The sequence below is a fragment of the Botryllus schlosseri genome, chromosome 4 (genome assembly GCF_051294905.1).
Source record: "Botryllus schlosseri isolate E-star chromosome 4, Bs_hap1, whole genome shotgun sequence".
Lineage (NCBI taxonomy): Eukaryota > Metazoa > Chordata > Ascidiacea > Stolidobranchia > Styelidae > Botryllus > Botryllus schlosseri.
The window spans coordinates 22,404,225-22,541,059 of NC_137239.1; the positions used below are offsets into that span (position 1 = coordinate 22,404,225).

Genomic DNA, 136,835 nt, shown 5'->3' on the forward strand with positions numbered 1-136,835 from the left:
CTAGTCATGTTGCTAAACACTAATAGCTAAACACGGCATACGTGGTGGATGCATTCGAGTAAAATCTCTATGCTCACCACGACGGCATCCCGGTCCATGGCGACACTCCACGGGATTGCGCTGTGTGGAACTCATATCCGTGCCACTGTAAACCGCAAAATGGTGCCTGCTGCTCGATAATCTCGTGGAACTGTCCCACTCCGCCGTCGCTTCGGTCGAATAAGGCGGCTTGTCCGCATGATTTCACCAAGTCCTCAAATTCCATCGCGCTCGAGTCTAGCTTCTCAATCAAATCCTTCCAATTCATCACACCCGGAGAGAGAGACGCGTTCACAAATAGATATCCCTAGCAACTTGCAGAATGTCGGCGTGACATGCCGTTTCAACTTTACTTCTGTTGCAAAACAGATCGTACATACGCCTGGTGTAATCGCTGAAAGCCCAAGTCGGGCATTTGCATTCATCATCAAATTCCTTGCATCGCCATCTCTGCATGCGTTCCAACATGACAACTAGATAACGTGCTGCGTTGATCCAAACGTTTGCGTAACTCTTGTAAAGGCGTCGACAGCACATTTCTTTGTATTCAATACTCGGCATTGGAAAGTCAGTGCAAACTTTTCTGTCGTTAACAGTCGTTGGTATATGTGGATCTGTTGTCTGTTCTTTGGTCGACCCATTTGTCAAATTCTTTGAGTTCAAACTCTGCTTGGTTGGGATGGATTGCAGTTGTGATTTTGGCATGGTTACCTGCTAACGTCACTATTAACTGATTTATGTCTTGCGTTGGCTTTGGTCGGGACACATTTCTAGTGTTAATATTCGATTTACAAACATTGATGTGTGAAAGTAAAATCAGAGTGAGCAAAATGATCTGGTGAAGCCTTGACATCGACCTTCCGTGTTTTCTTATGTCTTCTTCCTCCGCGTCCCTGTGTCGGATCATGCTGTATATATTATAGCGTTGCGGTATTAAATATTAATTTATAGCTCTGCAACGCAACAGAAAAGTAATAAAATTGAAGACACATTTACAGCAAGGAGCGTAAAAGCCATCATGGTATTTTCTAAAGGGGAAGTGCTGGGCCACGACTGGAAACGAGGTTAAGAACTACGGCTACATTTGGTCATTCATTATGCCATTCAAAGCATCAAGAATGCCGATATTTGCAGGAATATGATAACATTCTGCATTGGTTATTGAGCCTATAATTTAAAGATTCGTTTTCTTAAGATTATGAAAGACGTATTGTAATTTCTTACAAAAAAGACGGTAGAACTTCAGTAATTCACCACGAATATATTCAATACACTTATTCAATACCAAGGCTTTCCAATCTGTTTCAGTAATCTCCCTTCCAATTGGCGATTACCAACTTTCGTGTGATTCAATAAAATCTTGTGTTATGTAGCATCATAAAAGAGAGTTGCATAAAGTCGAAAATCTTGTAGCGATGATTCATTGCACTTAAAACTGTCAAGACACATAGTGTATGTATGTTGGAAGATGCGTATTATGTAAAAAAAAAAAAGCGTGCAGATAATTAATTATATGTATCATACCATAATCCTAAGTCCTGATGAATACTGACACGATAGTGTCGCTACATGTTAGAGCCGACCATCCATTCGAGCTGTAAACGAATTTGCAGCTTGAGAATAGGATAGGAACGACTGCTTTAAAGTTGCGTGGGTCAAACTCGCTTCCGATCATATATCGTCTCTGGTATAAGACTTGCAATGACTTTAAAGCGAATCTGACAGCAAAAAACTTTGTGGTTCCTGTGAGATGAAACTTGAATCGTCACTACTGCATGAGAAAAAGAGAAGTAGAAAAAGAGAGAGGTGGGTGAGACTTTTACTTTTTTATTCAGCCGAAATACACTACCGGCAAACAGCAACGATAATAATACAGAAAAACACACAACCCACTACCCGGTATTGGATATAGGAATGATTGTTGTGGAATTATGAGATAACTATAATCAATTCACACCCGCATCAAACAACTACATCAGTGGTTCTTAACCTTTTTTCCTCCAGCGCCCCCTTTCAAAAGTTTTCCTGTGCCAGCGCCCACCACCGCATATTGTAAGGAATGTAATAAAGACAATGAGCAAGAGGGAGGGCCGTAACAGCACTTCGTCAACCCCCCTAAAAACAATTGCCTTGCGCACCCATAGCATGATAAACCAAACTTCTGAGGGCTTCGACCCAAAGAACCCCGTAGCGTGATTTCGATGGTCAGCAAAGTTTGTGTGGCCTGGTCGCATGCATGAATAGGTGGTAATTACATATATAAGTCGCTATAAACTTTTTATCTTCTCGGCCCACGTAGTCGATTTACCAGTAGCGCTGAGTGAGCTGTCGTATGGGGAGATAAAGGCACGTAATTAATAATTATACATATTCGGGCGTGCCCGTAGGTACAATTAATTCGTTACCAGGGCCGTAACAGCGCTTCGTCAGTCCCCCCCCCCAAAAAATGTTGGTCTTAGCCCCCCCCCCCCCCATCGGGTGATAAACCAAACTTCCAAGGGGCGTCGCCCCCAGACCCCCCTTCGGCTATCCGCTATTTGCTGTTACTAGTCATCTACATCGGGTGTCCATTTACGTAGCCAGCTATTCTCGCCCAGACGCGCGAAGCGCGAAAAATTTCAATAATTATTGATTGAATTGGTCAATATCATCGGGAATTGCATGTATATTGATATCAATTTTTATCCTCTCTCTGCTCACGTAAACAAATTTACTGATAGAGCTGCGTGATGTGTGATTGAAAAGGTAGGACCCCTCAATAATAATTATACATCTTCAGTCGTATACCCGTTGGCAGGAACGAAACGGCACTTCGTCAGGCCGCCCGAAAAAACTTAGGTCTTGGGCTCCCATAGGGTGATAAACCGACCGCCCCCCATCACGTTGTTCGTTTTGCCACGAAATCAGTTGTACTGTTTAGCGAGCCAGTGCGAAGCGCGAAAACTTTCGATAATTCATAATAAAATCGGTCAGTAAGATCGGGAATTGCATATATATTGCTATCAATTTCTTGTCCTCTCTGCTCACGTTACCAGATTTACCGGTAGAGCTGAGTGAGGTGCAATGTTCCGTCTAAGCTGCTCACGTGCGCAGTGCTGACACGGTCTCTGCGAACAGAAAATCTACGTCGCGCACAACAAATCCGAAGTTATGACCTTTTTTTAGTCCTTACGCACTGTTGTCCAAGGGTCTGCGCAGTGAGGTTATTGAGCATGCGCAGACTCATCGAAACGAACAATGTGAGGTGTCTTCGAAACTGTAGGGCCCGTCACCAATAATTAAACATATTCGGGCGGGCGAACCCGTTGGTGTGACTTCGTTGCATGATGTTATTTCGTGACCTCCTGTCTGCATATCAAAAAATATAGAATCACCCAACAGGAATATCTAGTTTTAGATATCCCTGTCGCCCAATCGTACTAAACTAAACGACGCACACGATTTCAAATTGGTATTTCTTCACTGGCATATGATTTTTCCCTGCCAGATGGAATTCGTCTTCTGGGGTTCAGATTGCCAAGACAGGAACATTCGGTGCCAGTCATTTAGGCGCCCATGGACAATTAAACCGATATGTCTTTTGTAGGCTATATATAACGATGTTTTCGGTGTTACTTTTCTCTAAATACTCATTAAGGATATGTCCTACCACCACATCATCTACTGCGAAGCCATTTTTCTCCAGCGCCCCCCTTACCGCCCCCCTGAGCCCAGCGCCCCCCATATCGCCCCCTGAGCGTTTCCGCCCCCTTCAAAATCGCCAGCGCCCCTTAGGGGGCGCTGGAGGCAAGGTTAAGAACCACTGAACTACATTGTCTCTGTAGGCCTACATCAGGGGTGGTCAGCCTTTTCACTATTCACGGCCGCATTTCGATTACTTAGATCGCCTATATGCGGTGGTATTCCAGTGAATAGTCGTAATGGGCGCGTAACTGGGCGCAATTTCGTATTGAAAAAAAAAGATTAATTAAATTTGACCAAAATTTCGGAGTCAATTCGTAAATTTTATTTGCATGTTGACGGCCGCCAACACATACTCATTAAATTACGTGTGAACGGCCGCATAATTTTCTTTCTACGACCGCAGCTTGGTCACCCCGCATGCTCTGCATAATCTATATCCTATGCAGGGCGGTAACTGCCCCACCCAAAACCCCTTAATTAGGGCGGCGCGAGCTCGAATGGAGCCCAAAATTATTTCGCAAATCAACATAAAAGATCGAGTATCTTGTGTGAGATTACGTACAACTGCAAAATTTTGTTCACCCTTAGCGTGATTTAGAGCAGGGGTGTCGAACATACGGCCCGCGGGCCGCACCCGACCCGTCAGGCGATTTTATCAGGCCCACGAAGCAATTCTGGGTAGATTGAAACAGTTATTGGTATTGCTCGTGCGAATTCGGGCGGTTCCAGTGTCCTGATCATATTTTATTTTCTATTTTCGGAATCAGTACGGTGGTAGCTTTCGATCAAGACCAGTTTGAAGAACTTATGCGTCCTGCTCGATAGCTTTCGGATTGTCAGAGATGCTACAGTAGCTGCCGCAAAACAATCCAGAATACATCCTTAGCAAAGCAGAACGAAGACGAAAAATCGGTCGTTGCCATTCCGTGTTTAAATTCGATAGTTATACAGTGGCAACGGTTTTGAAGTATATGTCGAAATCGCAGAGTTACAACACAAACCATTGTTACTTCAGACTAAGGTTACCATATTTTGGAAATCTAAAAAGTGGACACTTTTTCAGAATTTTAAGACTTGCAAAACCGGAGGAGAATTCTCAAAAAATTTTGTATTCGACCCACTCTATGGTCGGTTGACTAAAAAATAAATAAAAAAAAAGGTCATCTTTCACGCTTGGTGCCCAAAATACATTTTTCCCCTCAGATTGTCGGGTGGTTGACTAAAAAAAGGTCAACTTTCCGCTCAGCTCCCGAAATACTCGCCAAAGCGTCACTTCGGTGCTGATTTATGGATCTCGGTCGGATCTTGCTGTATATATGACCAAAATTCTCAAAAAAGAGTACAAAATCTGAAAAAAAAGAGGACAAATCCCCTTTAAAAAGGACGTATGGTAACCATATTTCAGACAGGTCTAGAATTATGGGCAAAATTTCAAACAGCAACTTGACTTACGTTTTGGCCACCATTCTCATTAGACTGTGCCCTAGAACAGTGGTTCTCAATCGCCGGTCCGCGGACTGGTGCCGGTCCGCGACGACATTTCTGCCGGTCCGCCAGAGATATTACAATTATATACTCTAATTTCAAGATGCAAAGTTGAAGGCTTGTCCATTGATAAAAATATATACAACATCAAATTTTATACTGATTCATTACTTCGTGAGGTAACATGAGAGCTGGAACATGTTCGATTTGACTTAAAGTTCACGACGTGTCATTCAGTGTTGGGATGACTCGAGTCATGACTTGACTCGAGTCAGACTCGAGTCACCTTTTTCGCATGACTTGACTTGACTCGAGTCACTTTGCAAAAATGACTCGACTTGACTTGACTCGATGTATCAGAAATGTGGATTGACTCGTGACTCGGAGCAAAATTCACGAGTCAATTTCAAGTCATCAACTAATCGGTGTCGTTAAAAATCACTGTATCTTGCATATGTTCGGATTGTTCGCAAAACGCTGGTGTAACCCGTGAGAGCGACCAATGATCGTGCGTTTCACTGAACCTCGATTGTTCTCTCACAAATAAATTGACCGCAAACGAAGTGATTGAAGCTTACAGCTTACGTTGCTGTAATTCTAGTAGTAAAGTAATAAAATGGTAAAATTTATATTTCCATTTTCTGTTCTTACCTTAACGAAACTTATTGTTTTATAGAAATTGACTTCGAATATAGTTTAGTCCTCAGCCATTGGCGCAGGCTCGAATTGTATCATATCTATTTCTAAATGGGTAATGTATTGAATGTTATCAATTCGTTTCTCCATTCTCTATTCCGGCTGGTAACTATAAACTATGGCTATGCAATTACGTAGTTTAACAGTTCTACGTATATGTGAGTGGTGCAGCGCCTTCTTGTGTGTATATTTTACTCTATATCCGGTCATCCGTTTGGAATCAATAAACACTTAAACTGTATTTCAGACAGCTAGCAAATTGCAATGACGTAATCATGCTTCATACATACTTCGAAAAGGCAACTTGACTTGAAACGTGACTTGACTCGTGCCTTGACTTGACTTGACTCGACTTGACTCGAGTCACCTCCAAAAATCGAATGACTTGACTTGACTCGAGTCACCTTTGAAAATCGATTGACTTGACTTGACTCGAGTCAAAATGTGCAATGACTCGAAATGACTCGTGACTCGAAGGTAGTGACTTGATCCCAACACTGGTGTCATTTGTCGACATGCTAGCGACAAGTACAGAACAGATACGAGCGGACTTATCGCTAATCTGCGCACTTTGCGCGATCATTCGTTTTCGATTCATTCATTTTTTGCAAGACCGTAACTGGGGCACCCCAAACCACCAAATTGGAGAGGGGCCGAGCTTGAAAGGCGCCCAAAATTATTTTGCAACAGAACATAAATCATAGCGTATTTTTTAAAAACTTTTCCAACATTTTTCAATTTTTTTCACGCTTTGTGCGATTCAGTGTCACTAAATGTCTTGGTTATTCGGGGCCCTTCTCTGAGAAATACGCATGATTTATAGAAATAGGCTATTCTGCGTCAGCTATTACCGCGCCACAACGTATACCAACACAAAATGAATTTTAGGCCAATATGAGAATCCGAAAGGTGTGCCAATAATTCGGCAGCGCGAAACCGATTCAGTGAATGATGAATGATCGAAAATTTCCGCTATTCCGCGATTAAACTGCATAAACTCTCTGCTTAGACTGAGTAGAATAAATGTGCTCACTAGTACATGTGAAAACATCCTCACAACAGTAGGGTCTGGGGACGAAGCCCCCGGAAGTTTGACTTTTCGCCATGTGGGGTCCAAAATCAACGTTTTTGGGGATGGGCTGACGAAGTGCTTTTTTTCAGTTTAGATTTGCGAATGGCCCGTATATCGGCTGTAAGGTGTTTTCTTGCGGCACGCATTGTATTCGTAGTTGCCAGAGCAGCCTGCGCCTGGTGACAGGGGGTAATGAGCAAGGTAGCACCCCAAGGTGCCTGGTTCGATTCCGCAATGCTTCTTCTCTCGATCTTGCCAAAGAGAAGAATATTATTTGAGTTGGCGTGGTCGGTTAAACCCACGGCCTTCGGCGCGAAAGACTGTGGGCTAAACGACGGTCGGTGGTATCACGTTTATCTGGACAAGCCAATTTAACCTCGACTCATCACACTCACTATAGTCACTACCATAAACTCATATGAAGATATAATCAATTACGACCAAAACCCATTAAATATCACTCTCTGGCACAATATAATTGCAAAAAATGGTTGTTTACTTCACATTTTGGCTTCATTTCAATTTTGAAAGTTCACCGGTCCGCCAGACATTTTTTTGTAATTTTACCGGTCCGCGAGGTGAAAAAGGTTGAGAACCACTGCCCTAGAACATACCGCCATAGTCACCCCATACCCGGTCAGCGTCAATTCCAAATCGATCTGAGACCGAAATATCATTGAACAGGTGACTGGCGGTTACATCTTGAACATTGCTTTCATGACTAAATTCATTCCAGCATAATTTAATAAACTCATAGGCTGTGCTACCGGTACAGCTGACTTCGTTTACAGCAGTGGTTCCCATCTTTTTGAGGTGTCTGGGCCGAATTTCAAAGTACGTATGGATCCTGATGATAATACTGAAGAACTTATCCAATTATTACATTCTGTTGATAAAGTCACAGATCAATTCAGCTAGCATATAGTCGGCCTACATTGCTTCTACTGCTGTATGATCTGCCTCTGGGCTACCACCGATCGGCAAAATGGAGTCAAAATAAACTTCGTACGAGCAGCGAGCAGTCAGTCAGACACGATCTATCTCTATTACCAATGGTATTGTGATGGTGTGGTTTACCTGACTGTCTGTCGCGTTCTATCGCACACCGCGCTAATTAGTTTTACATGGATAAGAACTTGTAGAAGACCACCGTATGTAGATGAGCGTCGAGGGTATCTGGTGCAGAGACTTTGTTTTGCGTCCGACCATAGAAGCACCCAGATATCAAAAGAGAGTGTGAGACCAAAAGGTATCGCTACTATAACTGTCAAAGGGGGCAGTGTAGACCATGATTGCTAGTTGCTACACCCCTGACCTTTATGCTTTGGCTTAACCGTGGTTACTGATTTTCCTTAGTGCGGTCCGCCAACAGATCACGATTCAAAAAATGTCCCTCGCCTGAAAAAGTCTATCCGCATCTTCTTTAGTAGTTACGAATCTCAAACTCTTTGATGCCGACCACGTATACTAATTCATGTATTCATCACAATGGAAGCATCGAATCGTTTTTGACTTATGGTTTTTCTCTGCCATCTCTCTTTGCTTGGCTGTGACACTTCGTATTCTCGTCATTATTGATTGCAACAGATTTGTAGTGGTGCATTCGTCACTCCCACCAGCGGTCAGATGTAGCCTACTACAAGAGGAATTTTAGTGATATTCCAAAGTTAGACCATGATGATTGTCATGAAATCAGAAAATAAGTAACTTGTATTTATAGACCAGTGGTTCCCAACCTTTTTCGAACCATCGCCCCCTTTTCAAGCTTAACACCGATCATCGCCCCCCAGATTTTGTGTACCGAAAAATGGGAATTCAAACTGTAATCACCGGCGGGTTGACTAAAAAAAAAAAGGTCTTCTTTCTCCGCTCATAGCTCAAAATAACGCATTGTTAGGTGGATGACTAAAAAAAAAAGGTCAGCCGTTTTGGCGCGTCATCGCCCCCCTATCGCCCCCTTGGCTAATTTCGCCCCCTGTCGCCCCCTTTGTCCATTTTCGCCCCCCTATCGCCCGCTTCATCATTTTCGCCCCCCTGGATCGCCAAATCGCCCCCTTGGGGGCGATATCGCCCACGTTGGGAACCACTGTTATAGACGTAGTAGCGATGACATGAAACTTGAGAACTGACTCCCCAGACAAGCGAATATTTCGAAAGAATCGGTGTCTATCATTCATTGTACGATATTTGCATCATGTCTTATATATAGTTTGCTGTACACATAAGAAAATAGCGTCAAATGATATTCACATATATCAAGCATAATTCAAGAAAACGGTACAAGAAATAGTGTTGTATTCTACCGCGGACTCGGCAATAAACTTTGAATGTATAGGGAGACGTTGCCACAAGTACCCAAAGATCTCAGCGAACCTCACGATTATAGTCGTTCCGTTGCTCGTTATATGTTGTTATTTTCGCAACATTGTGTGGAGGCATCAACGGTGGTCGTCATTGGTCATTTACACTGGACTGGACATTTACGTTGATACCGGGGCTTTTTTACCCAGTCATGGTGTCATTCGTAATAGTGACGCAAACATAACCTAAAACCCTTTCATAATTTACAAAATCAATATAGTTTAAAGTATATAGATTATCCGAGAAAATACCCGTTGTACAGAAGTGGAAGTTGTCCAAAAATATATCGACCTGCGTATTCAGAAAAAGTAGTAATGGTGAGTGACTATACCTCTAATAATATGCTTAAATTTTGTTGCAACCAAGTTTTAGGAAAAGGAAGATGAATTAACAGTGCAACGATACTCGAGACATAGATCAACGTTTTGCTTCCGCGATTTGAAGATATCTTCTTAATACAACGCTACAAGCCCGAAGACTTGTATTCTCCGCCATTACCATGGAGGAGACTCTGCCCTGGATCAGTGTCGTTGGCGTTAATATCTTCCCGTGGCAAATTGTCAAAATTCGCTGGCGGCTGATCTCGGATGTTCGCGTCTGGCTCGTCATCCGGACAGGTGGAATGCATTCGCTTGCGTCTCGTCCCGTTGGCGCTGGACTGAGACGAGCGTTGTCCGGACGGTGGAGATACGTGCGAAGTGGATTCGAGCTTTGAAATCACAGTGCCCCGATTCCTTCGAATTTGTCTGGGTTCTTCGCTCTGAAGGTTCACTAAGTTACGACGATGGCTTAAGTAACTGTATACGAAAAACGTGAAGTGGGTGTGAATACAGTCTTCATTTAACACCGATTCAACCAGTTAAATAGCAGGTTCGTGGTACAGAACTTGAAGATTGCTTTCTTCGTAACATTGACAGCAATAGTGCATGTATTCAAACTGGAAGACTAGTGCTCGAAGATGTACTATTACGATAGATGTTGTGCAGAAATCAATATCAGCAGATTGTAGAACGAGCTAAATACATCCTTACTTATTTTGCTATATTCCTGGGGTAAGGTGGGTTATGTGCTTATGCGCACCACCCTGGCAATTAGAGGTGATCAGAAAGAAAGTATTTCTAATTAATCGGAGCACTCAAGTAGATTTTTCCTACTCGTACTACTTACTCAAGCGGTTATCTTTATACTTCCACTTCTATTTTACAGTTTTCCAAGCAGAACTACTTACTTTCAACAATCTACCTTTTCAATGTCGTAACGTAGATAGGCCTGATAGTTTTGAGAATAAGCATCAATGTTTTATTGCAATTGTCGTAGCAGCCGAGGGAAATGACCCCTGGATCACAGTAACTGAATGTATTTTCGAAAATTAAACTCAATGGAGGCGTTATTAATTATTTTGTTAGTCGCAAATATGCATATCTCATGATCATCATCATTGGTTTAATAGCGATTTTTATCAGTTCAATTCACCACAAAAATGCGATACAATGAAAAGATAAGAAAGTGTCGAAGCGACTTGGAGTAGTCTATGGAATCAGACACCCACCTTGGCCTATGCGATGTAAAGAGGAGGCATGGACACTGAATATAAAGTAAAAGAAGATGGTATGGAAAAAGCAAGCGACAAAAAATGATGTGACATGTCATGGAAGGCGAGATCGATAGGTCAGGTCGTGGTCTGGTAATCTTGAGGATGGACTAGTAATTATTTAGTAGTAATTGCTTGTATTTCGACTTGAATGCGGACATGCTCGTCGACTGCCGGGTGGCCGGTGCGATACTGTACGACACGTTAGGTCCGGCATATTTGATAGAACGATGATCTTTTCGGCCGATCATATGATATTTAGACGACGTGGAGGCGCGTGTGTTGTACTTCTGCGCTTTTGATTCCGAGGTTGCGAATGTAGCCATGAGACCCTGACCATTTTCCACGTCCAGTTAGCGACATTAACACTTTACTATTCGACTACTACTCCACAATGTACCTGTTGGGTCATGATATTTCTAACAAGTCTTTGACTATGGAATGGCAACGACCGATTTCCCAGCTTCGTTCCGCTTCGCTGAGGCGGGATTCAGAATTGTTTTGCGGCAGCGACTGTAGGATTTCTGTCAATTCAAAAGATGTCTTCCGGAGCGCATAATTTACTGAATCTGGTTTGGATCGAAAGCTATTGTCGTAATGATTCCGAAAATATAAATTACAATATGATCAGGCTCTGAACTACCCGAAATTCCCCTCCAAGTCTGAAATATCGGCATTGTCCAAACAATTGGAGAGCCGGAACGGGTCATTGTTATGGTCATTGTTTTCTGGTCACCGATTGTTCTGAACAGTGCCGATTTCAGATGTTGAGGTTGATTTTTCGTCAAAGTCAGGCGTCTGACCCTATTTCAATTTATATGTATATATATATATATATATGGAATTAGGGCGACACTAGCTTTTGATCAAGACCAGATTCAGTAAATTCTGCGCTCTGGAAGATAACTTTTGGACTGCCAGAAATCCTACAGTCGCTGCCGCAAAACAATTCTCCACTCCAGCCTCGGCGAAGCGGAACGAAGCTGCAAAATCGGTCGTTGCCATTCCATGTTTTCATTCGACACTTTGACCCGTCATATTTTCATCTTGCCATACCTATGCTTGAAAGTAATCTGTATTGAAAATATAATTACATTTCCCAATGATGTAAGAAGTAATAATACCTGAGGGTCATCGCTTCGCGAAATTCTTGAGTTCGACCGGGGAATCATTCCAAAGATTTTCACGCAACAGTGGACTTTTGAACACAGTGCCTACAATCAAAACATCTGGTTCCGTTCACCTTTCGTAGGTCGCGTGACCTTGGATTTTTAACATACCTTAATTCTTGCTCTGTGCGTTGGACTCGCCGAATAAATAATCGGGTTAACCACGCTGTTGCAAAAACTGAGTGCCGCGAATAGTAAATGCAGCATATACTGCATCTCCAGCAGTTTCCCTGTGGCCTTTGGAATCACGCTTGATGGTAAGGAAATAGTCCGTTAGGATGGTCTGCTATGACGACGTGAAATCGAATCGGTACTATACTATAGGCCAGTGCTTCTTAACCTTGTCGCCAGGGCACGAGAAGCGTTTCAGATTTTGAAGGAGTGCAAACGCTCAGGGGGTGATGTGGGTGGCGCTGGGCTCCGTGGGCGGTATGGGGGCAGGGTTGTAATGACTCGAGTCATGACTCGACTCGAGTCCGACTCGAGTCACGATTTTCTGATGACTCGACTTGACTCGAGTCATTTATTCAAAATACGGAAATGACTCGACTCGACTCGAGTCATTCTGTGTATTGACTCGACTTGGACTCGAGTCATTGCGCATGACTCGAACCAAGTCATTGACTCGAGACTCAGACGGCCAAGACCGACATTTCATTGTAATTCCGAAGCCAACACACTATTGGGATTTCGTCTGTTGGTACCGGTACTTGAAAATGCGACCATAAACTGCTAAAAGTGAGGGAAATTGGTATATTCTAAATGCGAACCATTCGATATCACCAAACAGAGTTATAAAAAGTGGGTTTACCAATACTTCTACTGGAAACTGAGCAGTCAACACAATGACTTGGACTCGATCTCGAGTCATAATTCCATGACTCGGACTCGGCACTCTGCTCGCTGACTTGGACTCGGACTTGACTCGGTGGTGAATTGAAATGACTCGACTTGACTCGAGTCAAAACTATAAAAGTGAGATTGACTTGTGACTCGGAGCCTTGTGACTTGGTTACAACCCTGTATGGGGGTGCTAGAGAAAAATGCCGTCGCAGTAGGGGGTGCAGTAGGGTCATAGCAAAACAACAGTTCTATATATCCCTGAGTTCTCATTGTAAATATACATTCGGCAAAATCTGTCAAATCTCGAAATTTTTCTTCGCGCTAGGCGCGGAATTTATGCCGGCCATGCTTGCAACATATTTCCATGCATGCAGTGTTTTATAACAATTCACGTAAAATGAATTGTGCGCGTACTTTTAGATCGCCATCACGCTACCTCGAGTTATTTTCCACAACATGTTTCCAACTAGGTATTTTGTACGGCAGCGACCAGCGTGTCGAAATCGAAGAAAGAGACACTGTACCGCTTTTAAGAGTGACAGTGAGAGTGAGAGGCCTTTGTACATTGAAGATGCTTTGAATCTTTTTGGTTAAAATGATTAACTAAATATATTTGTATTTGAGAGCTAAAAAATTAAATCTTCAGAATATTTCTTCATCGTATTATAAAGGATGATATTGTTTAGTGTTGTGCCCCGCAACTTTAAATGAACGTTATATAATACGGACTGCTTTGTTTGGAATACATTCATGTAAAAGTAAATCGACCAGATGATATGAGGTCGTACCGGATGATTGTTATGACAACCTTGATTCGATCCGAATATAGCACATACAATTATCACTGGTTAACAAAATGAAGAAAAAAAATTAGGCAGTACATCTGAGAGCCGTTTCTGGGGTTTTTGAGGTTGCTGATTACGAATATAAAATTAGTTTTGTCAAAATGGCTCTTTGTCAGCTCAAAGCTCAAAATTACTGTATTTACCCTTAAATATTTCTCTTGGTAGGAAGAAAATCGTAGTTTTTTCTGATTTTATACTGCGCATAAATAGTAGAAGCGGAGTTTTTCGAGTTTTTCGTTGATAATTCTCGGATAATCCCTGATCCGGGGATTATCAACGAAAAACTCATATAACTCCGCTTCTACTGGTCGGAATTGACTCAAATTTGTTTTGCATCGTCTTTGAAGACAGCTCAACAATTTCATGAGGTTGACAAAAAAATTTGAGAATTTTTATTTTTTTATTTTTAATAATAATTTAAAAATTTCAATTCAAGATTGCACGGCCTTTACTGGTTGGAATCGAGTCAAATTTGGTGTGCATCGTTTTCTTGGACAACCTGACGATTTAGTCACTAGACGAGTGAGATTTGGAAAAAAAAGTTTTTTTTGAACAACCCTAATGTGCAGTGTGCACACTATTCCATCGCTGGCCTGCACAATCGCATCTTCATTGGCTTGGTGCTCACGATATTATCGTTGACCTACACAATCGCATCTGCAATAGGCCTACGAACGATATAATCGCTGGCCTAACCATCTCGGACCCAGCATGCGTTGGCTCCTATCTCTCGATGGCTTGTTGACGATATGCCGTTATGTGTATTCTAATTAGTGATTCTGAGAGTGACACCGCGAAACTGAATGACATCGAATGTTCGCAAAAATGTGCGTGCGTGCAAGCGTAATTGATTTCCGCTGATAATTAATTCGAAAAAAATCGAAACCCCCTGATTTTATTTCAATCCCCCTACATTTTCGGCTGGCTGCGTGCCTGATCACGAGAATTAGAGCGAGGTATCATGTCGGCATCAATTCCAGTATCAGCTAGTCGTCCTTCTAGTACTCCAAACCTAAACATAAGGATGGTCAAAAGGATGTGAAGCCGTTGAAGTTCCCGACATACGACCTGCCAACCTTTTGACTCTCTACGAAGCGCTGCTACTATTCAGCCCACTTCTGTGGAAGCTGAAAAAGCATTCAATGAACGTGGACTCTTTGTTACATAATTCCGGTCCCAGCTACAGGATGCCACAATTGATGCATCTGTGCTTTATAAAGAGGGCATTGCAGAAGCAGTGAACATTAAATGTGCGTGGTTTTTCTCGTATTCGCTCATTCTGCGCGTGTAGGTAGGTACTCTACAATAACACTGTGTAATGATTTTGCGATCCGTTTTACATGCAGACCTAATGAAATCGATTGTCTCACTTAGCAGTTATTATCCGGTTAACCGGTAAGATAAATTCCAAAATATCCGGATATATCCGTTATCCGGATAGTGAAAATTATTGATATCCGAACTAACCCTAGTTCTGCTGTTGTATTTTGATTAAAAGAGTCTTATGTGTGTAAAAATAAGAAGTAGATTGAATTTCTAAACTTTATAGTACCCCTGAGCCGATAGTCATTACCGCGAAAATGGGATATTTTGGTCAAAATAGCCTCATGGGTTATCTCCACAACAGGAGCCAATTTGAAAAAAAACTATGGCCATATTCAGAATCAGTGCCCTTCAGAACCCCCGAACCACTCTTACTTTGTCTCCCTAAAAATATCTGTTGACCAGTGTTATCATAGCGTTAATTAGTTGAGTGGTCCGCGGGCGCGATTCAAGCTATTTCCAATAGTGAAATCCCAAGCCGAAAAGACCGACCGGACTTCGAAATCTTACCCCCTTTCTTCCACTACCGTCTCTAAATTAGTGGGGCGTCAGACCTAGGCAATTATTGAACGGGGCGCAGCGAGAAAAAGATTAAGAACCACTGCATACAGGCGATCAATCTGCGGGCTCAAAATGAACCTTGCCCGTTTTATCAAGATTACAGTGGATATTCAGACACAGGTCTTAAGCAGAGAGCAGAAGCTTTAGGAACAGTCGGAAAATCCCTGGCAAATTTATGTTACGAACGGGTAATGTCAGGCTTGATTAAATATAGTCGTTATTACGCATACATAGCTCTATCAATGATATTCGGTCGATTTAAATAAAATGCTTACGTGGTACCCGCGAATATAGGTCAGCATGTACGGCTATTGCAACTGACTTGATGCTCTATCATTGATTATAATATATAGGCATCGGCACCCATGCAATGCTATGCCGATGACATGACAATGAAAACAGTCTATATAACCCTGTCAGTAGCCCTGGGTGTTTTGTGCCACGGTGTGAGCTTTATGTAGAACAGATTAGTATCAGTTTACGTAGGACCGCAACAGCCGCACCACAAACCCCCAATGGGAGGGGTCCAAGCTGCGAAGGGGGCCCAAAACTTCACAAATAAACTTAAAGTAGAATATGTTCGTGTGTTTATGTCACGGATGTTGTACATGGTATGTACAGAGGTATTGACGAAATGATACACGTAGAAGGCAGGGTGGTTTAGGGCGACAAAGCGCCCAGACATTTCGTTTAATACCCTATGGGGGCCCCAGATCAGCGTTTTGGAGGGGGCTAAAAAAGTACTTTTCCTGTGCTGAGTATATACGATATTGCTCTTTAGAACACTTATCTGCAAATGAAAGGTTTGTACTCACTCAAAATGGACAAGATTCGAGATAAAATTCGACGTTTGATTCGGTAACCAGCACACAGTGAAGGCGAGAATAATTGTTGTCACAGTTTTCGTAATGCGGCGGACCTAAACATAAATATAAGGATGAACAGCGGCCCTGATTGAAGATGTGTTCAATATAACACTTAATAGGATGCATCAATGAATAGCACAGTGCATTCTATTAATCCACGCAGTTCAATGTGTTCGGCTATAGCATGGATTCTCTAGTTTTTGTTGGCCGTGGCCCATTGAGGCCGAACTCTTGTCCTAAAGTATACAACAGGGGTTCTCAACCCGCGGCCTGCAGACGCTTATTCTGCGGCCCGTGAGATCTTTCAATATGATCGCAATTACTACCGGCACAGTATTGTTACATATTAATTTAGCTACTTAAGCTCTCTTATCACACCGTCTCTGTTCCGTTTCATTGATTCTCATTCTTCAATGTGTTCTGGTTTCTTGATACATGATCGAGTTTAGATTCTTATTGTTTTGAATAGGTCTTCGGACAGTTCCATCTGGAGCTATACATATCACCTGATCTTAGAAAAAAGCGTTACTAGCTAGGTCTCAGGCCTAGCAATCCATATTTTGAGGCATTGTTGAGCATCAGCCATGGAAGGAAAGATTAAGGGTTGATTCGTTTGCTCAGAAATTACCCCGAACATGAGACTTCTTCTCATATCACTGAGAGCTCAAAGTGACAATGGCCTCTGTAACGAAAAAGTTACCGCAATTTTGTACTTGCTCTCTCACGCATTGAAACAGAGAGTTCAGTTCTCTGGTGCAAGGGTTTGAAGGTGCACATTATGGCTCTTCAAAAATTACTTTTTTTCTCAAATCGTACTGGCTACTTGATAAAATTGTTAGGTTACCTAATTTAAGCCTACACACAAAATTTGGTTCAATTCCAGCCAGTAACCGCTTTGCTACAGAAGAAGAAAATTTCCATTTATTATATAAAAATAAATAATAAAAAATTTGAAAATTTTCTGTTCACCCCATGAAAGTGTTAGGCTGTCTATAGAAACGATCCTCACCAAATTTGGTTCAATTCCAACCAGTGGAAGCGGAGTCATTGCCGTCGAAAAATTTGGATTTGAATAAAATAGTATATACGGTGAGCACAATTATAATAAATAAACAAAGAATCGGTCACCGTAAATACTATTTTATTCAAATCCAAATTTTTCGACGGCAATAACTCCGCTTCCACTGGCTGGAATTGAACCAAATTTGGTGAGCAGCGTTTCTATAGACAGCCTAACACTTTCATGGGGTGAACAGAAAATTTTCAAATTTGTTATTATTTATTTTTATATGATAAATAGAAACTTTCTTCTCCTGTAGCAAAGCGGTTACTGGCTGGAATTGAACCAAATTTTGTGTGTAGGCTTAAATTAGGTAACCTACCAATTTTATCAAGAAGACAAAAAAGTCATTTTTGAAGAGCCCTAGTGCACATACCGACTTCAGAACGAATGCAATGCACGCTTCATGAAAGGATTTTGCTTGTTCCGTCGGAAGATAACATAATCTCACTAGAAACAGCAACTGGAAGCTTACGAACGCTGTCCATTGATGCTGTAGAATGCATACAAATGTACCAAATGCCTATTGCCCATGTACGACTGGTAAATAGGCTATATTAGCCTAAATATAATAGTAGTCCACAAATATACCGTAATAATGTTTTGCGGCCCGCAGCGGTTTTTTGCTGTTAAGATGCGGCCCGTTATGCAAGGAAAGTGGAGAACCTCTGGTATACAATATACACTGTAAAGTAAATAGAATAAGTTGAATAGATGAGTTGCCTGTTTTCATCGTGACGCGAGTGCAGATCGTATCAGCGGCATTTTCTGTTACGTAATACGACCTTTAAACCGATACCTGGGTTAAGTAGGTTTTACATGCAGTGATAATCGCATCTTAGTGTTTTATTTCAGTATAGACGCTAACTTTTCTCGTACTCGAGGACCCACAATTACTACTCTGACCTCCTCTAATATTTTATAAATTGCGCTTACGTGGATCGATACATGCCTGTGGTTATATAAAACTGGACTCCCGGTTACCTGACCATCTCTAGCTTCGCTGCTTGTCGAGGAAGCCCTGACAAGTCTACCGCCTTCTTTACTTTTTTCACGCCCTCGCACATACGATACGAGTACGAGGTAGCATCGGCAGATTATTATCAGCGGGATTACGAAGCCGATCACGTTGCGCTCCACCATATGAACTACCCACCACACATCAGTTTGATTTTCCGGGTATTTCCAACTGAGAATACAATTCCCCGCATTACACAGGCTAAAGAACATGATAATATATTTGAAAATCGTCAAAAATATCTTCACTTTCTTAGATTTATCATGGTAAATATACAGTTTGAGAAGTTCCACTTGACGAGGCTACATGAATGTTGAGCCGATAGACCAGATTTCAATACTTCTTGGATCAGCAATGCGTGCAATATATAATACTAATTTTTAATGATCTGAAATTATCATGCAATCGTGTAACGACCAGAGATGGTCAGTATCGAAGTACTTCTACTTTTTGAAGTACTCGAAGTAGATTTTTCCCACTCACACTACTTTTCAAGTGGTTATGATTTTAGACTTCTTCTACTTCTACTAAACAGTATTCAGTTTTGTAGGCAAAATAAGCCTAGAATACCTACTCACTTACTGACTTGGGAACCACTTCTCCTACTTCTACTCGAGTAGAAATTCCGGAGTTACTTGTACTTCTACTTGAGAAGCGGCGGTGACTACTTTGACCACCTCTGGTAACGACTCATACATGAAGATGATCCTGGACATGACACTGAAAATAGCCTTCTGCATACCTGCAATATGTCTTATTCCTGGAAACGTGTTCCCCCCGAAACACGGCCGATGGCACTGCGAGTAAAATGCTAAAACCCCATACGATTGCACACAAACACCAGCATCTTGCCGCTGTTCGTAAACTTTTGGTCTGCACTTGTATACCTGGGAAAATAGGAATAAATAAATGGACTAAATCTTCGAGGAGGGTTGGTTCGATTATGTTCACAATAAGAGCAATTCTGTTCACAATAAGAGCAGTCTCATGTTCACAATAAGAGCAGTCACGTTCACAATAGGAGCAGTCTCATGTTCACAATAAGAGCAGTCTCATGTTCACAATAAGAGCAGTCTCATGTTCACAATAAGAGCAGTCATGTTCACAATAGGAGCAGTCTCATGTTCACAATAAGAGCAGTCGTTGTATTCACAATAACATCAGTCGCAGCACCACCATATCCCCCGGACACGATGTCCGAGTGGCAACATAGTCCGAACACAACCCAGACATGATGTCCGAACACCCCCAGACACGATGTCCGAACGCCCCCCCCCCCCCAGACACACCCCAGACATAATGTCCGAACGCCCCCCACCTCCAGACACGATGTCCGAGTGTCAACGCAGTCCGAACACACTCCTGACATGATGTCCGAACACCTCCAGACACGATGTCCGAGTGTCAACGCAGTTCGAACACACTCCTGACATGATGTCCGAACACCCCCAGACACGATGTCCGAGTGTCAACGCAGTCCGAACACACTCCTGACATGATGTCCGAACACCCCCAGACACGATGTCCGAGTGTCAACGCAGTCCGAACACACCCCAGACATGATGCCCGAACACCCCCAGACACGATGTCCGAGTGTCAACGCAGTCCGAACACACTCCTGACATGATGTCCGAACATCCCCAGACACGATGTCCGAGTGTCAACGCAGTCGCAGTTCGCGAAACGATGGTGTCACCCGTGAGAGCGACCAATCATTCAATGATCGCGTGCGTTTTACTGAGCCTCCATTGTTCTCTCACAAATAAATCGACCGCAAACGAAGTGATCGAAGCTTGCAGCTTACGCTGTAGTAAACTAGTATTGCGAAGTAATTTAGTAGCAAAATGTCTATTTCTGTTCTCTATTCTTACCTTAACCAAACCTCTTATCTTATTGAAATTGAATTCGAAAATCGAGTGCCTTGACTTGACTCGAGTCACCTTCGAAAATAGATTGACTTGACTTAACTCGATGAGTCTAAATGTGCAATAACTCGAAATGACTCGTGACTCGAAGGTAGTGACTTGATCCCAACACTACGTTGCACTACGAAAATTTTGAATTATTTCTACCATGATGCGTGATGTAACCTCCGGAATTCCTCATCCTGCCAGATTTCGTTAAAATATAGTTCTTTCATGTAAAAATTTGTCAGTTTTTGGTCATCATGTCTGGGTGTGTTCGGAGTTTCGGACAGCGTTGACTCTCGGACATCGTGTCTTATTCGGACACACCATGGCTGGTATGTATTGTGAATATTATTGTGAACATGACTGTTCTTATTGTGAACATGAGACTGTTCTTATTGTGAACATGAGACTGTTCTTATTGTGAACCTGAGACTGCTCCTATTGTGAACATGACTGCTCTTATTGTGAACACGAGACTGTTCTTATTGTGAACATGACTGCTCTTATTGTGAACACGAGACTGTTCTTATTGTGAACATGACTGCTCTTATTGTGAACATGAGACTGTTCTTATTGTGAACAGAGAGAGAGAGAGAGAGATATGATATTCTTTCTCGCCTGCACCATCGAGATGCTTTGGCGACGGAGTTGCGATACGGCCCCATGAGGTCATCTAGTCTGCGCCCCCGTTTTTTTTTCTCCTCCATGCTATCCGTGATTGCTGAGCGCCTAGCAGGATAGCTGCGGATACCATTTTTCGAGTCTTTGGTATGACCCGGCCGGGGATCGAACCCACGACCTACCGCTCGAGAAGCCGGACGCATAACCATTACACTATCTCGCTCTTATTGTGAACCTGAGACTGCTCCTATTGTGAACATGACTGCTCTTATTGTGAACACGAGACTGTTCTTATTGTGAACATGACTGCTCTTATTGTGAACATGAGACTGTTCTTATTGTGAACATGACTGCTCTTATTGTGAACACGAGACTGTTCTTATTGTGAACATGACTGCTCTTATTGTGAACATGAGACTGTTCTTATTGTGAACATGACTGCTCTTATTGTGAACATGAGACTGCTCTTATTGTGAACATGGCTGTTCTTATTGTATTATCATGTCTGGGGTATCTTCGGACTGCATTGACACTCTGAACATCATGTCTGGGGGTGTTTGGATATCATGTCTGAGGTGTGTCCGCACTGCGTTGCCAATCGGAAATCGTGTTCGGACATCATGCCCCGGCCTGTGTTCAAATATCAAGTCTAGGGTGTGTTCATAAAATCATGTTTGGGGTGTCTCCGGACTGCGTTGACACTCGGACATCATGTCTGGGGCGTGGCGAGTTCGGACGTCGTGTCTGGAGGATGTCTGGGGGGTATTCGGACATCATGTCTGGGGTGTGTCTGGGGAAGGGGCGTTCGGACATCGTGTCTGGGGTGTGTTCGGGCTGCGTGTACACTCGGACATCGTGTCTGGGGGGGTTCGGACATCGTGTCTGGGGTGTGTTCGGACTGCGTTGACAGTCGGACATCATGTCTGGGGCGTGGTGACTTCGGACATCGTGAATGGAGGATGTCTGGGGGGTGTTCGGACATTATGTCTGGGGTGTGTCTGGGGGGGGCGTTCGGACATCGTGTCTGGGGTGTGTTCGGACTGCGTTGACACTCGGACATCATGTCCGGGGCGTGGTGAGTTCGGACATCGTGTATGGAGGATGTCTGGGGGGTGTTCGGACTTATGTCTGGGGGGGGGGCGTTCGGACATCGTGTCTGGGGTGTGTTCGGACTGCGTTGACACTCGGACATCTTGTCTGGGGCGTGGTGAGTTCGGACATCGTGTATGGAGGATGTCTGGGGGGTGTTCGGACATTATGTCGGGGGTGTGTCTGGGGGGGGGGGCGTTCGGACATCGTGTATGGGGGTGTTCGGACATCATGTCTGGGTTGTGTTCGGACTATGTTGCCACTCGGACATCGTGTCCGGGGGATATGGTGGTGCTGCGACTGATGTTATTGTGAATACAACGACTGCTCTTATTGTGAACATGAGACTGCTCTTATTGTGAACATGACTGCTCTTATTGTGAACATGAGACTGCTCTTATTGTGAACAGAATTGCTCTTGTTGTGAACATAATCGAACCAACCCTGTAGAAATCTTCCGTGACTATACAGAAAGGGCTGCTTTGAAATGTACATCTTTCTCGTCTGTTGTGAGATCAAAACGCCAATCCCGCGGCCGACACGGCTTCTAGGAAGTCATAGAGTTCTAGAGTTCTAATTGTCAAGTGAGCAGCGAGAATAAATGAAGAGTGAAGAGTAGTCCATTAAAGTGGTCCATGAAACCATACCCATAAAAGACATTGAACTCTATCAAAATGCATTATCCTAGGCCACTAATCCTAATCAGGCAATATGCGACACTGTCGTTGTATAGTGTAATTATTACAATAGTAAATACGTCATTGAAAGTGAAATAATAATTTGTATATACCTTTCACTACAACGTTGTATCTGTCGATTGCCATAACCGTAATTAAGAAGACGCTGGCGTACATGTTGACATTCGTGAGCATTGACGCCGCTTTGCATCTGAAAAGCGACGTAGCATGAATGATTGAATGAGAAACGAATCTGTCGCGGAAAAACGATTACCATTCATCATTCTATATATTTAAATATATGAGTAAAGTAGAAAAGTGTCCTTGGCATAACGAGTTGATTGAGATGCAACATCAGTTAGTAAGCGTGGGATTTGGGAAAGTCACTTTACCGGAACGTCATTATATCCACTGATGTCGATATATTTGAATGCGATGTTTTTCTGTGGAGATTTCAGCCGGCCAAATGAGCTGCGTGTAGAGACAAGCATTATATAACATTTTTGAGCCACTTTTTATCAAGTCGGCCCGTTTTTACGATAAAACCAGACCGAGATCCTCATATACCATTCATCCAACATACCCAAGTGATTTTTTTCGGATTGCGAGACAGAACGAAGGGAACAACTAACATTTTTTCGCCTAGGATTTACTTACACGATATTCCCAAATATCCAATGCCCTTGAATATGAGTCACAGCCCATACTGGCAAGGTCGCTATCAAGGATAGATCTGCAATTGCAAGGTTTCCGACGAATATGTCCACCTGGGTTAAAAGAGGCGATTAGGACTGACTGCTCAATTTACTATATTGTCATCGTTCATCACGGTAAATGTCTGCAGATCAGTCCAACAATTCATATAATAGTGTCTATTGAGTTGTTACTACAAAATAGATAGACCTAGCCACGTCAAAAATAATCGAAGTAGGAGTAGAAAATAAAGGTTAAAAATTAATCAACTAAATAGTTTGAAAACATTAATTGAGGCGAGTCGTCGCAGACATTCTGTTAGTCGAAAAACAGGTCAGTGTTCAAAATAGCAAGATAGATCTTCATGGCAAACTCAGAATAACTTATAGTACTACAAATACAATTTGCTAATTTTTATATAGTCTGTTACGGTCAATTGGAGGCCATATCAATCAGTTTTTCAGATAATTTCGGTTATACAGTTTCTCAAAACTATTCTAAACTGTTTCTACTAGATAGTGTCTATTATGTTAAAGCTAAGTGGTCTCAAATCAATAACTGGTCCATTTGTTAAACATGTCAATCGCACTGTAATAAATTCCTAGGACCAAAATTTGCATTCCACACAGGAGACAGATTGACGAAAGCTTGACGCCAGGCATAATCTTCAATGCTTGGTTAAACCGCACGCCAAATATCAATATTTATACTTACAATTATAGACAGCTTCTGGACGTATAATCCCGATAATGAGCGACAAGTCGCTTTATGGATACTTGTTACCGAAGTGGGAATATGGCAAAATATCATTTACATATGTCAATTAGATTTGCGGATAGTGCCATATATAATTGTCACTGCGGTGAAAAGCCGCTGCAAAACACACACCCGAATTAATCTGAATGACCCGTTGTCGATATATCCCTCGGCCATTAAAAAGGCATGAGAGATTATTCCATGTCCTATGATTAGCTCCTATTAGTGGCCTTGAGCGCATTGTACACACGAATTGTGGATTCTATCAGGCGTACATATTAGTGGCGTTTGCCGAGATCAATATTTCAAATGTAACGATATTCCAACACATTGGCATAGCCAGGAGGCTAAATGGACCATGCCCCTGCCCCCCCCCCCCCCCCCCTTGCATCTGCTGCACAATATAAAAGGGAATGATGAAATTGCCCATTGAATGGTTGCCGTATCTCGAAGATTTTCCTGGGGGAGTTCCATTAAACTCATACATATTTGCGAATATGCGACGCCTCGACCAAGGCTAGTTTTTGAGACTACTTGCTTAAACACGTTGCTAACATTTCAACTTGAAGTATTTCCATTATCTCGGAATTTTCTCTTTTAATTTGCGGAAGGGCAGGAATTCACGACATTACGTATAATTCAATGGCAATGCTGATCACGTCGATCACATCTGGCTATACTCTACACAAAATAAGAACAGGAAAGTTGAGAAGACAGGTTCTAGACATATAATTGGACAGTGTCTTACTGCCGTTGCAAACCGTAAGTTCTACGAAATGCAAATTAATCAGCTAGTTCTCCACAGGACATATCGTCTCACACATATTTCTTATATACTATATACTATATTTCATTCTTTGATAGGGATTGCTATCGCGCTGAAAAATGTCAATCGAACGATTCTCTACTCACTGCGACCGTTTTCGGACTTTTAGACAGAGTAGACACGTAGAACACCACGGAGTTCGCCACTATTCCGACAGCAAACAGTATGAAGTACCATATAGGGATGATGACTCCATTCACAAATCCGTATGCTGCGACAAACTGACTGGAAAGTCACGAAATAAAGGAGATGAGACGGTGTGATGTAAACTGGACGTCATGAGTGTTAATAATGGCGTAAAGTCAATGGGGGATATAAAGGGAGTTTGCAAATATATCATGAAACAATTTTGGCTGAAGGTACCTTGATGCAGAAATTTGGTCTATTTGGTCACTGGTCAACCAATCGCACGTCTAAAATATTTATGAAAATGGATTTTCAATGGACATGTGTGTCACGTTCAATTAAATGAATCGCATATACACCGAAACGAAAATAAACTCTTGAGGGACACACGATTTGAAACATTGAATAATTGACACGTGATTGAAGAGATATGGGGTTGCAACCTGTTCATGTCAAATCCACGATCTGTACTCTGCCTAGTTGAAAATAGTTCACAAATTGCGAGGGAAAGCTTGGAGTGACATCATTCAAAATTTTATATTCTTAAAGAAGCAGTCAAAATCTGTGAAGATATATGGGCATCTAGTATTTTCAGACATAATCGATGTAACACTGTGGAGTATAGACGAATTTGAAACCGTCAGTCACGCAACCGGATAGTAGTCATAAGCCCTCATCTATCTAAATCGCGACAATTTCTCATTATCGGTCAAGCGGACTTTATCAAAGCTGCAATGGCCATGTTATGACATTAGTCAGCGGAGAATGTCATATCTAATACCCAATCTCATTGCTGAATACATTACATGCACGCCTAAACTTTAACATGCGAAAATGCCGCGCTCGCTCTAGAACAGCGGTTCTCAACCGGGGGTCCGCGGACCCCTAGGGGTCCGCGAAGCAATTTCAGGGGGTCCGCGAGACCTTTAAATTTTCAAAAAGGTTGATAACCTAATTTTTATTATATTTTTTAATTTGAGAAAGCAAGAGGCAGTTTCGCACTACAGCTGATAAAACCTCATGACTCATATCATCATAATAATCGTCTGGCATGGACTATCGTAGTGTGGAAATTCATTTTCATTGCCAGTTTTCCAATAACCTGCTGATACAAACATATTGCTGTTTATAGACGTTTTATTGGGGTTTGTGGAAAAAATTAAGATATGGGAATAGTAACATCAATCAGGGTGACTTCGTAATGTCTGCGAAACCTTCCCGATTTGAAGTTGACAGTCTCATCAAATTAGTGAACGAACAGTCGTTTGAAATAAAAATTTCCGAAGTATTTCCATAATTTGTCCCAATGCAGGGAACAGCTTCTTGGGGGTACAGAACTTTATTATACAATTGAATAGTTTATTCATATTGAAATGAACCCGAATATTTTCGGCTGACACTCGTCATAAATCGGACAATGATATACCTGCTCTTAAAGCTCGGCTATCAGATTTTGCGCATTCTTATTGCGGATGCCCTATCGACAAGGCTGATTTTTTGATGAACAAGGAGTGTTTCGTTGCTATCAAGGCATTACGCTCCAACCCTGAAATTCATATCACCAGTTATATTGATATGCAGCCTTGTCTTGTTAATGTTCCATTGTTCATGGTCGAAAATGTTTGCTCGTAAATATATATGTAAACCAGAACAGAACAAGTCGTTTCATGACAGTCTTTCTCAAGTTGGAAAACTTGGATGCGTTCTTTGGAGCATAAAATTTGTCTATTCTTTTAGATTAGGATTTCACTTTGACGGTAGAAACCTCTGCGGGCCGATCAAAATTCCGTCGCGGGCCGAATCCAGCCAGCGGTTCGTATGTTGCCCGTCCCTGCGGTAGATGCTGGATGTGATATGTTCATAAAATATGTGTTTCTTCATTTTGGTGCCATAAATGTTGCGATCACACCAAAAGTATCGTCGAAAGCGTTATGTGTTAATATTGCATTAGCCTCCACCTATCTTTGCTGAAATGGTTTTCTGCACTCCTCGTTCGGATTTTCAAGACACGACCCCGTACTTCAATAAATACAGTAGGAAAATTAGCTTTGAAATAATAAAAGTCCACCAATTTCTACATAAATAGTATGATATTATCTTCAATAAAAATCATTATTTTGCTGTTTATCACAAGCCTACAGTTCATATTTGCACAAGACAGATGAAGGTTGCACCATATTAGAGCTAAAATTGAAATAAAACTTGAGGGGGTCCGCGAAGCCAAAAAGGTTGAGAACCACTGCTCTAGAACAAAAAACTCAGCCAATGTAATCTATACCTATCGGTGTGATGCACAGAACGGTTCGGTGGTGAAGTTGTAAAGGCCAAAGATTCCATCACGGCCTCGTTATAGTTGAGTCACCGCCACTGGTATATCTGGGACAGTACGTCCTTTGCTTAGCGGCGGGGATCCAGACTTGATTCAGGCAATGAGTATAGCAGGTTAATGTTTGTTAGTAATATTTTCTGTAATGTGTATGTAAAACTTATTTCAATCATATCGGCCTAACACATGTGATATGCACACATATACTGCGTTTGTCATGTTCATATCCACAAAACAGATATATGGTGCAACTGCATAAACGATATTCCACAAAATTTTTTATGTAATTTGCCGGGTAAGCATAAAGTGAAGCTCCGTTGGCAATCCACGCAATATAAAATTACCGTACTGGATATGTTGAGAAATCACCAAACAGTTCGGGCATCGTGATGTCATAGCGGTGATGAGCATCGGACGGACTCGAACCTGACATTGCACAATTTTGGGCAGTCGGATCGGATTCGAATTCTATTGCAGATTTTGTTTCGGATATTTTAGAATAGTTCTAACCAAACGTGACTTTTGGTTTCAATTCAAAAGAAAAAATAGTGCGTTCGACAACCAAACACGGACAGTAGCCTATAAACACGTTTTGATAGGACCTTACTGGTAGCATTATAAAGTTGTTCAGTCAAAGGTCGAAGCAAATATAAATCTGCTAACGTTAACCTTGGCCTTTATAAATACCATTCTGTTCGTATGTATAATTGGGATTCTTTGGAAAGGTTATTCGATCCGGATTTTTCGGATTCTCGACTGCATTATTCGCATTCGCGAAGATATTTGCTTGAGATTGTTCGGATTCGTACGAATAGTTCCTCATATAGAGTCGAGCTGTGGGACGATTCGGATTGTCAGAAATTAATATCCGCTCATCGCTGTGTCATACTCGGACGTGAGCACGTAAGCTTGGAAATTTATCACTGAATATTTGAAACCCAATAGTTGGCTGATAGGTCGTTGATCCATAAAAGGTGTATGATTTTCACAAGTTCGAAAATGTGTAGGTAATGCACTCCTCATACTTCTCCCGCTGGATCTGTGCCGTCTATGATTACAACATGACATAAGATAACGCGTCACACCACACGGCACAACAGTATATGAACTACATATTTCACTGCATAATTCCCGAATACGTTCACTCAAGGCGGAAACTGCAATGCATACAGCGGCGAAACCTGGCGGTCACTGTTACGTCACAATCGTACTCGATTGTAATATTGCTTGGAAAGGTAACCCTATCTCCGCGGGTCTTATTGATAGGTAGAGATGAGCAATAATGAACCCCTCTGGCGTTGAAGGCCAATCCTGGCCAAGCGATGGCCTTGATTTAGTGGAGAGACTGAAGATCATGCAATCGGAGTATACAAGAGTGAGTGCCCTTTCAAACGTTACCCAAAGTGTTTGCTGTGATAATATTAAGCTGCATTAAGGTATTCTCTTTATGGTATCAGTGACTTTGAGCATTGCCCCTATATGCATGTGGGGCGAGCAACAGCGATAACTGTATGTATATGCTACCAGGCGTAATAGGTTAGACCCGTCACGGTTAGACTACTGTGTTGTATCTGAGTCATGACTACAAGTTACAACGACATTCTAAGCTCATAATATAGTATTTCGCAATTCAATTCAAATACCGGAAACGACGTTCTTGGATTGAAACACGTTATTTCGATTTTTCCCACCTGGGTGAATTGAAATCCACGCAAGCGAATGACTGTAGTGTTATTGTTAAGCCATCAATGTGACTATATCCCAGTTTTTCTCAGCCTTTGTGGCGCTTTTACCCCTTGAGCTTTCAGGAAAAATAGGCTTGCCTGTTCAACAACATTTATAGCACACGACGAATAACTCAGTTAATTTACTGGTGGCTTTTGTAGCTGTGACTGCAACCAAAAAGAAAATGTCGCTAGTTCTACACCTCATTAAAGATAGTTTCGTATTTTTTCGGCCTTTACCATTTCCATTCTCTTATGGCAACGCCGTGCAAATGTGCATGATGGGTTGATCACGTACGTGCGTGGATTTGTGGCCTAATACAAATTTTGGATGCTATTATATAAATTCAATACTTCTGGGATGGGGAAAAAGTATCGAAACCATAATGTACCTAGCCATAACACAGCTACTTGTTAAAGCATTCTTCACAAATACGCATACACGGCGCACAATTTGACACTGCGTCTTCGATTTTGTTGAAGTCGCCAAGAGTGAGTTTTTTTGGAATGCCTTGGATCAAGTTTGCAGACCCAGGGGGTTTGGGGTGTGTTATTTGACTCGTTTTATGGACATGGGGTTGTCGCTACGCTATGTGGCTTTTTGAGGGGGAGATTATTCTCGCATTGCCTGATTTTGTTGCTGTGTACCAAGTAAAATGTAATTTTTGCGGTCTCCCCAGACCGTCCGTGAAATGGCAAAGTATCAAGTTTGACAGCTCTGCAGGAACTAGGTGATACAACGGAACCTCTTAAGTATCTCATACCTTGATAATCCAACAAAAATTATAAATGCAACTTTTTAACACAACATTTGCTGAAATTAAGTGCAACTTTCCCGCGATTTTGGTGCAACAAAAACTTGCCCTAGTTATCACACGTTTTGCAAAATTGGAGGTTTCACGGACCCCTGAAATTTCTACGTGGACCGCGGTCGGGACCCACTGCATTGAGACGTCGTAACTGTATGGTCGACGTGTAAAGTTCAAATATACAAGTTCCACGCGACCACAAAGCTCTACATCACATTAAAGATAATTTGATATATATCGACTGCAACTATTCCATATTGAACTTTGTGACAATGGTGTCGGTTGGTCGCGACTCCACAGATATGTCCGCTTCACAAACGTGCGTGGCTTTGTGCTACATGCATGTATGCTGCGATACGTCCAATCGAGCTTTCAAGGACTTCCACAGTGGAAATAGTATCGAGACTATGATTCTCGTTGATAAAGTAGAGGGCCCGAATGATTGTGACAAGCGTTCTCTAAATATGGACACAAACTAGTCTACCCGCATTTTAAGTACTTGACTTCGACAACTGACAATTCCCGGTCTCGTGGGGCTAAATAGAAAAATGTCAAGAGAGCGATGGATTGTAAACCGTTCACTCAAATGTGATATGTGTCATTAATCATAGATTTATGCTTGTACCCCCGTCAAGGCTCATACGCGTGTTGGGGATCTAACTGTTATGAAACCCGGTCGAGATACATTATCGATCCCACCGAATATCTGTCTTAGTAGTGAAACTTTGTTATATTTACCACCGATCAACTATAATATTACTCAATTTATAATTGCAGTTCAACAGAATGTCACATGCAGTGGTTCCCTGTCTTGGGCGGCTGCTTTCGAAATTGTGTCTCCGATACTAACGTAAAATTTCCAATGACACTATAAATAGTACGTTGTAGTATTTAAAAATATATTGAGATCTCGTGATACCAGTGGTGGCCGTACGATTGGGGGGGCGAGACTTCCAGGGGGCTATAAGTATGTAATCGTAGACCCCCTTTCGCATCTATTATTACTAAATTAATGCTAGTGCGCCATATGGAAGGGAATTATGTGATGTGTATATGACAATATAACACGGCTTTAAAGCAGGCTTGAATGTTGAATTGCTCTAGCTCCTGGGCCTTTATCATACATTGTAAAATTATAAAAGAAGTGACCCCGTTTAGCATAGCTCATTGTCTTCATGTGCAAGATGTATGGTATGTAGCGTGAAATAATAGTTTAGCGATCCAACTGCTGCAGGCTAAATAGACAACACTAATCTGGAAAGCTATCGGCTGACATTAGTAATATGCCAGCACACTACATCAAGGTTTCAGCCAGGCGCTGGATTAGGCTATATATATTATTGCGTGGTTGCAAAGGATAGACTACATTAAATCCAAGCAGACTACCTCTACCGCATGTAGAGACTTGATGATCATCGGGATGGAATTTTTCTAGCGAATGCAAATATTCGATGATTGATCCATCTGCACGGAATCATCTTCTTGATTGGTACACGGATTTCCACGTTTATTCGCCATAATCCTTGAAAAAAGCGCTTAAACCAAAGAGGGGGCCTTCGACTAGGGGGGCCCTGGGTCCACCCCAAAAGGCACCACTGCGTGATACAAAGGCTCTTACTCGCGATTCTGACGACACTTTTAGTCATAAAAGTTATCCCCAAACAGCTTTCTACTTTTCAAAATCAACATAGTGAAAAGTCTACTAATAATGTTCAAGTATATGTGGAAATATAGCAGTATAATAACGGTCAAAGCCTGATAGCGTACTCCGTAAAAATTGAAGTACATCGTTACTGATCACCTAAAGAGTGACCAGCTCTCACTAAACGATGCAACACCGAGGACTCAATGTCGGCAATTCTATACGCTACTGAATCGGTGCAGCCGCTTAGCATCCAATTAAAACTATTACGCTGCAAAGGATTTGTGGAACATGATACCCCATACACGCCAAACTATATATCCTTGATACTGTTACCACTTAAATAATTTATTGAAATACCCTTCTCCAGCAAAGCACAAGTCTTGAAAAAAAAAACTGGATCAAGTGTTCTATACGTGTCTGGCCTTCTCAGGAAATCGTATAGTATAGTGTTGTTTCCGAAAGGCGAAGTTGGTAGCTAATGCATTAAACATCTCGGCCCCGGGCACCTACGCGTGAATGAAATCGCATTTCTATATTGTGTGTACTTTTAATGCATTGTATTGGAACCGCGTCCGATCAAGCCTTAACTGTAGCTAATGCACCTTGGTAGAGTATAAGCCAGGAGTGGGCAAACTACGACCTGTAACATCGTTTTGTGCGTTTTGAGCGTCAAGAGACGTTGAAAAAATATTGATAAACTGGGTGAAAAAATAAATTACTGTGGGTACTTCATTAAACATTTTCGTAATATGTTTCAATATGATAATGATATGTTATATTCTTACCATGATATTTTTATTTCATTGATGGTGCGATGGCCCGATCTATAGAGGCCCATGCATTTTGAAAGGTTTTATTTGCTAAACATCAGGAAAGTCGACTTTCATCCCTGATTTTGACAATGAGGATGACAAGCTTCTTAATTCTCGTTAATGAAATTTCAATATCATAAAGGGGCCGTGTCTGAAAAAGTTAGACAACCACTTCCATATAATCAAATAAAAATATTGAATTTTGGCTTACTATCCCAATTTTACATAGTACGGCCCGCGAATGTATTCAAATGTTGAATGCGGCAAGCGAGCTCAAAAGTTTGCCTACCCCTGGTATAGGCAGAGGTGGTCAGTATCGAAGTACTTGCAGTAGGCTATTTACTCAAATAAACCTGTCTGAGGAATTTCGGGGGTGATTGCACCGAGTATCAACTAGAATTTAATTTTCACAAAAGTTAAGTAAAGCGCAGAAGTTTCGTCGCGCTTCGCGTAAAGTAGATCTGCAGTAACGTTTTCACTTAATTATAAATGAATATAATATAGGTCGCGGGTTGCGGGGTTCGGTTGAATACCGCATTGTCGCCCGTATGACATGTTTCATTACAATGAATATGACATATAAAAACGTATCTATCTATCGTGTCGTAATCTAGCAGCACATGGCGTGTCCTAATCTGAAAAAGTCGTTGTCTCTGACTTTTGTGAGCGTTAAATCCGTTTTAGCAGACCACCGCTGAAGCTTTCTTGACAAAAGACATGAATATATTTTCCCCTTTTTTAGGAATAGTATTTGTATTTGTTTTTTAATTCGCAGCATCATTACTTTTAGTTCTTCTAATTTATTTCAGTTCTTTTGTTTGAAAAACATACATGTCGAAGTTGAAGGTGTCCGGTCAATACCGAGAAAACCATTACCGAGAATGGACATCACCGAGAATGCAATGTAGGCTATGCAATGCAGGCCTGTTATGCTTGTGTACAGGTCGTGTACATGTGCTATTATGCAATCGTGCAATGTGCATCACGACTTTGCCACATTCGGTGTCGATTCTCAGTTATAAATTTCTCGACAACGCCGTCTCAGTAAATTAGATTCTTGGCATTTGGCCATTCTCGGTAATGTCCATTCTCGGTGGTGTCCATTCTCGGTAATGGTTTTCTCGGTATAGGTATCGAAACGTACCCGTCACCGTATTATAAGGCCTGTAGTTTCGGCGAAGAGAAATACGGAGAATTTGTATTGGATACGGTGTTAAAACTTTGCGCGATTAGAAATATGCCGGATTGTAAAAATGCCAGATAATGTAATTTTATTTCCGGAAAATAGAATCAATACCGAAGAACCGAAGTTTAAAGCCAAGTGTAGTATTGATGCTATTTTCCGGAAATAAAATTACATTATCTGGCATTTTTACAATCCGGCATAGTTCTAATCGCGCAAAGTTTCAACAGCGTATTCGATACAAGTTCTCCGTATTTCTCTTCGCCGAAACTACAGGCCTTATAATACGGTGACGGGTACGATGTCATGACATTTTCTGTTCGGGTAAACAAAAGATCAGAATCGCTTTTCCATAGCAAAACTGTCATTTGCAACCCATTATGCAGTCGAATGTTTATTGCTGTCGAAAATGTTTGCCTCCTGGGATGTTTCAATATGAATAAAGCTCTCTTCACCTTCCGTATGGCTCAACTCACAGCGTTTGAGAGTCCATGCGAATGTATTATTACTGTGTTCACAATTACTTAGTGGAGTAGATTTAAAGCCAACCAATTCTACTTATACTTGGGGTAGTTTTAGTTTTATTTTAAAAGTACTACTTCTACTTGAGTAGTTTTCTTGACTACATTGACCATCTGTGGATATATACCGCCCGAATTACGAATAGAAAATGTGGATCACTGTTCCGCTGCTGAAAATCCTGTCCGGGGAAGGACGAATGAACAAAGAATTTCAGTATCTCTTCCCATACTCAAATTTAATTATTAATGCAAACGAGTTTGCAGCAAACTATATACTTGGATGGGAAATTTAGATTTGAATACCGGCGAAAACGTTTAAGTGATAAACGTACGCAAAGCCACGTCCAAATCTACTTTTGAAGCTACCTTGTTTGTTTTGGGGTATTCATGGTGTTACTCGACTACTATGGTCATTTACACCAGGCCGATAATTCTTTTGTATTTTCCGTAACTGCCGACTTATAGCACGGCCCACCTCTAGACTTTTGTAAGACACCGCTGACGCGGATGAGGTGGCGAGGAGGTTGAAGCTACCTATTTGAATACTTTTAAGGCCAGGCGTGGCCAACCTTTTTAGCCAAAAGACCACATGACATTTACGAACCTTTGCGCGGGCCACTTGGATGTTGATGATTTTTTTTTTTAGTCTTACGATAGGAGCGAACCGGATTACGTAACGGTGAAAACGATACTTATTATATTAATACGCATTAAAATCACCAACAATTATGACATGAGTAGCAACGCCCACTATTTTACAGTTTTACCGGTCAGTAACCAAAACCTTATATAAACTCCTCTTCGGTATCTCTTAAACTCCATATTTTAAGCATTACTACAGCGGATATACTTGAACTAGCTCCATATCTTCTTTCCGAAATCACTCTGTTGTAGGCAATCCTTGCTTAGATTTTACAGCACCTTATTTCCATCACTTGTATGTACAATTCTTACACATATATTTGCTATAGTGACCGCCCCTGCTGCAGCCACCATCAATACTCTCGGCATATGATAAACCTATCCACCTATACTCCCCTGTGTTATCCGCTATACGAGATGCGAATTCGTACGTCACGAGGAAAAAATAAACGCACAATTTAATAAGGTCTCCATCACGAATAACGATGACTGACTTATAGCCTGTCAACCCCGCCACAGTGCGCAATGCGCGATATCTTCAGAGATATCCAATCTGACATCACAACAAGTCTATATAACACGCGTGCCATACCTGATTAGTGAAGATGTGCAAAATCGATTACAGAAATACCAGGATTGGCCGCCTCAGTTTCAACAGTCCATACGACCTACATCAAACAATAGGATTGGAAATGACACTCTGGCTGAGATGGACTTGACAACCATATACGACGATACGTACAAGGAACACCCAGAACATGTCAGAACAAAGTAAGATTGTAGACATGTCGTGATTCCGATGCTTATAAATAGCAGGGGGGTTGGTAGTTGACCTTGGAAATGAGCTTGTTTATGATGATACATGATATGCACGCTTACGACATTGCGTGTCCGCGCATAAGTGGAAAGCTTCAGCACGCTTGCAAGTTCCAAAACTTACATGGTCTTAGCCGGAGTTTAACTAGACCAGAATGGGCCAGCAAAAAGCATCCGCAAAATATTAACCAACGAATGCTCATCAATATTGATGCAGATCCAATGGTAATCTGACACTATTAGGCCTATACATCGATTGACCAAATCAGTTAATTCTTCTTTTGTCGTATAATACAAGGTATCTTTCTGGCGCTAATGGTAATTCGTCGTCCCTTATTCTACATAATTTATAATTTATGCCCATTTTATTGAATATTCGTTGGCGCGCTGGTCGTGGCGACAGCGACATTCACGAGCTCTATGCAAACGCTGTATAACACGAATAATAAAATTGTAACGAAGATTCGGTGGACACAGAAGCATTGCGTTGCTGCAAAACTCGCATCAATCTCCTGCGTTTTCGACAGACTCACATTTTGATACGACATTGATTGCCGCGATAAGTTAATAGAGACGGTTGCTTCTTTAAAAAGCTTCGTTCGGGGTTAGCAGTCTTGATTTGGGCGATAGAGCTAAAAGAACCGACCTGCGACAGTTGAAGCCAACCAATCACCATGAATCTAAAGACAAATCAGCGAATAGACAACATTAAAACAACTATGTGCACCATCTAATGTTGATAGTTTCTTAGGAAAATGTAGTGTCTATTCTTGCTAATTACAGAGTCCATAGCTATTCATCACGATCACTTGTCTTCCGTACAGGTGTTGGTATAATTCAGCGTCTAAACAAGACTTAATCGTTTCTCAACCTCCATCATTGCCATCTGCGTGATATACCAACGAAATTCGACCCATTCGCTTAACGCTGTAATCTAATATGGGATAGCTCACGCTACACGAGAGGCATTAATGAACTCATGGCATTGCTCTTTTTTTCGTCATAATGCAATTTGGCTTCCAATTTCGCGGCGATATCACATGTAAAAGGGTACACGAGTAGCTCTTAACGGATGTATCATGGCGTATAGATCTATTTAGGCAAAGCCACATTTTTAAAAGGTCGCCACTATATACACTAAATATACTCGGCTACATACAACAAACAGCTTTCATACACTATCCCACTGGTAATTATTCTTGAGGCGACAAAATATTGAATCAGATGTCGCAAGAGATTGGATCGATAAACAAGCAGAACCAATACTATAATAGTGGTCGGGCAGACAAATTATAGAAAATTACGTGACCCATGCGTGTAATGTAGTTTCCTTGTATATATGATCTGATATAGACACCAGATTTTTGATATCTATATGTGTAATCAAGATGACGTATCTTACAAGTATCGTCTGAACGGAATGCCGTGTTGAGATGTCATTAAAATTGACGTTTGCGGCATTGATATTGATGGGTAACGCGTTTACTGGGAGGATTTCGTGTCTTTGATTCTGCGGATTTGAATAAAGGTAATTACGATACCGTAATTTATAATGGTTTCTGTTGAATGTTGAATGTTCACTGATTACATATGTGCGAGTGTCGCATATGCAATATTGATGATCCAACCTCAAATCCTTCTTATACCTTATGACATAATTGCCCCACAATCCATTATGAATATTATGCCGGCAACCGCAAATTGATGGTCAAACATGTAATCTACAGGGCATAATTGATTGATACAAATGTATGTTGAACTGCCCTGTCATTTAGTGCAGTGGTTCTTAACCGCCGGTCAGCGTCAAATCTTCTGCCGGTTCGCCAAATACATTACATTATTACGCCACAATTACAAAATGTAAGAAGTTGGACACTTTTGCATTAATTAGGGAAATGAAACATCAAATTTGACATTTGAAATTTGGAACGCATTTTTCTGCATCGCATCGCATAGTATAAGTATACAGTTCGTGGTCTACCTTGGACTTAGCATACATCACATGCTCCAATGTACGAAACTATTTAGAAGTAACTTACAACTCGTTTAAGGCCAGTTACCTGTAAAAGCGAGAAAGACTTTTTATATAGAAATCACTAAATCGACGGTACTACATTTAGCGACATTTGACTTCATAATAGAGGCTATAGCTGACAGCAAAGTTGCATTTCTTTGAAAAGAAACCGAGCAATTAAAATCGAGTTTGAGGACGTTGCCTTGCAGAAACTTCGATAGAACCACGAGCAACAATTCCAGTATTTGCTGTTGACTTTCATAAATTCGTCGTAATTATATTTTGGCTTATAGTTTTGATTTTTGAAGGTTCATCAGTTCACAAAATTTGTTTTGAAATTTTACCAGACCACATGAAAGTCAGAACAATCTATTAAAACTTGTTTTTAATACAACAAAATACTCTAGTTATGGTGATCTGATCATCCATCATGCTCAGTAATGATCACCGTGTGCAAACTGCGCAAAAGCTGGATCGGTACGAAATTTCTATAGATGGAATCGTTGGTCAGGTCAATGTGTTTTAGATGCATCAGGCCGCGTCAGCGACATATCAGCACATACCGCGACTACATTGAGTACATATCAACTTACAAGGATAACTTTCGCAACGTCTTAACGAAGAGAAGGAAAGCTTTTCAACCGCCTGCCGATAATAGACAGCTTTTAGGATCTGTGAGTAGATTTTCATATAATCTTGAAATTGCATCGATTACGCCGTGCTGGAAACGTTGAACCAGTTAATATGAATCTGATGAAGGTAAAACATGGTTGTTGTTGTTGTATGTGGGTTTGCTACAGCTTAACTAATTATGACGTCACAACATTATGAATGATGTGTAAAGTTCAAATGCACCGTTTGTACGTTACACGCACTCACGCAGTGGCCTACACGAAACGCTGCGCACTCATGCCATGATGTGTGTTACAGGATGACGAAGAAGAACAAGGCACCATCAACCAGCAGGCGTACCGACTGTACACGATGGACGAATTTCTCGCGGCCAAGAGAGACCCGATCGTAGCGCAACAGGAGAAGGGTGCGGTGATCCCGGATGTGGAACAGAGAATGAGCTTGTGCGCAACGGCCGAGGGCGCGTCGAGGTAGGTCATTACCACAGGTGCTCAGAGTGGTCTTTGCCGATCCTCAAATTGAAGTAGAAGTATCGCCGTAAATAGCTACTTGGTTACAAGTAGAAGTATTGATTTCTAAGTTAGTACAAAAGTAGCTATTCTAGGCCTAGTTTTTCCTAAACTCTGAAAACTGTGGACGTTGGAGTAATCTACAAACATAAACACCCGAGAAGGGGTGTGAGTGGGCAACACCTGCTTTAGTATTCTACCTACTGAGGTCGACAGTACCACAGACTCAAACTCCGACTCTCCGAGTCCTAATATATTCTTCAAAGAACCCCGACTCCAACACTCCTGTAAATCTTCTCGGAAAATGTATAACAGAATTACACTTTTTAGAGAATCAAAACAATCAACCTATTCTTTTGAATTTAAAAAGAGTTAGTTTCTGTTGTCTGTGGTATTCATGGTGTGTGTCGGCTACAATGGTCATGTACACTAAGACGGTTTTCTTTATTTTGATGCCGTAGATGCCGACTTGTGGCACGGCCCACTTCTAGACTTTTTTACCTGCGAGTTGTAGGTAGATCTAGGCTCCTCTCGTCAGCTCATCCGTGTAAGCGGTGTATTGTAAAAGCCTAGAAGTGGGCCGTGCTACAAGTCGGCATCTACGGAATAAAAATGAAGAAACTTGACCTGGTGTAAATGACCAATGACCATAGTAGTCGACGAACACCATGGATACCACAACGACAACGACAACTTGTAGCACGGCTCACTACTAGGCTTTTTCAAAACACCATTTACTCGGATGAGGTGGCGGGGACGAGCCTAGAAATTCCATAACTTATGCAACTGCAACTTTACCATTTCGTAGAATTTGAAAGCATTTGGTTCGATTTTTAAAGTAGTTGGAGTCTGACTCAGAGCATTTTAATAACCATCGTCCGAGTCCAGTCAGTATCTCTTTGTTTTCTCAATTTCGACTGTCACTACAAAGGGTTATCCAAATTTCTATGCTATGACTCCAACTCCAGACTCCATAACTCTGGGTCCACGTGCCACCAATTTTGCTCCGTGTGATTGCAGGGAAGATCAACGTAACAAGATGCTGTTTCTCACGACTAACAAGGCCGATTACGATTACAAGCGACCGTCCACGGTCCCGCTAACAGCGGCTATCATTAAAAGTCGCGGTCAACGCAGAATATCCAGCATCGGACCGTTCTCATTTCGGTCGACTTTTCAGGTGAAACCGACAACCCAGCATAATCAGAGGTGGTCATTTGGTCAATGTAGACAGCGTTGGTACTCTGTTAGAAGTAACGCAGTATATATTTCTACTCAATTACAAGTATAGCAATAACAATTTCCGAAACATGTCTTGAGGATGACTCGACTCGGACTTCAGTCAACGTTTTATATGACTTAAATTGACAAGGCATTTCCGAAATGTGGATTGCCTCAGGTCACGGAGTAAAATGTACGAGTCAATTTCAAGTCATCAAGTAATCTGTGTAGATTAAATAGCTATATCCTGTATGTTCGGATTGTTCGAGATACGATGGTGTGACCTGCGATAGCAAAATAGACGTTTAAGTAGCCTAGTCCAAAAATTAAACCACATGAGTAAGATACTACAATTAGGCAAATACTTTCTACTTTACAATATTCAACTTGTCAAAAGGAAGTAGTTTTGCCTGAAAAGTAGAAGTGGAAGTCACCTAAAGCAAAACCTCTTCGGTAGATAGTGAAAGCAGGCGAAACTTCACTTTGGTGCTACGTAAGAGTTGAAGTACTTCGTTGCTGACACCTCCGGAAATGATTGCTTATTTGCGAGCAGCGATACTGAATCGCTCCTACCAATGTACAACAGGACGACTTCATCCACCACCCGTTTCAACTCCGACCAAAGCCGTTCAAACCTGTAGAGAAGTATGTGGCGCCTGATTCGCCGTTTCAGCCTCGCACTTTATACGCAGATGACTTTAAAATGTTGCCAGTCCAGGTACGCTACGGCAATCCCAACATAGACCAGCGCATACTGAAATGTGTGTTTTAGTTCCAAGGGCGTCGCAAGCCAGAACAGGTTGAAAACCAGTGGAGTACGCAGAGCGAGTGCGATCACTTGTTGACGACTCAGTACGATTCCCAGTTCGTGGAACCGCCGAAAGGTGGCGCCAGAAGACTACCATTGAGGCCGAAATCGAAGAGGGTAACCAACAGTCGTCATGCATGAATAGTGTTTCCTTGGGGGGCTGGTGATAGTTCTTGAATTAGGGTGATAAAGCCTTGAGGAATCGCATCAACACCAGAGGTGGTCACCTATTGACTGTTAAAAGTATATGTAATCCCTCGGCCAAATGTTCAAAGTCACTAGAGCATATACTCAATTTCCGATTTTCAAGAAGACTTAAGTATAAGTATAAAATGAATGGCCAGAAAAGTACTAAGCCAAGTAGTTTGGGGAAGAGGGATCAGGCGCCACTGACGCTTGCGGATCAATCGTCAGCAAGAACTTTCAAATCGCAAGAGGAAAAAAATAAAATGACTGTTGCTTGACATAAGTCTTCGCTGTAATGTGCAGTGTAGATTGTACAATGTACAATGTACATGCACATATATCTATTCGGAAATTCGTTTCGATGAACCTACTCACAGTCGAACAAACTCTATCGGACATGTTTTATTTCAGGGAAACAAAGGAAAATTTTATCACGATACCTCCTACAACAACAGCTACTTAACCTACGATCTGAAGAAAATAAAACCGAGATCAAACTACAAGCAAGCGCCTAAATATGTACCGCCTGAGATCAAATTTCAAGTAAGGAATTAGCGACATATACGTATGAAGGATCGGGGTAATTACTGGTTAAGCCATTTTCTAAACTCTATAATAATCAGCTGAATGTTCTGATGAATTAGAGGTAACTCTCTACCCTTTCTCTCTGATGAGGTCTTAGTTTCACAACCTCGATTTCATTCCAGGACGAATCCACGTCCCGGGCTCACTATAGAGGCGAACATGGACCTCCCAGCAAATTGTGCCAGCCCGCCGTGACACCGCGAATCAAATGAATTTGTAACATCAGCAATATACCATCTGTAAAGGAATGTCGTGATCGTACAGCTCGCTTGGGCCCCGCAATCACGATTAAAACGTGGGGTGTATAGCTACTAGCTAGGCTACTACACGATTTGTCTTCCTTTTTCAAGAAATCGAAATTGTCTTCCGATGACGCCCGAATATCCTCCTTGTTGGCAATTCGTCCTCCTTTATAGCTTTGACAGGCAAGAGATTGTACACTTTGTACAGGCACAACTAAAAACGCCATAAATGACGCGTATTATGGATTTTCGCGAGTAGTGACGGCAAGGCTGACTAAAACAGGTCAAACGATCAACAATAACCTAAATTGTGTTCGGCGGGTCTTACGGGAGTCGAGTTGGAAAAATCACTTTCCTTGTCAACGCCACAGTATTTTCCGTGAAAATCCTTAAAATGACAGTTTTCTCTTCAGATATTATAAGCTTTGTGATTTGTAAAAGATGTCCTCTTTTCCAGATCTCAAAATATGGCAACCCTGCGTCCTAGGTCTACCAAATTCTCGGACATTTTGACATCACGTCATCGGTACAAACCCCCCCCCCGCCTTCCCACATTTTCGAATGCCACTTCCAAATATTCGAGATTTATTCCAATATAGTGTACCCTTTCGGTGCATATTTTAGGCTTGCTGTGGAATGTACCAACTCGATACTACCAAGCGTACTAAGCTTGTATGGCCCATATTGAGCAGAAGATACGTCACGCAACGCAGTTCGTTATATCAGGGATTTCAAACATACGACCCGCGGGCAACATCCAGCCCGCCAGAGGATTTTATCGGTCCACGAAGCATTTATTAGTACATTGAAGAATTCCTGCGTTATCCAGCACATTCACAACAAATGTTGGGATTTTTGCAGGAAATACTTCCCTTAAATATGGCATGTAGACGGCAACTGTCCATAGGCCACATTATAACCACACGACCATGCACTGCGCTGTGGTCTCACTCTACTTACCACTTGGAACAACTCGATGAAATTGTCAACCAAATTCGGGAAGGCAGAAAGCGCACACTGAGTTCAGAGTTCTATGGCAAAATGAGCCAACAGTAGCTATTCACAGAAGCCAAAACGAGAATGCGGAACCGTTATATGCGGTTTACATGGTAGTATATTAGCTACGTTACATAATATATAATTCAAATATGCATGGTCGCACTGCTGTGTCACTTCCAACCCAACAGGTTCCCGGACTTGAAAGAAACCATACCCGCGATTTAATGATATTAAACCAAATTCCACCAACTTTCGCTTTTACAATTAAATATCTTGTATTTTTTACAGCGCATAGCTAACGCCATATTACGACTAAAGAAAATGGGAGCTTAGAAATATGCCAATTAGTTAGCGCCACTGTCAATCGTGGTAGTTTGCCAATTCCAATGTTCGCGAATGAAAGTGTTGCGACTTGCTAGAATAAAACCCTATGATCCGAGCATTATCTATATATGCCTGATAATAAACTATTCAAGTGAAAACCGAAGGCAGGAGGTAACATTTTGGAATCAGTTTACTGGTCCGGCCCGCGAGCCATTTGCAGGCTTGAATCCGGCCCGCAACCCAATTTGAGTTTGACACCCCTGCGCTACATCATAGCCTACTATAATTTAATTCTTGCATAAATTTATCGAGGCCCGACTCTATCGATTAAGCGTATTCTGACGCAAGGATGCACGAAGGACAGCGCTGCTCGCATATTGTCGCGGTAACGGCATTATCTGAAGTCTGTGACACTACAAAGGCGAAACGAAATTGAATGGGCTATTGAAATAATACAAGTTTGCTACACAAAGCGGGATCAAGAGGCCACACGACGCTCCTTGAAATGCTTTTGTTCCCCGATTCACAAACGTGTAGTATTGCTTGCAAGGACGAGTATTTTAAGGTCAGCATCGGGTCGCCGTGGGGTTGTCAGAACATGGAAAGGGTGGAGAAGGCTAAAAACGTTTCATTATAATTTAGTACCCAAGTAATATAGAATCAAATATCAATGACTGTGAGTATGTGTACGTAAAGACATGTTAATTCAGTAAACGTAACGGAGAAGGAATGTTTACTTACGGAGATAGTTTAAGTTCTGTCGAGGTGATCGTAGATCGTAGCGTTTTATTGAGTAGCGCAACGGTTATGTACAGTAAAACAAACTAAACGTAGCTTACAATCGCTTCAAGATACATAGGTCAATAAGGCATACAACTAGCTCTGCTGTGTTGGTGTGGATCATACGATTGCAAAATGGATTCATCTCCTTACCGAGAAGGGGCGGCGGCCAGTGAAGAGGGATTTCAAAGGTATGACTACGATATCATCCAGCATCTAACTGAAGTTATCACTACGCGATCTACAGTTCGATAAGGGATTTAGGATGTTGACCATCCCATCATAATTCACCTCTGCGCAGGTTTCTCGACAGCATTCAGGCTCGCACAGTCATGTACGGCAGCAATGAGTTTTCCCGGGACAAACTAGACGATCTGACAGTGGGTAAAGCGCTAGATGAATTCGAGAGGTATTGGAAATACATACCTGATGCCTCCGAAAGGTATGGTATCGCTTAATCAAACTTGCTAGCCTATATTTTATAACAATGGAACTCTTGGTATGATGAGCTTACTAATGTTTTATGTATCCCATTTTAAGGCTGGATTGGACCCTGAAAATACGCGTGAATCCATTTTGGAAGGACGACCGCCATGGCCGGAATCATTATATGCTCAACAATGCTCCTAAATTATACTATCCTTACTGACGTAACCGCTGCGAAAGAATGCTGCACTTATGAATAAGCCTACAGCGATAATTGTTTTATAATGTCTTGACTTTCTTGGTTTCATCGTGTTCACAATACATGTGCTTTATCCGTATTCTTTATCGCTCATCTGCAAGATGACAGAAGATGAACCATCAACTTCCTTAGACAAGGAGATATTGGCCTATCGATAGGCGTACGGAGTCAGGGTAGATTGGATAATTATTGTGTTATCACAGAGGTTTCCAACCTTTTTCGTCTCGTGAACTCCTTTTGCCTATATTTGAGCTAATATCAACCCTAGGAAAATCTTGCCCGGTGACTAAAGAGTGTTTCAACGCACAACGATTTGTTGACGGAGCAATATAATAATGCCCAACCTATGTCGAATGTGGGCTACTTCCATATCAATTATTTAACACTTGTAATTTAGAAAATACCTAAATCAAAAGAAAGTAGGTCATCACTTTCCGTTGTGGCAACATTGCGCTAAATATGGCATTTTTACTGGTCGGCTAGTTGCAAACAAAAAGTAAATGACCAAGTTCGGTTGCGATGGCCTTGAGTTAAATTAATGACTTTGTATGTTTTTCACGTTAGCTCAGATGTTGGCTTAAAAAGGTAAACATTTTCGCCAGTGGCCTTGTGCTAACCTCGGCATGACTTTTCCCTGCTTAGTAACAGTTTGGTCGAGAGGTTGTCGCGGGACCAACGTCTCGCCAGCATCACTTTATCAGGTGCGGAATTTATACGCAAAGAAAAGAGTTTAAAGATACATCTAGCTATAAAAATCCGCCAAAAGAAAGAAACAGTTGTGAAGAGATAGTTTCATACTTAACAGTTCTACTATAAAAATCTAAAAACCTTGTGAATCCAGTGTATATTCTGATACAACCTCAAAGCCAGATTCTCCCCTGAAATTTTCAAAATTCCCACTAAAGGAGATATTCCTCCGATTGGGAACCACTGTGTTATCAGCGCATTTCTGAGAAATGTTGACATTTTTAGTACGATATACTTCCATCACATAGTCACTAAAGACAGAAAACGTCTAATATGTGTATCCCATTATAACCATCCGACAGCAGTATTGCAGCAGTTTCACTCTAGTCACCCGTCGGAACAAGTCAGTGACATTGACACTAAATTCAGAGAAAGCAAAAAACTGCACACTGACTTCAGAGTTTGTATGAGGAACTAATAATAATTATTATTATTATAATAAACCAAATTCCGACGTCCGCCTTTACAGGTAAATCTCTTGTATTCCTCACAGGGCATACGCAGAGCTGAAGTCACATTACGACTAAAACAGGAGCATCGAAATATGCCAACTTTTATCGTGGTCAGAACCACTGTTTTGGCGGCTTATAATTGTATTCAACTCGTGAATCGTCGTATTTCCCAATTTCGTCGTTTGCGAATAAAGTTGTTGCTAGAATTGAACCCCTGGCCCGTAAAATAAAGTATTATACCATTACGTATATAATATATATAGGCTTGAAAATAAAGTGAAGGACAAGAATATATGTATTGTATATGGAGGTCATATTTTGGAATCATTTGACTGGTCCGGCACGCGGGCGATAGGAAGGTTTGAATCCGGCCCGCGACTCAAGTTGAGTTTGACACCCCTGGGCCCTGACTAGTGTGATTAATAATAAATTCTCAATTCGTTTTTCATGATGCCATGATCCTTCCATATTCCACAACGAAATATGAATTGGAGGACCTGTCAGAATATCTGCCGTTTCTATTTTGTCGCTTTTTTCTCTGCACCCCTCACAAATCACACTAAACTGTTCCATATAGATTTTTTCAAACATTCAATTCAAAAATATGAGAAGGAACATATTTGCGCCGACATATTGCAACATAACTAATAATCCGTATACATAGAAATGCACTATGAAAATGACGCGATGATTTGGAATCGTTACATATACACGCCTACGCAGCGCCATTTTCAGAGATGGTTAGTGTTCATCCCACTTGCCCTTCCATCTCACACTCGTTTCCATCATCATCAACAAGGACGTACGTGCAATCATCTGTCAATACTGCTTCACACCCCTCTGCAAACGGACGTGAGGGCCTGCGAAAAAAGATGCTTTTGATAACAGAACGCCGACACTTACTCCTCGTAGAGGAATGACCCGAAGCAATGGGTGGCGTGAGTGCATGACTTATTTGTTATTTCGTTGTGACAGGATTAGACAACTTGCGTGCGTTCATCCGTTTATCAGTCAACCACTCCCGAGACTGCTGACATTGTAAGACATTTATTAGTTTGACATCGGCACACCTGCATATCATATATTTCGTGCATGAATTTGCAATTTTAACAGCACCATGTTAGAACGCTTCTCACACAGCCAGTAGCCTACTCGGCAAGCAATAGGCCTGTATATGCCTCTTTCAGTTTTGTTAGGCTTCCAGGGGTTGCAATCTTATATTCATCATTCGTCGAACTTGCTCCTTGCTATGAGCGTGCTTACTGCCAAGAGGTGCTCTACCCCGGCAAATCTCAGACTTGCTTTTAGCTATGGAAACCTTTTTCTAGTAGTATTGTTCAATTTTCGGTCCCTCTCAGATTGCCAGTCTCGCCACGATCATATAACAATATGAACGGCGGTGCTTGGGTAATGTCCTGTGCGAGTGATAAGTTAGTCGCAAGGACAGGGTGAATGTTGCATGGCCGTTGCAACACCTAGTTTGGAATTACTCTTGGTTGCTACACGCACAATTGCGCATGGAACTCTTTCCGCCTAGTCAATCGACAATCGTGTATAGTGTTGAATCTATTAATTCATCAATCAACTGATACTTTGTGCCTTATTATACCGCTTTCATTGGGATACCAATGATTATATATCAGCTGGGGTCGGCAACCCCCGACACGCTTGCCTATCGTGGCACGCGAGATGATTTTTCATGGCACGCCTAATGCTTTTACGGACACGAGATATTATAACCACGTTTTTGCAAAAAGGGCAATAGAGGTTTTTCAGATGAACAAAGCTAGAAGGTTACCCCAAAGGTATTTCGTAAATCATCATGAAACAGAGTCTTTTGAGGCAGATTTTATTTATCTATGAAAATTTTCCGCGCGTGGTGCGATTTATTGGAACCTAGTTTCTTGATTATAATGTGTGAAACTCCCCAGAATATATAAGTATATGGAAAATATGTTTTAAATATGCATCATGTGCAGAAATGAGTCCATCTGTATTGGCAATTATGAAAGAACGACAACCTAATATCATATGAAACCGTTCGGGTGCTTTAGTGCAGCCTGCGGGAGCGCGACTATAGTAAGATATATGAACCAGCATTTAGGCCCTGGGCATTTTCACGCTAGGAGACACGACCTAGGCATAACGTTTGGGAAACATGCAACCATGCGCCTGCGACCATGTGACTCTGTGCGGTGTGTGCGCTGCTAAAATGATTGGCGGCGATTTATTAAAATACCGCCGCATGTTGGCATAAACGTTCGACATCGATATGTCCACTGTTCAGGCGTCGAATAGTAAATGCGCGCCAGCTTGAGCCCCACGTATCAAATGAGACCCGTCGATGAAAAAAATGAGTCCCGTGTCGAAATGCGAATTTGGAATGGTGTTTGTCTTACGAAAGGAGATATTATTTATCGTTTCGTCTGTTGCGCGTCAGCCATTCCATTGTATTTGGATCGACGACCTTTACCGCGACCCTTGGAGCTTTGCAGACAAATCTGATGAATACTACTTATATTATATAATAGGTCTGTACTTGAACTTACGGGTAGTGGCATAAACTACGGACCGAATGCTACTTCAAATTTTTGACCTCAGCCATATAACGCGTCTTTAATTTTTACTACGTCACAATCAGAGTTGGATCAATCGTAATTTGTAATTGAGCGGAATGTAATTGTTTACATTTTTTCGTGTATTTGTAATTGTAATTAAAGCATTTCGTTTTGGTGTAATTGTAATTTGATAAAAATTTTGCCTAATTACAATTTCAATTACATCACATTGTTATTGAAACTTGACAAGCACAGGATAAAATAATGGAGCCTATTTACATTGGTGTGCTATGCGTGCCTCGTAAACTAGATATTTCAGCCATGCTAAACTGTTTCCAATACTTCAGTAGCAACAGAAAACTGTGTAAATTACAATATAGTCCAATCGTAATATTTCAATAATTGATGAACTGCAAATAAACTCTTCAGAAACCTGTGCTGAGCCATTTCCTACACCACGATCAGCGTTTTTTTTGTTTTAATCTTTGACCAGTACTGAGGCTTGCTGTAACAATTGCAAAAAAAGAAATTCAAGTTTTCAAACCAAGCTTTGATCAAACTTGATCACGCATTTGAAGAGATGTTCTTCCAATCATACCCCCCAATCTTAGTCAAATTTACTGGGGCGGGAAATTTTTCGCACCCTAATATTCATCAAGTGCAATCGAACAGTTTTAGAACAAGTGAAAATGTAAATGCGAACCAAAATTTTGCAATTTGCAGTTATCAGTGGCTTCTTTCCTTTTGCATTTATTTTAATTTTACACGCCTCATCGGTATCACCCTATTCACTGACGCCTCAGCAATTACATTTCATTTGCCTTACTCAGCTGTGTGACTTCGCTTGGTTACATTTCATTCAGGGATATCTAGAACTAGTTCTATCTAGTTCTAGATATCCCTGATTTCATTGCCTGTCTTGTATCCTATTCGTTGTTAGTATTTGTTTGTCGCTGAAACTTTTGGTTGTTAGCAGTCGCTTGAAAAAGTTTCCTGTGTTTGTATTTTTCAGCACTCATGATTGGGAGTAGTTCGAAAATTTTCGAGTTTTTTTTTCAATTAAAGGAAATTCTACGTATCATGAATGAAATATGAATAGCTTGTGATTGTTGCTAATTACGTCGCTACGGTTCTCAAAGAGCACCTCTCTACCGAATCAATTCCATGTCCAACACTGATTGTAATTGTAATTTAATTACATATTTAACAGTAATTGTATTTTGATATTTTAGCATGTAGAAGTTGTAATTTAATTCAAACATGAAAGGGATTAATTGTAATTGACCTGAATTAATGTAATTGATCCAACTCCGGTCACAATTGAAAATTTCGCCCATCACCAAAAAATAGCCATCCTGGATAATCCGAGAACTGCAGAGTAGGCCTATCGTAGTGACCTCTAGCTCTGGGCGGAGTTACGAAAATGATACATCGGTCCGGCCTATACCTCATCTGTAAAACAAGCACTTACGTGGTACAAGATGCCGCCCCGATTTCGAGGCAAGTGCAGGTCAAGCACGTTGGCATTACGAAAATGTCTCCAGGTTTGTGCGTCACGGTTCCATCGTAACAAGTGCTTTGATAATGCACCGAGGACTCGGCATTATATATCACACAACCCAACACAACAACCAACGCTACAACGTACTGCATCTCGAACTTCAATCGCGCTTTGGAACACAGTGAGAAACATCACGGTATTTTATCGGTGTCGGCAATGTGGAAACCGGTGACCCTGTACCTTTTTCGTGTTTTCCTGCGATCGACCAGCACCAGGTCTGTGAGAGAAATTGACTCAATAGGAAGCAATTACGTGAATTGAGACCTGTGCATTGCTTGGGCGAGGAGGCAATTCAACTATCACATTCCATGTCATTTGAAGTTTTATTGAGGCAAAAGAAATCAAACAACGGTACGAAATTGAATGAAGAATCTCATATATCAAGTGCGTTCGTGAATAAAATTCATGAAAGAAGCAAGACGCGACAGGTCGCGTGTAAACTAGCTTATTCAACAGAGTACAGACAAGATAAATAACTAAATCTCCTTTGTACACTGTAAGGAAATGAGTACGTTATACACTCAAAAAGAGGGTACACGGCAACTGCGGCTACTACACCTATGGGATATATCCAGAGATGGTCAGTAACGAAGTACATATTACCTTTTTCGAAATATATTTCGCCCACTTCCATCACGCACTTAGCAAAGTGGTTCTGTTTTGGGACTACTTCCACTTTTACTTCAACAGTTTCGCAGGGTAAAACTACATAGATTTTACACTTTCGGTCTGGAAAAGTGCATAGCAAGGATACGTTTTCGTGGATTGTGTCAATGAAATTATAGGGTTGTTACGACTCGAGTCACGATTTTGTGATGACTCGTCTTGACTTGAGTCATTTTCTCAAAATACGGAAATGACTCGACTCGACTCGAGTAAATCTGTGTATTGACTCGACTTGGACTCGAGTCATTGCGCATGACTCGAACCAAGTCATATGACTCGAGACTCAGACGGCCAAGACCAACATTTCATTGTAATTTTGAAGAACAGTAAAGTAACCACCCTGTTGGGATTTCGTCTATTGGTACTGGTACTTGAAAATGCGACCAGAACCTGTTAGAAGTGAGGAAACTTAGTAACAAGACTTTAACTGGAAACTGAGCAGTCAACACAATGACTTGGACCCGGACTCGAGTCATAATACCATGACTCGGACTCGAACCTCTGCTCGGTGACTTGGACTCGCACTTGACTCGGTTGTGAATTGAAAATGACTCGACTTGACTCGAGTCAAAACTATAAAAGTGAGATTGACTTGTGACTCGGTGATCGGAGCTTTGTGACTTGGTTACAACCCTGAAGAACTTGCCATAAGAACCGCGCGTGAAATAACCCCTCCGCCGTGGTAACTGCATATTTTCAAAACATTGTACCGATTTCTAGTGTCATGAGTAGGGATGGTGTGAACGTTAGGTTCACGTTGGCGTTCTGTGCTAGAACATCACAAGTTTAGAGGTTTACGTTCACAAACGAACAATGGTATAGGTTCTGCACTGTGAACCTTTTTCAATTTCAAGTTATTAACATCTTTGGTTGCAATTCTTTGCATTTCGACTTCAGACTAGGGATGGTGTGAACCTCTTGAGAGGTTTAGGTTCGTGTGAACGCGAGCCTTTTTGAAAGGTTCTGTGTGAACGCGAACCTCATTACGTCACTCACGTGACGTCATATTGCTAATTCCAACCGTGCATTTCAGAAGTGATAGCCTTTATAATGTACACGATACCTATGAGCGACGACTCGGGCCTACATAGTAGCCTACATATTGAGGTTTTAAACGTCGCCAAATGTATCAATTGGGGAAATCAATTGATATCAAAATTCCATAAAATAGGGTTACCATATATTGGAATCGGGAAAGGAGGACACTTTTTCAAACTTAGAATACAGGAGGGAAATCTTGAAAAAATGGTAAATTTTTCTCACTTCGTGGTCGGTTGACTAAATAAAAAAAAGGTCAACTTTCCGGCTCAGCTCCCGAAATAGCCGCTGGAGCGTGGAGGACAAAATCTCAAAATGGAGGACACGGTTCAAAATCAATGACCACTCAACTTGTATTTCAGACAGCTAGCAAAATGCAATGACTTAATCATGCCCCATACTTCGAAAAGGCAACTTGACTTGACTCGTGACTTGACTTGATTTGACTCGACTTGACTCGAGTCACCTCAAAAAATCGAGTGACTTGACTTGACTCGAGTCACCTTTGAAAATCGATTGACTTGACTGACTCGAGTCAAAATGTGCAATGACTCGAAATGACTCGTGACTCGAAGGTAGGCTAGTGACTTGATCCCAACACTGGTATATAGGCTGCAGCTAAATAACTTGTGCTGTTCAAAATGGAGTGTTTTCTATGCCTTGTTTCTGAAGTAAGGGAAAGCTAAAATAGCAAATAGACATAGCGGAGTATCTGGTCCAGAATAAGTAGGTAATGCATTGGCTGAAGAGACATTTCCAATATGTATGTTACTGATACTTCTGTTCACATTTGGCAGTTACTGAAGTTAAATAAAGCCAATTCAAAGAAACGAATGTCATTTTGGGACTCAGCAGCCCCTACTCAGAAACCAATAAAATATGTTTGGCACTCAAAAAAAAAATTTGGTTGGCCAGTGTAGTCATCATCATAATTAATTAAAAATATTATTACATTCTTATTTGTAATTATCTGGAGGTCATTTTGAGACAGGAGCGATACAGCAGTGCGGCCTCAGATATGTGAATTTTATTCTCCATGTAACCTGCATTTAACGTAGTGATTCGCAAGCTTTTTCAGTTTGTGGCACACCAGAAAAAACACTCGCTAAAACACTTTACAAGAGAAAATTATTTTCGCGTTAGTGCGATGCAAATGTTTGCTTATCGGAATCGAACATACACTGCTGAGACGAGGTTGCAATATTAAAATGCATATCCGTATTGCGTCATTCCAACCAATATCTCTCGTTCACAGCTTTTAATTTTTGCCAAAACCGAAAAGACATGTTCAAATCTAGTCATACACATGCAAGTAGCAATATAATTTAGATTGCTTTTACACCGTTTCATGGAATAGCATTTGAAAGTAGACAGCAAAAACTGTGATCATCCTATACCCCAGGGGTCGGGAACCTTTTTTGTCCGAAGAGCCATATTGGCCCTATTTTTTGGCATTTCAACTCCTAAAGAGCCATACATGTCAATGAACAGTTACGTCACAATAGGAAATTCCTGACGTCATCGTAGCACTAATTCGAGCTCTTTAAATGGGATTCGTCGTGTGGGCCACATTTTCTCTGTAAAAACTCGTACTAATAATGCTGGTGGCCTTAGTTGAGCATGCGAAACTTGAGTTACGGGAACGTAGGTTCGTCGCGATGGTCCTTTTAAATGCGAGAATCCATGATCACTTGCGCAGATGGAGCCAAACATAGTCACTACAGCAGTATATAGGCCTCAGACATGGGGTGATTACTTCGTGAATGTAATCGATTGCGATTACGATTACTTCCTAATGACGCGATTACGATTACGATTACGATTACAGCAAAATCAGGAAGTAGTCGATTACGATTACGATTACATTGGAAAAGTAATCACGATTACTCACGATTACATTTATTTTACATCTTAGAAGCTATGCTGGAAGACAATTTATGGATTGCGCTAAAAAGGCCTAATGAGATAACAAACTCCCTTTAAAAAAAGATGCGTCATATGCTTGTTACGTCATAATGTACCTATTGCCCATTTTTATAGAGGTCAATTTATCGTGCCCAACGATTTGCATTCTTACCAGGGCCATACCTGCCGCACCCCAAATTCCCCAATAGGGTGGAGAGCGAGCTCGAAGGGGACTCAAAAGGTATTTCGTAAACCAAAATAGTTACAGAGTATTTTCGAGAGATCTAATTAACTTTAGAATCCTCTCTAGATCAGTGATTCCCAACCACGGCTCCCAGCTAGCCTACTTGCAGCTCCCGTTGACGTTGGAAAATCCAACAAAACTAACAAAAAATAAATCTATAACAAACAAAAAATTGATATTAAAAATTACACTTGCTTGGCTTGGAAACTGGAGTTTATAATTAAGGGTGGAGACCAATTCCTTTGCTGTCGAGTAACGATTCTCTACTCAGCAACGATTTCGTTACTCAACTCACGTCAGAAAGCATGCTCACACTCAAATGCGTTTGGATGGGCACTAAGATTTAAGTTTGCTTATCATCGGACTTAATTAAGAGCAAGTGGTGTTACAACTCGTTTTACAACGCTATCTGACCATCAAACCAATGGATCTTTGACTTGATTGTTAAGTTCAACGGCCGCATTGACGGAATGAATGCTTTTTTGCCCATGATGAAATTGTTTTCAAGTCCTATTGTAGTTAATGTGGCCACTGACCCTAGTAATTTACAACTTGAGTTGCTAGACATGCAGTCATGATATAAGACATGACAATTTGTTTGTGCGTCTCACGAAAGTTTTTCTTTTAGTCTGCTACGTTTGAGCCACTACAATATCTTTTGATTGTATAACAAATCGGAGGTCACGAATTAACAACATACACTAAAGTAATTATAACAAGATAATATGAATTATGAATTACGTGCCCCCAGCTCTACTGGTAGGTAATTGTGTGGCGAGATAGCGCAGTGGTATAATCCATGACCGCAACACCAATGGTTCCTACCAAAGTGTTGGAGGTTTATCTAGGCTCCTCCTGGCCGCCTCATCCGCGTAAGCGGTGTCTTACAAAAAGCCTAGAAGTGGGCCGTGCTACAAATTGGCAGATACGGAATCAAAAATATAGAAAATCGGCCTGGTGTAAATGACCGTTGTAGTCGACAAACACCATGGATACCTCAAACAAACAAACAATCTCTACAGGTAGATTTGACCATCGGGGGCTGAGAGAGGATTAAAAACTAAGAGTAATATAATGCAATTACTAATATTATTGACGAAATTCAGTCCTCAACTTGAGATTGCCACCCTATGGGGCCAAAGACCAACGTTTGGACTGGGGGATGAATTGCTGTTTTGGTCCTGATTCCAGCTACATCCCACGCTAACATAATGTATAAGCACATGGCCATGGCGGTAGATCCCAATGTTGAGTAAATAATTGTGAAATAACGATTGACGCCCGTTTCAAGTAGTGTCATATGAGAACAAGAAGAAGCGAACATAAAATTCTGCCTTCAACTTACTGCTGCAAGCTGCAGTTAGGGGAAACGGCAAAAACGGCTCGGTTATGATATATATATATGTATCATCAGCTGTTGATTTTACTGCTTCGCTGTGGAAACCCCAATGTTTTATTTGACGAGTACAAAATATCAAATCTTTGTCCGGTGTCCGTACGTATACTAGATAGGCCTACTACTCGCCAAGCAGCAACGGTCAAACTGCGTTTAACTTAGCATAACCAATCATCAACACATAAAGTACTATTTTAAACTAGGCAGAGCGGAGACAAATTATACTGCTGCAAGGTAGCGGCGTGTGGAACGTGTTGATAACCTGATATAAAGCACGGCAGGTGTTCTTACAATCACACTAGTGTACGACGTAAGTACTTCGAACATCTATTTTCTGTGGATACTTCTTACGCAATGACGCGCAAAGCTAACTGCGTCTTCTTACGTAATAATGAGCAGTGGCGTTTGAAAACCAGACCCTTGTGCTATCACGAATCTTGTATAATATCTCTTCCTTGTTCACAAATGTTCACTTGTTCAGTTTGTGTCATATCCTTGTACAAATAAAAAGTAATCGTTCTTTCACAGATAAATCGATTAGATATGGGAAGTAGTCGATTACGATTACGATTACTTCGGATTTTTTTCGAATGTAATCGATTGCGATTACGATTACTTGACAATGCTGTAATCGTCGTAATCGATTACGATTACTAATCGCGATTACCCCATGTCTGATAGGCCTACCCACTCTAAGCTGTGATACATCAGTGACGTCGGGTCAGGGGAGGCAAGTGAGGCAGTGCCTCACCTGTCGTCAGGATGAGTGAACGAAAATTATGGAACCTTCAACTACTTGGTATTTTCTATTGATGTTCATAGATGACTAGATTTTGAACATTTGCATATTTATTGCTATGAACCGCGAAACGAGAGGTGAGGCACAGACGGGCTAAAAGTCTCACCATTGATATGCAATTCATCGTAAATAGCTTAGAATTTATTATAACTGATATTATTCCAATGTAACTGTCGCACTGATTCCGAAAATCTAAATACTGATCGACGTCACAATTCTCAAAGTATTTGGCGCTAACATATAAAGTTGCGCTACACGCCTATATTTTAAGCCGGTTGTATTACAGAGCTACTTACAAATCAAAAACGGGGATAAATAAGGCGTTATTAGTAATTGTGAATGTCACGTCCATGGCAGTTCATTTTGCATCGAAGATCAGGAATACGACGTGTATTTGAAAAGTGCGTTGTCATATTGCCGTCGTTATGTCTGCTATTCTCTTTGATCAATCAACGTACCGCGCAATCCAAGGTTTCGAGTCGGGTACATCGAATTTGAAAAGAGGGGGCCGGAGCCTCTAAACCTGAAGACGGCATTGCATATACCTTTCAAAGACATGCTTATAGTGCCACAGGAATAATTAATCCGGTCGTGATGAAAATTTACAAACAAGTCTCTGAAATATTGATCAATTCATCAGTACAAAAATAAATGTTTGGCAAAGAGCCATATCTTATACCCAAAAGAGCAGAGGTGGTCAGTAACGAAGTACTTCTACTTTTTCGAAGTACTCAAGTAGATGTCCTCTACTTCTGGTACTTACTCAAGTAGATCTCATTTTCGCTACTTCTACTTCTACTTAGTAATATTTTGTGATCTACTTACTTACTTTTCGCTATTTTCAGTTTGTCAAGTAGAAGTAGTTTAATCCTCCGATCAGGAAGAATTTCGGGGCTGTTTTCACGGATTATGAGCATGTAATTTTCATAAAAGTTGAGTAAAGCCCAGAATTTTCGTCGCGCCTCGTGCTCAGTGGATGCGGAGCAACCCGTATGATTTCACGAAAGTATCGGTGAATATAATTTGGGTGGCGGGTTGGCGTGATACCATTCACACCGCATTGTCGCCGTTCGCCCATATGAAATGTTTCTCCACAGTATATATGGCTCATCATAACGTTTGAAACTGATGTTTCACAATCGAGCAGTTACTTATCATATCGTAATCTAGCAGTCCATGGCGTGTCCTAATCTGTAAAAGTGAGCTCTGACTTTTTGTTAGTTTTAGAGCTGTTTTAGCATACCAACTTTGAAACTTTCTGTCTTTAGACATGAAATGCATATTCCACTTTTGGAAGTAGTATTTATTTTTCACTTTCAATTCCCAGTATCATATACTTTGCGTTCTAATTAATATCAGTTCTTTTGTCTCGATAACATACATGTTGTGTTGAAGTATAAAAGCAAGTGTATTAATGCCTTTAATTTCCGGAAATAAAGCTACAAAACATTGCATTTTTACTTTTTTATTTTTCCGCCATATTTTTTATTAACTTTTACTAATCGCGCAAAGTGTTCACGCCTTACCCTATACAAATTCTCCGTATTGTTCTTCGACTAAACTACGGGCCTTCTAATATGAGGGAGTGCGCCAAACCATGATATTTTTTTTAAAACGTGCTGTTAGATTAAACAGAGGATTGGTATCGCACTTCCATATCAATACTATCATTTTCATCCCATGATGCGGACGAATGCTCATGCTGTCGAATATTGAATGCCTCCTGGTATGCACCAATATGAATCAAGCTAGGCACTTTTCGCATAGCTCAATTTGCACCTTTTGACAATCCGTGCGAACGTATTACGATCGTTTTCACAACTACTTACTTACTTGAGTAGATTTAAAGTCAGTCAATTCTACTTCTACTTCAAGTAGTTTTAGGTTGCTTATGGAAGAAGTACTTCTACTCGTACTTGAGTAGATTTTTTCGTTGCGACTTCTACTTCTACTTGAGTAGTTTTCTTGACTACTTTGACCACCTCTGCAAAAGAGCCATAGGTTCCCGACCACTGCTATACCCTATGGCAGTGCCAAAATGTGTTTACACGTCGTGTGTGCTTATATTTATAAGCTATTAAACCAGTTGGACGATATTAAGTCGTGTATGCATAGCTACATGCCTTATTTTAATATCCATACAGTTAATTCAAAAATTCCAAAAAGATTCGCGGCACACATGAGAATCTGTGGAGGAAAACTAGTGTGCCATAGCACACCGTTTCGGAATCACTGATATAACGGTTTTGCATTGGCGTTTTTGCTTCTGTGATCAACTACTTTTTGGTCTATTTTTCCATAAAACTCCAAAGTGTGACTAAAGTGAAACTGCAACACTGCTGTCGGATGGTTATAATGTGATCTATACACGTTCGACTTGCTCTCTTGAGGAACTATATAATGGAAGTATAGCTTACTAAAAATCCCAACATTAGTTAGAAATGTGCTGGATAACACAAGCATTTTGTACTCAGAATTTCTTCGCGGGCCACATGAAATCGTCTGGCGGGCCAGTTGTTTGACAACCGTGCTGTACGGCAATGGCGAATAGCGTTTTAGCGTCTTGTGACAATGCTGCAGAACAACAACACACAACTATTCAACAGGATGTCGAAAACCGTGTTTACGGTTGACATGCCATGAAGGGTAAAAGCGATCAAACCTGGACCAGGTTGAACAGATAGGACACTTGAAGGGACGCCCTGGAAAGTCACGGCAACGTTTAAACTTCCACACACACTCTTCGCAAAATAAGTGCCCACATTGTCTCAACATACAATCTACTGGGTTTTGGAAACATATCGTACAAGTGATGTCGCTCTTTGCTTTCTCCAGCTCAGACGAACGCGTGTGCAGCTAAGAAAAAAAACACATCATCAAATCAAAGTCGTCAGCAAAGTCAGTTGTCAGCAAAGTCAGTAGCCAGAAAATTCTTATTTATATTTATGGATTAGATATGCACTGCACAATGCACATCTCTGGGACGCAAACATTCCTCAATAAAGATGTGATGCGAGCCGTTGCCGTTTCACATAAGAAACAGAATCGGTGCATTCCAATGAGAACGATATCAGATAATCCGACTTACTGATTCAATTTTTGTGAGGATCGGCTTTTAACAGCGGTGATTACGACAAAGCACCAGCACTTAGCAGAAAGAGAAAGGTACAGAGTACAGACAGATTCTTACTTTCAACCGACCGAGATACATACTAAACAGACAGTAGCAATGGTGATACAGAAGAAAAACGCATACGGTACATAGTTTTCAGTATTTGATAGTAGTGCTCGATAAGACTTTAGACGTCAACTAGTCTGGTGACACCCGCATCAAACAACTGTCTCGCTTATCTCCACATGATGTGATTGTATAAAATGTTAATCAGAAAATATGAAATAATACTAGCACTAGCTAGCAAACAAACAAAAATTGGAAGCAGTCAGGGCTAAGTCGGGTAACAGTGGTGATATGAAAATAAGACGTAATCAATTAAATCTCTTAAATCTATCATACTGCAGTGCACGGATATGTTGTGGTGTGCATTCCAAAAAGATGGATCCTGAGTAGCCAATAGATCTCTGAGATAGGCTACTATTAACATGGTGTGCAGTGGATAAATGATTGGAAACCAATTGGCTAGACATCTGGACAGCTTTGATTTTACTATTCGCAGTCTAGTGTTTGATATGTCAATCCAATAATTGTGGCTTTGAAATTCTAACGTGAAACCTAGCAAAACACAATTGTCGATACTGGTCCCGGAGACCAAACACCAGTTGATCAGTGATGTCCACGAGCATGGTATCGAGCAGACATTCTGCTGACCGATTACAATAGATAGAAATTTTCTTACAAATCTTTGAATGAAAATTTTTTCAGGATTATTCAGAGTCAATCAACATTCTGCTAAAACACGAGATAACATCGACTTGACTGCATTACTGTCGTGGTGTGAAAATCATTTTAAACCAGTCTCTCTCAAGTACAATTGATGCAATTGGCAGAACTGATGTAACCAATAAGCAAAGGTGGTCAAAGTAGCCATCGTTCATAAAAGTAGACATGAAAGAAACACTGTCAATTTTTACTTAATTGCAAACAGTAGTAATTTCCAAGACATATCAAGACTACTCCAAGCGGAAGTAGAATATGAAGACCTGAAAGTTACTCAATTAGCTAGCTTCAAAAAGTAGGTCTGGTCGAGACATCTCATAGTCTTAGCATTCTATGGAATGAGGCTACTTGAAAAATTACAGGGTGTATCTTCACCACTAAGGAAAAGTGACTAATGACACTTCAAATGGGCAAAATTTTCGAAAATATACTCCATCACCGTCATATAGGGACTCTTTTTCCCGACATGACATTTTCACTCATAAATATCATGGAAACATATCCCAAAAATTATGCAATACAAAATCCAAAGTGTACAAAGTAACTAGTTCTACTTACAAATCTGCTAGGTAGAAGTGGAAGTTGAGTAACCAGGCAAAACCTAGAGTACTCAGAAGTAGAAGTACTTCGTTATTGACCACCTGTGCCTACAAGACAATCACAATTTCATAAATGAAAATTGGACTGAGGAGAGGTGGAAGAGCACCATTCCTCATTGGTGTTTGCAAGCCCTGGATTTTCACTTTCGATTAAAGTCAGGTGATGCAAATGCCTTAAAATCCTCTCACCTGCGTGTTCAACTTTGCCAGCTTGTATTCATTATCCCATTTGGCTTTCTGAAGCGTTTCAATGTAATCTCGTACCATGTCGTTATCCTCAAATGCTTTAGATTCAATCGGTTCACCACATTTGCAAATGTCCACATTGGCACACTCTAAACCGACAAGGGAGTATTAAATCACTTGATGCTGGATTACAGTCAGCCTTGGCAATTCCTTTTCCATTCAAGAGATTTTCATAGTTGTGTAGACACAGTTATTGGACGGCTTGGGTGTCCAGGCCTATTCTTACACTTGAACGTGATTCGGGGATCATAATAAGTGAAGATACCTCGTATATTAAATGTGACATCACAAGCAAGCTGGCTTGCGTGCTGGCACTTAACAATTGTGGGGTGGTTTCAAGAAGTATATAATAAATATACTGTAGTAACAAAGCGGTAGTTTGGCAGAGATTCAGAAAACTGAACTGTACTAATGCAGAGTAGGAGACGATGTAGAATACTCCTTCTGAAAACTACACAGACAATATCAATAACCATCGAATCAGCTGACAGGCAAATACACAAGAAGCTTGCTTATTAGTCCTTCGTCCTTGCATATTGTTTTTCCAAAATCTCAGCACAACTTTTCAAATTACAAAGTAAATCAATTTCTAAGTACTTAACATCAAACGACGAGACGCTACAAAGAGAGACAGTTTCAAGTTACTCATAGGTAGAACCATTTCACTCATATAAACATAACAAACACAGTAAGGTTCATTGACCTTAGAAGCTGACAGGTTGAAACGGGGGGGGGGGGGGGGGGGGGTGAAACAGAACTGATTGAATGGCAATTCAGTATTTTGAGTGCTGAACATCTATGCGAATCATTCAGAGAAATGATAACAAAAGGTTATTACCAATGCACGCAAATGTATGCTCGCATGGCTTGAAAGTCATGATCGCAGGATTCTTCAAGCAATAGAGGCACTTGTTTTCGATCTGTTCGACCTAAATTATAATATAAGGTGGAAATGGTCAAAGCAATTCTGTATTTTAAGAAATAATACGCTAAAGATTGTCACACTGTGACGCCTCAGCTTTCATCAAGTAAACAAATATCATGTTTTGAAAAAAATGGATGAACCGGCCTAGGGTTAATAGATTTACTTTGTGCCCACCAGGAAATGTATGGTTGTTAAGACTTCAAGAAACACACTACACAATGCTGTAAATTAATGCCGTTTAATTCAAGAAAACCTGCTCTCCGGAAAGTGAAAAACGAAGCAATGCTGATTGCTGAATGTATTGTAGCAAACAATGATACTTTGCACATTTACGTTACCCGCATAACACATTTACAGTCATTCAGTGCTCCACAATGACTACTTACGCATTGCTTTACAAGGATTGGATTGTTGGCATCTTCTTGATGTCAAGGCAAGGACAGTGTAAGTTTACTTTACGACTTCCTCACACAGCTTAACCAGAATTAGAAATTCAAACTGGACATACACTCCTATGTTCTTTCCATGAATTGTTATTTTAGAATTTATATTTCATAAAGTGGACTGTTAAAGCTCGAATTTGCCACTTCGAAATACAATTTGAGACACATTGCAGACCGATATTTGTCAACAGGCATAGGGAATCAGTGATGGGCATAGAATTGGATCATGAATTGAAAACAAAAACAGTGGATTAGGTTTTGACAGGTTTCTAATAGTTTAAAATTTTCATGTAAATGCATTATCACAACCTGTGAAAAATAGTGCCCAAAAGATATTTTGCATTCGTCACAAAGTTGTAATTGATAGTTCCGAAAGTTGCTAGAAGAAAATTTCCAAAATAAATCACCTCTAACAGCTTCGAAAATTACACAAGTAGGCCTACTACTAGGACTTCGCATTTTCTTCTTCAACTCCCCAAAAAGTCTACTCGGTCATTATCAGTAGCTGCTGTTAAAATTCGACTCTAGACTAGATATACAGAACTAAATTACTACTAGACAAGCAATCATATTTCATCCAGACAATAGGTTACTTGAGAACTTCAAAAAACACAATAGCAACAACGGAAACATAATCATTCGAGCAAGTAGCACAAGAAAGACCGAGATATATAGGATGTTCAAGTAGAAATTTTCTGTTTCGTTCAGTTTCATTCATAAGATTACGTTATCTATACCTCAGGCTGTTTTTCTGCGGTTTCCTCAACAACTACCGACGTCTCAACGTCTTCAGACACTTCTGGCATGGTCTCAGGAATGAAAATATCGGGCTGTAACACAATAATAAATAGAGAGCAAGCAATAAATGACATCAAAATATTGATATAACAGACGGGTGGGCAAAATTGAGTGATTAGATTCTGAATAGAGTATTAGGCTTCAAGTCGAGTTGAGTATTCGAGTATCACTCTGTATGACGTCACATCAATAGGAATGATGTAAAAATTTCAAATATGTACCTTGTATGTGACCATACAGAATATAAGGCCAGTTCTACATCACATTAATGATTATTTGATATTTTTTCGGCCATACCTATTTCATTGCACTGTGTGACAATGCTGCGGGTTGATCACGACTTCACAGATATATAGCCTACATATCATTTTCACCAACATGTACTAGATGTTTCGTATGCTGAGATACGAACAATCAAGGTTTACAGCAGAGGTCTCAAACACGCAGCCCTCGAAAAGATTTTGTGCGGCCAGCGACGATATTTTGGAATTTCAAGTATTCAACAATACATTCAAGTGCCATATATCTTTTTTAGATATAAGAACTTGAAGTTCACCCTAAAACTACTATAAAGCTCACTGAAATCTCAACCCACTTGACTGAAAATTGTGATTTGGTTTGGTGCGAACTTTCGTAAAATTACTCGATGTTGGATGTTGGACTGGGTGATTAAGTAAAAATGACTCGAGTTGAGTCGGGTCAAACATTAAAATCAGAGCAGGACTTGCGACTCGCAACGGTGACTTGGTAATCCTACGGATGCAATAATCTATGAAACTGTCATGGGGAATAGTAATATATCAACAGGTCGTAGCTTGCACTACGTAGGGTATATAGCTATCTAATCATGTCAGTATGGCAACCATTGGCATTCTGCGGCCCCCGTGGCGTAGCTGGTTACATGCTGGGTGTTGTTTGTTCTCGTTATTCATGTTATTATACGTGTCGAGTAACGCAGTAGTACGCTCCACAGCTGTAACACCAATTAATTCTTCGGTGATTGGACATTTCTGCTCCAGAGGTTCTTAACCAGGGTCCGTAGACCCCATCGGGGGACGAAGCTCCAAAACATGGGGGTACGATATGCATTGTGGAATTAGGCCTATATGCTGTGGAATATTTTCTTGGCCAATTTATTCAACTGAAAAATAATATTCGCGCTACGCCCAATTTTATGTGAATGGGCTTTTTGATTTTAATATGGGTACCATCAGAAATTGTGTTGAAAATGAACAGGGGCTACGAGAAATCTTATTGGATGCACGAAAGGCACGATTGCTAAAAAGGTTAAGAAGCAATGCGATTACTATGGCTCAATAATTATTATATTCAAGTGGATATAGATATGTTCAAATAACATTCGAAGGCAACATATAACGCTGCTTTAACTTGACTTTGGCAATGACAGTAACAACAGCCCACCTATCACGACTATATCAAGACCAGGATTATGCTACACCACTCAAATGCTCTGATATCAGATCAATTTTCAGTAGATTTTAAAATATTCTACATAAAATCGTGGCACGTCAAAGGTCAAATAGCTGCAATATTATAACCAGACGGTTTTACGATGTCATGATGCATCGTCTCGCATGATGTCTATAACTCATTATTTTAACAAATTATGCCCGACACAAAAACAATTTTATTCAAATATTTGAAAAGGTGATTTTTTTCGTGTTAAGCGTGAATAGTACCATAGTAAATTATATTCCCACGGTGTTGGTGAAATGCCTGTCTGCAAGGTTCCGTGAAATATGGCCTACTTGGAAATTATACATTGAATATCCCTATTATTGGTGCTGCCGCCCGCGGCCTCATCAAAAACTAGGAAATTGGCCCGCGAGCACATTTGAGTTTGAGACCTCTGGTTTACAGCATACCCAAGTATCAAAATTACAATTCTCGTTGATAAGCTAGCTCTTGCTGGCAATGAGTGTATAATTCAGTACTCGAGGAATATCATAGCTCACTATTCGACTCCAATCATTAGAGTTAATACTCGATTCAGATTGGAGTACTCAAATCCTTGTGCCCAACACTAACAGACGGTTAACTATTTCTTGAATGCACCCTCTCACCGTATGATAAAAGAAACATGCCTTAAAAATTTCACACCCATATTCTAATTTTAAGTTGGAGAATTAGGCCAAAGTGGAAATTCTTCCATGTGTGTGGAGTAAAGGTTCAAGAAGGGGGCTTCAGATTATTTTTAAAACGAATTTGGGCTTCCATCACTATTAGCATTCCTGTTATTTTTCGTGGTACCAAGGACTAGGATGTTACTCTGGATAGTAATGGAACTAGCATTGTGTGTAATCCCCACACTAATCGGACTCAGAGCAAAGTATATAATAGCTGAGTGCAGTTTCGATAGAACTGTGTTTAAAGGTGTAGTCAGGATGACAATTTGAGAGGTGGAAAATTTTATTCACAATGACGTGACATCACAGATCGTCATCGTCATTTGTACTCACTGCGTCACAATGAACGAGCCGCAAATCTGAAGGCGCAGAGGTGCTGGTGCCTGGTGGACCCATTACTCATAATCAGACTGATTAGAGGAAATATGTTGGTGGAAACGTGGAAGATAGAACCATTATTATGCTGCGTGGGCCACATCCAAAATATCAAAACGTACATCAATGACAACAACATATTATTTGTAGCGGTTATAAGTAAGTATTACACTCCAGTACCTTGAACGTAACATCAGGATCGTATTCCAGGAAAACCAGATTGCAATCTTTCAATTTCTTTGTAAACGCGAGCTGTGGCGGTGTCAGACCGTCTGCATTCTTTTCGTGGTAACTAGCCCGACTCTTTAGAAGGAGTTTGACAGATTCCGGTTGATTCCTGGGAAGATGAACCAATTCAAAATCGGTCTCAAATGATCCACGCAACGCAACCAATATTAAATAAAACGGTATGAATTTCGACGGTGGAAGTCTCAAATATAGACGGCACGCTTCAATATTCATTTAGTCACCGTCTGACAACGGAGGTAAGCAAGATAAGTACATGAGAAATGGGAAAATATGTACATGGAACGGTAACATATCATAATCCAATGATTTATTAAATCATTCGTGGTACAGAACTGGAAAACTATTCATTACAAAAGGTTGATTGTACAATACTGCTGCACAGTGCACATTCTTCAAAGTTTTAGATTGACTTCGGCCAGGAAGAATAGACGATAGTAAATACGAATAATAAAGTTGAATGGAGTAGTGAGATATTAGTTATGATCACATCATGTATAGATATTAGATGTCCAAATAGCAACTAACGTATATCTACAGTCGAACAAGTCGAGCAATGATATGCCAGGCTTGGTTTTTTTTGACTACCGATATCTTAATATGATATCATAAAAACCTACATCTTACTGATTCTGTCAAATTTATCGTTAATATTTATTTTTGTATCGACAATTCTTCCTGGTAAGATTCAATGGAAAAGCCTTGTAGTATGTGAAGCAACACATTTCAATTACCATTACATTATGTTACGAGTAATTCAACAATTGAACCAGGCTCAGGAATTGCTTGGATAAAGGGCTGCGCCTGCCTAGAGATATGGAAACCGCTTCAAGGTTTAAGAATATAATTTAACACAGATGCAGCTGAGTACGTAAACAAGACTTTACTGTCATTGCAATTTGCTTTGTAGATACAAGTAATCACGGGAATTCAATCTATGTTTTGTTACAGAATCCCGACCCCCTTTGAATGGATCTTGGAATAAGCTGGGCTTTGTAAACACTTCAGATTCAAATGAGAGTCGAAAGAAGTAGATAACATGAACTTTACGTTACCCATCGACAGCATAATGCAACGGGGTGGAATAGTCTGCATCAGAAGCATCTATGTCAGCACCATTGCGAATCAATAACTTCATCACTTCAATATGTCCAAACTTGCTAGCTTGTTGCAAGGCAGTACAACCCCCAGACTTGTAATCAACCTGTACCAAAAGATTGTCTCGATCAATCCTGGGGGCATAGGCCTGATGAGTAAATTTACTATATCAAGACTGCGATACACTTCCATGTGGATTTATCACATAGAACATGATTTATGGACAAGAAACTATAACTATATAACTCCACAGAATATTTGTAATAAGTTAGAGGGAAATTGGTAAATGAGTTCAATATTACAAGACAAATACAGAGGACCTAACATGGATAATGACTGATATATATTGAGAATAGCGTTACAATCATAAATCCTGCAGGCAGCAGCAGGAGCTGTATTTCAGTGCCTTGACAGTGCCTTGACAGATATTTGGTGAGAACATACGAATAATCAAGTTCAATGTCAATCTCAATCTCTGCACGAGTGCATGCTGCATCTCTTCATCTACCTCTACTGGAATCTCGGTTCGTTTTGCCTAATACAACAGGTGAGCAGCGATGATTCGAGGAGGGTTGGTTCGATTTGTTTGAAATAAGGTCGGTTTTGTTTGAAATACGGTCAGTCTCATATTTGAAACAAGGTCAGTCGCTTTATTCACTATAAGGTCAGTTGCAGTACCCACATATCCGAGGCACGATGTCCTAGTAGTAACCCAGTCCCAGACATGATGTCCGAAAACGCCCCAGACACCATGTCTGAACGGCAATACACACCGAACACGCCCCAGACACGATGTCCTAATGGCAGCACAGGCCGAACACACGTCAGACATGATGTCCGAACACGCCCCAGACACGATGTCCGAGTGTCAACACAGTCCGAACACACCCCAGACACCATGTCTGAATGGCAGCACAGGCCGAACACACCTCAGACATCATGTCCGAACACGCCCTAGATACGATGTCCGAGTGTCAACACAGGCCGAACACACCCTAGACACCATGTCGGAATGGCAGCACAGGCCGAACACACCTCAGACATGATGTCCGAACACGCCCCAGACACCATCTCCTAATGGCAGCACAGGCCAAACACATCCTAGACATGATGTCCGAACACGCCCCAGACACGATATCGGAGTGTCAACACCGTCCAGACCCACCCCAGGCCCCATGTTTGAATGGCAACACAGGCCGAACACACACCCCAGTCACCATGTAAATACTAAATAAGGTTAATCACGTCTGAAATACGGCCAGTCTCATGTTTGAAATAAGCAGCAGAGGTGGTCAGTAAAGAAGTACTTCTACTATTTTGAAGTACTCAAGTAGTTTTCCGCTACTTGGGTACTTACTCAAGTAGATCTAATTACCCGCTACATACTTCGCAATATTTTGTGATCTACTTACTTACTTTTCGCTATTTTCAGTTTGTCAAGTAGAAATAGTTTAATCCTGCAATCAGGAAGATAGCCCGAGGAATTTCGGGGCTGTTTTCACGGAGTATCAATGTTTAATTTACATAAAAGTTGAGTAAAGCCTAGAATTTTCGTCGCGCACAGTGGATAATGGATATGGAGTGAATAATGACTCGAGTCCAAGTCGAGTCATTTCCGTATATTTGGAGAAAATGACTCGAGTCATTATACAACCCTGTGACCAATTGGTGTGGTTGTAGCCGTATTCGGACTATACGTCGCCATTGTGACATCATGTCTGGGATGTGTTAGGACTGGGTTTACCACTTGGAAATCGTGCCTTGGGTATGTTGGTATGCAACTGACGTTATAATTAATATAGCGACTGACCTTATTCCAAACATGACTATTCTTATTTCAAACATGAGACTGACCTTATTTCAAACATGAGACTGACCTTATTTCATACAAAATCGACCTTATTTCAAAAAAATCGAACCAACCCTGGAGGATGATTCTCCAAGTTAAGTTGGGGTAATTTATTAAAAAATAAAATTAGGAATTTTGTAAGCACAGGACACCGATTCCATACAGGCCTATATATCTTACCTACTATACATATACATGCTCATACGTAACTCAGCAGTGTGATCCTATAAGAGACTATTATTATGAACATGTACTCTCATCCTATGCTGGAACAAACAAAGCAAAAGCTCACATGAGATTTATACTTCTTCAGAATTTCTTCTATCAAAAGACAATCACCATCCCTCGCAGCTGGAATCAAATCAGCCGGTCTCTTGAAGCTAGAAAATGCCATTCTCTTAGCAGCCCCAGCCAATGCGAATTGCTGACCTCGTTAAATATTTTTCTAGGTATTTAATAATTGGGAGCTACAAGATAAAAAAAAGAAGGTTGATGAATTTGAAAATGGTAATTTTAATGTAAATTTTGATCGACAACAGTCAACAACAACAACAAAGCAACCGCGGCGTCCAGGTTACTTATTGACTTGACTTCCTCCTCATAATGTGAAACTTCCCTACCAACCACGGGTATTCCCCTAAATAATATATCAAGCTTTCTAGCAGCATAGTGTCCTATATGGTGTCGACACAAGCAAATCACACGGCTCAATGAAATTGTATCACGTCACAGTTTCCATTTGGCTGCAGGCAATTTGACGGTGATTTTTGACCGGCTTTCCGAGCATTAAATTTGATGAATCGGGTATCAATCGAAAGCTGACTCTGCACTGATTACGAAAATATAAATTTTATTCCGCTCGCGGCCCTGGAACCCCCACAATCAGCCCCTAATTATTCATTGTCGAGTAGATTGGCAGTGTGACGCAACAATGCTGTCTGGCGAAACGAGAGACTAGCTCAAGAGCAAGGATGCGGCCGAGTGGCGAGAGTGGGATCAGCTGACGTCGCGGCAATAGCAATGTGCAACCGCGCCACAGAGAAACGCTGCGCTGTTGATATTTTTTCTATGCGTTTCGGTACAAGCGAGCACGCACCAGCCTTTCCTTGACTTGTAAGGGCAGAACTGGGTCCACAGAATGTATTAGGGCCCTACCAATTTTCGCGCAATATCCTTCAGCTGATAAAGATATGTAGGCTACGTCTAAGTAGTCTACATTGGATATGTCAGATTATTATGATATCTATTGCCTTAGCCCGCTGTTGCGTAGGGCTCCAGAGATGCGTGGCGCTGTTGATAATTTTTCTATGCGCTTCGCTAAAAGCGAGCACACACCAGCCTTTCCTTGACTTGTAATGGTAGAACTGGGTCGACAGAATTATTTTGTCCCTACCAATTTTCGCGCAATCCTTCAGCTGTTAGAGATATTTCTAGTGAGAAAAATATACTTTCAAGTAATAAGATTCACTCAAGACAGCAAATTTAGATAATGTAAATATATCATATTGTAGTAATACAACGACAGTGTTGAGTTTTCACTCTAGTCCCCATAAGCACCACGTCGGTGACCTTGCCAAATTCCGAGAAGGCGAAAAAGTGCAAACTCTGTTGGGCCGAATGGACAATGGACATTCAGTTATTCACAGATGCGAAAAAAAAAATGCAAATCCGTTTTACGTAAGTTACATTAGGAATATATATACAGGCTACAGAATGAATATAATTCAAATATCTGTGATACCACTGTATTACTTTTGACGCAAAAGGTCCCCGGCATTCAAAAAAACTATTTGGTGATTGAAAAATGCTAAACGAAATTCCAACGTCAACGTTTATAGTGATATCAGATATATTCCAGTGAAAAAGAAAGGTATGAATTTGGTGGTAACATTTTGGAATCATTTGGCAGGTATGGCCCGCAAGCTTTCTAGTAACGGATTGAATCCGGAAAGCGATACCAGTTTAATTCGACACTCCTGCTGTTAAACTTTATTCAACAATCAACATTTTACCTGCTGCATTCGCGGACCAAGTCCTACCCATACGGATCAAATAAAAGCTTGTAATGTATGCTCATGCTCAATGCTCCTTGCTCACACTTAACCATAAAAGCGACTATAGAAAGTATCGACACCCGCCATCTACAGCGCGACATGTCTCTGGAGCCCTACGCAACAAGCGGGCTTAGGCAATCGATATCATAATAATCTGACATATCCAATGTAGACTACTTAGACGTAGCCTACATATCTTTATCAGCTGAAGGATATTGCGCGAAAATTGGTAGGGCCCTAATACATTCTGTGGACCCAGTTCTACCCTTACAAGTCAAGGAAAGGCTGGTGTGTACTCGCTTGCACCGAAACGCATAGAAAAAGTATCAACAGCGCAGCGTTTCTCTGTAGCGCGGTTGCACATCGCTATTGCCGCGACGTCAGCTGATCCCACTCTCGCCGCTCGGCCGCATCCTTGCTCTTGAGCTAGTCTCGTTTCGCCAAACTGCATTGTTGCGTCACACTGCCAATCTACTCGACAATGAATAATTGGGGGCTGATTGTGGGGGTTCCAGGGCCGCGAGCGGAATAAAATTTATATTTTCGTAATCAGTGCAGAGTCAGCTTTCGATTGATACCCGATTCATCAAATTTGATGCTCGGCAAGCCGGTCAAAAATCACCGTCAAATTGCCTGCAGCCAAATGGAAACTGTGACGTGATACAATTTCATTGAACCGTGCGATTTGCTTGTGTCGACACCATATAGGACACTATGCTAGCAGAGATGAGCATTTGAGCAAGGAGCATGGATTAGGATTAGGATTTGAAAAAAAACGGATTTGTGAAATTTTGTCGGGTATGATTATCGAATGTGACTGTGGAACGGAAACTCCCGTTTTCTCATTGTTAAGTCACGCTCGACTGAATCTAGCGGCTTTGGTCAATCGCAGCGCAACAATCGAACAATTTGCCTTAGGTTAAATGGCATATCACACTTATAGATACTCGACTTTGATAACGAAATTACTAGACTAATCAGTCTGTGGTATCTTGAAACTTGCTACAGTGTTAGTTGACATCATCAACATATACAATTCCGAAGCTAGTCGCTCATCTGGGTATGCAACACAATCAAAATCCACATAGACCGATAGCGGTCTGTGCAGTTGAGCGTGACCTAACAATGGGAAAACGGGAGTTTCCGTTCCATAGTCACATTCGACAGTAGGATTGTTTATATAGCTCAGTGATTGGATTAGGATTGACGATTTTTTTTCTGAAGGTATTAGGATTTCGATTGGATTTACCAATTTTCTGGGAGATTGACAAGTCGTGTACTACACTATGGTACACTCGGTACCAATGAACGTGAGAGGTGCAGCCCTATGCTAGGTTATCTTAAATGAAGAACCGGTTTACCTTAGTTATAATCGGACGGACTCGGATAGGGTTCGGACCGGTTTTTGTACAATTTTGAGACTGTCGGATCGAATTCGGATGCAATTACGGATTTTGTTTCGGATATTTTCGGATAGTTGTAACTCGAAGTCGAAATACAAGCAATTACTACTAAATAAATACAGTCCATCCTCAAGATTACCGGACCACGACTGACCTATCGATCTCGCTTCCCATGACATGCCGCCCTATTTATTGTCGCTTTCTTTTTTCTATACTATCTTCTTTACTTTCATTCAGTGTGCATGCCTCCTCTTTACATCGCCTAGGCCAAGGTGGGTGTCAGATTCCATAGACTGCTCCTTGTCGCTTCGACATCTTCCTGTCTTTTCATTGTATCGCATTTTTTGTGGTGTATTGAACTGATAAAAATCGCTAATAAACCAATGATGATGATGATGATCCTGCTTCGGATGCTTTTGGATAGTTCTGACCAGACGTGACTTTTGATTTTATGTTTAAAAAAAATAGCCGGCTGGACCACCAAACACGGACAATAACGTGCGGGGCTTTGTGCATCGTGTTTCGGGTGCCGTGTGATACGACAAATCAAGGTTTTTGTGAAAAAAGTATCGAAACTGTCATTTTCGTTGATATAGAACTCTCAATGAAAAATGGAAAGGGGCATAAAACGAAAGTTGTATCCCACAGCCATGGATCGTTTGCCTTTTTTATGGGGGTCGCGAAGGTGACGACCTTATTTTGTCTTTTATTGTCTTCTATTTTGTATTTAGACGTGGGAGGCGGAACGTTATCAAATCGGCAATTGGACAGCGATTGGGAACCACTGTCCTCCAGAAACATATTGCTATTATTATTCCGCACTTGCAGACCGCTTCACTCACAAATTATTAGCACTAGTCCCCTTAGAGTAGCCCGATTTACTCGAAACTAGCGGTTAGCGGGCACCTAGGATCACGCCAAAAGTTTTAATGACGATCCGCATATGATCATAAGCTGTATTTGTGCTGTAGGCTACTGCAAATGCATGGGTTGGAAATATAGTTTATAGCAGTGGTTCCCAACCTTTTTTCACCCGCGAACCATTTTGAGGTTTTACGCAGTGCTCGCGTACCATCACCTACATGAGATACACGAGCCGAAGGCGGATAAAAACGTTGCCATCGTGTTGAGCTGCCGAAGGCAGCGAAACAGAAAATAAGGCGCGGTATATGATTTCTGTAGCACAGGAGTGGCCACCCTTTTTGCTATTCACGGCCACATTTCGAGTAGTCATGTAGGCCTAGCCTACGGCCGCATTCTAGGACATAGTTCTTACTGAACAAACTGGACGCCAAATACCCATTTTAAACGGTCCACGTCCATGTCCATTTTCAGTGAGCTCCAGACTAACGTGTTTATTCATATCGGATTACGAAACGCACCGAAATCGCGAGTGGTCAGATGATAAATGGACTCTTGATTACGACCGAAAATTTTTCAGATTCACGAATGAATTTTGTCATTAATATTCGTATCAAACATTTATCTTTTCAAGGCCAATGTGATGAGATTCCCAGGCAAAGTTGATGGAAGTTGTGTTTTCGAAAATTTAGGGCAAGTAATAAATGATGAGGTATCTTCGGGTGGACCAATTGTAATAAGTCACTTTGTTGCATGCTGTTATTTCTTGACCTCCCATCAGGATTGGCGGTATATTGGAAAGATATTGAAATCACCCAAACGCAACATAGAAGCAATTTCATTCGTGAGGAAGACACGATTCCAAGTTGGTATTTCTACATGGAGCTCATCATTTTTCATTGCTGTTCACATCTGTATTGTGGTGTTCAAGTTGCAAAGAAAGCTACTACACTAAAATCGAAAAATGAAGCCGCGTTGGATCGCGCGCAGCGCGAAGAAAATTTCAAGGTTAATCAAAATCTCCCAAAAATTTGGGAGTAAATTCGTAAATTCAATTTTCATGTCGACGGCCACCAACAGTCCAACACATACTAATTGAAATACTAGTCCACCTGAACTAATAACTCCCTTCCGTCGAAAAAAACAGAATCTACTCGCGTACCACCTGGAAGACCTTCGCGTACCACTAGTGGTACGCGTACCACAGGTTGGGAACCACTGGTTTATAGTAATAATTTATCAGGTTTCAACCATAGCGCGGCGTTGTCCATCGTTATAATAGCCGCACCAGGTGTTTGGCTTATTGTGAACGTAGCGATTGTACTTATTGTGCACGTTTTGTTATGGTATTAATGGCGTTTTTCGACTACAATGGTCATTTCCACCTGGTCTATATTCTATTACGATTCCGCATATCTACCGACTTGCACGTATAGTCATCATATAGTCCTTATTGTGCAGTGCACGTAAGCGATTGTCCTTAGCCGGATGCACACTGGCTCGTGATCCACGTAAGGCTAAGCGGCAGTGACGTGCGGTCAGGGGAGACAGTACCTCACCTGTCGTCAGGATGAGTAGCATAAAGAAAAATTCTGAAAACCTTGACTGATTATATTGATATTTACCGTCGATGTTTATATGAATAACTAAATTTGAACATATTTTTATCCAACATCACCAATACTTTTCATATTTATTGTTCAAAAATACAGCGCGAAAGGAGAGGTGCGAGGCATGCACGAGTCGTGCCTCACCTGATACAATGCAATTCATAATGAACATGCAGCTCAGAATTCGTAATTACCGGTATACTATCAATCAAATGCTTGTCCCATCGATTCCGAAAATACGAATATTAACAATCATAATGCACTAGAATCCCCTCAAAATCGCCAAGGAATGTGAAATGGGGCTTTATTACGTACAATCACAGAGCAAAGAAAGAATATCCAGGTGACGCACAATCGAATCTGCCTCACTCACTATTCGCTACCAAGCGCACAATCGTAGCAGTGAAACGTGCTATCGATTTCGGAAACCGACACTGCTGTATAAATTGTAAATTAGCGACAGCCAATACGTAATTCGGAGCAGATACATTTCTTTACTGATGCAGCTGTTTTGTATTTTCCATCCATATCTATAGGCCTACCTAATTGTGGTTGCTACTTACATAGCCTGCGTTGTTCTTGTTGTGGTTTAACGGCGTTTTCGACTGCAAAAGTCATTTACACCAGGTCGATATTCCATGCTATTATTACATATCTGCCGACTCGTAGCACGGTCCAGCACTTCTAGGCTTTTGTAAGGCACCGCTCATACGCGGATCAGATGCGGGCGAGAACGGGCATAGATAGCCTTCGTCTGAACTGAAGATGGCTAATATGATAAGAAACCCGGTCGTTAACTCAATTTGCTAACCTTTCAGGTTTTACATATTTGCAAATCTTATTCTAGAAATATGCATCTCAAATCATGAATAACCCTGATTTTCCAGTCTGAATGAAACTTTATATCTCTTTGGTGCGTCGTGGCGCGGTAATGACCGACGCCAAAATGCACATTTCTATAAATCATGCGTATTTTTTTCTTGGAGGAAGAGCACCCAATAACCAATATACTTGGTAACACTAAATCGCGCACAGCCCGAAACATTTAAGAAAAAGTTGCAAAAATTTCGAAAAAAATACTCAATAATTTATGCTAATTCACGAAATCATTTTGGGCCCCTTCGAGCTCGGCCCCCACCCAATTAGGGGGTTTGGGGTGTGGCAGTTACGGTTCTAGGTGTCTGGATGATGTTTTCATGCAACTATTATTTGATGCTTTTATGAGTGACATACCGTATTTAGTGTTGCTGATACAGTGTTCGTTTCAATCTTGTACAGAAAGGAGATTGGACGAGCAAGGGACAATAGAAAACTGAAATTAGGACTATAAATAAAATATTGTTTGGGTTTTCCTTTCATCATTTTCGTTTAGCAATCTGTATTTCATTAGAGGAAAAATTGAAATATGTACTGTGGAATGTAGAATTGCAACAGGGTGCAAAGACAATGCTCTGGACGACCAGCTTTCTCTTGCTGATGTTGTTATTTACACCCTTGAGTATCTTTATGAGGTAGGCTACGTAACGAGCGTGTGTGTTAAAGATGGGAACGCAGGCCTATAGTCTAGGGCAGCGGCGGCCAGCCCGTGGCCCGCGAGGTTATTCTCGAAATTTGTTATATTATCAAAAAAATAATTACCCTGGTCATTTAATATGAACTTTCAAGGCCAACCAAAAATTTCATTATCCTGAATACGAAATTTAGGATGTTGATGACTAAAATGTCAGTTCCGACGCATTGAGGTAGCCAGGGGCCAGCCACGATTTTTGATAAATCTTCGTATATGACAATAAGAGCAGAGCATTTCGTGGCAGATATAATTGACTAGAAATTTTTCTTAGCACTGCACGCGATTTATTGTCACTTGATTTCTTTTATTTAGTGCTGGTACCCTCACCTGAAACTTGAAATTTAAAATGCGTTTAATCTACAGAAAGATCAAACAATATTCGCATTTTCGAGAGAACACGTCGTCCGACATGCGACTTCGCCTCTGCACTCGCAGAAATATCCTCGGCGATGAAACCTTTGTACAAAATTACTGACGCATGTTCACCGAAATCTTCGATATTGATATGTCCATAGTCCATATCCAAGCGCCGAATAATCCTATCGTTGTCAAATGAGCCCAGCGATGTGCAGAGGTGACCAGACATGGGGTGATTACTTCATGAATGTAATCGATTGCGATTACGATTACTTCTGAATCACGCGATTACGATTACGATTACAGCAATATCAGGAAGTAGTCGATTACGATTACGATTACATTGGAAAAGTAATCACGATTACTCACGATTACATTTATTTTGCTTCTTAGAACTAATCTTAGAAGATATTGGTAGACAATACAATGATTGTGATGAAAAGGTGTAAGAGATAACAACTTTCTTTGTAGATAATACATCATTTGTTTGTTACGTCATAATAGACCGAATGCCCATCTTTATAGGGGACGATTTATCGCACCCACCGATTTGATTTCTTGCCAGGTCCGTAACTGCCGCACCCCAAACCCCCTAATAGGGTGGGGAGCAGGGTTGTAATGACTCGAGTCGCGATTTTGCTGACTCGACTCGAGTCATATTTTCAAATGCGTAAAATGACTCAACTCGAGTCAATGCAAAAATTGACAAATGCGTAAAATGACTTGTACTCGAGTCATTGTGCGAGTCATCTATATCACTCAGCAGAGTTGAAAAAGTGGTTTGAACCGAATTGAACTGAAAACTGAACAGTGAATATAATTACTCGTACTCAACCCCGTACTGCGGACTTGGACTCGAACTTGACTCGGTGGTGAATTGAAAATGACTCGATTTGACTCGAGTTAAAACTATAAAAGTGAGATTGACTTGTGACTCGGAACCTTGCGGCTTGATTACCGGTACAACCCTGGTGGGGAGCGAGTTCGAAGGGAACTCCAAAGTATTTCGTAAATCAACATAAATTATACAGGATATCTTCGAGAGATTTAATTAACTTGAAAATGTTCTTCGACCTTCGCAATTTATTGTCTCTAAACAACTTGATTTTGAAATGCATACGTCTCTCCGTCAAGAATAAAAGCATGCCTAAGTTATAGGAATAGGCATTTCGGCGCCACACCAAAAGACATATGCAATTTCGGCCAACATGCGACTCCACTAAGTGTGCTACCGAAGTAAGACCTAGGTCGAGGCTTTTGCGTATGTGTCGATATCCATTGTCAATAGCCGCGCTGGGTGGACGTAACGAATAGTCCTCCTGATGTTTCAATCTGAGCCCCACTATACAAATACCACCGGGGGCAACCACAGAAGAATGAAGACATGACAATTTGTGTGCGCGTCTCACGAAAGTTTAGTCTGCTACGTTTGGGTGACTACACTATATTTTGATTAGGCCTATATAACAGATGGCAGGTCACGAATTAACAACATACCATAAAACAATTATAACACCATATCACATGTTATAATTAAGACTTACGCGCCCCTTGCTCTTCCGGTAAATCTGAGGATTAAAAATTAATAGTAATATAATGTAAATATCAATATTCTGACGAAATTCAGACATCAACCTGAAAATTGAACACCATATGGGGCCCAAGACTAACGTTTGAAGTTAGGGGACGAATTGCTGTTTTGGTTCTGATTCTAGCTAGAACCCAAGCCAACAAGGTGTATTAGCGGGCGGTTATGGGGGCAGTTCCAAATGTTGAGTAAAGAGTTGCGTAATTACAATTGGAGCCCGTTTCAAGCAGAGTCATAGGAAAAAAGATAAAGTGAAATATAAAATTTTGTCTTCCACTTAATACAGATACTGCAGCTGCCGTTACGAGAAACGGCGAACAACGGCTCCATTATGATATATTTCAGCAGCTTCATTGTGGCAATCGTAATGTTTTTTTCATTTGACGAGTACAAAATTTCAAATCTTTGTCCGGTGTACGTTCGTACATAGGCCTACAGCCCGCCAAGCAACAACGGTCAAGCTGCGTTTAACTAAGCATAACCAGACACCAATACATAAGTTACTATTTGAAACTGGGCATAGTGGTGATTATTATCCTGCTGCAAGGTAGTGGCGTCTGGAGTGTATTGATAATCTGATAAGCAAGACAGGTGATTTTACAATCGCACTACAGTGGACATCGAGTGTCTATTTCATATGTGTGGCTGCGTGGATACTGGATACTTCTTACGCAATGACGAACAGAGCTAATACTGCTGACGTAATAATGAGCAGTGGAGTTTAAAAATCAGACATTTGTGCTATCAATAAACCGGGTATAATATCTCCTTGTTCACGAATGTTCACTTGTTCAGTTTATGTCATAGTCTTTGTGCAAATAAAAAGTAATCGCTCATACACAAAGAAATCGATTAGATATGTGAAGTAGTCGATTACGATTACTTCGGAATTTTTTCGAATGTAATCGATTGCGATTACGATTACTTGAAAATGCTGTAATCGTCGTAATCGATTACGATTACTAATCGCGATTACCCCATGTCTGGAGGTGACCCGCAGTATATGCCAGTAACAATATATAATTGAGCGAATTCATTCATGAACTTTGAAAAAATTCACGCCTAGCGCGGCTAGGTGTTTTCATGACATAGTTGTTGTCGCTTTTGGTGCGTAGTAAGATAAGTCTTTTTTTCACCATTAGGCCTACCTGATCCGGCTCACTCCTGTCGGACTGTCAACTGGCCCGCGCAATGGTTCGTAAATCTAATGTGGCCCGTTGGTCGAAAAGGTTGCAGGCCACCCCTGGTCTAGGGTTACCAACCTTACGTCCAGTTTTTCGACTTTTTTGAAAGTGTCCTCGGAGGCCGCCCAAAAGCCCTCTTTTGGGGGATTTTGTCCTCTTTTTTGAAAATTAATTGGTTAGATATAGGGCCAAATTCGACTGAGACACAATAAGTCAGCACTGTAGTAACGCTCCGGCGGCTATTTCGGGAGCTCGGCCGGAAAGTTGACCTTTCTTTTTATTATTATTTTTAGTCAACCACCTGATGATGTGTAAGAAAAAACTGTATTTTTCGGGAGTTGAGACAGGAAGTTTACCTTTTTTTAGTCAACCTATCACGAAGTGGGAAAAATTTCCATTTTTCAGGGTTTTCCTCCGGTTTTGCAAGTATGAAAATTTTGAAAAATTGTCCTCTTCAGATTTCCAAATTATGGTAACCCTAGTATAGTCGTAACATAGCTCTGGGCGGAATTGCCAGGATTTTACATCAGTCCGGCCCACCGTTCCATTGTTAAACAAACACTTACGATGTACACAACGCGCCGTCTCGCTTTCGATGCAAGTACAAGTCAAGCACGTCGACATTTCGAAGGTGTCTCCAGGCTCGTGCGTCACTGTTCCATCGTAATTAGTGCACCGAGGACTTAATTAGCACTATAATTTAGTATCAGTATATAATTAATTTCGTCATTTTAAAACACATCACACATCCCAACACAACAACGAACGCTACAAAGTACTGCAGCTCGCACTTCGACTGCGCTTTGAAACGCAGTGAGAAACATCGCACTATTTTATCGGGGTCCCAATCGAAAACCGGCGTTGCTACTACACCAGCGGTGTGCATACTACGGCCCGCAACACCGTTTTGTGCGGCCTGCGAAAGCTTCGAGACACGTAAAAATATGGATAAAATGCGTACTAAAAATCAAATTACTGTGAATACTTGATTAAATATTTCTTATTCAACGTGATAATGATAAGTAATATTCTTACCATTTTTATTTTATTGATAGCGTGATAGCCCGGCCTCGCGGCCCATGCATTTAACTATTGCAGTGGTTCTCAACCGGGGGTCCGCGGACCCCTGGGGGTCCGCGAAGCATTTTCAGGGGGTCCGCGAAGCCTTAAAATATTTGATAACCTAATTTGTATTTTTTTAATTCGGAAAATCGCGAGGAAGTTTTGCTTCATTACTATACTAAAACTCCAAAGCTCAAATCAACAGAATGGCCGTCTGAAATGAAATATTCTACTGTGCAGATCATTTTAATAACGTCAATAACGATGACTTCGAAATGTTTACAACAATTCATTTTCTCCTGTTTGTTTGTTTTTAGGTATTCATGGTGCCGCACAGTTTAACAACCACGCTATCTCGTCACCTACTTAATCCTAATGCATTGATATCTTGGTAAATTTGGGGTACCGGGCTTATTGGACGCCTTGAAATCTTGATGAAGGATTGCACCGTGTGTTGATTGATCAGAGAGAAACAGACATGGTGGTACCTGTATGACAGGGGTGGTACCTGTATGACAGGGGTGGCCAACCTGCGGCCGTAGAAGCAAATTTGTGCGGCAGTGGACATGTAATTCAATTAGTCCAGTGGTTCTCAACCTTTTTTGACACGCGCCCCCCTTGGAGATGGTCAAAAATATCGCGCCCCCTGACCCCCCTTGCATTTATCGTCATGTCAAAAAGAGCACATCATCTAATACAGGGGTGGGCAAAGTTTTTGATAATCATGACCGCATTTCGATTGCTTATGTAGCGTAAGGCCGCATTCCAGGGCATAGCCGCAATGAACGATCTGGACGCAAAATTCCTATGGTAAACTGTCCATATCCATTCCCGGTGAACTCTGGACTATTCTACTTTTCACAATGGCCTATTGTACGCACCGAAATCGCGAGTGACAATGTTATGAATAGTTTCCGGGAGGTGCATATTGTCGCGCGGAGCGCGAAAATTTTTCAGGGCCGCGAACGAATTGCTATTTCTTGCCAATTCCCATTCCGGCTCAGATTAAGAAGGGCACTACTGCATTAAAATCGAAAAATGAAGTCTTGTTGAATTGCGCGGAGGGCAAAGAAAATTTCAAGATTAATTAAAATCTCTCGAAAATGCGAGAGTGAATTCGTAATTGCAATTTGAATGTCTACGGCCGCCAACACATACTAATTGAATTAGGCGTCGACGGCCGCTCAAATTCCCTTCTACGGCTGCAGGCTGCCCACTCCTGATCCAATAGTATACATAAGGTATATCTTACGCCAATTTTGAATCTGCATTCCAGTTGTTGAGTCTTTTACATTGCTGACAAATTTCTTCAAACGTGTTTGAAAATAACAAAAAAACATTGAACAAGACATCCATTAATTAATTTCAATGTAGGTCACCCTGAGACTAATCCTGATGCTGGTAGTGAGTACAGAGAGCAAGGCGTTGTTCTGTCCTGCCAGGCTAAATTTGATCAGTTTTCGAAATGAATAAATTGTGTTGATTTATAGCCTAATTGAGGGCGAAACCGGGCAACCTATGTTGCATCTATAAGTCTGTCTTGGGCAGTGCAGTTCGCAAGCTACTAACAAGAGCTGCCCAGCGCGACAAGCTTTAGGCTACTGTCAAAGCTATGAAGCAATGAATGACTTACACGTGGGAATTGATTTCTATATCTCCAGATAATTTCAAAAATTTGCTCAAATGAAGTTGAAATCAGACTATACTCCGTTGAGCGCTGTTGCTAGAGTTTGTATTTTGCAAGCTTTCTTGAATATGGAATAAATTTCATCTTCATTAATCGTCTTCTCATAATGGATGTGAAACACATGTTCAGACACGTACAATTTATACCGACTTTGTCAATTTCTCGCGCCCCCCAGGTTGAGAACCCCTAGCTTACGCGGATTGGGGGTTGAGGAGGAGCCTAGGTAAAGCTCCAACACTGTGATGGATAACGATTTTTCACAAGTTGCTAGATAAAAAAAAATTGTTTGTCCATTTTGGTGCCATATTTGTTGCGATCATACCCAAATGTGTCGACGGATGTGTTCCATGTTAATATTACATTCGCCACCATCTATATTTGAGGAAATGGATTTTCGGCACTCGTTCATGTCAAATCGAAGGCATGGATTTTCAAGACACGAACACTTATTTCAAGAAATACAGTTGCAGGATTCGCTTTGAAATAAAAAAAAAAGTCATCCCAATTTCTACATGAATAGTATGATCTTATTTTAAAGAAAAGACTTTTTGTTGATGTTTATCACTAAGGCTATGAGTTATCATTTGCACACGACAGATGACGATTGCACGATAATTGAGCTAAATTTCAACTAAAACTTCGTGGGGGTCCGCGGCGGTCCGAAAGGGGTCCGCGAAGACAAAAAGGTTGAGAACCACTGAACTATTGGTTTCAACTGGTAAACATTACAGAAAGTAAAACGTAATGACTTGAAATTCGGACATAGAGTATGCTTTTGAATTGGCAATAGGAGCAATTTACTACTTTTAGCGCTCTACCCAAAACAAAAATCGCTAGTGCGTTAGATCGATTCGTTCCTTGTATGAGCATGAAGTATTTATATTTATAATATTTATATATTGTAGAAGCGTATTTGAATGTAACATGGTTATGATGATGCTGTCAGCATTGTGTGTCCTGGAGTGAATCCAAAGTATATACGATCAGCAAACAGATCGCTGCTCACAGACTCAAATTTATATCCAGTTCTAAGAATCAGGACATCCGACTTTCATCCCTAATTTTGAGCACGACCCGCTTATAAATTCTCGTCAGTTTCTGACGCGTGTACGTTATCATCAAACAATTGTGTTTTTTTTTAAATATACAAATACATATACATAGACTATTATTTCCATGTTGTCGGTCATTATATAGTCAAATAACAATATTGAATTTTGGCTTAGTATAGCGATAGTACGGCCCGCAAATGGATTAAAATGTTGAATGCGGCCCGGGAGCTATAAAGTTTGCCCACCCCTGTACTACACCTTTTTCGTTTTTCGGGGGAGGGGGGAGCGAGTGGCGCAGTTGGATAAGCGCTAGCGTCACGAACCCATTGGCAGTGGTTCAAATCCCGGTTCGGACCCAACTTCTATGCGTCGGAGGTTTATCTGGGGTCCCCATCGCTAACCTCACTTCCACAGCAGTGTCTTAAAAAAAAACAGAATGATGGTGAGCCGAGCCAGTAAGAAGATGGCAGCAAAGAAAAAGTCCGGGTGCATGAAAGAGACAGAGAGACTGATGTTGGGAGCGACCGAGTGTTGAAGTCGTCCGGAAATATCACGAAGGCACAAAGATCCTGAACATTACAAAATCATTGTCGTGATGCACATGACCTTAATAGGCGATAAGCACCACTGTTGTATCTGAAATAAAAAAACAAACCCTCTTCATTTCTTCTCGGGATTGCGTGTCGTGCGAAGTTGACCAGAAAGGTTGGCTTAATAGGAAGCAATTACGCGAATCGAGACAACGCTGCTCGGACGAAGAGTTGGATCAGCCATAGTATTTCAGGTCATTATTATTTGTTTTATCGAACTGAATCGAAAGGCAACAGGTTCGGTATGAAATTTAATGAAGAGACAAGTGCATTCAGATTACAAATGTAACAAGACGCGACAGGCCGCGCATACAATAATTTTCTCACTAGTGATGAAAATAACGAAATTACTATCCTACAGAAACAGTGTTATTACTTCGCAATTGCATACCACTTCAATCACAAATATATAGCGTGACTTCGGTCATATACTAGTACCAAGGTACAATGTAGGCAAAACCAAGTAGAAGCACTTCGACATTGCCACATCTGCTATAGTAGCCCCACTTACTCAACACGAACGGGTGATGGGCTCAAGGTTCCATGCTCCTCGTACTGGCCTAGTTTATACTGGCATTTTCAAAGCCGTAGAGTCGAAATCGGCTCTGCTATATGCAAAACGGTATTTATCAACAATAACCTCTCTACCAATATACCTCATCCCTAATTAAGAACGGGCCCCGAGGAGGTCCGATAACTATCAATTGGAATCAGAGGACCCTGTGTGGCAACACTGCGATTGTCAATCATTGGGTCAGGGTTAACGTTTCCATTCTGGGTAAATACGAATATATCTAGAGCTTTTCGGGCACCTATTCGGACATCTGAACGGGGGCTTTAAAGGGGCCGTATCACTTCTGAAATTCCGGACGCAAGGCACACAAAACAAGTGTCCACAATTTTTTAGCACGCAATCCACAGGATTTGTGAGGCAAATTGTACAAATGACGGCGTTCCTGGCCTTTTCCAGTTGGGAAGAACGGTTTTCCAGCTGAGAACAAAATGATATGAAGAAAATTCTTATGACGATGTAGAGTATTCTCTAATAATAATACGATATTACACATTGTGAGGTCAAGGATGCAACATAAGTGGCCAGCGGACGTTGGGCGCATAACCATGTGTAACTAGTAGTTACTAACACAGGTAGTAACTGGTCCCAAACGAATTACTTCTACTTTAGACAAGTGCCCAAGTACAGCTTCGGAATGTAAAAAATCCAAGTTTCGGTGTGGTAGAATCTGCACATGTCCAAAAATACTCCCACCTCTGAGCTCAACTTTGATAGCTCCTCCTCGTTGCGCCATTTTGCTTGCTGAAGGGTCTTTATGTAATCACGCCTCGCTTGATCATCCACTAGAGCTTGAGAATCAACTGGTTCACCGCATTGGCAAACTGCCTCTGTGGCACACTCTAAACCGACAAGGGAGTATTCAAATCCCTACCCATCCCAAAGCGTGAGCCTGGTTTTATTCGCAACTAAAAATGTACCATATTGCAGACTGAGGGACATCACTCCTTGACATGTTCTGGTCTATGGACTGTGACAGGTTGCAACCCAGAAAATGGCACCAGAAGAAAAAAGCATTAAGAAAACTCTAGATTAGCAGATTCAAAATTTGGTTCCTGTGCACACTGCTTGACCAATCATTAATGAAGTGCTGTTGTAGCAGTATGGAAAAATCCTGCCTATAGGCAGTAGCGTATGAGTAGAATTGGCACCGTCAAAGACTTATGAAGAAGTATAGAATGATTTCCATGACAAAGGGATAATTGTGGTAGTACGGAAATACAGTAGAATTCAACTCTAATTATGAACACAGATACTGAATACCGAGAAATGTAGTATTTTCCATGACAATGAGACAGAAACAAAGTCACTCGTAAGTTGGAAGGATTCCACTCAACAACAGTGACAACAAAAGTGAAGAAAATGATTCATTAACTTGAAGATCTGTCGAGATAGTAATAGTGAAAACAGAACTAATTTAGTGTCATAAAAGTCAGCATCTTGACTACCGAAATTCTCTGCGAATCATACACGAAAATAGTATCAAAAGACCATTACCAACACACGCATACGTATGCTCGCAAGGCTTGAAAGTGACCATCGCAGTATTCTTCAAGCAGAAAATAGTATCAAAAGACCATTACCAACACACGCATACGTATGCTCGCAAGGCTTGAAAGTGACCATCGCAGTATTCTTCAAGCAATAGCGACACCTGTTTTCATTTTCGATCGGTTCAATCTAAATTCAAATCGTCAATAATATCAGTCGTTATTGGAAAAAACAATTCGGCATTTAAAGAAAGAATACGCTTCACATTGTCACACTGTGATACCGTACCTCAGCTTTCATCAAGTATACGAAGTATCGTGTTTTGCAGAAAAATGGACAGGCACACTAGGGTTATGACTTGAATAAAATTTGCCTGTAGTAGGAATTAATGAACATTTTGGTATAAATTAAGAAAATTATATTCATTTTGTTCAAATCGGAAAAATGTCCCGCACAAACCAACTTCAATTTTCGACATTGGTCCAAATATAGAAAAAAAATACAATTCAATGGTATTCTTTGCTACAAATTTAATCTTCAAATATATGTCCTTTTGCACTTCTGGTGAAGTTCATCCATCAATTTGACTTCCCTTTCTGTTATTATGTTAGTGCCAGGGACAACTACAACAGACATATCCGACTTCCAATGGGGTTTTAAGGCAGTTTGTCGCTGCAGGACATTCGAGCACAAAGATAGCAGCAAATAGTCTTTGGTACATTCTAGAGCACGACCGATATTGGATTTTTGGGTCGATACCGATAGAACCGATATCTCACACCTTGACCGATAACCCCAATACATTCAGCCGATATTCAAAAGAAGTTGGATATAGATAAGCACACTTTCAAAGCTTCAGAGCATTTAATTGAACATCTTTACAGCCGTCATTATACTTGAACATGAAATAAACTAGAACGGCTGCATCTGGACACTTGTAAAGTGTAAGCTATATGAAATATATCAATATTCTCAGTCTAGTGGTCACAGATTATAGTTTTCTGACTTCCTACCGCCATGTTGTGACGTCACGAAAATTGCCGATAATTTTTCAACTCCAATGGCCGATACCGATAATTCTTTAAAAGTGTGATATCCTCTCGATATTATCGGCTCGTCGATAATTGGTTGGGCTCTAGTATATTGCACCTTTAGACATCTGGTTAGAATATAAGGTTTCCTGACATGCATTTGCGATGAATAACCATGATATCTCCAGAGTTACTCTCCATTTGGGGATTTGGAAGTACGCAATCCTGACCCTTGAGCTCCATCTCGAATTGTGTAGAGATGGAAGTTTATGCCGTTTGATTAGAGGCAATCTACTATTTTCTTTGAAAGAGCGGCATGCTCTGCAAAGCTCATAGACAAACTTTAAATCATCCCTCCATCCTCGGTTTTCTAATATTTTCACCTGGAATTCTGGCTTGGTGGACTCCGTACTAAGTTTTTATTGTGTTTTACCACATCATCTCCAAATTTGTAGCTGAGAGTTGGATTTGTTGAAGACGTTGGATTGGAGAACTCAGATATATGCTTTAAGAATCGATAATATGACGTTGGCAACAATTATATGTTGTGGTTTATGAAAACCCTTGCTCATCATTCCATTCGGCAGTTTCACAACAACAGAATTCCACCGTCCAGTATCAACAGACGCTGTGTCACATATGATGTGACATTTTCAAATTTTCCTATGCATCATATTCCTCTAATCGGCTTTCTAGGCCGCTGAAAATATCTTGAGCTGCTCTACTTTCGCCTCTTCGAACACCCAATTTGATTTGTGTCAGACAAAATGAAATTATACGATATATAGGCTACAGTCTACATCAGGGGCGGGCAACATACAGCCCGCGACGGGATTTTGTCCAGCCCGCGGACAGTTTCCCTTCTTACATGATAATGCAGCCCGCGGCCCCAGTCTGCCGGGATTCCCCACTACTTGCTTTCTACGTCAAAAATATTTCTAATAAGTAGCTCAGCCGCTTGGGTTGAACAAATGTTTAAAAAAGAGGGCAAGTATGCTACACACTATTTGACTACTCCCTATAAATTTGCTTTCTGATCACCGTTTGTTTGTAGTGAGAGCGTGTGCTTGTCATCAGTATAATGTGTAGTGAGAGAATTGTACATCTCTGTACAGGACCGTAACGGCGGCACCCGGGGGGGAGGGGGGGGCGAGCACAAAGGGGCCCAAAATTATTTCTTGAATCAACATAAATTATAGAGTGTTTCTTTTTAAATTTATGCAACTTTTTCAAAATTTTCTCGCGTTGCGCGTGATCTTGATTATTGGGTATTCTTCCCCCAAGAAATAATACGCATGATGTACAGAAATAGGCATTTCGGCGTAGGCTATTACCGCGCCACGATGGACCAGGACAAATGAAGTTTTAGTTAAGCCATGTAAGATGCGAATTCGAGAAGTGTGCCAGAACGAGCGGCAGCGAGAAAACCTTGGCCGAAAAGGACTGCCCTTATGCTGACCGTAAACTTCGATATATATAGATACCGTATATCAGTGGTTCTTAACCTTGTCTCCAGCGCCCCCCAAGGGGCGATTTGGATTTTAAAGGGGGCGGAACCGCCCAGGGGTCAATATGGGGGGCGCTGGGCTCAGGGGGGCGCTGAAGAAAAATGGCATCGCAGTAGATGGTATAGTAGGGGCATATTATTATATAGTAGAATAGTTCTATATATCCCTGAGTTCTCATTACAAATTAACATTCGACAAAATCTGTCGAATCTCAAAATTTTTCGTCGCGCTCCGCGCGAAATTGACGCATGCGCTGTATCAATGGATGCAGTGGTTTATTATAATTGGTGTAAAATGAATTGAGCATACTTTTGGATCACCAATTCCCCGTTAAAACACTCCCGCCACGCTAGCTTGGCTTATTTTCCACAAAATGTTTCAAACTATACGTATTGCAGCTCCCATCGTGTTGAAATCGAAGAGGTATTGCGGTACCACTTTTAAGAGTGATGCCCTTTGTACATTAAAGATGCTTTGAAGCTTTCCGGCCAAAATGATTAACAAAATATAATTGTATTTGTGAGCTACAAAATTAATTTGTCATAATATTTCTTCATCGTATCAAAAAGGATGATAGGCCTACTGTTTAGTTTTGTGACCCACGGCCACAACGCACATGAACGTGATATAATATGGTTTACTTTGTTTGGAATACATTCATCTTAAAGTCAAGAGCTGGGTGCAGTACTAAATTCAATGTGAGAATAGATCTCTGTCACATTTTCAGTTCATTTACTAGTAACCCAAAGCAATAAAACAAAGACCAATACAATTAACTTACCCGTATTGCCAATCGCGTTGGTGAAATCTGGATGTGTAGATCGGGTATGGTATGAGCCGGTAGGCCTACCCCATGGTCGTTATAAATAACAACCTTGATTTGATCCCGAATATAGCACATATACAAGTATTATATCGTTAATTACTCGAGTGATCCTCAGGCGCGATTCAAGCGCTAAATATTTCCAATAGTAAAGTCCCAACCCGAAAAGACCTACCGGACTTCGACCACTTACCCATTTTTTTCTACACTCGATAAAATATAGGGGGGCGCCAGACCTAGGCAATTTTTGAAAGGGGGCGCTGGAGGAAAAAAGGTTAAGAACCACTGCCGTATATCTTTAATTGTCTAATGTCCATTAGGGATGTTAAGATTTGAAAAATTGTCAGGAAACTTCGATGCTTGTGATCCAAATGATGATTTAGTATATAAAACACTTTTATGAGCAATTTTGGTCATCTTCCTAATGTCAATAGTCAACCCTAATGTCCATACACGCCTAAACGGCTGGTGCGGAATGTTCCTGTCCTGGCAATCTGAACCCCACATGACAAATGCCATCCGCTCAGAATAATTATTTTCCAGTGAACAAATAATCATTGAGTTATACCAATACCAATACCAAAATACCAATTTGAAATCGTGTGCGTCTTGTAGTTTATAACGTTTGGGCGATTTCAATATTTTTTGACATAGCAGACAGGAGGTCACGAAATAACATCATGTAACAAAGTCATTATACCAACAGGTCCGCCCGAATATGTTTAATTATTATTTACGGGCCCTACATTTTCCAAGACACCACACTCAGGTCTACTGGTAAATCTGATTACGTGAGAAGAGAGAGGATACAAAATTGATATCGATCTATATGCAATTCCCGATAAAATTGACCGATTCAATCATTCAAACATGAATGATACAATTTTTTCACGCTCCGCGTGGTTAGACGATGGAAGCTGGATCACTGAACAGTACAAATCTCGGTGATAAGTAGTGGGAAAAAGTATAGCCAGATGGCGGATCGGGGAGGGGGTGAAGCCCAATAAGTATGATTAATCACCGTATGGGAGCCTAAGAACAACATTTGGGGGGGGGGCTGGCGAAGTGCTGTTTCAGTACTGACTAGAGGTAGGCATACACTTCTATTGTTTTATCCACATTTTAATTTTACAGGATGGAATTGATGTATCTCAATTTCGTTATTTGGTGATTGTTTAGTTTCTCAATTATGGCTCATTGCAATTGGACACTAATCGACCGTGACAGACATCACGCTTCGCACGTACTCGCCTGGCTGCCCGCTGCGTGCGGGAGCTAACGTTGTTTGCTTGTATTTCTTAATCTTTTTAGATCATAGTGTGATTGGGGTTATTGCCTATTAGCATACAATAAAACTGTAATCACACTCATACTGTGTATTGCGTGGGATTTATTAGGAATATATACCATGTTTGAATGATTTATACAGTATCCGTGGCTTGTCTGCGTCATAAAAACTATAAGGAAAAATATTTGAAATGAATACTTCCATGATAATTGCACGTTGAATTTGTGCCACAATGAGACAGTTTTGCATGCCATCGTGAGCAATATGTTTGCATATGTTTAATGGTAAAATGAAAGTCATTCATCCGTCACTGTGGCATATCATTTTCGGAGTAAATTTGTAGTAGCCTACTGTTGGAGTAGGAGTCGGGGTTCTGTGAGGAAATAAGTCGGAGCCGGAATCGGTCTGTTTAAAATCTCTGGAGTCAGAGTCGGAGTTAGAGTAGGTGGAATAATTTACCGACTCCAGCCCTGATCACAAGACACCCAAAGCATGAGAGTACTACGTTCAAGTAGAGATACTCTATTATTTCGTTACACTCATAAGATTATCGTAGATAGCCATACCTTGGCCGGTTTTTCTATTGTTTCTTCAACAATTGTCAGGTTTTCAAAGTCTTCAGACACTTCTGACGTGGTGTCAGAGATGACAATGTCTGGCTGTAAGATAACATTGCAATAAATGACATCGCCCTATAGCCATTGTCTTGAAAAGTTTGGTTTGTTTCATACTTAAATGTAATCCGGACTAGAAAATATGTATTGCTATTATATCACTGCATTTCCACTTTCATCAATTCAAGATACCAAAAGACTTGCAATCAGAGTTGGGTTAAGTGATCGGCGTTGGGATGTACGAAGAAGTAGAAGTAACGCCATAAATTTATACTCAGTTACAAGTGCAATAGCTAATTTTTAAAACATGTTAAAACTATTTTGAGTGGAAGTAGAAAGTGAAAAATCTGAAAAGTACACAATTAGGTAGTTTTCAAAACCAAATTTGGTCAAGGGGTCACATATTTTAGCAGTTCATCGGAGAAGGGTTATTTTCAGGAATGGAGCGTGTGCTTCGCGGGTAGCGCGAAATGACAAATCAATACCGGTATGCAAAGATCTGCATTTTTCCAAAATATATTCAATTTATATGACAATTTGATTTGTAAAAAATAGATACGAACATATCCCAAAAGTACTTTCAACTTTACAAAATAATTTGATCGTGACTTCTGTTCAAGACATTATTTATTTGTCAACCGCATACCATGGCCCTTAGCACTCCTGGAAGGAGTATGAAAGCCCACGGTTGACAGAAACGGGCACATATTTTGTCATAAAGCAGCCGGACGGCCACACAAAAGAAAAATCCAGGTGAACATACATCACAAGCCATTCACGAGTTTATTAAATGGTATTATTCTTCTTATTGCGTCAAGAAGACTAGATGACTCCCACATATCCCTAGCAGAAGTTCAGGAAATGAGCCACACTGCCCAGAGTGCCCACACATCATTTTCAAAACGATTCTGGGATTATATCGCTGGTAATATTACTGCTATTTTTGCGTGTACCAAGAATTAGGTTGTTGTTGTCGGCAGCAATGAAGTTGGTATTGCATGCTTTGCCAATAGGGAAGCCCTGCACAGTGCACAAGTTCATAAATTTCGCACATCATCAACAGCATTAACTTTCCATAACACCGGTTGGACTTGTAATAAAGCACAATTCCATAGCCTAGTGCACTTTCGAAAGAACTCTTTCTAAGTGTAACTTGTATGGAAATTTAGGGGGGACCAAATTTTATTACCAAAGCCGTGACGTCCCCGACCCATTGTGATGCATTGATTACGGCGACGTAACGACTCACGCTCAACAAGTCATCAATTTGGAGGGATAGATCATTTATTAAATTCGTCTCACCAGGAAAATTTGAAACATTCAAATAATTGATATGGACAGGGAAGGGGCGATACGACCGAGTGGTCATCTAGTCAATCCCTTCCCTAGAAAGCATACAAATTATAACTCACGAGACAGATAAGCACAATAATAAATTTAAAAAACACAAAAATGAAAGAGATCAGTATAAACGAACAACATACACATAAGAAAGCCATGCTGAACAGCAAAAACAACAGTGCATCTATCACAGACCAATAGGTTGATTAGAAGGGTCCAGCAGATAGTCTATCAGTGATTTTTTAAAACCGTTGAAGCTTCGTTCATGAATAGTAATGGGTATGCTATTCCAGATGTTAGGACCGGCTATCAAAAGAGATCGTTTGCAGAATTCCTTCCTTACTAAATTGTGGCGGTAATTTAGTGCGGCTGAAAATCTGGTATTGTGACTACGGGTGGATGTTGATATTTGTAATTGATCCTCCAAACTAAAGGCAAGCTGTTTATTGTGAAATCGATACATGAATTTAGCTACTTCCAGATATTTAATTTCTTCTACTCTCAATATTCTCCAGGGAGCCAGGGCATCTTTCGCTTATCCGGGTAAGCCGGCAGACCCATTTATTATTTATTAGCAGATGGACCCATACTTGAGCAAAATGTAGAATGTCCATATCACTAATACAACAAAATAATACTTGTGGCATATGATATGCATCACACTCCAGTACCTTAAACGCGTCTTTTGGAACGAATTCCAGGAAAACTAGATTGCAGTCTTTTAATTTCTTTGAGAATGCAAGCTGAGGCGGTGTCAATCCAATTAGATTCTTTTCACGGTAATTCGCTCCACTTTGTAGAAGGAGTTTGACTGACTCTGGTTGATTCCTTGGGAGAAGGAGCAGTTCACAGTTAGTTTCAAATGTTACTTCAAAGCAATTTTAAAACAAACGGCATAAAATTTGACGCTAGCTCTCAAAATATAGACTGCACGCTTCGCTATTCCTGTAGTCACCGTGCCATGGAGCCTGGCGGAGGCGGAGTCAAGCTAGCCAGGCTTGGTAACTTTTTTACATCTGATAGCAGTATCTTAACATGGCGTCATAAAAACTAATATATTACTACACGATTCAATTTGATCATTTCCAAAACACCACCAGACTGTGATGCTATGAAAAGAAAGAAAGAGAACTAAGAGTTCGTTGAAACGAGACACCCACCTGGGCCTAGGCGATGTAAAAAGGAGGCATGCACACTCGATGGGAAGTAAAAGTACTTTTGCATCAACGATTCTTACTGCACAAAGTAAATTGAAATACTTTGAAGGCAATACAATGCAATAAACCTTCTATCACACGCAATCCAACGATTGTTCCAGGAATGGGAGTTGCTTGGAAAAGAAATACCTGCATCGGCCATAACATTTCATAGTCGCTCTGAGGTATGAGAATATAATTTTACATAGACGCGACCAAGTAAGAAAACAAGACCTTACTTTTGTAGAAATTTGCTTTATAAATAGTTCAGTTATGTTGGAATTCAATCTGTGTTACAAGATCGAATTGGTCGGATGTTGAAAACATTTCAGAAAAAAATAAGAGTGAAAAGAAGTTGATAAAGTGAACATTACCCATCAACAGCATAATGCAATGGGGTGGAATAGTCTTCATCATAAGAATCTGTGTCGGCACCATTGCGAATCAATAACTTCATCACTTCGATATGTCCAAACTTGCTAGCTTGTTGCAAGGCAGTACAACCCCCAGACTTGTAATCAACCTGCAAAAAAAGATTGTTTTAATTTCAATCAATCCTGGAGGCACAACGGGTAAATTTACTGTATCAAGACTGTGCTACACTTCGACATGGATTTATCACACAGAACATGATATATAGACACCAGTTCACGGTCGAGAAATAACTGGAAACCCATCCCAGTGTTCTGAATGTCTAAGTGAAGAAATCCAACTCTGCACGGACATTCGGACAAACGGCTAGAGTAAATGGTAGCCCGTCGCATTAACTAGTACGGTACCCAAGAAGTAGCTCTTAGTTTCAAAAAGGTTGGTTACCCTCCATTAGAGGGAATTTGATAAATGCATTACCGGTACGAAATTTAGAAATTCTTCTCAGGTCCATTTTTACAGGCCCAACGTGGATATAGTTACTGACATCGAGAACTGGGTTAAAATCAGATATTTTACAGCAGCAGGACTGAGGATTGTGTTGTAATGACTCGAGTCGCGATTTTTTGGTGACTCGACTTGAATCATTTTCTTAAAAATGACTCGACTCGAGTTAATTTATGTATTGAATCGACATGTACTCGAGTCATTGCGCATGACTCGAGACTGCGTCTACCAAGACAGACATTGCAATTTCGAATAGTAAGGTTATCACACTATTATTATTTCGTCTATCAGTACAGATACTTGAAAATGCTACCAGAAACTGTTAAAAGTGAGGAAAATTAACATATTATGAATGTGAATTGTTCGATATCACCAAGCGGAGTTAAGGGTAGTGTACACTGAGAATAAGCTAAGCTAAGCTAAACTAAGCTAAACTAAGTGAGGCGAAGCTGAGGTTCACACTGCCAGCGTAAATTGTACTCAGTCAGGCGTCACTGAGATCAGCTGATTGTTCGCGCCTAACAACAAACATTCGCGGCACGATGTCTATTACGGCTGTGATTTTGCAATCTGCAACAATGGATCCGGAGGTACTGATAGAATCGGTAAGGCAATTCCCAGCGCTGTATTTAAAGTCACACAAATCGTATAGCGACAAAGTGGCTAAGCAAAACTGCTGGGAACGCGTGAGCCGGGACCTACAATTTCCAGGTAATTATAAAAAAACGAGTACAGTACTTCGAACTACTCACCAATTGCTTTGCTTATTTTTTCTCATAGTTGATGAATGTTAAAAAAATGGAAATATCTCCGTGATAAATTACGACGGGAGAAAAATAATATGCAAGAACAAACCAGATCTGGTTCGGGAAAGTCAAACTACAGGCCGTGGCAGCTGATGCCAATGTTTGATTTTCTGGATGCAGTTGTTGAAATCCGAAGGTAAATGACTATTAGTTACGGTACTGATTGATTTCCTATCATGAAATAAATTCATATGCTTATTCCAGCACATATTCAAACGTCGACAATAATTGTAGTGAAGAACAGGATTCCCTGGAGGATACACATAATGCCGTCGATACACATGACCCCATGGATACACAAGATCCTCTGGATACACATGACCCACTAGTTACTTTGAACCTGACTGAAGTTCCGAATGGCGGTTTGCAGAATCAAGGTTAGTACAACATTTAAGCTTCATATAACATAAAAGACGTCTGTCAAGACCAATGTTCCCTCTAATTTTTGACGAGTCTGCACACACTCACCAACTCACTGCGCATACCCTTGGACAACAGTACGTAAATACCAAAAAAAGGTCATCACTTTGGATTTTTTGGCGCAACTTTGATTTTCTGTGCGCAGAAACTGTATCAGCGATGCGCATTTGCGCAGCTTAGGGGGAACATTGGACAAGACTTTAGTTACCAGCAGCTCAGTTCAGTTACAAATATTATTTGTGAATACCCTGTCAAATTATATTTCGTTATGTGTATAGAATAGATGTATATTATGTGCCTATCACTCTACAGGACCATTGCATTCTGGAGATCCAGCGCCATCGTTGCCAAGTGATTGCAGCACGCCATTAAGCAAACTGGTTCCAGGAAAGCAAAACAAACGTGACTCACAGTCATCAGATCGTGAGCGAACCATTCTTTCTGCGATTGAACGCCTTACTGCAGGTAATTATTACAATCTTATTTATGAAAAAATATCCTGATTGCATCTAGTTTAATTTTTGTAGATGAGAAAGAAGACGAAGTTGACTTATTCGCACGCATGCTTGCACCGCTCTTGAGAAGTATCAATCCAGAGAAAAGGCTGAAAGTGGAAATTGAAATTATGAAAGTAGTTGCAGAAAATAGAAGTGAAGATTAGTTGGAGACATGGAATATGTAGTAGCCTCATCCCTTGCCAGTTTTCATGGTTTTACTGTGATACATATATATACACACATATAATGTCTGTAAATAACATGCAGTTCGCTTCTTTGTCTGTTTACTTATGTTTCAATTGTGATGTGCCCATATACTTTATGTATATTAGCATGCAGTAACCTTCTTTCTTCAATTTCCATGGTTTTACTGTGATGCGCACATATCCTGTAAATAACACGAACCGTTTCGAACCTGTTGTTATTTTGTGTCAACTTGCAAGGTCTTTCGATAACTACTGTGCAAAAAAGGCCCTTTCAACTGATCAAGTATTGGTGTCCGGCGAAAGTTTTGTAAAATATGAAAATAGCTTCAGTGTAAACCAGGGTCCATCACCCGACAAAAGTTGATAGGGAGACATTTATTCTACAACATGGAAAGTTTTTGTTCAGCTCACAGTATAACAATCAGATAAAACTAATTAGTACGGTCGTGCAGTAGCCTACTTAATAGGAAATACAACATGAAAATGGAGACCAGCATGCCTTCTACTAGAGTTGCAGGAATCTAGGCAACTCTCTAAATGCCATACATACAGCAACAATTTCGTATAACGTAGCAGTGGAATCAAAGTATCTTTTTTTTTAACTTGAAAAAATACAGTTTTTGAAAATTTTCAATAATTTTCGGCAATATCTTAACCATGGGTATGTTGATTAGGGTCAATATATGTCTGCAAGAAGATGAAAACTTTACTTCAAGTCAATTTTCTCAAAATGTGTTAAATTGAGCCAAGTCATTTTGATACCACTGTCGAACAGTAATGTGAGAGACAGTAGATACAATTACCAATAGCAAGTTGATATTACACAGGAGCATACAACAGTATTTGACAGCAAGATGCACAAAAACTTACTAAGTGGCAACCAGTTTCAATGTACTTTCATTATGAACATACTTAAGACAATTGGAAAATTTTCAGCTTCTACGAATTAGATTACCAGCATTTCATTCTAATTCAGTCAAATTAGACAACTAGAATTATCTAGTTGTCCAAGTCCGATTATGAACATACTTGTGAAAGTGGACTTATAATGTTTAGGTAATCACATTACCCTATTAACTCTGGCATGCTGCCATGGTACTGACCCATGAGCACTGTTGAAGTACTGTACAAATGATTCACATACACTTTGTGCATTTTGGCTACTTTGTCTACCAAATCTATCAATTGCCTCAAGAGCAGCATCCTCGGGCAGTGGATCGATCTCAGTGTCTTGCACATATGAAGAAGATTCATCTCGCAAAAAATTATGCAACACAGTGCATGCTTTAATGATAAGGTCCACTTTCTCTGGGTGAACGAACAGCTATCGGCCGTCGAAAGACGCGAAATCGAGTAGTTAGAATTCCAAATGCGTTTTCAACAACTCTTCTGGCACGGGACAATCGATAATTGTATACTCTTTTTGAGTCGTCTAGATCACAACCAGGAAAAGGTCTTAGCAAATTGGTTTTCAGAGGGAACGCTTCATCCGCAATGAAAACATGAGGAAGAGGAGCAACTTCCCCATGAAGCGGTTTATCTGGGGGTACACTCAATGTCTTTCCCAAAACATGTTTGCCAAAAGCCGAATTAGCAAATATCTGGCTGTCGCATTGAGCACCATACGCACCAATGTCAACCACTCTGAACTTGTATGAAGCATCAGCAACTGCTAGTAGCACAATACTAAAATATTTCTTATAGTTGAAGAATAATGAGCCAGAGTTGGCTGGTGCTTGCAACATGACATGCTTCCCGTCTACTGATCCGAGGCAATTTGGAAAATGCCATATTCTGTTAAATTCTTCAGCGATCTTTTCCCATTCAACTTGCGATGGAGGTGACATGACCAAAGGTTGTAAAACATCCCAAATGGCCGAACAAACCTCTGGAACAATTTTTGAAACAGCAGATTTGCTGATTCGGTATGAAAAGCCAATGGTCTGATAGGAATCCCCAGTCACTAAATATCTGTAAATGAAATATAATATTGAAATGAGGGATGCCAGAGAGAAGAGGATACTGGTCTCACCTTAACGTCACGCAAAGTCTTTCAGCTGCACCAATGGGTTTTCGCAGATTTGTTGTGATTTTGGTGATTTTTGGTCGAAGAAGTGATAATAATTTTTCGAAGGTTTCAGGTGTCATATGAAAGTACGTTTTGAATCGGTCAGGATGATTGTGCCGGAGCTCTTGAACAAGTCGATGATATTCGCCTAAAAATAAAATAATACATCAAATGGTTTCTAATGAATGAACTGTTTTTCAATGTAAGCAATAGGCGTGTACAAAATATTTTTCTAATTTCATCGGCTTAGTTGTCAAATCGTCACGTCACATTACCAAATTTGACTTAATTCCAACCTGTAGAACCCGAGGTCAGTCAAATAGGAATTTCGTTCATTTTAGAAATAATAGTATTTACGGTGACCAATCTCATCATACGGTCATGACTAAAAATCATGTTCCAGGCAATGTTACCTATATTTTTTTACGAGTCTGCGCACACTCACCAACTTACTGCGCAGACACTTGGACGACAGTGCGTAACGACTAAAAAAAGGTCATCACTTCGGATTTTTCGTGCGCAACTTAGATTTTCTGTGCGCAGAGACCATGTCAGCACTGCGCATTTGCGCACGTGCGCAGCTGAGAGGCAACATTGGATTTCCAGGTATGCCGGTAGAGGTAGGGATGTCTTTTCTATTCGTTTTGATCTTGACAAGGGCCTATGGTGGTGTTTGGATGGAGACATCGCCAATAAAAAAAACGATACGGCACGGATTAGCTGGAAATCGGTCCACTTTATTGAAATAGCCAAGTTGAAAGGATAGTGAGATAATTGAGAATTGGTATAGTATTTATGAGTGGAAAAAAGCATTTCTGGTACTTCACATAAGTGTTGATACTAGAGCAGTGGTTCTAAATTTTATCACCTCGTGGGCTGATGAAATTTTGTAAGGTATTTGGCGGGCTGGTGACACTTCAAAAATTGAAATCAGCCTAAAATGAAATCGTTTTTTGCACGTATGGTTCTAGAGCAGGGGCGTCAACATACGGCCCGCGGGTCGCATCTGGCCCGTCAGACAATTTCTTCCGGCACACGAAGCAATTCTGAGTAGGTTAAAATAGGTACTGGAAATACTTCCAAGAAAGAAAATGTCAAGCATGTTCATAGGCAACATTATAACTATACGATTGCGGCGTTGTGGTTTCACTCTAGTTAAAATTAGGAACATATCAATGAAATTGACACATAATTTCGAGAAAACAAAAAGTGCACACTCGGTTCTCAGAGTTTTATGCCAAAAAAAACGAAAAAAAGTTATTCACAGAACTGTAATATGCAGGTTACATGGAGAATATATTAGTTACATAAAACATAATTCAGATATCTGTGGTCCCAATGCTGTAGAATTTCTTACTCTCGGCTTCCAGTTAAATTTCTTGTCGTCCTCACAGCGCATGCGCGTGGCCGATGCCGGATTACGACTAAAACTAGAGCATATAGAAAATGGCAACTTATATCCCCGTTGTTAGTGCCACTATTTTAGCGGCTCATAACCAATGTCACCTCTAATTTTTCGCGAGTCTGCGCAAACATGCCAACTCACTGCGCAGGCCCTTGGACAACAGTGCGCAACCAGGCCCCTCATATGGTGATAAGCCGAACTCAGGCTACATGACAAAAAACTTTATATGTCTTAATGCGTCGAGGCACGGTAATGGCCAACGCCGATATGCCCATTTCTATAAATCTAGCGTATTTTTTATTGGGGGAAGAGTACCCAATAGTCAAGATATTTGGCGACTTGAAATCGCGCGCAGTGCGAAAAATTTTTGAAAAAGTTGCATGAATTTTTGAAACATAGCCTGCAATTTATGCTAATTCACGAAATAATTTTAGGCCCCCTTCGAGCTCGCCCCCCCCCAATTGGGGGGGTTTGGGGTGCGGCAGTTAAAGCCCTGCGACTACGAAGTGGGAACAATTCACCATTTTTCAGTATTTTCCTCCGGTATTGCAAAAGTGTCCTCTTTTCAGATTTCCAAAATGTGGTAATCCTAGGTATTACCTTATCGACAGAAAACTCCTGTTCAAACGAATTGAATAATATCAAAATTTTTGCTGCTGAGAAGCTGATGTAATTCAACGCCCTACAGTGCATAGTTGCAGCGTTTCCCGATCAACGTTTGCAAGGAGATGGATTTTTCAACAATCTTGGTGGTTGTACTTGCATATTCTGCATATTATCCTAGCTCACCATACGTGATCAGATTTGCCTGATGAAAGTGACGACTTCGAAAATTCACGGCATGTAACTGTACAGTAAATCTTACGCAATGTTCATGCCACACGGAGAAGACTATTCGTTAGTTTCTCGCAGATTAACTTCGCGCTAGCCCATTGTTATTTAGGTAAACCATGTTATTTCGCCATTCCCCGAAAAGATTGTGCTACTGAAATGATATCAGTATCGCTCACGCAGTTCCTTGGAGAACAACAATTGAAAAAAGAAAAAAAGTCATCCCTACGGATTTTTTGTGCGCAGCTAAGATTTTCTGTGCGCAGAGACCGGTTCAGCACTGCGCATTTGCGCACGTGCGCAGCTTAGAGGGAACATTGCTCATAACTGTGTAGTCAACCGGTCAATCATGGCATCCTGTCAATTGCATTATTCATGAAAAAAGGAAATTCTAGAATTAAAACCCTATTACACGAGATAAAATGTACCTATTGTGTATATATGCTCAATAAGAAAGTATTCAGCGGGATGAGGTAACATATTGTAATCGGTTAACCTGTCCGACCCGTAATGTAGTCCACTCTAGCACCCAAGCAACGCAGGCTGATGGGGTGACGGCCTAGTTTACTACAGAATATTGGGATTTAACAATTTTGTCAAGAATTCAACAAAGCATTGTCAAATTTCAGGTGAAAACAGGTATGCGTCAACAGTGCACAGATCTGATCATTTCACTACGAGGTCTACTTACCCAAAGTTTCTCTTTTCTTCAATATTGGGTGAACCCACAATCTTTTCTTTTCTTTAGTTTCAGTCAAAAGTAGCAAAGTCAGCGCCAAAAGGAGCCGCTTTTTCTTTCGGTCTCTACTCATCAATACCGGCATCGCGATATACTGATTACTGATTCGACTACGACCGCGAGTCCGAGTTGCCGCCGCTGTGCGCTTCCCTACGCCACGAAAAAACGCTCGGAGATCGATTTTCGGGCGCAGTGAGGCGAAGCGTAATGAAGCGTATTGAGGCGTAATGAGGCGCTCCAAATTATAATAAACAAACAGAGCCTTCGCCTTCAATGTAAACTAGTGTCCATCACCCTTTAGTTATAAAAAGTGGGTGTCACATGACATTAACAGGGAACTGAACACTAGGGCTGTTCAAAAATAACCTTTTTTCCTTAATCTTGCGGGTTACTCGATTAAATCGTTAGGTTGCCTTAAAAAATGACGCACACCAAATTTGAATTCATTCCAACCAATATTCGCGGATTTCGTAGAGTTTGAAAATTTTCAATTTGCCTAAAAATGCAAAAAAATTTTTTTTTCCAATTTTCCTTCCAACCTTATGAAATTGTTGCACTGTCTTCAAAAACGATGCAAAACAAATTTGACTCAATTCCAAGCTGCAGAAGCCGAGTTATTCAAGTTTTTTGATGATAATTCTGGGATGATCCACCAATCAAGGATAATCCCAGAATTATCAAAGAAAAACTGAAATAACTCCACTTCTACGGCTTCGAATTGAGTCAAATTTGTTTTGCATCGTTTTTGAAGACAGCGCAACAATTTCATGGGGTTGGCAGAAAAATTTGAAAAAATTTTTTTTTGCATTTTTAGGCAAATTCAAAATTTTCAAACTCTATGAAATCCGCGAATATTGGTTGGAATGAATTCAAATTTGGTGTGCGTAATTTTTTAAGGCAACCTAACGATTTAATCAAGTAACCCGCAAGATTCAGGAAAAAAGGTTATTTTAGAACAGCCCTATGAACAGTCAACACAATGACTTGGACTCGGACTAGAGTCAAAACACTATACTCTCGGCCTCGACACTCTACTCCATGACTTGGACTCGGACTTAAACTCGGTGGTGAGTTGAAAATGACTCGACTTGACTCGAGTCAAAACTATAAAAGTGTGATTGACTTGTGAATCGTAACCTTGTGACTTGGTTACAACCCTGGCAAGAGTTGTTTTTAAATGTCACTACGTCGTGATAGACATGAATACAGGGTTGTAATGACTCGAGTCACGATTTTTTGGTGGCTCGACTTGACTCAAGTCATTTTTTCAAATGCATAAAATGACTCAATCCGAGTCAATTTGTGTATTGACTCGACTTGTACTCGAGTCGAGTCAATTTGTGTATGACTCAAGACTAGGACGCCCAAGAAAGACATTTCATTGTAACTTCGGAGAATAGTAAAGTTACCACAATATTGGTATTTTGTCCATCAGTCTTTGATACTTGGAAAAATAGGGCCAGCCAGAAGCTGTTAGGACTGAGGAAAATTACGATATTATGAATGCGAGCCATACTATATCACTCGTGCAGAGTTGAAAAAGGTGGGTTGAGTCGGATTGAACTCACATTGAATAGTGAAAACTTTGAGTCGGACTCGACCCTCTACTCCTTGACTTGAACTCGGACTTAACTCAGTGATGAATTGAAAATGACTCGACTTGACTCGAGTCAAAACTATAAAAGTGAGATTGACTTGTGACTCGGGACCTTGTTACCTGGGTTACAACCCTGTATGAATAATCAAGTACATTGTCAACAAGCTACATCCCTGCATGCTACATGATCTCTGCATCTCTATACATCAGTGGTCGGAAACCTATGGCTCGCGAGCCATATATGGCTCTTTTGGGTATAAGATATGGCTCTCTTCCAAATATTTATTTTTGTGCTGAATTGATCAATATTGCAGCGACTTGTTGGTAAATTTTCATCACGGCCAGAATAATTATTCTCGTGGCAGTATAAACGTGTCTTTTACAGGTAAAGACAATGCGGTCTTCAGGTATAGGGGATCGGACCCCCTCTTTTCAAAATCATCGAATTTAAGTGACTGTCACGCCGGCGGCCAATATCACTCGCGAATTAATGTACCCGACTCAAAATCTTGATTTGTGCGATACGTTGATTAGTCAAAGAGCATAGCAGACATGGCGACGCCCATTTAAAAACGCAGTTTTCAAATACATATTGTCGTCCTGAGCTCCGGCGCGAAATGAACTGTTGTGGATGTGACATTCACAATTACAAACTCGAATTACAAACAACGCCTTAGCTATCCACGTTCTTGATTGGTAAGTTTATAATATAGTTCTATGTACCGGCGATAAAATGTATGCGTGTAGCCCAACGTTAGTTACCGCCGAATGCTTTGAGAATTGAGAAGTCGATAAGTATTTAGATTTTCTGAATCAGTCTGACGGTCACATTCGATTAATATCAGTTATAATAAATTCAAGGGATATCTAAGCAACTTGCGATGAATTGCGTTATCAATGGTGAGGCTTGGTCCGTCTGTGCCTTACCTCTCGTTTCGAGCTTTATTTTCGAACGATAAATATCAGTATTTACAGAAAAAATACGGCGCACACGAGGAAGCCCATGTATTGAGTTCGAATTTGTGCTACCATGACGTCACAATTGAATTCCAGGACTTCACGAATTTTCAATTGTGACGTAACAGTTGATTGGCATGTATGGCTCTTTGGGAGTTGAGATGGGAAAAAAAGGGCCAATATGGCTCTTCGGACAAAAAAGGTTCCCGACCACTGCTATACATACTGATGTTAGCTCATGTTTGTATGTATCATAGAACATTGTTCTGAACACGTACTCTGATCCTAAAATGGAACAAGAAAAATAAATGCTCAGTGCTCACGTGAGATTTATATTTCTTGAGAATTTCTTCTATCGAACGGCAGTCACCATCTCTCGCAGCTGGTATCAAATCAGCAGGTTTTTTGGAGCTACCAGAAAGTGCCATTTTCTTAGCATCAGCATCAAATGTGAATTGCTGATCTCATGGGGTACTTCTACCAAATATTAATAAGTAGATATGAGCTATACGAGATCAAAAAAGAAGGTTGATAAATGAAGATGCAAATATCGCTTCGAAGATCGAAGTATCAAAAGTTATACTTATACACCAATATTTTTCGGCACTTCTTCGTTATTCCCCACACATCCAGAAGTGATCACCATGAAAACAATACATGTTTCCCATGAACATGTGAAAATTTATAAACGTCAAAATGAATTGTTTTTCGCGTTGGGATTGGGGCTGAGGGAATATTAGGGTCGGGTGGGAGATATTAGGGCTGGAGAAGGGGGTATTAGGATGGGTTAGGGTCAAGATTGGGGTTAGGATATCCTAAGATTAGGGTTGGGGATATTACGCCCGGGAGATATTAGGGTGTGTTAGGGTTAGGATATCCTAAGATTAGGGTTGGGGATATTACACTCGGGAGATATTAGGGTTGAGGAAGGGGTTGTTAGGGTGGGTTAGGATATCCTAAGATTAGGGTTGGGAGTATTGTATTCCTCACCCCCATCCATAATCGTAGGATATCCTGACCCCATCCTTGACCCTAACCCAACCTAATCTGAGGATACCCTAACCCATCCTAATATCTCCCAACCCTAATCTTAGGATATCCTGACCCCAACCTTGCCCCTAAACCACCCTAATATCCCCCAACCCTAATCTTAGGATATCCTAACCCCAACCTTGACCCTAACCCAACCTAATCTTAGGATATCCTAACCTAACCCTAACCCCCCTAATATATCCCAACCCTAATCTTAGGATATCCTAATCCACCCCAATATTTCCCTGCCCATCCCTAATATCCGTCTACCCCACCCCAACGCAAAATAAAAATATTTTGACGTTTATAAATTTTCACATGTTCATGGGGAAACATTTATTGGTGTCATTGTGATCATTTTTTCGATGTGTGGGGAATAACGAAGAAGTGCCTATTTTTCTAATAGTTTGCCTCATGTGCTTGATGGGTTGCCAGTGAACCCGTCCCTCGGTGAACCCGTCCCGTGAACCCGTCTCTCGGTGAACCCGGCCCTCGGTGAACCCGGCCATCGATGAACTCGGCCCTCGGTGAATTTCTCCCTCGGGAAATTTTGAAATTAAGTGTATTAACAAGTATTAATATGAATTATTAAACTAATAATGTTATTATCAACTGATTTGTCGATCTTGTAAGGAGGTCAGGGCATGCGTGGATCACGCAGTCACGGAGTGATCAGATCACGTGATCACGATTGCGTGGTCGGCTCATTGTTGAATTGACTTGGCGAGGGGCGGACGTGCGACGTTCGACATCCTCGTATCTGTTCATGACATCGCATTCGGTCTTATCGCATTGTATATTGTGTGTGACTTGTTCAGATGAAAAATATATCCCAACGATTGTTATTGCTCACATATCAACCACGCGTGGTCTGCTCGTTATTGCAACTGTAGGTTTAGGTGGGGTGTTGGGGTTGGGTAGGGTAGGGGGGACATTAGGGTTCGAGGAGTGGGACATTGGGTTCGGGTAGGATACTAGGGTTGGCGGAGGGGGGATATTAGGGTTTGTGGAGGTGGGATATTAGGGTTGCCGGAGGTGGGATATTAGGGTTGGGGGAGGGGGGATATTAGGGTTGGGGTATGATATTAGGGTTGCCGGAGGTGGAATATTAGGATTGGGGAGGGGGGATATTAGGGTTGGGGGAGGAGGGATATTAAGGTTGGGGTAGGATATTAGGGTTAGGGTCAGGATATTAGGGTTGCCGGAGGTGGGATATTAGGGTTAGGATATTAGGCTTGCCGGAGGTGGTATATTAGAGTTGGGGGAGGGGGATATTAGGGTTCGGGGAGGAGGGATATTAAGGTTGGGGTAGGATATTAGGGTTAGGGTAAGGATATTAGGGTTGCCGGAGGTGGGATATTAGGGTTGGGGGAGGGGGGGATATTAGGGTTAATCGAGGGCCGGGTTCACCGAGGGACGGGTTCACCGAGGGACGGGTTCACGGGACGGGTTCACCGAGGGACGGGTTCACTGGTAATCGCTTGATGACTTTTTCATACCTGCTAAAAATGTCCACTCCCATTACACGAGATCCTCGTCAAATGGAAATATATACTTGCCCCCGCCATATAGCAACCTAACTAAGGGATCTATCGACTACTCACGACCTATAACATCCGGAATGCATTAACACAACATACCCGTGAACTGCCTTAGATTCAAACAAGACCTACTTAATCGCCTCTTGTCGTTATCTTAACACTGTTGTACTACCTTGCCAAGACATTGCTTCATTGATCAATAATTTGCTACCATCATTTACTTTTTCCATTTTATTTTCCTTTTATAACTAACATTTTTACAGCCTGTAAAGACTGTATATAGAGTCAAGTGTACCTGTTTGACGAGGGTGTGATCAGACTAGTTGACCTTCACGGTCGTATCAGTCATTCCTATCCTATCTAATACAGAATACTGCGCATGCATATTTTCTGTACCGCCATCATTGCCGTCTGTTTTTTCATGTATTTTGGTTGGATGAAAATAAAGACTCTCTCTCTCTCTCTCTCTCTCTTACAATATCAATTTTGATCGACAACAAGGCAAGAGCGGAGGTCACCTATACAAGGTTTGGTTTGATTATGTTTAAAACAATTTCTACTGAGTCAATACTAGTTAGCCCTCTAGTTACCCGACCACGACCTGACATATCGATCTCGCCTTCCGACACATGCCACCTCTTTTTGTCGCCTGTCCTTTATATCATCTTCTTTTACTTTTCATTCATCGTGCATGCGGAAGCATGCCTTCATTTTACATCGCCTAGGCCAGGCGGGTGTCTGATTTCGAACACTATTCCTAGTCGTTTCGACACCTTCCTATCTTCCATTGTATGGCAGTCTTGTGGTGCATTGAAATGACGAAATTCTCAACAATAAATTGAATTGACCGGACCGGCGACAAGGATACGTGACTTACGACTTCCTCATCAGATGAAACTCTCCTACCAACTACGGGTATTCCCCCGAATAATCTACCAGTTCATGGTCAAACCACTAGAGGCGCGCAAGTTCAGTCCCACCATAGTGTCCTATATGGTGTCGACACAGGCAAATCTGACGGCTCAGTGAAATTGTATCACGTCACAATTTCCATTTGGCTACAGGCAATTTGACGGTCATTTTTGACCGGCTTGCCGAGCATTAAATTTGGTAAAACGGGTATCAATCGAAAGCTGACTCTGCACTGATTACGAAAATATAAATTTTATTCCGCTCGTGGCCCTGGAACTCCCACAATCAGCGTCGAATTTTTTATTGTTATGGAGATTGGCATTGGGACGCAACAATGCTGTCTGACGAAACGAGAGAGTAGCTCAATAGCAAAAGAGCCAGACAGCATTGTTGCGTCCCAATGCCAATCTCCATAACAATGAAAAATTCGAGGCTGAATATGGGGGTTCCAGGGCCACTAGCGGAATAAAATTTATATTTTTGTAATCAGTGCAGAGTCAGCTTTCGATTGATACCCGTTTTACCAAATTTAATGCTTGGCAAGCCGGTCAAAAATGACCGTCAAATTGCCTGTAGCCAAATGGAAATTGTGACGTGAATCATCATCATTGGTTTTATTCATTGAATTCATTAATTGAATCAATTTCACTGAGCCGTGAGATTTGCTTGTGTCGACACCATATAGGACACTATGGTCCCACTATAGCAGTGGTCGGGAGCCTATGGCTCGCGAGCCATATATGGCTCTTTTGGGAATAAGATATGGCTCTTTGACAAATTTTATACCTAATTTATCAAGATTGCGGCAACTCGTTAGTGAATTTACATGACGACCCGAATTATTATTCGTGTTGAAAATGATAATTTTATAATGCTTGAGACATTGTTAGACTGTTGTGAATAATGTTCGCTGTACTAGTGTTAGAAGTGTTTAGGAGTATTGATTGTGTTGTGTCGTCATAATGCCGCGTATAATCTCTGGCCAGTGTGCTTACCTCGTGGCACAAGTTTTAAGAAAGTTCGAGACGTCGCTCGCTGTTTGAACAGGTACGCTGTAAAATACTCTGCTGTGTGTTGGACTGGTGTTTGAATAAGAATCTCAAGCCGCAGGTAGATCGGAGAAGGTTCCTAGTTTTTCAACAAAGGTTATGCGCCCTTGCTAATCTGCTCAACAGCAACGATGTCATCTGCTAATAATATGGATAAGTTGAAGTGCGGTAGGATGAGTAATTGGCCTACGTGGAAGACACAAGTTAAAGGTCAATTAATGGCCAACGATTTATGGGAATACGTAGCAGAAGGAGATGTAGAGAATGCATCCAGGTCTAAAAAGACTAAAGCCGCCGGAATATTACTGCGTAATCTTGATGGCTCTGTGTTACCGGCTGTACCGGAAGAGCATCATAGTGATCCGAAGAAAATATGGGAGGATCTGGAGAAGAAGTTTGAGCCGAAGAATTCGATGATGTTTCTATCACTAAAACGGCAGATTGAAATGATGCCGACTTTTACGGATACGAATATTATTGAAAAGATTCAAGAATGTCAATTGCTGTTTCAAAGAATGGCTTGTATGGGTCATGCCGTTAGTGGTAGTGACCAGGTTTTCGAAGTGATAAAGCATTTGCCGTCCAGTTTTGATGTGACGCGTTCGTATCTTGTGAACGAAATGCAAAGTAAACCGGATTATTCGTTGGAAGATTTGCTGGTGAGAGTGCAAACCGTGATTTCGGTTTCTCCGCCTCAAAGTGTTCAAGCCTATCAGGCGAAAGGAAAGTACGGTAAGCCCAAATTTACTGGTACATTTGATCATTGTGGTAAAGTTGGACATTGTGGAACGCCCTGCGCCCTCTTACGGTTCATACACCCTGTAATATAAAACACGCCATTACTCACATTGTACCACGCTGTTTATCACGTGACCACGCCCTTCTTCTTGTATCGCGCCATATATAGACGCGCACATTCAGATATCCCTCATGGGACTCATACGCTACTACTGTTCATATTCATTCGACCAATACATCTATCTGAGGCAATTGTCGTCGCATGCATCGTTGAGCTGTCAGATCAAGGACTAACGCAGGGCCAGGCGTTCGCCACTGCTAGTTAAGTATTTACGTAAGTCACAACCTACGTTGGACTCAGGCTTACGGCTCTAGCAGGTTATCCGACAACGCTACGTTCTCTACATGGTGCATCTCGTGAGATGATTTCGGCTTCAACGAAAGACGCATCGCCGCCTCAATATCGGATTTAGATCGTCAGCCACTATGGACACTCCAGAAACCGCACTCGGACTCCCAAACCTTACGGTACAGTTTTTTGCATATACGAATTGTCGAACGAAAGCAGTTTTGCATTTACAGTTCCATTTAATTCGTGTGTTATTGCTCGCTACATGTACTATGGTTTATATATCTGCCGCTGCAATACGTAGCAACGATCCGGCCATGTTTCTGGTTTTAGTAAATCAATATAATTTTCCTAACGTTCGAAACCAACATTCGATTCGCTACTTCGACGATACCTCGAAATTTCCGCGCTCTAACCGCATATTTGAAGTGCAGAGTTTACTTATGAACGCCGACATAAGCGCGTTTACAGCTGTGATGTAAAATCCACGTTCGTTCTGCATTTTTTTTTAAAACACCCCAACAAAATTTCGAATTATGATTCGTTATTCCACCATTTTGTTTCGGATTCATGACTTTAACATAAGTCCGCACTACCTTGATATTGCTGGTTGCCGCCTTGTTATTGGCCGGGTAATATCGTCTTCATTTTAATTTTCGAGTACTCTATAAGTCTATGTACTCGGACTATACACTCATTAACAATCAATCGAATTGCATATTAACCCAAATACGTACTTACGGGATTACTACTCCATCAATTACTTTGGAGATCTATTCCCCGCGTGCTTTTGGGATACGCGCTGAGATTGTCTGCTGCTAATTTCAACAGTCATAATGCTCAACTGTCATTTGCAAACAAACGTGCATTATTTCGTGATGTCGTTCTAATTCATTCTCAATTTATAACAGTAATTTCAACTGTACTAACGCACCCTCACAATCTGGTTCGTATATGACCTCATTATCGGTGAGGAACCATTTTTAATTTGCTCTGCGTTACCTAAGCGCTAGTTAGTTCTTAATTCCTTGCCGCACGCGTGTGTCTGTTTCGATAAACAATAGATTCACAACGAAACATCTTCAGCCATTTTGTTTCGCAGATTGAAACGCTATTTAAAGCTAATGTCTGTGGTTATTATCGGTCACTAAACCATTCTTTCTGTGCAGCGCAGATAAAAAAAAATTGAACTCATACATTCTCCTTAACGCGAAATAAACATCAAAGTTAAACGCGTTCTAATCATCCTGCTTACTTGATATATTTCTACCACAATGGTGATATCATTTTAAGTACATTACAGCGTTACTTGAACATATCGTTAAGTATCGTTATTCACCTTAACTTACATCAACATTGAGCTTGGATTTATATGAATGTGGAAGTTATTTTCCACTTTTGTAATATCCGAGACATTTTATGCCAGTTGATTCGATACCTTCAACATTCGTTGTTGCATATTAACAGACAAAACTCGGAATTTTACCAACAGTCTGTTGAATTTCGGTTCGTTCTTATATATTACGCACCGCTCATTAATTTCCATAACGCTCAACAACTTCACACTATTTTCCGCGCAAATGCGATTAGCGCGTACATTATGTCCTTACCAAATTCCCTATTCATGGAATGTGATAAATTCACGGACACACCTTTATACTAGGTCTTCGACATATTTGCTTTCTTCTATTTACCTTTACCTAAATAAGGGCGCTTTAACACGCTGGAATTTTTTTTCCGCAATACTATGTCCTTTTACCCGCGATACCGTCAACCTAGTCACATGCGATACATATATATTTTACCTGCAATGCCATTCGGACGCAGTAATATCATTTAAACACCCCGTGATATTTGATCACGGACATTTCCCGTTTCATATATGCTACTCCGACCTAGGAAATCAGGAATGGTTTCGGTGGCGTTGCGATCTAAGGCACTAATTTCGACCCGGGGGTATCCGAGTCTTCTCAAAGCGTCGGCCACGGGATTGCATACGCTGGCCCGGAACTTCCGCCCTGATCAAGCGGTTGGACGGGGTCAGTGTTGTAATTAAACTCGTGTGTCTACAGCGCTCAGACTCGCGATATTTACGAAATCTGATGCTGACGTTCGCACCGCAATCTGAGTCATTTCTTCGATCAACTAGGAAGTCCGTACTTACAAAAGCGTTACAGTCACTGTATATTATATATATACTTTTAATGTGAAGCACGATTCTTACTTACGCAATTGTGCGTTAACTGTCGCGACGTGTTTAACGGCACACGTCAATTTATTTCCGGAAACCTTTATATATCTGGATAGCATATGGCGCACAAATCCTGCGATATGTGTGGATTTGTGGTATACTATGCATACAGTATACATCGCTTTGGGAACTTTCTCGACTTAACTGCGTGTTAGCTGCACTCAGATTGTTTAATTTGATTGCTTCTGACACACATATTTTTAGCTACAATTGAAGCAATTATCAATATTATGGACATCTATTATCCTTATTTTCACGCTGCGACTTCGTTATAATCACAGCACCAATGTCCCCGCGTTACACGCTTCAATTTCATTCACATTAACATGACAATATTTCAACACTATACGCTTTTGAGCTTGTCAACACACCCGGAATATCCGGCATAACTTCTATCGACTTCTAGATTGGGAACTATATTCAACCCGGTTACAAAGTACCGACAACGTACCGTTATCACCAAGAGGTCGTATTACTTGTCTCTTAATTGACGCTACTCATAACATTATATATAACGCTTCAACGTCTTCGTATAAGCATTGAGCACTGCGCGTCCGGGAATAATATTCATTATTACATGACACGACATATTCTACGCGCAATGTTTCTTCTTTGTTCACTCGAATAATTGTTGTCACAAATATCAAAACCTTCGAGTTTGTTAAAATACCCGGAATCTCGGGTATAGTTTTCATGTCCCGGCCGCATGTAGTATTTCTTATTACGCAATGCACGTGGTCTTTACGTCACGCTAGCGCGTCACGAAACATTTTCAGATACAATTGGTATTCCCAACCAAAACATATCTGGTCGCGGCTACGTAAGGCTTCCTTATCGTATTGCATTTGCCTGATTTTACACGTTATGTTATTTCGTGTGTAGGCTTGGTATTAAATGCATATTTTTTTCGCAAATACTGCTTTCGTCTCGTTTTAGATTCGTATATTCGAAAAAACGTATCACTCCGCCGGGGATCGCCAAATGCCGACATGCTCATGCTCATACAAGGACTATTCACTCGCCGCTACGGTAAAATATACGCCGGACACTAGGAACTGGTACACTATTTTTGCTGCGCGACCCATAAAGGCCTCACTACTCGGGGAATACATGTACCATGTACTGTACGACATCAGCTACGCCTATCGCGCTTTGGTACGATTAAACCCGTCGTAATCGTGAAGCACAACGCGAATTTTTCGTTGTTCGCGTGTATACCAAATATACCAGAATTCCGCGGCAGAGTCACTCTGGACAAAGTGGCCTTATAAAATATATCAAGGAGCACTAACTTTACCGCTTAACCGGCATTTTCGCGATCCCACGGCTAATTTATATATAGCTCTCGCTGTCATACACAGCGGACGAACTGATTTTACTTTCGCAGCCACATGGCAAAGCTGTTATAATCATTGTTCGGTCTTTGCATAAGACACATTCGCATTTTACAACGCAGCGAATTTCGTAATACTTGAAATATTATGATTCAGGACCTTTTCTATATATATCCCTTTGCTGGGGTATTATTATATTATTCCTCCGCCATTGCACGTGGAAAGTACATTTCTCTTGTACGACCGATTATCGCGGGAACCATCCTATACCCGGAATGGATTTTGATTGACAGCCATTTCTTGGAACATATTCGGGGTTTCTTTTTCCCTACATTTCAATATACTTGCTACTTAATTTTGTATAATTTTCTCCGCTTCCGTATCGTATCATGTGATAATCGTTCCCGCAGCTGTTATCGTCATGGCATTTCTAGCGGCATACAATAAACACACATCTGGTTGTCCTATTTTCGTTCGTAAATAGGGTTACCGGATTCTTACCACACTGATTATCCCTCCGTCGCAGTGGATAAGTATTGAGAACACAGTGCCGGTTGTTGCCCTATATTAGATCGATTGGCGGAAATTTGAATCCCTTTGTCGGTGCTCGCCATCCGTTTCCCTTTTTCTCTTTCATTTTAATAAAGCAATAATACAATTGCCTTTTTCTTAACCCTAATGCCGTAATGCAATGGTATCTTGAACCACGTGTTTCGGCTATCACACTTTAAGAATACGGTATTCCCAAAATACACATTATTATACACTTGTTATATTGCAATTATTGCCGTTACCTATCCAATTGACCATACGATTACCCATCGCCATACTCCATACATGTACCCATATCTGCCCGGCATTTTAGTTCGGTCTCCAATCGGGATGTTGTTTTTACGATATAACGGACACTGCGTACATAATGCCGTTTCCTTTCCGCACATTTATTTTTCGTTTTCGTCCGGTATTGTCCTTCTAATAAAATACAAAATTTTGCCTCAGATACGCAATTCCCTGTCCTTTTCATTTTGATTAGGTTATATTCAATCCAACCCATAACGTGTTAGTTCATTCACTAACTCATACCGTTTCATTGCTACCACGGTGTTAAAATATTGCATCAATACATTATTTCATCTTTCGATTGCTGTTATCGCATCCATTCATGTGAATATTATGATATCCACTTTCCTATATATTGGGATTGTCGCTATAATTAGCTCTTTTTAAATGAGGACGATGTGGAACGCCCTGCGCCCTCTTACGGTTCATACACCCTGTAATATAAAACACGCCATTACTCACATTGTACCACGCTGTTTATCACGTGACCACGCCCTTCTTCTTGTATCGCGCCATATATAGACGCGCACATTCAGATATCCCTCATGGGACTCATACGCTACTACTGTTCATATTCATTCGACCAATACATCTATCTGAGGCAATTGTCGTCGCATGCATCGTTGAGCTGTCAGATCAAGGACTAACGCAGGGCCAGGCGTTCGCCACTGCTAGTTAAGTATTTACGTAAGTCACAACCTACGTTGGACTCAGGCTTACGGCTCTAGCAGGTTATCCGACAACGCTACGTTCTCTACAACATAAAAGGTCCATGTGTTGGGATCTGAAAAATGATGGTGATCCCCGTGGTCGGGAATTTGAGCCTCGTGGTTATGGCCGAGGAAGATCTGCTGATAGAGGCAGAGGACGTTTTCAGCGTCGAACTGCTCATTATGCTGATAGTGGAAATGATAAATCCCGAGAAAATAATTCGATGCATGTAGAAGAGAGACATTCTCTGTTTTATTCATCTGCTGTTTTACCTGTGGAAAGTAGAAACCTGGGTATACCGCATCGTGGTAATAGCGATCGTTTTCGCGTGAGTAAGCAATATCTGATGCTTACGTCTGTTTGCCTGTCTCGACACAGATTGTCTGTTATCTGTGACAGTGGTGCGACCAGTCATATGAGTTGCATTTCTGAGATGTTTATTGAACTGACACCTTTTCGTGTGGAAATTGAATTAGGTGATGGTAAAGTCATATATGCTGAGGGTATTGGGACCCTTCGTATGGCCATGTATGAAAATGGCGAGAGAACTGGTATTGCCGATTTACAAAACGCACTTTATGTCCCCGACTTATCAACAACACTGTTTTCCGTGAGTGCCGCTGTTGATAATCCCAAATATGAAGTCGTTTTTGATTCGGATGGTATTCGCATTTTTGATAGAGATGCAGGGCTCAATGTTGTTACTGGCAGTGTCGTGGACAATTTGTATATGATGGATTTCCGCCCTTGTAACGAAAAAGAAATGCGCGAGCCTCTACCACGCCCCATCGAGAAGGAGCATTGTTCTCCTAAAAGTGATGATCATACTAACAAAGTTAACTGTTTTGGTGGCTCTGGAAACGGAATTGATAAACCATGTGTTGTGGCCAGTAAAGTCGGTGATGTAGGGTCTGTCAATGACTCTCAAATCCCGCGTGGCTCAGAAGGAGTGCCTTCCAAATTATCCACGGCTGGCATCGATTGTAATACTTGTGATATAGCGGATGATTTGCCGCTGGATACTGTTGAGGAATTTGTGAAAGACAATGTTTCTGAAAATTGTCTGGCTGGAGCCGTTTCAGCTAAGTTGTGGCATCGTCGTCTTGGCCACATTGGACATGATAATTTACAAAAGATGGCGAATAACAAAATGGTCAACGGTATGGAGTTTAATGGTCCGTTGAAGCTTGATTTTTGTGAACCTTGTATAATGGGGAAGTCTACAAAGTTGCCCTTTCCTAAACGTTCAGAGCGACGGGCAACGCGTGTGTTGGAGTTGATCCACTCTGATGTCTGTGGACCAATTGCTCCCGAGTCTCTTGGTGGCTCGAAATATTTCCTTACATTCACGGATAATTACAGTCGCGTGAGTTGGGTGATTCCCCTTAAGAAAAAAGCCGACGTGTTTGCAGAGTTGCGAGCGTTCGTGCTACATCAAGAAAATTTTCGGAAACAACGTGTTGGATGTATTCGTACTGACAATGGTGGCGAATATATCAGTAATGAATGTGAATCCTGGCTTAAAGAGAAAGGAATACGGCATGAGAAAACTGTGAGGGCTTGCCCTCCGCAAAATGGCGTTGCTGAACGTCTGAATAGAGTACTCTGTGAAAGAGCTGCTGCTATGATTCATGGATCGCAGGTGCCACCGCATCTGTGGCCTGAAGCGATTATGACCGCTAATTATTTGAGGAACAGAAGTAGTACTGTTGCTTTAGATTGTAAAACACCGTTTGAAGTCTATCACGTCACCAAACCTAGCGTGAAGCATCTGCGGGTGTTTGGGTGCAAAGCTTATGCGTTTTTGCCGAAGAGTGAGAGAAGAGGCAAGCTTGCTGCTAAAGCTGAAATATGTACATTTCTGGGATATGGCCTGTTAACGAAAGGTTATCGTTTATGGAGTGATGAAAGGCAAGAAGTAATAATACGACGTCATGTTCGTTTCGACGAAACACGATTTGGTCAAGAAGGAGAAGTGGCTGAATCTCAGCCTGAAATGCCTGCATCGCGTTTCATCTATCCTGTAATGGATGACGATCAGGAAATACATGATGATGGGAGAAGTGGTAACGAAGAAGAAATTGTAGAATTGAGTAGATCTACACGTTTGAATGCTGGTAAACCACACCCGAGACTTACATACGATGAAAGTTTCCAACAGACTGAAGAACAAGTTGAAGATGATCCTTCAGTCTCATTATTGTCGCACGCGATACCAGCTACTGATGTGCTCTTGGCAGAGCCAAGAGGCCTGAAAGATGCATTGAACTCTGAGCATTCTGATTTATGGATGGAAGCTGCACGAGAAGAAATGAAATCAATGCATGATTTGAAAGTGTGGGAGTTGGTCAAAGCTCCTGCTGATGCAAAGATACTTGGATGTAAATGGGTACTGAAATATAAGTATGATGAGAATGGGCAAGTGAACCGTGCAAAAGCACGTCTTGTTGCACTTGGAAACAGTCAAAAATATGGAAGAGATTATGAACAAACGTTCGCACCTGTGGTGCATGCAAGCTCATTTCGTGCCTTCATTGCTTTAGCGAATGAGAAGAGTTTGCAAATTCATCAGATGGATGTTAAAACTGCTTTTCTCCATGGGAAACTAAACGAAACAGTGTATATGAAACAACCTGAAGGATTTGTAGTAAAAGGGAAGGAGAGCATGGTGTGTTTGCTGAAGAAATCAATTTATGGGTTAAAGCAATCACCGCGTTGTTGGAACCAAGTTCTTCATGAAAAATTGACTGGAATGGGATTTAAACAAACTGTATCCGACCCATGTATATATATTGGAACACGATATGGGGAAAATATTTATTTGGCGGTGTACGTCGATGATATTTTAATTGCTGGAAAATCTGAGAATGCGATAGCTCAAACAAAATCCTTGTTTCAAAAAGAATTTAGTTTGAAAGATATGGGAAAGCTGCATTTTTTGGGGGGAATGCATGTGAAACAAGGAGATGATTACATATGGATTGGGCAAGATAGTTACGCTCAGTCGGTGCTTGAAAGATTCATAATGTCTGACTGTCGACCGGCATCTACTCCAATGGATCCTGGTGCAAAACTAGAAAAGTCGAAGTCAACTGATACAAAGTTTGATGGATCTACTTATCAAGCAGCAGTTGGAAGTCTGCTTTATCTGGCACTTTATACCAGACCCGACATTGCGTTTGTTGTGGCGAAACTGGGTCAATATAGCAGTGATCCGACTGTGTACCATTGGCAGATGATAAAGCATTTGTTACGATACATTCGTGGAACTGTTGATTATGGGATACTTTACAAGCGTGAGCCGAATACAATTATGGCTTACGCAGATGCTGATTTTGGTGGAGATCGAGATGACAGAAAGTCAACGTCTGGATATGTAATAATGAAAAACAATGGTCCTATTGCATGGAGATCGAAAAAACAAACTGTAACGGCACAGTCTACTGCTGAAGCCGAATTCATTGCGTTGAATCTTGTCGCTCGAGAAACTGCATGGTTTCGTCAGTTGCATGACGAAATGGGGAGAAAGATTGATGGACCAATCACGATATATGAAGATAATCAAAGTGCTATTGCTATGTGCAAGAATCCTGTCAATCACCAAGCAAACAAGCACATTGCAATAAAATTTGGTTACATCAAAGATGAACTTGATGGTGATAGAATTGAAATTCGTTATGTACCAAGTGATGATCAATTGGCCGATATCTTGACAAAGCCTTTACGTCGACAAACCTCTGTTACTTGAGAGATAATATTGGTGTTACGCAAATGCCAGCATGATGAACAGTTAAAAATGTCCCAAGAGAAGGAGTGTTGAAAATGATAATTTTATAATGCTTGAGACATTGTTAGACTGTTGTGAATAATGTTCGCTGTACTAGTGTTAGAAGTGTTTAGGAGTATTGATTGTGTTGTGTCGTCATAATGCCGCGTATAATCTCTGGCCAGTGTGCTTACCTCGTGGCACAAGTTTTAAGAAAGTTCGAGACGTCGCTCGCTGTTTGAACAGGTACGCTGTAAAATACTCTGCTGTGTGTTGGACTGGTGTTTGAATAAGAATCTCAAGCCGCAGGTAGATCGGAGAAGGTTCCTAGTTTTTCAACAATTCGCGTGACAGCATGAAAATGTCTTTGAGGGGTCAACACAGTGGGGTAACCAGGGTTAGGGATTCGTACCCCCTTTCAAAATTCCCAAATTTAAGTTGCTGTCTCGACGGGACGACTGACCTATCGATCTCGCTTTCCATGACATGCCACCCTATTTCTTGTCGCTTTCTTTTTTATACTATCTTCTTTACTTTTATTCACTGTGCATGTGCATGCCTCCTCTTTACATCGACTAGGCCAAGGTGGGTGTCTGATTCCATGGACTACTCCAAGTCGCTTCGACATCTTCCTATCTTTTCATTTTATCGCATTTTTGTGGTGTATTGAACTAATAAAAATTGCTAATAAACCAATGATGATGATGATGATGACGGTGACTAACACCATCAGTGAATTCGATCCTACCGCCGTCGTGCGCCTCGAAATCTTGATTGCCCGATACCATGATTGGTCAAAGAGAATAGCGGACATAGCGACGCTGGTCGGACTATGCAGTTTTCAAATCCACATACACCGAGAAATTGACTGCCCTGTAAGTGACATTCACAATTACAAATTCCAATTAAAAACATTGCCATAGCTATATGTAGGCCTACTCTTGATTGGTAAGTAGCTTTCTACCACCGCCGTAAAAATGTATGTGTGAAGTGCAGAATTATATCACACCGAATACTTTAGAAGTCGATCGATATTTAGATTTTCTGAATCAGCGCCACAATTGCATTTGATTATCATCATAATTAAAATATTTAAAATCTAGCCATTTACAAACATCGATGTGAAATACCAATTATAAAGGAACACTCCACAATTTCTCCTCACCCATCCCTGACGACATGTGTGGCACTGCCTCACTTGCCTCCCCTAACCCACTGACGCTCACACCTTGTAGTTCAAGGGTGTCAAACATACGGCCCGCGGGTAGCATAAGGCCCGACAGACGATTTCGTCCAGCAATTATGAGTGAATATTGTAAAAGTAGTTAAGATAGCCTATACTTTCATTAGATCAGTGGTTCCTAACCGGGGGGAATTCCCCCCTTGGGGGGAATTTTGAAATTTTTAGAGGGGAATCTGGCTTAATTTTTTTAGGGGGAATCTGGCTTTGGCATTGTATCGGAAGATACACTGGGTTTACAAGGTTTTTAGATTTTTATGGTATAGAACTGTTAAGTAGAAATTAGTTCTTGAGAATTGTATGTTTCTTTGGCGGATTTCAAACTAGGTGTGTGTTTAAATGCCTTCCGTAGATATTACACGCCCTGATAAATGGAGGCTCACGAGACGATTTCGTCGGGCCCGCGACAGCCTCTCAACCAAATTATTACTAACCAGGACAACGTCAAGCCGAATTCAGCAAGAAGGCCGCTAGTGAAATTGTTCAACTTTTTAAGCCAACATATGAGCTAACGTAAAAAACATACCAAATTCATCGATTCAAATCAAGTTCATAGCAAGCGGACTTGTTCATTTATTTTTCGTCAGCGGCTACATGACCGGTCAAATTTAACTGTACTTTACCAAAGTTTAGTGCGGTCCGCATTCGACATAGTTCGGACGTATTTGAATATGTTTGGTCATTAATTGCTCAGTTAACAAATGGTTGCGCGTTAAAAAGCACATTTTTTTAGTCACAGGCAACTTTTTCGTAGGGGGGGAATTTTAGCTCAAATATCGGCCAAGGGGGGCACGAGACGAAAAAGGTTGGGAACCACTGCATTAGATAATCCCTCAAGACAGCAAATTTCGAGCATGTTCATAGGCACTGTTCCCTCTGAGCTGCGCGCGTGCGCGGCCGCGCCCTAATTTTAAAGTCGCCGCGCACAGAAAAACGTGTGCCACGCTCAAGAAATCCGAATTCATGACCTTTTTTCAGTCGTTACGCACTGTTGTCCAAGGGACCGTGCAGTGACTTGGTCGAGTGCGCGCAGACTCCTGAGAAATTAGAGGCAACATTGTTCATAGGCCACATCATAACCATCCGACAGCGTTGTTGTGGTTTCAGTCTAGTCCCCAATAGGAACGAGTCGGTGACATTGGCACACAATGCCACGAAGGCAAAAAAGTGCACACCGAGTTTTATGGAAATATGAATCAAAAAGTAGCTATTCACAGAACCGAAAGCGCCAGATGCAAAAACGTTATATAGGGGCATACATGGACAATCGAGTAGTTACACAAAAATATAATTGAAATATCGGAGGTCGCAATTTTGTAACGTCTCGCTCAAAAGACCTTCGACCTCCAGAGAAATCGAGTCGCGATTAAATATTAATGCACCAAATTCCAACATCCGCGTAGCGTATTTACGGATCATAGAATTATGCCAACCTATAACGTCGTTACAGCTGTAATTAACCGACCATTCATCGTATTTTGTCAATTCCGTTATTTGCGAATAAAGGTGGTGCTGGAATAGAACCACTATTGTCCTAAATATCATACAATCCCTACTGTATAGACTTGATTATACAGTACTTCTACGGTACTTCTATACAGTACTTCTACAGTACTTCTACAGTACTTCTATGTGAAACGCAAGGGCATGGATTTTGAGATACTACTGTTGTGACCATGGTTGGCTGCACCTACGCATATGGGCAGAAAATATGGCGCACACTACGAATTATAGATTACTAACCTACTTGGGATAGTAATCTATACTACGAATCCCATATATTAGTGCTACCAAAGTCACCGATATTCAATTGTGACGTAACAGTTGATTGACATGTATGGCTCTTTGGGAGTTACAATTGAAAATTTTGGGTCAATATGGCTCTTCGGTCGAAAACAGTTCCCGACCACTACACTATAGATAACTAACCTCCGTAGGGCTACTTGTAATTACTCACTTGGTTGAAGTATAGAATGTCAACATGGAATGGCAACGACTGATTTTGCAGCTTCGTTCCGCTTCGCTGAGGCTGTAGTCAGAATTGTTTTGCGTAAGCGACTGTAAGATTTGTGGCAATCCAAAAGTTATCTTCCAGAGGGCAGAATTCACTGACTCTGGTCTTGATCGAAAGCTACTGTCGCACCGATTCCGAAAATATAAATAAAATATGATCAGGCACTGAACCACCCAGTATCCGCCCTCCAAGTTTGAAATATCGGCATTGTCCGAACAATTGAAGAGCCGCAATGGGTCATTGTTCAGCAGTCATTCGATCGTTCTGAACAACGCATGATGTTGAGGGTACTTTTTCTTCTAATTCCGGAGCCTGACCAGATTTTAATTTGCATTTTTGGAATCAGTGCGACATTAGCTTTCGATCAAGGCCAGATTCAGTGAATTCTGCCCTCGGAAAAGATAAATTTTGGATTGCCACAAATCGTACAGTCGCTTACGCAAAACAGTTCTGACTACAGCCTCAGCGAAGCGGAACGAAGCTGCAAAATCAGTCGTTGCCATTCCATGTTGACATTCTATACTTCAACCAAGTAAGTAATTACAAGTAGCACGCCCGGCGCTCACCCTCCAAAAACTCATGAATAGTCTTACCGTGTGGTATGAACATAATAGCTCAAGATCAATAATTGCATGCCTTCTAAATATATGAAGTCCCGCCAGCAGAACCCCCAATTGAGGGGCGTGCTCGAATGGGGGCCCAAAATTAATTCTTCAGAATCATTACATTTGAAATTTTTCTCCGCGCCTGGCGCGATTTAATGTCGCGCTACGTCCATGACTTGATTTCAATATGACTACCGCCATCCCTCAGAAGAAGAAAAAATGATTCAGTTTAATATATAGAGATATGCATTTCGGCGCCGTTGATATATATATATATTCATTGTCCAATTGTCAGATGTTCATATACGTGCCTAAATGGTCGGCATCGAATATACCTGATGTGGCAATCTGAGAAAATGCCGCACCTCGTGACGAAATGCCAACTTGGAATCGTGTGTCTCACAAAAGAGGTTCTTCTTTTTGTTTAGTCTGGTGCATTTTTGCAATTCCAATATCTTTTACCCATGTAGCAGCCGTGAAGTCACGAAATAACAACATGCAAGAGATTAATTAGTAATAACAACGACCCCCACGTAGGATGTGTGACTAAATAATTGCATATCATTAACTTGCCCTAAACTTGCGAAGACACCAACACCCTTAGCTCTACCGGTAAATTTGATCACGCGGGCATTTGTATGATATGCTATTACTATAATATTCTTTACAGATATTAGTCACGAATTATGAAATTTATTCGCGCTTTCAAGTAGCCGTGACATGGAAGGTCTAGGGGACAAAGCCCTCCAGAAGTTCGGTTGATTGCTCTATGGCAGTGGTTCTCAGACTGGGGGGCCCCAGTGGGGGGGGGCGTGAAAGCATCTGAAGGGGGCGCGAAGCTGCGGGCAACTGAATTTATTTTTCGCGTCCGCTCGATTCTCCTGCAATTCATAGTTATTGCTCTGAGTAGTAGTTTTGTATAGTACTTATTTCATATTTGAAAATTATGTCAACAACAGTCATAGCCTTCTATGCCATCAAACTATATCGTTGCAGGGATTGCTGGCATTCTGGCTGTATCTTTTGATATGACGATAAGGGGACACGAAATTTTTCACTATCATAAAGGGAGCGTGTCTAAAAAAGTTTGACAACCACTGCTCTATGGGGTGCACAAGACAATTGCGAGAAACAATGTTATTGGCCAAATTCGGCCATTATCTTCTAAATCAGTGGTTCCCAACCTTTTTCGGTGTCGGGGCCAAATTTAGAATTTCAGAGTACGGTCGGGGCCGCACGAATACCAGGACAATGAAACGGACCCAAAATAGTAATCAAAATGTGAAAATTGGCATTGTTCCGATCAATCGCTCTAAGCAATTGGCCATTGTTATGGTCATTGTGTTGTTGCGCTCCCATTGTTCAGAACAATCGATCTTTGGTGGCTATTTCGGAGCAGTTTCATTGCCCTGGCGAGATTTCAATTCGTATTTTTGGAATCAGTACGACAGTAACTTTCTAATTATTCGGACGCTTGGGTCGTGAGCTGTAGTCGTAGGACTACCAATTAGGCTGCTTTCGGGCCGTTTAGTGAGTCAGCTTTCATTGCCTAAACGCGTGAGGTGCGAAAATTTTCTGTAATTCACAATTGAATCGGTCAATATGATCGGGGATCGCATATATATTGCTATCAATTTTTATCCTCTCTCTGCTCACGTAATCAGTTTTACAGGTAGAGCCGAGGGAGGTGTGTTTGAAAAGGTAGGCCCCTCAATAATAATTAAACATCTCCGGGCGTATATCCGTTGGCAGGAACGAAAGAGCACTTCGTGAGCCCCCCTCCCCAAAAAATACTCTGGTCTTGGGCTCCCATAGGGTGAAAAACCTACCCCTATCACCTTGTTCGCTTTTACCGCGAAATTAGCTGTACCGTTAAGTGAGCCAGCGCCAAGTGCGAAATTTTCGATAATTTATGATAGAATCGGTCCATATTATTGGGAATTGCATTATTGCTATCAATTTCTTGTCCGTGCTGCTCACGTAATCATATTTACCGGTAGAGCTAAGTGAGGTGTCTTGGACATTGTAGAACCCGTTGGTATGACCCCGTAATATGATGTTATTTCGTGACCTCCTGTCTGCTATATCAAAAAATATAGAATAGCCCAAACGTAGGCTACTAAACAAAGAGACGCACACAATTTCAAATTGGTATTTCTTCACTGAAATATAATTTGTCCGTGCGATATGATATGTGTCTTGTGAGGTTCAGATTGCCAAGACAGTATATTGTATATATAACGAAGCTTCGGTCAGCATAAGGGCAGTCCTTTTCGGTCAAGGTTTTCTGACGCACTTCTTGGAGTCGCATGTTACATGGCGAAAAATTTAAGATGTCGTGGTGCGTCGTGGCGCGGTAATGGCAAACGCCGATATGCCCATTTCGATAAATATAGTTTTTGGAGGGGATAAGTACCCAAAAGCCAAGATATTTGGCAGCATGAAATCACGCCCAGAGTAAAAAGATGCACAAATTTAAAAAAAAATACTCCATAATTTATGCTTATTCACGAAATAATTTGGAGCCCCCTTCGAGCTCGCCCCCTCCCCAATTGGAGGGTGTGGCGTGCCGCAGTTGTGATCTTGTCTATACCCATATCTATAGCTACTGCTCGTTCAAAGTTAGGGCACATTGCATTGAAACAGCAGCGACGTAACGTTAGCAGTCTACTCACGACATTCCTGCTATCCTAATTAAAAACTCCAGACTCCAAGCTAAGTACGTGCATTTTATAAATATAAAATTTTATTTTTTGTCAATACTCGATTTCTTAATATTTTGTGGGGGCCGCAACAAGGCTATCTGCGGGCCGCATGCGGCCCTCGGGGCCGCGGTTGGGAATCACTGTTCTAAATTCTTCGCGCGAATCTAGTGGCATCCTGATTGAATTACTGGAACTAGTGAACTATACACCAACATCACCCGTTCATGGTGATCACTTTATTGACTAAGTACTTTTAGAGGTCAACCTTTTTCTTTGATAATTCTCTCGATTTGATCATTCAGAATCAGCAGATTTCTAGTTACGAGGTTTCAGTTTTTCCCGTTTACGCCCATTACGTAAAATACTTCACTTGATACCTATTATATACAATGCGTCATCATGATTATTTTTACACGTCCTATACCTATCACAACTTTACTTATCGTGTTACCAAAATTATAACATCACATTTTACTACTTCCCTATACAAACTACGTATATCCTGTATTTATACCTAAATTTTAAGAACTTTCCCTTGCCTTCAAATTTTGTCATTCTCCGTTGTGTTCCGTATTACACTTATCGCCATCCATTGACTTGTTCCGTTTCGTCTCCTCGTGTTCCTCATACGACTTAAGGTTATACTTCGACGACACCTTATACAACCTACCCATAACACAATCCCCAGAGCTATCAACCCTGTTACCACCATTATTACAACCACTGGTTCCATGATAGGTATCAGTTTTGCACCTTACACAATCATCCTATCGATCAAGGATAATCCTCTTACCTTATATCCACCTTCCATCATCACCAGTCCGTGCAGCCATCGAGTATAGTTGTAGTAAACGAAATCTGTGGTTGTCTTCCCCACGGTGGCTCTTGATAGTCGGGAATATTCATCAGGAGCGGATGTTCCCAACCCTTGGTTTTTCTGCCCAGGCAGCGGTGATGCATCAGCCATCGTTGACTCCAAGATAGTATTCATTAGTTCGACACTCTTCGAGGACGAGTCGTCTTTGTCGTCTCCTGTTGAATACAAAGCAGTTGTTTCGGTACTTACCTTACGATTGTGGTCCGGGTTTTGGTAGTCCGTTCCGACGTCGCTTTCGCCATCATCTCTGGGGTCCTGAAGAGCGTTTGCAGTGGTAACCGGATGCACTCGCGTTGTTGTGGATACCTCATCACTGATTTTCGTCGTTCCCTCGGGTCGGTTACGCGCGCTAGTTGGCAATTGTTGCTTCCCATGAGACACATCAGTTCGTTTAACAGTTTTATACCACCCCTCTTTTTCAGCCACCGATTGCGATCGTCTAACTTGCACCAGCGTCGTTTCCATCCGCCATCCTAGAGTTGGGGATGGTAGGTGTCTCAGCGTTGTAGTGCTTGGATCATAGTCTTTCGCCGCTGGAGTTACCCACGTCGGACTGTAGTAAGCGATCATGTACACTTCTTGGGATGGGGCACTGGCGTAGCCAGCGAGGGGCGAAAGGGGCGATCGCCCCCCCCAAATTTTTGGAAAATTTTTCGTAAAATCAATAAATATGACATTATTTTAGGGCAGATGAATGCAAACTAAAAATTTTCTTCGCGCTTCGCGCGATCTAGTGTCCATGATCATAACTGTCTTGATTTTATTATCGGTGTCCCGAAAAAAAATCTTCCGCAAATACCCACAATTGATTTTAGCTGCATTCTTAATTATGAGAATACAACAGTACCAGTAGATACACGAGAGTAACTCAAGGTTGTTGGGTTGATTGAGTTTAGGGTTGTCCGTTCAGTATGGGGATTGGGGACTGTTAGCTCCGGCAATTCCCGTTACGGGACACACGAAGACATATAAAGTAGGTTATTACATGCGACTCCGCAAAGTGCGCTCCCAAAATGATTGACGGCCATAAAACCGACTCATGTATTCGATATAGATTTTCGGGTACTTAAATGGCTGTCGCCTAATGATCCTGTCCCTGCAATCAGACTTCTCCGACATGAATGCGACTGGCACAGGAAAATATCGCCACCTCCCTTTAAAAAGTGCTAATTTGAAATCGCACGAGTCTGATCAAAGGAGTTTTGTAATTTGGTCTGGTATATATATCAGCAATTCCAATCTCTAAACTAGCATCAATCTTTACCAGAGGTCACTAAATAACCGTGCTTCAACGAAGTAATTATTAAGAATGGAATCCACTTGCTCATATACACGTACCAATATTATTGATCAAATACTTTCATTTATTCGAAAACATGTACGCTCCGCGCGACTAGGTCCGAAATGCACACAGCTTTTCAACTGGAAGCAACTGGAAACTTCCATAGGGTATGTGTGTGCGTTCGTCTAAGAATCGACTCAATAAAGGGTAGTGATTAAATAGTCCATGGCAGGATGTACGATTCTGCGAGGTGTTCCCACGGGAGAGCTTCCCTAAACTCATAAAAATCCCCCCCTCCCCCCGCAATAAAAAAATGTAATTCTGGCTACGACCTTGTGTATGAGCGATCTCTTGAGTGGTGACAGCTTTCTCCGCAAGTCATGAAGTAACAGCAATAAATGACAACTGTCCCGCTCGGCGTCCACCCTATACAAACTCTAAATCAGTGGTTCTCAACCTTTTTGTCGTCGCGGACCCTCTTTGCACCTTCACGTACCCCGGCGGACCCCCAGTTCTTATTTCAAATTTGCCTCTATTATCATGCAACCTTCATCTGTCTTGTGCAATTATTATCTGTAGGCTAGTGATAAACAACAGCGAAATTACCTTTCTTGAAAATAACATCGACTTTTTATTATTTTAAAGCGAATTCTGTAGCTGCATTTCTTGAAATACAGGGCTATGTCTTGAAAATCCACGTCGTCGATTTGATATGAACGAGTGCCGAGAATCCATTTCCACAGAGATAGGTGGTGGCGAATGTAATAATAACGCGTAACGCGTCCTACGACACATTTGGCTATGATGGCGACATACATGGATCAATATATCCTCCAGCCTAGTCATTTCTATCTAGCAGCTCATCGTGAAGTTATTCTGGAATAGCGGTCGGTGTATTTCATAGGAGAAAATGGATCTCTGCATACAATCATTTCTAAAACCCCAGCAAAACATTCCTAAATAGCATTGTGTTCGTATAAGTAGGCTATTGGCAATTAAAATGACTTTGCGCGGTGGAATATTTCATCTCAGACGGCCATTCTCTGTTTATGTGAGTCCTGAACTTTCAGCATTTATGAAGCGAAAGTGCTTCATCATCTCTCTAATTTAAAACAAACCAAAAATAGCTTATTATTATTAGGTTATCAACCATTTTGCAAATTTGGAATTTTCGTGGATCCCTTGAAAAGGCTTTGCGGATCACCGGTTGAGAACCACTGCTCTAAATAGTCTTGCCGTGTGTTATGAACATAGTTCAAGTGTACTAGCGTACTAGCCCTGAATGTTCGATGACACCACTTCTATCAGCTTTGCCGGTAAATCTGATAATGAAAACGTATTTGTAATATGCAAGTAACAATATAATGAACAAATTTCATTCTTTAACCAAAAAATTTTCGCGCTTCGCGCGAAAGTATTGACGTCAGAGTTTTCTACAATCACACATCACTTTATATGAACGGAATATATGCATAAAGATCGCCTCAGATGTTGTGTTAATCATCCAATATGGGCCCAAGACCATCGTTTTAGCCCATTTTTCCTTATCTTTAGGTGGGAGGGACTCATTTACGTCATCGAATTTTTCGCCCCCCCCCCAAATATTTTTTCTGGCTACGCCCTTGGTGGGGGTTTACCTCTGACGTCCGTCTTGCTACTATCGAGTGCGACTCGCCTTGTCTTGTAGTCTTTCATTCATTTTCTCAGGAACAACAAAAATAGTCAATTTTCATTCGGCAAAACCTTGTTCAATAATACCAAAATCAGGTATTATATCTATTGCTTCCTTTAGTGCCTTCGCCTGACCCTCCCGCGTCAGGTTATAAGGGCCAGAAACGAAAGGCTTAGTCGATGGGTCCTTACGTTCGATGTCGCATTGGTATTTCATGGATTGTGGGGCGCTGAGTTGGCCCCGCAGGCTATCAAGTTCGGAAGCAAATGGATCATAAACGGCTGTCAAGACTCCTTCAGGAATGGCGATATTTTCTAGGCCAGTCAAAAGTCAGGAGGTTTTTATGACAGTTTCGCCAGTGCTACCGATTGTGCACAGAGACTTTCGAGTTCCGTCTTCACGCTGGGACTGGTGTCTTGTTGTAAGGTTAGGCTACATAGTAATTGGGCCAGTTATTGGCCCAATGCGAATCTCGTGATGAACGGGGTTTTGGTGTTGGTGGAGAGAGGGCGAGGTTCTTCGTTGTCAGCGGGGATTCCCAACCTATTCAATCTGACCTCTGATCTCGGCGTGTGCCCACGCCTACCGTCACGCCGGCGGATTCGGTCGCCGCCGGGGCCCGTTTCTGGGGAGACGTGCATCTTAAAATCCCCCGACTCCTTGCCGGTCATGACCGGACGTGTGTCCGGTTAGCCGGTAACAGCTGCTTTGTTTGAACCTTTTGGGAAATTACTCATAACTGTGGCTGTCGTCATGCATCTATTGGCCGAATCATTACAGTTATTCGGACAAGTGCATCCACGAGAGCATTCAGGACCAGTTTTCTCGTGCAGGTCCTTATTTACGCCAGCGGGTATTCCACGCTCGACGTCTACTGTTGCTGTCGCATGCAAGCTATGGGCCGAATTGTTACAATTATTCGGACAAGTGCATCCACGAGAGCTTTCAGGACCAGTTTTCTCGTGCAGGTCCTCTTTTGCGTCAGCGGGCATTCCACGCTCGACGTCTTCTGTTGCTGTCGCATGCAAGCTATGGGCCGACTTGTTACAGTTATTCGGACAAGTGCATCCACGAGAGCTTTCAGGACCAGTTTTCTCGTGCAGGTCCTCTTTTGCACCAGCGGGCATTCCACGCTCGACGTCTTCTGTTGCTGTCGCATGCAAGCTATGGGCCGAATTGTTACAGTTATTCGGACAAGTGCATCCACGAGAGCTTTCAGGACCAGTTTTCTCGTGCAGGTCCTTATTTACGCCAGCGGGCATTCCACGCTCGACGTCTACTGAATGGTGCCGTCAGGGATTCCTGACTCGACACATTTCGCGCCAGTGGTGATTACCATCTCGGCACTTGCGCCAGCGGCAACGGCCTGCGGCGACACAGACAACGTGCCGGCTCGACGCTTATTTGATTTGCAGCTTCCATCAACCCATCATCGGTTACAGTGTCGCGAAGACTGCTTCCGACTTTGGTTCCGTCCCGTTGATCACACGAGATCCCGTCATGAAGCGTTACTAAAGACAACTCTTCGTTTGCATTAGGCGGAGATTCAAATTCAGTCGCTATGTTTGGTAATTGTTGTACATGATCAATCCATTTTAGACCTACAATATCGAGAGGTCTCCTTTCTCGATCGCAAATGGAGCCGATAGTCCGTCGAAATTGATTATTACTAAGGAGTCAACGTGGGAGGAGTCACCTATATCACGTAGTTTCATGTCTATAGGTTGTCGCTCCTCCCAGCTTGGCGGGTATTAGGTTTCCACGACGTTTTTCAATTTGAGGACGCTTCCCGTGTCGGCGCAGAAAACCTGTTGTTGTGTCAACTAAATACAAAATCCGACGACCAAATAATTCCGTAAAATCAGCACCCCAGTTGTGATCCTTCGACGATCTTTTCTTTTTATAGATTGGCGTTCGCAGATAGTAAGGAGGTAATCGATGTGTTCGTCTTCAGACTCTCCCCCGTCCACTGAAATTGCCAAGAAATGACGCTGAGCCCCAGAAGACCTTCAGTTGGTGCCTCCATTTGATTATAGTGTAGCTTCATGGCGCTTGCCATGCAAGTATTCCACACTTGGTTCGATTTACTTCACAGAGCTCAACCCCATCTCCTGGCTTTTCCACATTTTTCCACACCCCTTATACAACCCGGTTTTGTCGACGTCGATTGAAGCATTGGTTGTAGATTGATCGAACGAAGCAGTGACCTTGGAAGGTCCAGAGGCTCAAACTATTCATACAATAGACAAGCCCCTTGGCTTAATTCAACCTACATACTCCAATAATTATCATGCAGACAGCAATGAAGTATCTATGCAAAACTCGGTTAAGTTGGCACACGGAACATACGTCAATCACAACACGAGTCAAGATTTAACCTATTCATATTCATGCACGATTAATAACAGTTCAATACTCCAAGGTGTGTTTACACCATAAATGTGACGGTATTTTCTGCCGACAATATACATGCATATAATATACAAGAAATATGCCAATCGATGCCACAAAAAACAATACCACACAGAGTTCAAGTTGACCAATTTGCCGGCCACCTTGTTTATAAGAGTTCCCCAATCTTCCAGATGCAGATATCAAACCGCAATTAGTCCAGGAACCGACCCCTTGTTTGAGTCGTTACTACTTAGGATCATCAAGTAGCCTACTTGCGTGCTGTCGATTCGGAGATTGGGCATTCCAAGTCCAACAGAACGCGGGGTTTGTTGAGGGTTCGTCGTAACGATATTCCGAATGCAATACCTCTATGTTCTTGGCTCTTTCCATCTTTAGCTCATCGGCTTTATGGAGCGATTCCAGCAAATTTAATCGAGCTTCTTCATTTATGTATACATTGCAATTTCGGTTAGCAGTCGCTCCCATTTCATCGCACTGCTTTATTTCTGTATACTTTGCAACTGCAGCAAGCAGCCGATCCAATCAATAGCATGTCAAGATTTTTCAGAGGGACATCGGAACATCACCCTTCAATCTCAAAAGACGTCAAACCCTTCCGCAATGCCTCCGTCAATGTCCGGTTTTCTGGATATAGTCTGCTACTGGATGCTTCGTTTGGGGCTCTGTTTCAGACTGGCGGATTTACATTGGCATAGAGTCACAAGTTCGCCGAAACTAGCGGACGCATCGATGTCGTCTTTATATGCAATAATTGGATACTGCAACTGAGTGTACAATTCATGTGGACATCATACATGGCATAGATATGCAATATGCATACATATATCAGTCATACTTCGGCTCACTGTAAAAGCTCGCATACATAAAAAAATGGTGGCGCCATTTTTGGTAAAGCAAACTGATGGTATAGCTAACACTTAACATGCATACGACACAGTCCCAGATAAGCACAAAATGATACCATCTCACTTATAATAGTCATATGTGAACCAATATCCCAATTGTAATCATGCTATATTCCTTAATTTCCAGTATTGGTGTGCTTAAGCTTTTTTATTCATTCGTATATATCGTGCTTCATAGGCAATAGACTAGGCTTATCGTGAATTTCGAACTTTCATATGCTCCAATGCCTTACCCCAAAAGGTCTTTAAATACACATGTTTCTATTGTCCTATGGTCCATTACACATCAAATTTTCAAACTTTTGTCCCGTTGGGGTGAAGGGTCCTGACACTAGTATAGGGGCGGGGTCAGTTATGACGCCTTATTAATACCTACAGTTGTAGTACTCGCTATTAAATTACTGCAGTAACAACCAACTATTCTCATATTAAATCTTCATAACTTATACCTATATCTAAGACATGTTAGCGTCATCTTAAAGCAATATGATGGTAGATGTCAAAGATTAGGTAAACGCAGTACTTGAACAATATAAGAAAGATAGGCGTCACGTTGCAATAATACGTCATAGTAAACCCTCACACGAAAATACCCCTTAGCACAGTGGTTCTTAACCTTTTTTCGTCCAGCGCCCCCTTTCAAAAATTATCGTGCTCCAGCGCCCCCCTCAACTTCATATTATAAGGAATGTAATAAAGACAATGAGTAAGAGGGAGGGCAGTAACAGCACTTCGTCAACCCCCTTAAAAACGATTGCCTTGCGCACCCATAGCGTGACAAACCGAACTTCTGAGTGCTTCGCCCCCACGAACCCCATATCGTGATTTTGATGGTCAGCAAAGTTTGTGTGGCCTGGTCGCCCTAGGTACCAAAATTTGCTATAATGCATGGTAATTACATTTATAAGTCGCTATAAACTTTTTATCCTCTCAGCCCACGTAATCAGATTTACCAGTAGCACTGAGTGAGCTGTTGTATAGGAAAATAAGGGGCACGTAATTAATAATTAAACATATTCGGGCGTTCCCGCAGGTACAATTATTCGTTACCAAGGCCGTAACAGCACTTCGTCAGCCCCCCTCCCCAAACATAAAACGTTGGTCCTGGGCCCCCATCGGGTGATAAACCAAACTTCCGGGGGACTTCGCTCCCAGACCCCCATTAGGCTGTCCGCTATTTGCTGATAGCCTATTAGGTATCTACATTGGGTGTACATTTACTGAGGGAGCTATTCTCGCCTAGTCGCGCGAAGTGCGAAAAATTTCACTAATTAATGATTGAATTGGTCAATATCATCGGGAATTGCATGTAAATTGTGATCAATTTTTATCCTCTCTCTGCTCACGTAAACACATTTACCGGTAGAGCTGAGTTAGGTGCAATGTTCCCTCTAAGCTGCGCACGTCTCTGCGCACAGAAAATCTACGTTGCGCACAACAAATCCGGAGTTATTACCTTTTTTTAGTCGTTACGCACTGTTGTCCAAGGGTCAGCGCAGTGAGTTGTTGAGTGTGCGCAGACTCATCAAAACTTAAAGCGAACATTGTGAGGTTTCTTGGAAGTTGTAGGGCCCGTTACCAATAATTAAACATATTCGGGCAGGCGAACTCGTTGGTATGACCTCGTTGCATGATGTTATTTCGTGACCCCCTGTCTGCAATATCAAAAAATATAGAATCGCTCAACGGTGATATCGCCTAACAGGAATATCCCTGTCGCCCAATCGTACTAAACTAAAAGACGCACACGGTTTCAGATTGGTATTTCTTCACTGACATATAATTTTTCCCTGCCAGATGGAATTCGTCTTCTGGGGTTCAGATTTCCAAGACAGGAACATTCGGTGTCAGTCATTTAGGCGCCCATGGACAATTAAACCTATATGTATTTTGAAGGCTATATGTAACGAAGTTTTTGGTGTTAATTTGCTCTGAATACTCATTAAGGATATGTCCTATCACCACATCATCTACTGCGAAGCCATTTTTCTCCAGCGCCCCCCATACCGCCCCCTGAGCCCAGCGCCCCCCATATCGCCCCCTGAGCGTTTCCGCCCCCCTTCAACATCGCCAGCGCCCCCTGGGGGCGCTGGGGGCAAGGTTAAGAACCACTGCCTTAGCAGATTGATTTTTGCCAATACAGTAAACTTTCATAGTTCATACACGTAATGATTGCAATGCGACAAAATGGCGCTCGTTAGGCGCATTCACTTCGTAAAGTGAATACGCGGACAAAGCGGGTTTTAGGCTAGTGTCATTTTCCATTATCGACACATCGGTTTTAGGAAACGAATGTGTGGACAAGATTAGCCTTGGTTTATTTTCCTAAGGTCTTCAGATTAGCATTACTTGCCTGAGGTATTCCTGATGTTACAGACCCAATAATTCTGGTTATATAATATTTCTGTATTTATTGTAGTTGGTGCCTAAAACGTTTTGGAAAGTCTGTCGATATCTTGGTCTAAAGACCAAGGTATCGATCCATTATTTTAGTAGCCCTAATCGTTTTGGAAAGTATATCGGTCTTCTCCAGGGTCTACCACCAAGGTACCGATTTGATTCATTTCAAACCCGTTGACAGTATTGTTCGTAATTGGAAAGTCGGCAACTATACTGTTGCTTCAGCGCTACGACGTAAAAATCGTCACGAGGCCCAGTAATACATGACAACACAAACTGGAAACAGTAGCCAACAAACTGACTCGCTGCTCCGCGACCACCCACAGCCAATGTCCCCTCCAACCCTTGACGAGTCTGCGCACACTCACCAACTCACTGCGCAGACCGTTGGGCAACATTGCGTAAAGAGTAAAAAAAGGTCATCACTTCGGATGTTTTGTGCGCATCTTGGAATTTTTGTGCGCAGAGACCGCGTCAGCACCGCGCATTTGCGCACGTGCTCAGCCTAGAGCAGAGGTCTCAAACACGTAGCCCGCGGGCCGCATGCGGCCCGCCAGAGCATTTTCTGCGGCCCGCGACGACATTTTAGATTTTTAATAATTTGACAATATATAAGTGTCACATATATCTTCTCAGGTTATAAAATGTATATTCCCTCTTAAATTGCCCCGAAAGCCTGAAACTATTCATCAAACATCAGTATCACATCAATTGCAAACGTTGCCGCAGTGGAAGATTCACTATTTCGCCACATTTCCAATTCATGATGACAAAACCTGACCCTTGGACGATTTGTGACTGAAATTTGTGAGTTTGACTTGGACGCGACCTTTTTTAGAATTACTCATATTCGGGCTAACTCGATGGCAAAATGAAAATGACTCGAGTGGACTCGAAATACCCTGAATTTGTTAGAACCATGGACGCGACAAACTAGTCGCGTACAAGGGGGATAGTAATAGATCAGAAGGTCACAGCTTGGTATTTCGCTAACTAAGCAAGTAGTTTTGGCAACCATTGGCAATCTGTTAGTTGCATCTTTGGTCGCTAAACCATGTTATTAGGTTCCGATAGTACCGTAATGGTACGCTCCAACGATTTTACAACAATGGGCCGTTCGGCGTTCCGACGTTTCAATCACTAGGACACATTCAGCAATATATTTATATTATATTATATTTTTTCTGCTCCTATTATTGAAGATATTTGGCCATGAGATTAATAGCCTACTTATCAGAAGTATACCCGAATCCTGGATTGAAATTACAATGATCAGCCTAAAAATTTTTTGATATCAGATCAGTCTCTATTATCAATCTGTTAAATTCAAAATATTCAGAGTATAGCTGCAAAATTATAACCCGGTAGCTTTTATGATGGCATCATACGTTTGTCCGTCCAGATGGTGTCTATATCTTATAATTAATATATATTATGTTTAATCGTGGAGTTGAGTACAACAACAATTCTATTCAAATAGTTATAAATGTGATGATTCTTTTCGTGTCAGGCCTAAATTGATACATTTTGACGACGTGTGTTTACTGTCAGTCTGGTGGATCGGCTCACTTTCAATAGGACAATTCATTCCCGCCAAATAAGGCCTACTTGGAAAGACATAGAATACCCCTATAAATGATGCGGCCCGCGGCGTCGTTAAAACTGGAAAACTGGCCCGCGAGCACATTTGAGTTTGAGACCTCTGGCCTAGAGGGAACACTGCCCACAGCGTCTCCACATGGGCATTGGCGTTCTGTCCAGAATGGTATTGAGTGTATTGACCTTGCCGGAATAGTAGCGCTTGTGACGTTCAGATATAGGTAAATATATTTTCAGTTTGAGTCAGACCCGGACAACTAGAAAATTTTCCGCTTTTCCGAATTAGATGAGATTTAGAGCTACACAGCTTTTCCAAATAATGTTAAAATTAGAATTAGAGCTACGCAGCTTTATCCAAATCAGATTAGAATTAGATTACTTGCATTTCGTTCTAATTCAGTGAAATTAGACAACTAGAATTATTTAGTTGTCCAAGCCTGGTTCGAGTCGCCTGCTTGCAGTACCAATAATAAATCCAATTTGACTTTGTCCTTGTTATTACTTAATGCGACAAGTTGGTATATTTCTGAAGCTATTTTTGAGTTAGTGCGTT

General features: G+C 41.3%; 6 protein-coding genes and 2 long non-coding RNA genes across 10 annotated transcripts; 4 read left to right on the forward strand and 4 right to left on the reverse strand.

The window, feature by feature from the left end:
* Nucleotides 1-9,162: 9,162 nt before the first annotated feature.
* On the reverse strand, nucleotides 9,163-27,741 carry LOC145438269 (apelin receptor A-like). 2 transcript variants are annotated; one of them, XM_080315655.1, is made up of 10 exons: nucleotides 27,590-27,741; nucleotides 25,272-25,410; nucleotides 23,568-23,677; nucleotides 23,024-23,121; nucleotides 19,356-19,500; nucleotides 18,580-18,784; nucleotides 16,485-16,588; nucleotides 12,209-12,347; nucleotides 12,053-12,142; nucleotides 9,163-10,097 (listed from the first exon to the last, which is right to left on the reverse strand). In XM_080315655.1, exons 1-10 carry the CDS (start codon nucleotides 27,646-27,648, stop codon nucleotides 9,801-9,803), a joined length of 1,386 nt encoding a protein of 461 aa, XP_080171781.1. In that variant the 5' UTR covers nucleotides 27,649-27,741; the 3' UTR covers nucleotides 9,163-9,800. The 2 variants fall into 2 exon arrangements, with proteins under 2 accessions (XP_080171781.1, XP_080171782.1); XM_080315656.1 differs by lacking the exon at nucleotides 9,163-10,097 and adding an exon at nucleotides 10,108-11,260.
* A 1,114-nt stretch (nucleotides 27,742-28,855) lies between these two features.
* On the forward strand, nucleotides 28,856-41,993 carry LOC145437456 (uncharacterized). Its single transcript, XM_080314716.1, has 9 exons — nucleotides 28,856-29,012; nucleotides 35,599-35,744; nucleotides 38,330-38,477; nucleotides 38,734-38,906; nucleotides 39,966-40,125; nucleotides 40,753-40,884; nucleotides 40,939-41,091; nucleotides 41,572-41,703; nucleotides 41,868-41,993. Exons 1-9 carry the CDS (start codon nucleotides 28,920-28,922, stop codon nucleotides 41,955-41,957), a joined length of 1,227 nt encoding a protein of 408 aa, XP_080170842.1. The 5' UTR covers nucleotides 28,856-28,919; the 3' UTR covers nucleotides 41,958-41,993.
* A 1,905-nt stretch (nucleotides 41,994-43,898) lies between these two features.
* On the forward strand, nucleotides 43,899-44,854 carry LOC145437457 (uncharacterized). The gene is made up of 3 exons (XM_080314717.1): nucleotides 43,899-44,281; nucleotides 44,392-44,532; nucleotides 44,631-44,854. Exons 1-3 carry the CDS (start codon nucleotides 44,226-44,228, stop codon nucleotides 44,737-44,739), a joined length of 306 nt encoding a protein of 101 aa, XP_080170843.1. The 5' UTR covers nucleotides 43,899-44,225; the 3' UTR covers nucleotides 44,740-44,854.
* Nucleotides 44,855-46,537: 1,683 nt separating this feature from the next.
* On the reverse strand, nucleotides 46,538-50,222 carry LOC145437458 (uncharacterized). The gene is made up of 2 exons (XR_013914669.1): nucleotides 50,004-50,222; nucleotides 46,538-46,834 (listed from the first exon to the last, which is right to left on the reverse strand). It is a non-coding gene; the product is annotated as an uncharacterized LOC145437458 (long non-coding RNA).
* Nucleotides 50,223-58,603: 8,381 nt separating this feature from the next.
* LOC145437459 (uncharacterized) lies at nucleotides 58,604-69,218 on the reverse strand. The gene is made up of 7 exons (XM_080314719.1): nucleotides 69,055-69,218; nucleotides 66,871-67,019; nucleotides 65,750-65,906; nucleotides 62,987-63,079; nucleotides 61,720-61,810; nucleotides 60,825-60,970; nucleotides 58,604-58,997 (listed from the first exon to the last, which is right to left on the reverse strand). Exons 1-7 carry the CDS (start codon nucleotides 69,154-69,156, stop codon nucleotides 58,737-58,739), a joined length of 999 nt encoding a protein of 332 aa, XP_080170845.1. The 5' UTR covers nucleotides 69,157-69,218; the 3' UTR covers nucleotides 58,604-58,736.
* A 14,750-nt stretch (nucleotides 69,219-83,968) lies between these two features.
* On the reverse strand, nucleotides 83,969-106,668 carry LOC145437461 (uncharacterized). 2 transcript variants are annotated; one of them, XM_080314722.1, is made up of 7 exons: nucleotides 106,577-106,668; nucleotides 94,018-94,166; nucleotides 93,119-93,275; nucleotides 91,059-91,151; nucleotides 85,935-86,031; nucleotides 85,048-85,193; nucleotides 83,969-84,771 (listed from the first exon to the last, which is right to left on the reverse strand). In XM_080314722.1, exons 2-7 carry the CDS (start codon nucleotides 94,098-94,100, stop codon nucleotides 84,541-84,543), a joined length of 807 nt encoding a protein of 268 aa, XP_080170848.1. In that variant the 5' UTR covers nucleotides 94,101-94,166; nucleotides 106,577-106,668; the 3' UTR covers nucleotides 83,969-84,540. The 2 variants fall into 2 exon arrangements, with proteins under 2 accessions (XP_080170848.1, XP_080170847.1); XM_080314721.1 differs by lacking the exon at nucleotides 106,577-106,668 and adding an exon at nucleotides 104,369-104,527.
* LOC145437460 (uncharacterized) lies at nucleotides 94,904-96,656 on the forward strand. The gene is made up of 5 exons (XM_080314720.1): nucleotides 94,904-95,230; nucleotides 95,300-95,461; nucleotides 95,530-95,702; nucleotides 96,058-96,210; nucleotides 96,273-96,656. The coding sequence occupies exons 2-5, from the start codon at nucleotides 95,307-95,309 to the stop codon at nucleotides 96,404-96,406; spliced, it is 615 nt and encodes a 204-aa protein (XP_080170846.1). The 5' UTR covers nucleotides 94,904-95,230; nucleotides 95,300-95,306; the 3' UTR covers nucleotides 96,407-96,656.
* Nucleotides 106,669-109,367: 2,699 nt separating the features above from the next.
* LOC145437462 (uncharacterized) lies at nucleotides 109,368-114,696 on the forward strand. The gene is made up of 2 exons (XR_013914670.1): nucleotides 109,368-109,638; nucleotides 109,693-114,696. It is a non-coding gene; the product is annotated as an uncharacterized LOC145437462 (long non-coding RNA).
* The last annotated feature ends 22,139 nt before the right edge of the window (nucleotides 114,697-136,835 follow it).

What these genes read in the sequence shown, in the direction of transcription:
- LOC145438269 (XM_080315655.1), bottom strand. Translation starts at nt 27,648, where the DNA reads ATGGAATCTTTGGCCTTTACAACTTCACCACCGAACCGTTCTGTGCAT. An exon ending in AAAGTCCGAAAACGGTCGCA is followed by an intron (nt 23,678 to 25,271) that starts GTGAGTAGAGAA and finishes CTTTTAACCCAG; the next exon opens with GTGGACATATTCGTCGGAAA. An exon ending in CGCACAGAGCAAGAATTAAG is followed by an intron (nt 12,143 to 12,208) that starts GTATGTTAAAAA and finishes TTTTGATTGTAG; the next exon opens with GCACTGTGTTCAAAAGTCCA.
- LOC145437456 (XM_080314716.1), top strand. Translation starts at nt 28,920, where the DNA reads ATGAACCCCTCTGGCGTTGAAGGCCAATCCTGGCCAAGCGATGGCCTT. An exon ending in ATAGACAGCTTTTAGGATCT is followed by an intron (nt 38,478 to 38,733) that starts GTGAGTAGATTT and finishes TGTGTGTTACAG; the next exon opens with GATGACGAAGAAGAACAAGG. An exon ending in CATTTCGGTCGACTTTTCAG is followed by an intron (nt 40,126 to 40,752) that starts GTGAAACCGACA and finishes AATGTACAACAG; the next exon opens with GACGACTTCATCCACCACCC.
- LOC145437457 (XM_080314717.1), top strand. Translation starts at nt 44,226, where the DNA reads ATGGATTCATCTCCTTACCGAGAAGGGGCGGCGGCCAGTGAAGAGGGA. An exon ending in AGTGAAGAGGGATTTCAAAG is followed by an intron (nt 44,282 to 44,391) that starts GTATGACTACGA and finishes ACCTCTGCGCAG; the next exon opens with GTTTCTCGACAGCATTCAGG. An exon ending in ATACCTGATGCCTCCGAAAG is followed by an intron (nt 44,533 to 44,630) that starts GTATGGTATCGC and finishes TCCCATTTTAAG; the next exon opens with GCTGGATTGGACCCTGAAAA.
- LOC145437459 (XM_080314719.1), bottom strand. Translation starts at nt 69,156, where the DNA reads ATGGCATTTTCTAGCTTCAAGAGACCGGCTGATTTGATTCCAGCTGCG. An exon ending in ATCCTGATGTTACGTTCAAG is followed by an intron (nt 63,080 to 65,749) that starts GTACTGGAGTGT and finishes ATTGTGTTACAG; the next exon opens with CCCGATATTTTCATTCCTGA. An exon ending in CCGCAGAAAAACAGCCTGAG is followed by an intron (nt 61,811 to 62,986) that starts GTATAGATAACG and finishes ATTATAATTTAG; the next exon opens with GTCGAACAGATCGAAAACAA.
- LOC145437460 (XM_080314720.1), top strand. Translation starts at nt 95,307, where the DNA reads ATGTTAAAAAAATGGAAATATCTCCGTGATAAATTACGACGGGAGAAA. An exon ending in TGGCGGTTTGCAGAATCAAG is followed by an intron (nt 95,703 to 96,057) that starts GTTAGTACAACA and finishes ATCACTCTACAG; the next exon opens with GACCATTGCATTCTGGAGAT. An exon ending in GATTGAACGCCTTACTGCAG is followed by an intron (nt 96,211 to 96,272) that starts GTAATTATTACA and finishes TAATTTTTGTAG; the next exon opens with ATGAGAAAGAAGACGAAGTT.
- LOC145437461 (XM_080314721.1), bottom strand. Translation starts at nt 104,473, where the DNA reads ATGGCACTTTCTGGTAGCTCCAAAAAACCTGCTGATTTGATACCAGCT. An exon ending in TTGCATTATGCTGTTGATGG is followed by an intron (nt 93,276 to 94,017) that starts GTAATGTTCACT and finishes CCTTCTCCCAAG; the next exon opens with GAATCAACCAGAGTCAGTCA. An exon ending in CAATAGAAAAACCGGCCAAG is followed by an intron (nt 86,032 to 91,058) that starts GTATGGCTATCT and finishes ATTTGAATTTAG; the next exon opens with ATTGAACCGATCGAAAATGA.